Source organism: Onychomys torridus, chromosome 1 (genome assembly GCF_903995425.1).
Source record: "Onychomys torridus chromosome 1, mOncTor1.1, whole genome shotgun sequence".
Lineage (NCBI taxonomy): Eukaryota > Metazoa > Chordata > Mammalia > Rodentia > Cricetidae > Onychomys > Onychomys torridus.
Genome location: NC_050443.1, coordinates 9,497,275 through 9,638,727, shown reverse-complemented (window position 1 = coordinate 9,638,727; position 141,453 = coordinate 9,497,275). Strand labels below are relative to the sequence as shown.

Below are 141,453 nucleotides of genomic sequence, written 5' to 3'. Positions count from 1 at the left end.
TTTTTTTATTTGCTCCCACCCTCTCTAATTCCAGTTCCTACACCCCACTCCCACCCCTCTAATTTGCACAGGAAGTTCTCAGAATCTCAGACAAAACAGGAAGTAACTTATTCCCTTATAAGGAGTAGTGAATAAAATAGATGAAAATGGGCAGAAGAAAAGGGAAAGGTTGACCTGTGACCTGGCAGTTGGATGTCTCCTTCCATGGGTTTTATGGAAAGATCCCTAAATAGTTTATAGTCCATGCACATTGTGAAGGGAAGCCATCTGCCCTGCTGCATTGGGCTGAGCTACTTAGAAATGAAACCTGATTACTAGAGACACACCACTCTAATCTACCTGGACCCTATTCTGTTGCCCTCTTCTTTTATTAGATACTTTAAGAAAGGTCAACATTCTAAGCCCATTTTCTTGGCTTTGGGAAGTTTCCATTGGTGAGCATGTTTTCCCCCCCAATATGAGCTTCAACATAAAAATACTAAGTGTAATGGGTCTCGGGACACAGACACACACACGCACACACACGCACACACGCACACATGCACGCACACGTGATTTTTAAGGCAGACTATGTCAGTTATAGTGTTAAACAGTATGGCTTTGGTCACTACTTGAGTCACTTAGGCCTGTGAGACTTCTTTTTCTTAGGAAAGTAAAAGGTTGTGAGGTTTTAAAGGAAGTGCATATGGGACTTGTTTGGTGACATAGTAAAGTCTCCATGGCTGTCACTGCCCCTGCTGGCCACTTCATGACGACTGAAAGAATAGACAGAATTACATTGTAGCCCAGGCTAGCCTGGAACTCCTGTTAGTCCTGCCTCAGCCTCTCAAGGGCTGAAATTATAGGCATGGGCCTGGGTCATGTTATTTGTTTTGTTTGGTTAGTTGGCTTTACCATTTCCTAATGTGGAAAATACCAGGAATTAATCTTGGCTAATGTATCAAAGGGAATTCTCATTTGAGACTGTCAGCTCTAACAGTATATGTGCTATGTTTCTTTTCTGGAAAGAGGAAATGACTACTTTTTGCACTCATGTTTGGTCTTTCCAAGGCATCAGCCATCTCTGAGTATATACCATCTATCATCATGTAGGTTGTTTGGAAAACTTCCTGTTTACTCCAGTGTGTTCCCAGTGCAGGATGTGGATGCCATTATATTGTTACTTTATTGAGTAAACTTGGCCTGGTTCTTATAAACATCTTTGTTCTAATAATGCACTCTCACTAAAGGTGTGACTGTGTGACAGCCTTCCAGTATCTTGTGTGGTGTTTGGAGGCCAGAAAATGCTGCTAAAGAGATGAGCAAAGTGGGTCTGTCTGTCCTGCTTAAAATCTTTTCAGCACTTTACCAGCCGCCAGTCCCTCTCTGGAACCTTTGCAGATACATATGATACTCACTTTGTTTTTGTGCTTCCTTCTTTCTTTCCTGCACAGAAACCAAAGCCCAAGCCCCGACCATCCATCACAAAGGCAACCTGGGAGAGTAACTATTTTGGGGTGCCCTTAACAACTGTGGTGACTCCAGAGAAGCCCATCCCCATTTTTATTGAAAGGTGCATTGAGTACATTGAAGCCACAGGTAAGCATCTCCCATCACAGATAGTACCTTCCGCTCCCTGCAGGGAACTTCCAGGCGGGCTGGGATTTGTGAACTTTCTGGAAATGAGGGATGCTAACATAGAGGGGCTGGGTGATCTGACCACTGAGGCTTTAGTCAGGGGGCTAGCTTGTGGCACTAACTAGACCTAAAAGTATGTGGGAGCAGCTCTGTCCTCAAACCAGTCAGCTTTAGCGTATGGTTAGTTATTTGGTAGTTTGTGTACCCTTGTGGGTCTGTGAATTGCATGAGGGCAGGGAAAGGGCTTTATGTGGAACACATATTACAATTAATAATAGGAACAAGTGATTGAGATTGTTAAAATTTTACTTGTGTGGATGCTGCATTTTACCGACTTAGGGCTCTTACATGTCTCTTTGTCTTCCAGTTTTACATCATTGTTTCTTTCTGCCTTTTCCTAGCTGCTTTCAGAGATCTTGTCTTGCAGGTAGCTGTCATTGTGGATTCCCAAGCATTATTGATTGAGCTTAAGAATATAGGCTTGAGACCCGGGCATGGTAGTGCACACCTTTAATTCCAGCACTGGGGAGATATAAGACGGGCATATAGATCTCTGTGAGTGTGAGGTGAGTCTACTCTACATAGCAAATTCTAGGACAGCTAGGGATAACAGTTAGACCCTATCTCAACTCTCCCCCACCAAAAATAAAGAAAAGAAAAAGGAAGGAAGGAAGGAAGGGAGAAAGAAAGAGAGAATATAGGCTTGAGAGAATGCCTAGCAGTTAGGAGTACTGTATGTTCTTGCAGAAGACTGGGGTTTGATTCCCAGCACCCACATGGCAACTCACAACCATCCGAAATGCCTTCTGGAGCACCGTCTTCTAGCCCCATAGGCATTGCATGAATGTAGATAAATAAATCTTTAAGGTGGAAAATATAGAGGCTTGGGCTAGGTGTATAGCTCAGTACTGGACCTGGCATGTGCAAGGTCCTGAGTCTCATTCACAAAAACACTCAAATCTATATACTCTTAAATCCTTCCACCCTGACCCTTGTCCACCTTCAGTCACTGCCAAGCCACTCTGCTACTCTGCAGATTCCGCCAGATTGCATCACTGTCCCCCCAAACACTGACTCATCTGATCTCATCCCTGGCCGGTTAGATCTGTGTCGTCTCTTGTCTCTGTCCCCACTGCATCCTTTTCTAAGACTGTCCTGCTGGTGTGGGCCTGCCGCAGAAAGTCCTCTCCACTCCTCCTCATTACACTCTTGACCTCTTCATGTGCAATAAGACATTGTTTTATGTGAGTATTCCTCAGCACCTGAATTCTGAAAGCATGCCTTTTTAAAAGTTATTTACTGTAATTGACAAAAACTATACACTTTGTACAACTGGTTTTGAAATACAGAAATGCCTAACTGCATTGTATCTTACTGCAGTGTTATATAAGCAGCCTCAGCTGCTGATTGTGAAACATCTCCTTGTGTGTTTAAGAAGCAGGGGCCGGGTGGAGTGGTTCACACCTTAAATCTTGGGAGTTGGGAGGCAGAGGCAGGCTGATCTCATGAGTTCTAGGCCAGCCAGAGCTACACAGTGAGACCCTGTGTCAAAACAAGAAGAGGCAGCATAGCTAGTAGAGGTCTTCTATGGTCCTGATAACCTTTGAACACATAGCCCTGCTTGGATCAGAGTCTGCGCTCTGCCATCTGTTCATCACTAGATGAAATGAGCACTGATGACTGGCCTGCCTCGTGGAGGGGCCACACAGGTCAGGGAGACCCATGAGTGCCCTAGCTTGTGGTGCCTGGTCATTCATTCAACATGCTCCAAGAGTCTTGAATCCTGACAGGCCGCTGTGGCTCTGTGTTGGTGTGTCTCATCCCTTCACCCAGAGACACTGGCATTATCTCTGCTGTACCCAAGAAGTTATTGATAATGACTGCTACCCATCAGCCAGGGATTGCACTACCACCCTGGGCAGCTTGCCAAGGCCACCTTTAATGCCATCTCCAAGACCTACAGCTACCTGACCCCTGACCTCTAGAAAGAGACTGTGTTCACTAAGTCTCGTTATCAGGAATTCATTGACCACTTTTTGAAAAACCACACCAGTGTCTCTGTTCAGAGGACCCAGACTCCATATTATGGTGTGGCTACCATAAAGGGGTTTTGTGTTGTTGTTTTTGGTTTGGTTTGGTTTAGTTTTTTGAGATGTTTTCTCTGTGTAGCCTTTGCTGTCCTAGAACTCGCAATGTAGACCAGGCTGGCCTCAGGTCACAGGGATCCGCCTGCCTCTGTCCCTCAAGTGCTGGGATTAAAGATGTGTGATACCACCATCCAGCTCCTCATAATGGTTTTTATATATAAGAATAACAAAGTGAATTAAATCTGGTGTTTTTTGGATTTTTGGTTGGTTTTTGTTTTGTTTTTCTAAGGCCTGAATGTTGGTCTGACTACCAGGCTAGCTTCTTTGGTTTACCTTCTCTTTGCCAGGATTACAGGTGTGTGTCACCATATCGGTGGCTTTTTCCCCTCCTCTTTCTCTTGGTCTGCCAGTCTGAAGATTGTAAAAGCTATTGAAAAGTTGAACGAAGCTTCGTACTACACTTTCTATACTGGCATTGTCATCTTAAGAATATTCACCTGGGCCCTGGCAAGACCTTCAGTGGATAAAAGCCTTTGGTGGCAAACCTACAACCAATAGTGGAAGGTGGAAACCACCTCCTAAGAGTCCCTGACCTCCACATGTGCCCGAAAGTTTGTACATGCACACGCGCGCACGCACACAATAATAGTAATAATAAATTTTTAAAATAAAACAGTGTCTGCCAAGGCTGGGGCACATCTCAGTGCTCAGGCACCTGCTCAGCATGAGCACTGGGTTCACCTCCAACACCTGAAAGAAAAACATTGTTATCCCTGATGGTACTAATAGTGTCATTTCATGTATAGTCCATGTTTGGATTTGCTCAGCTGACTTTTAACTATATGTTATGGTTGATTTTTTTTATTCCAGGATGCAGTTGTACACTGCATTTGACTACTGAACTGTCCTCTCTACACTCAGCCCCATCCCCACACCGCCACTGCCACCATGACCTTTTCTGAAGTGTCGAGACAGTTACCTTATGGAATAGCCCTTTGATGTAGAGTACTGTCTGGACCTCTCGTCACCCTCAACCCTTTCAGCGCTATATGCACCTCCTCAGGGTGTGCTCCTGGATAAGTCCCCAGCGTACAGTGGGCACAGGACCACTGCTTCCCCCGGAGCAGTGCACATCTGTGACGTGGACTCCAAGAGCTCTGTAGTCTTGTGTTGAGTGATTGGATGAACTGTTTCTCCATCTTAGACTTTTCTTTCAGGAAAGTGGGTGCTGTCAGTGGCCTCTCAGCTCTCTTGTTCTTCACTCATGGGTGGAATAGTCCTATAACTGCAGTATAGAGCCCAGGCAAGTTCTCCCAGACAAGCAGAAACAACATCCCACCAAACCTTGTCAGAGTCAGACCACCGTCAAAAGAACTTGTATCCCCAGTTTCCGAATCTGTCCCCTTCATCTTGGCACTCTGACACATGGCCCTGGCAGATAAAACAGTGCACTGCACTTTGCATTTTAGAGGCAGGGCTTGAGAGCTCAGACCTCAGCCTCAGGGCCCACGATACTCCCACCCACCCACCTCTCAGCCTAACCAGGGCACAGCCAGCAGCAGCATAGACAGCAGAGTAGAACCTTGTGGTGAAAGAAGGACTTACCAGTATGCAAATCAGGACGACTTAAAGCCATCCCAGTCCTTTAAATGTGGAGTTCTCCGGGCAGTGGTGGTGTGCACACCTTTAATCCCAGCACTCGGGAGGCAGAAGCAGGCGGGTCTCTGTGAGTTTGAGGCCAGCCTGGTCTACAGAGTGAATTCCGGGACAGCCAGGGCTGTTACATAGAGAAACCCAGTCTCAAAAAAAATTGTGGAGTTTGTTGTTGTTTGTTTTGTTTTGTTTTTGAGGCAGGTTCTCATGGAGCCCAGGCTGGCCTTGAACCTGCTACTTCAGTGAGGATGAACTTGTGAATTCTTCATCCTTTGGCCTCCACCTCCCACATGCTGGGATTGTGGCTTTCTCACGTGAAAACTGTCATTCCAGCTGTTTTATTTATGACCCAGCTTCTGTTGAAGCTCTTCCTATGTTTTCCTCCTTACATAAACTTGGAACATCATGGGTGTGGATTGATTCTGGTTTGTTCTTGTTTTCTTCATGACCAGTTCCTTTATTTTTGTTTCATGTTGCCTGAAATTGCATTGTGCTGAGGCAGTGGCCAGTGGTTAGAAGAGCTCTCGCATTGATTTTCAGATGCTGCTAGGCAGCTGCAGGGTCAGCCTCTGTGCTTACTGTGCTAATAGGGTGTGAGATTTTCATCCTCTCCGCTCCTGTTACATGGAAAGGCTGGAAGAGGGCATGTGACTACCACAGCTGCTCAGGGACCTCCATGAGAGTCGCTATGTGGTGGGGAGGCTGGGCCTGTCTTTCTGTCATATGCTCTCCCTGGCCCTTGGCTTCATTATGTGGAAACTAGGTTGAGGCTGGAGAGTCACTGCTCCCTTGTGGAGGAGCCTATGTGACTCCTAAGTAACAGAATACTGGCCAAGTTAATTGAGCTCCCTGCTTCATGACAGGAAGTAGGAGTATTCAGTTCTGCACAGTTTATGTGTCTGGAAGTGAGGTGAGGGGTCAATTTTAGAACCTTGCTGTTCTGAGAGTACCTGCTCAGACTAAGGCTTGGATTTGGAATTGCCCTGGTTAATTAAATAAATTTCAAAACCTGGGTCTCCAGTCAGGTTTGAATCAAGGTTTCCTGTGGTTCAGAAAATGACCATGCTGTATATCACAGGAACCTATGAGGGAGCTTTCAAGGGCCCCTTGCTCACCAGTGCATCCCGGATGCTCAAGACCTGGCACTTGCCATAGCAGTTGTTGCTCGCCTCTGACACAGCTTCATCTGGAGCCACTTAACTAAACGGTTCTCTTGGCATAGAGTAATGTGTGAGACCGAACCTTCCTGTGACTTCCAACCTTGTTCTCCGAGAATGGGTGGGGGTAAAGTGATACTCAGTGTTCCCATCTGCTAGTCTTTTCTTACTGGTTTGCATTCTTAGAGGTACCCAGTCCTTAGCCCTGTAGCATGGCAGGCAGCTTTGTGGGGAATAGTGAAGTGGTTTCATGGTCAGGAGGTACCCATTGGACATATGGAATCATAATACTCAGGCCATTCTGTGCATATAACTGGTAGACCCCAAATCTGTTGTTATGTTTTTCTTTAAACTTCATTGTTTTTATTTTATACATATGGCTGTTTTGCTTGCATGTATGTCTGTGCTATGTGTGTACAGTACCTTAGGAGGCCAAAAGAGGACATCAGAACTCTAACTGGACTTACAGGCAGTTGTGAACCACCATGTGAGTGCTGGGAATTGAACCTGGGTCCTCTTGAAGCCACTGCGCCTAACCACTGAGCCATCTCTCCAGCACCCTGTTAGTACATTTTAATTTTAGTTAGCTCCTATGGACTTAAAAAAAAAAAAAATTCCTGAAGCCAAAGAAGCCTGGCATCTGTCAAATAATAATGCCAAAAATGGTTTGCTGTCATACCCATCAGCCCACTTTCTAATCTGTACCTGTTTGCAGATGTTGGTGTGAGCTGTCATTGTTTTAGGAACTTTGTGTTTCTGTTTGCCTTTTACAATAGCTTGTTTTATTGCTTGAAAAACCTGGGTGTGGTGGAAAGCTGGCCCTTGGGATGGGGCAGGGACAGCTTAACCTTGTAGTCCTTCTGGGAAGACCTTGGTGTCATCCCAGTACTTAGCATCACTGGCCCAAAAAAAAGAAGAAATGGCAGTGTGTGTGTTCCCATCCCCTGATCTCAGGAGCAGTGATGCACAAACCTTCAGACAACCTGGCATCCCTGTGGGGCTGCTCCGAGTTAGGTGCAACGCTGCAACTGAAACCCGTTCATTTGTAAACGCTCTTTGTGGGCCAGGTGTGGTTGTGACACGCACAACCTCAAGGAGGCAGGTGAGCTCTGTGAGTTTAAGGCTAGCCTGGTCTACATAATGAGTTATAGGCCAGCCAAGGCTACATAGTGAAGTCCTATCTCAAAAAATTAAATTAATAAATAAAAAAAAACTTGGATGGGAAGTGCTAGGATGAAATCGTACCACCCTACCTTGGTGATGGTGCAATGTGTGGTCCTTTAGTGGTTCCGTGAAACAAGTGGTGCTGTCCTAGCTAGTCTTCGCGGACACTGGACCTCGCTGGGCAGCAGCATAACTGGTCAGGCGTGCCTGAGTGGTGAAGTCCCAGATACAGGGCCACATACTTGTAGAGAGATAGAAACTTCTGAGAACTCATGAGTGGGTCTAAAAATAATCTGCTGGTGGAGTTGGCAGATTTCATCCAGTCTATATTCAGTGAATGTTTGGTTTGGGTTGTTTGTTTGTTTGTTTTGGTTTTTCGAGACAGGGTTTCTCTGTGTAGCTTTGGAGCCTGTCCTAGAACTCACTCTGTAGACCAGGCTGGCCTCAAATTCAGAGATCCACCTGCCTCTGCCTCCCGAGTGCTGGGATTAAAGGCGTGTGCCACCACCACCCGGCCTCAGTGAATGTTTTTATTAATTAAGTACCTGCTCTGTGTGCTAAGCACTGTGTTGAACTTGGATTACTCTCATCATGTCTGGGATGGGAGAGACAGACATAATCATACATCTATAACTAATCAACACAGAATGTGATTGGGGTTTAAAGTCATTAGGGAATAAAGCTACTGCCAGGACCAACTGTTGGCAGGGAGGTGGAGCAGTTAGCACCCTCACAGAAACCACCAAGGGGCATAGGGAAGGTGGGTGGCTTTGCAGAGCTCTTTGGCACACTATGAAAAAGTTAAATACACACTTACCATTTACTTCTAGGTATTTATTTACCCAAGAGGAATAAAAAAACATATGTTCACCCAGACTTAGACGCCACAGTTTGTAGTGGTTTTATTCCAGAGAGCCTCAAGTTGAAAAGAACCCAGGCATCCCTCAGCAGGTGAAAGAACAAACTGTGGTGCATCCACCTGCTTGCCACCACAGTGGCCCTCACTCTACAGTCATTTCTGTGGTTTTGTGCCTAGCTTCTGTCATTCTTGGCAGAGTGGCAGTCTACCATTTAGTGGGCAATGCTAGGGTACCGAGTTGTATTCCATGGGGTGGATGCAGCTGTCAGGTGGTATGGGAAGACAAGTTAGGAAGCAAGCTCTAGCAATCCAGTGGCCTGCAGCCACGCTCCTGTCACTCCCTGTACACTTATGTATGTGGTTCAGTATTATGTCCCTAGTCAGAGGCAACTCCCAGAAAGACTCAGAACTGTGACCTTCCCCTGAGCTCATTTGCCTGGGTAAATATGTCGAGTGCTTTCTGTACAGCAGATTCAGGTTTCACTTCTAATTGATGGGAACATCTTCAGGGAACAGCTCTTGCCATTAGATAGAGGCCTTTGGGAGACAGCCTTGCAACAGACACTTCAGGGCCAACTGAGCATCCCTGTGGGGGCAGGGCATGGAATACTGCTGTCATTAACAGAGGATCTGCTGCAGAGGCCCTCAGCACAGGCAGGCCCCTGCTATACATTCCACACATTTTGGTGGTGTTTTTCTTTCTAGTGAATATTCTGTACAGTATGAACTTCAAGGCAAGCCTTGGCTTTGCTGCTTACTAGCAAATGTTTAACTTTGCCTTGCCTTTACTCCCCTGGCTATAAAATGGGACTAATGTTTAAAGCACTTTGAGTCAGTAGGATGACTCATGTTACAGACCTTGTAACAGTAGCTAGTGGCCATAAGTAGTAAGCTCATTGCCATTGCTGCTTCTGTTGACTTTGTCCAGGATACTGCACCCTTATGTACCCCCCTGCACAGAGGTGCCAGCTTTCAGGGTCCAGAATAGGCTACTCCACACAGAGAGTAGCTTGCCTGGGGGACACTTGTTTATGAATTGCTAGAGACCATCTCGGGTGGGTCAGCATGGACTCTGGAACCCATGTAATTGCTTTAAAATCCCAGTTCTACTGTGTATGTAGACTCAACTGCTTCCTGTCTACAAAGCCTCCTTACCTACCTCTTAGGACTGATTCTGAGAAATTCTGTGTGAGATGCTTGCCTAGCTCAGTCAACTGCAGAACAGGAAGTGGGGAGCTTTTACAGCCATGCTGTGATTTTCACTTTGAACTTCTTGCTGTTCATTCTTGTAGTTAGGATTTGGTCTTCTGTTCACAGTCCTCCCTGGTGTCCAGGCCTGCCATGTAACTTAGGAATTGGTTTCCCCCAGAGGTCTCATGGCTCCATTTTATCTCATTCTTGTGTGTTTATTTCTCTGCCTGCTCCAGAGAGTCAAAGTAGAGGGCCCAGAGCAGAGAAGGCTCTGCAAGTAGAGCGTCTCGTACCAGGTGCTGTGTTCAGGAGACTAGACATTCACTGCTGGACAACAGACACAACTCCTTGCCCCTCTGTAGCATATGGTACAGTGGAGCAAGAGGAGGGCAATGCTTGATAATAAGTAAAATAGGAAGGGTCTCATTAGTACTCCAGAGAAAATAAATGAAGCCTCTCCCAGGAATATGAACTCTGTGGATCGAGCCTCTGTGTTTCATGTAATAAGGGTTAGGGAAATAGGCTTTTGAATAGATTAGTTTGCTAATTGATTGGTTTGTTGATACAGGATCTTGCTATGTAGCTCTGTAATGGGATAATTCCAGGGACCAGAGAGAGACGCCTAGCCGCCGCTCAGGGATCAGCAAGATGCCAGCAGACCAGTAACACCATGGTCATGTGACAAAACATAGATTAATAGAAATGGGTTAATTTAAGATGAAAGAGCTAGCTAGCAAGAAGCCTGCCATAGGCCATACAGTTTGTAAATAATATTAAGCCTCTGGGTGATTATTTTATAAGCAGCTGCGGGACCACAGTCCTGGGTGGACCACAGGGCCAGGCGGGACCAGAGAAATTTATACTACAGCTCTGGATGATCTGATACTCACTATGTAGCCTAGGCTGACTCCAGACTCGAGATATCCTTGTTTCTGACTCCTCCTCAAGTGCTGGGATTTCAGGTATGTGCTACCACATTAGGCTGAGTTGCCTTTGAGGAGGGTAAAAGTGGTGAAAATTGGAGTCATTCTATGTCCTTCAGACAGAGAGATTGTAAGTGGGAATGTCCTGAGACTGGGGTATTGTTGGCAGAGCCCAGGGCATTCTGAGGAAGGTCACTGTTGGTTGAGGGCTTTGAGTGGAGAGGTGGGATTGGCTTCCTTCTAGTAAAGCAGCTCCGCCATTGTGTAGAATGCCTGACTCCAGAGGGCTCAAGGGCTCTTGCTGCAGCTGCCTTTCTCCATGTCTCGCTCTGTTCCTTCTCTGGAAGGAGAGAAGGCATAGAGGTCCTGGTCCCTCCCGTTGCTAGCCTACATCCCCCAGACCTGCAGTCCCAGATGGAAGGACGCAGCTTAACCTGGGAGAGTGGAGCTCGTCTGCCCGAGCTTGATGTCTTTACACAGTCCCTCTCCGTGCCATGCCTGCACATCATTGCTCATCACCTCCCCCTGTCTGATGGCCATGTCCCTTCCCTCCACTCTGGAAGGCTGCGAGGATAGCACACCTCTTTTGTAGGTGGGTTATGTGTCTTGTCTGTTGCCATTCATGAGAAGAGACACGGAAGAATTTACCTGTCCTTGCTCTCTTCAGACCACGGATGGGTACAGCAAGAAGGAGGTCTTCTGCGGGCCAGGAGGAGGACCTCACCACAAACTACGTTGTCAGAACACGTGAGGCCTCTCCAGCCCCAGCTCCCCGAGCCTCAGTAAGAGATGCTGTGCCTATGTGACCACAGCAGAGAACTGGGTCAACAGGAATGGGAGTTGAGGACAAGACGGGGATGGAGATGGGAGGTGTATACTTGAGAACCCCAGGCAGAGAAGATAAAGGTACTCTTTTGTATAGTGCCTGGCTCTCAGCTGCTGAGCTGGTTTGAAATGGAAGATGACTTGGGAATTGGATAATGGAACCCCACTTTTGCAAACAGAGATGGCACAAGACCTTGTGATTTCACCCTGGTTTGGGTACTTTAGCTCTTGGCTGGAATCCTTCAGCTGTTTAAGTTCAGTGACCTCCTGACATCTTAAAACACAACAAAACACAGTTTATCTTTTCACGTCAGCAGCAGTTTGGTTGAAATGAGACCTTTCTAGTGCGTGGTTCAGAGCTCCTGATAAGTGAAACTACAATTGGTGTTTGTGTTTGGTGATCTATTTTGCAGGTTTAAAACAACAGAGAACTCTTTCTTCTGTTGTGGTTGTCAGGAGCCAGCATTTGGGCTGTGACAGCAAGACAGTGTTTGCAGAGCAGTTTGGTCTGTAAGAGGTGTCCACTTGTGGCTGGCTGCTCTGAGAAGAGAGAAGCCTGTGTTTTCTTCTAACTAGAAGGTGCTACAGGACCCTAAGTCCACAAGTCTTCTGAGATGATTTTCAGCACGGCCCTAGCATATCATGCTAGAACAACAAGGTGTATGGTGATAGAGTAGGAAAAACAAAGTAGAAATCCCAAAGTAGGAATGGATTTCACTTACTGATTCTGACAGACATGAACTTGTCAATGCTCCTGCCACAGGCTCTCTTCTAAGTGCTGAGATTACAGGCTTGTACCACTCTGTTCAGCCTAAGCATAGTTTCTCTCTATGTGCTGTATGCATGTGCATCTGCACTGTTACATGAATATGAAGGTCAGAGAACAAGTTTCAGGAATCCATATTGAGGTACAGGCTCTGATTCTACTGATGCATTATGTACTCCAGGCTGGGTGGCCTGGGAGGTACCAAGGCATTCTCCACATCCCATCTCAAAGTAGTGGTGGACTTAGAGATGCACATTGCTGTATCTGGCTGTTTTATGTGACTTCTAGGGGATTGATTTTTATCTGCTAAGCCATTTCCTTAGCCCCTGAACACTTTTCTAATCTATCCCAAGCTGCCTTCTCCATAGTTGCTCTTAAAGTTGGCTGAGATGGGTGGTAGTGGGGGGCTTAGGCATTAACACTAAATCTGCCCAGTTTGGAAAACATTAAAATGGGTGTAGGCTAGATGAAAAGAATGTGGTAGGTAGATCTTTTAATAATAAGGACGATTGCAATATTTACTGTTGTAGAGGCATCTGCTCTTTTCCATCCTGTGATTACCTTTCAGCAGACTTCTTGACAGTAGTCATGTATCTCCTAATCTGACCATCACTGGTTCATACTTCCTGTGTTTGGGGCAGGGAGGCTGTATCTTTAGAGTGATCTCTGAAGGAAAGGACTATAAGTTCTCTTTTTCTTTTACTTTTTTCCTCCAGAAAATAGAAATTGCTGTATTATTGACATGCAGTCTCTCCCCATGCTCCTTTGTGGCACAGGATATGAAAGTACCACAACATACATGGAGAGATCAGAGCACAGCTTGAGGACAGAAGTGCTTGCCTAGACCCCGGCAGGAACAGATTAGAGGCATGGCTCAATGGTAGAGCCTCCTGCGTAGAATCTACCATTGAGAGGCTGGGAGTGTAGCTTAGTTGTAGAATGATTGCCTGGTCGTCACTGAAAAACAAAAATCATTTAAAATGGTTTCCTCTTTGATCTTTGTGTGGGGGTGTGGTTTGAGTTATTGTAGGCATGGTTTAGAATAGATGATACATTCATTTAGATTCAGGCTTGCTCTGTGACCTTAGAACCTTGTGACTGTTGTGGATGGTGGCAAGGTGATTATGTGTCAGTGTCAGAATACATTCAAGTCTTAGCTCTGGATCTGTCATTGCTTTTTGTGTGTGTGAGGGAGTGACTAGGGCACAGTTTGCAGTCCCTAGCAGTTAGAAAACAGAAGTGGATAATACTGGGTGGAGATTCCCTATGCTCAGATGGCTATGAAAGGGCTAGAGTGTAGCTCAGTGTGCGAGCTGGGTTGTATCCCCAGCACCATAAAAATTAGTTCCTCCTTCCTCACCCACACCTTCCCTTCCTCAGTATAGTCTTTCTTTGTCTGGATGTATCAGCTAATTTAATCAGCTGGCAGCTGAAAGGTGTGTATTTGTCTGATGTTGTTACAAGTCACACTGCGCAGCTGTCTATAGCTGAGGAGACATGGGCTCTTGTGGTTAAATCTCATACATGCCCATCTCTGTTGACCTATGGCTGTGGTCAGCCTGAGACTTCATCACCGTATACCTCTGTAAACTGCTGGACATAATGTTACCTTACATAAAAGTCTTGGTTAAGCGTCTGACCCAACTCTTCATTATATAGCTAAGGCCTGGGAGTTGTAGGGAGTCTAGGTTTCCTTTCTAGCCACAGCAGCTAAGAGCCTGTCTCTTGCCAAGATTGGCCTTAGGGTAATATTGGCACAGGGGAGGCTGTGCCCATATGATAGTATCTTTCACACCTTGAGCTCTGGAAGAATAATGGTGTGTCTTAGAGCCAGCTGATGTATCAAAGGAGTTTCTGTGTGGCTTCAGGCCTTTGGTGCTTGAAACTTGAGGAAGGAAGGAAGCAGGCATGTTTGGGTAGAGGCTTACCTCTGACAGAGGGTAGGAGAATCTTCTAAGAGGGAAAGGTGGACTAGTGCAAGTCAGTGGTGGCAGATAGAGACGGATACTACTCTCATCCTTTGAAGGCCAGCCTGCAGCACCTGGGGTTGCTCAGATCTTTGCGGGCTCTTCTTTAGAGTCTAAGGATGGCCATACCACCAGGGTGCTGGGGCACTTACACTCTTATAGGTGGGTCTGTTAAAGATTGTCTTGGAAAATAATTTTTTCCTCTCTCACTTTCCCATCGTGTCCAGTGAGAAGACAGGTTTTGGAGGTTGGGTTGGAGGAGGGGGCCATGTGGGAGAAGTTGCTGCTGGCCTGCCTCAGTTGACCCAGGAATCACTCCAGCAGCTGTCAACTTAGTCAGTGCTGCTGTGTCTTCCTGCAGCAGGGGTCCTGAATGTGGCCCCTGCCTCCGGCGTCAGTCTCCCTCTGTCCTGACTTACTAGCAAAGCTTCTTACTGAGCGGTCTCTCTGCTTCTGGTCTCGTCTTCCCAGCTCCCAATTGCTGCAGTGTCTTTCTAACATCAGCAGAGCCTATATCAACTCCCCCGTCAGCGTTCTCCATCATCCTGGACAAACGGAGTCTGCTGCCTTCTCACCCCTAACTTAAAGTCACTATCAGAACTGCTGCCATCCCTCAAAAGTCCTACCTGGAACGCGTCTCTGGCCTGCCCTCCAAGCCAGAGCCCTACTGACCGTCTGTTGTGCCCTGCACCTTTCTCTACACACACTCTATGTACGAGAGCCTTACTGTTTGTCTCCTCAATAGGCCCTAAGTTCCTCGAGAGAAGAGACTGGCTTCTCATTGTCTCCTTTAAGCCAAATGCACAAGACTCTAGTAAATGACTATGAATGACTGAATAGTGTAGCGCATTCAAAAGACCCCCATCCCTCAAAAGCTCTCTTTAGCTGTGGAGATGTGGACTATGTACATGGAAAAGGAGAGGGGGTGATGCATATCATACTAAGGTCCTAATCAAGGTTTCAGTATCTGGTGGGAACAAAGGCCCTATGTCTTTGGTGTGGGGGTAAGGGAAGATTGCAGACAGGGAGCCCGCCTGAGACTTGTAGCTGGCAGCCAGCAGAACGAAAGGGTATCAGCTAGGACAGGCTGATGGGAAACATAGTGTCTTCGAGGTGGGAGCTAACAAGAGAGTCCAAGATCTGCCTCAGGCTGGAAAAGAAAGCAATAAAATACTGTATGAGGGGTTGTTATTCATAATAGCCAGAGTAGTAACTGCCTAACTGGCAACCCATGCCTGGTAACAAAACACAATAGCATCCATCCATACACTAGCCTGTCACTTGGCCATAGAGGGAATGGAATGGATTACCTCAAATCTTGTTGAACAGTGCAGTCAGTGAAATAGACCAGTCACAAAAACCAAGATGTATGCTCCCATTTACATGAAATGTCCAAAGTAGGCAAACTCGTCCATTCTGAAGGCAGGGTAGCAGCTGCAGGGAAGCAGGGATTCAGAGTATGTGCTTATGGGGACAGTTTCTTCATGGGCTGATACAAGAGCTGTAGAATGAATGATGGACTTTTCTGGATATGCTGAGGGCGGGGAAGGAAAGCTGTTACGATGTATAGTTTGAATTAGTTGAAGAAATGAACTGTTGGTTGGTAGTAACAGTAAATGGAGGGTAAATAAAGAGGTATTTTCCTCTAGGGTTGGTCACTTTTCACTGAGTCTACAGTTGCTTGTTTGATTTGAGATGGATCCAGAGAAGAGGCCTGCTCACGGTGTTGTTCACTTCTTGGAGCACTGGGGACTGGGGAGGAAGACAGTGTTGGTCTGGGTCACAAGGTATTGCTGCTCTAGGGCTGTCTTTAGAGTTTGCTTAAGCATTTGCTCTATGGAGTCCCCAGCATAGTGCAGAGCAAGGGGATGGCAGATTGTCAGACCCCAGCCACCTTTCATTTGGAAGACTGATCACATGTATTTACCTTGGTGTTTTTGGTTAGGTGTTTGGGGTGAGCTTCTGGAGATCTGAACCTGCAAGTCACCATGGAGATGTCATGCCCACACTTACAAAATGTTTACATCCTTCTTTCTGGTAATGAAAACAAGGGATGTCTCCACCTGCCATGGGCACTGTCTGTATTAGTTACTTTTCTCATGGCTGTGACAAAAGCAGTTTGATGAGACGTGTAACACGGTTAACTATATTATGTCCAGTGCAGACGCTCAGCTTGCCTCTTCCATTTTCCCTTGGGATGGTGCCATCCACATTCACAGTGGATCTTCTCAACCTCCATTAAGCCTGTCTCCTAGGTGATAGTAAATCCAGTCTAGCTATCAATGAATGTGGACCATCATACTATCTGGCCAAAGTGTTTGTGGAATACTGATTTTTGTTCAGGGTAGACAGGGATCCTTGTCTTCAAAGGTAAAGAGCATAGTGTTGTAAAGAGATCAGTGAAACCCCAAGAGGAAGGAGTCAGGGTGACTGAACCTATGAATTGTAGTTTGCTCTTCACAGCTTTCCAAGAAGGGAGGCCTGATGGAGTCCCAGTGACCTGATGCCAACCTCTACTAGTGCTGAGTGCCATTCCTGCAGCTGCATCCTTTCTAAAATATAGTCAGTGACCAAGTATACTGACAATAAACATGGATAATGGGGACAGTAACTATTGAGCAGAGTGCCAGATTCACCCTTGGCTTTACCTCCCACATCTCACCTCCATGTAACAGAATGAATACAAGTATCTACACAGACTTTGATCTGGCAGTGTTGGACTTTGAAAAGAGCTTCAATTTATCTCCCCTCAGTAGCACACTCCTGTACCAGGTTCCACATGATCTTGAGAAATAGATGTCCAGTATTATGCAGCACTTGAGAGTGTGATACACAGTTCAGAAAAGACCAGCCCAGTTTTTCCTGGAACTAGTCTCCAGAAAATTCCACCAAGCTATGAAATGGAAAATAGCTGCTAAGAGTTTAGACATGCAAATATTTTCAGCTCTATAACTAACAGAGCAAACTACAGTGTCATCCTGATGGGGGACAACAGGACAAAAGGCCAACTATTGCCTGAACTGACTCCTCCCAGCTGTTGGTGAACTCCCAGATTGCCCAATCCAGTTAGGAAATGCACTTTATTTGGACCTAGCACATTGCACAGCACCTTTGGTGAACAAGGTGCCAGCGCAGCATCTGCGGGCAACATGGCCAGAGTGGCTCTGAGCAAGTTCCTCCATTTCCCTGGGTTCCCATTTCCTTGGCTGTTGCATGAGACAAGAATAGCACCTGTGGACATTTAAGGGCAGCACATGCCCAGTGCTGATTTGGAGTTCACCTGCCAGGCTCTGGGTTTCCTGATTCTCATTCTGTCCTCCTCACATCCCTGAGAGCTGTCACCTCTACTGTCCTTCTGGGAAAACCAGATCCAGAAAGAGGTGTGTTCATTGTCCTCCTAACCTGCCATGATTTGGATTATCGGAGGCCAGATAAGGATTAGGTAGAACCTTAGAGCCTTGCAGGAAAATAGAATCAGGCCAGATAGCACTGGGCTGTGTTCCTGATACATAGTTCCTCTGTGCTTGAGAGCCTGCCTCCCAGCGTTAGCAGGCAGTTTCCCGAGCATTTAGAAGCCTGTACCAGACACCTATTACACACCCTGCCCAGCTTCTCCTCAGTATTCCTACATCCCATACCTTGGAGGTGGGCTTCTTCCAGCCCCTGAGGGGAACCCACAAGGAGACCAAGGCCGTGACTTGAAACTGAAAAGTGCACTGGGAGGAGCCCGGTCCTCATCAGCATAGTCGTCTTCCTCATAGACTGGCTTCACTGTGCATGAGCTAATCTCTCAGAGCTGCACTAAGCCCTTTTTACAATAGAAACAAAATACTCAGAGTCCTTTGGGCACTGGCTGCTCAGAGAATCATTGCAGGTCTTCCTCTGCTTTGAGCTATGGGACCGTGATTTACAGTCTTGGACTAGCAGAGCTCTTTCTAACTCAGGAAGCCTCCACACCTCACTAGGTGTGATGGAGCTGTTTGGGAGAGCCTCAAGATGAGCTATTTAAGCCCGTGCTCTGGAGCTGCTTTTCATGGGGCTCTTTGCCCTTCGAGTCCCCTCCAAATGCACTGTGGCCTATAGTAAGAGAGTACAAGGCTGGACACACTAACAAGCTCTCTGCAAGTGATCACTTTCATTGTGCCCTTTCCATTGCTAATAAGGTGCTAGAATATAAGGTACGTAATTTCATACACTGGTTGGAGGACTCTGTGTGCCTTAATATCACCTCTTGTTCTAGGTTGCTTTTTTCCCCCTACCTTTGCGTACCTGTCCCTCATCACCCTCCTGTTTCTCTGCTTCCTTGTAAGTGAAGCAAACACAAGTTGCTTACATTCCAAAAATTCTTCACTGCCACACATCCAGGCGGTCAGCTCGCCAGCTCTTGCATGATCCAGATAAGTGGAGTTCATTTAGCTTGTGACTCTGCCTTGCTAGAGGATTTCCTCAGCACCCAATGCCCTTCATGATCAGAACAGCGTGCCCTGGCATGCTGCCTGGAGAGCCCAGCAGCCAAAGAGAAGTCGAGCGTGTCTCACCAAGTAACCCTGCCTTCCATCCAAGACAGAAATAGTCTGGGTGTCAGCCCAAGTCCCCAACATAGTTCCAACAGGCCCATTCTGCCTGGCTGTCTTGACTGCCCTGGCCTTCAGTGTGTTGGGGAAGATCAGAAAGACAGGCTGCTCAGCCCTGAGTGAACAAAGAGGAGATCTTGTACCATACAAGACAAGCAGGGTCATGGGGACAGCAGGCTATCCTGTATGAGTGTCCCTTCATAGAGCTGGCCTGATGCCCCGTCTAGCTGGGATCTGGGGAATTCCTTTGGCCTTGGCTTTTGATGTGTCTGTCTGTCCCTCCATCTCATCCTTCCGTCTTACTTTGGTGGAGTGTTACCCTCCCGACCTCTCACTTGCACTTTCCCAGAACTGAAGGTTCGGTGTCCTGCCAGTCCTGGTGGTGGCAGTCGGAGGGTACCGGCAGGTGCTGCCACCCCACAGTGTGCCATTCCTGGGTCCTGAGTGCACCACTCTCGTGAGCACAGCTCAGTGCTCATGCTCTGTAGGCAACACGGGCACAATAGTCTTGGCGCAGAGCTCTTTTAGTTTCTCCTGAGGGAGACTAGGACAGCAGGAGGGCAGGTAGGTCATTTGGCATCACTGAGCCAAGAAACAAGAAACCTCATCTGCATAGGCCCTGTTCCTCTCTTTAAGGCCAGTTGTAAAAATGTTGAAGACCCGCATAGGTTGACGGGGAAGACTAAGTGTATCAAAGGGGCCAAGAGGCCAAGAACTTAGGTAAGCTCCGGGAGCAGTGCCACCTGTTGTGGGTCAGCCCAGATACAGACAAGTCATAGCCCTGTGCTAAAAACCAGGATGGAGAGCAGAAAATGGCAGCTAGTGAACTAATGAAGACATTCGATCCAGGGAGGCAGGAAGGCCTTTGGGGAAGGTGGAGGCTGCACATGTATGTGCAGAAGAGATGATGGCTGATAGAAAGATGGCCTTCTGCCGCCTACCACCTCCCTCCTGTTGCCCCAGAAATTTTGCACATCAACCCTTCTCTCATAGCCACTGAACCTTTTCTAGGTGCTGAAGCATGCCAAACACAGCCATCAGAAAGCACTAGTGGCCCTCACAGACTGTTGGGGACCCTGCCCGCTTCTCCCCAGCTCTGCCTTCTTTGTGCCTGCTCTGCTCTTTTTTCTTACTGCAGAACTCTGGACAACTGGAAGGGTCTGTGCAGAGGATATAGGAAGTGTTGGGTCTGGTTTGGCCCCAGAGTTGATAAGTGCTGCACCTTGGAGGTGATGTTATTATAGCAGAGAACTTTTTTCTTATGTCTAGCCACAAAGTTAACTGAAGTGTTGACAGGAACAAAGGATGTTCCATAGAAAACCTGTGAACACTGGAGTAAAGTCAGGTGACAGCACCCCTCCCCTGGCCACAGATAGACAAGTTTGGTTCTTTTTTTCTGGATTGCAGGGCCTGGGACCTGCTTTTGTCACAGAGGCTTCTGACTATGAAAAGCACTCCTTAGAAACCAGAGCTGTGGTTGGTGACTTTTGATTCCTTTCATGGGCCACTGTGCATCAGGAACCTCTACCCTCCTTGGAGACGTGTGTCCGTGACCCTGAGATGCTTTTCCACCTGGCTGCTCTGGGGAGTTTGGCATCCTATGCAGAGACAATGACAGTGGTGTAGTTAGTCAGTGCAGCCAGGCACGAGGAGACTGTAGCTTTGACAGGTCTGTTCATCCATGAGTTAGTTCCCTTGGAGTAGTACACCGGCTCCACTCAGGATCACACTGGCACTACCCCTATGCCACTAGGCTCATATGGGTAGGAGTCACTTGAGTGAGAGGGCACCTCATATTCTCTCTGAGCTGCCCTGTGGCTAGGAACTTTCATTCCTGTTCCTCAGAGAGAAATGTGTTTGTCTCCACTGTGGGTTATACCCATTTTTCACACTTCAGGACCTGGGGTGTGTTCCCTTGGACATCAGGGGAGCACAGGGCTTGTGTTCTGCTCAGAACTACATCCAAAAGCCCTGCTTCACAATTCACAGCAAGCCCACCCAGATGTCCAAGCCATCTGATGCCCAAACTGGGAGCAAGGACTTTGTGTCTTCCTCATATCACCCTGCCCTTCCTCCTCAGGCAGTCCTGGGATTGATGGCATGCTGTGCAGATGTACCATGGCACTGGAAATGTCTAGTCACACTGCCTGCAGTGCAGCTGATACAAGGCTTGTCATATGCAGTGTGTGCAGCGGGGTGTGGTGTTGGCAGAGGAACATAGCTAGGGAGGACAATGGACAGAGACTCTGGAGGGACAGGCAGCTCAAGTTGCACAGCAGGCAAAAGGCTGTGGAGAACCCAGTGCACCGGGTGAGTGGGATTCCTGCCACCCTTTCCAGACTCTAGCAGGAAGCCTGCAAAGCAGGACTGGCTGGGGAGAAGGGGTGTCTAGGAGCACCTATTTCCCTTAGGTACAGATGAATCTCTGAAGTAGAGCTGGGGAGGGGATTCCTGGTAGCCATTTGAGTCAGGCCCTCTTTGGGTATAGCATGATGCTTCTGTGCTCCATCAGCTGAAATACTCCATCAGCTGAAATACACCCAGATTAGCTTGGCCACATCCCAGCTCCATCAGCTAGCCAGCTTTGTGGCCTTGGGCAAACAGCCTAGCCTCTCTGAGCATTCTATTGCTCTGAAAAATGAGAATAAAAATAATGTATAAGCGCTTGTCTGTGATCCCAGCATTTGGAAGGTAGAGGCAGGAGGATCAGAAATTTAAGGTCATCCTCTGCTGCGTAAATAGTTTAGAGTTAGCTTGGGCTACATGAGACCCTTTTAAAAAGAAATTAAAATGGAAATCAACCGCCACTTGGTGCTTCCTGACTCTCCAGATGTAGCTCAAGCTGCTTCGCATTCATGGAACCACAGACAAATCCCGCCACACTCCTCCACCATGAGACTGTGAACCAAAGGAAAACCTCCCTGCTTACAGACCCATGACAACAGCAGTAATCTATGTCAGAGTTAGTGCGAGGGAAGACTTGACATTCTGCTTCTAGTTAGGAGCTTAGTACGGTGTCTGGCCCATCTGGTCACCTGAAAGTTAGATTATTGTTGCCATTTTAACTGTGACTGTTACTGGCATTTCTGTATCACTTCAGTATGCCTTTGATTTATATTATCTTAATATTTATATTTTTTCCCCGACACAGGGTTTCTCTGTGTATCCCTGACTCTTCTGGATCTCACTCTGTAGAACAGGCAAGCCTGGAACTCACAGAAATCTGTCTGCCTCTGCCTCCCATGTGCTGGGATTAAAGGCGTGTAACACCATCTCCCTGCTTTCACACCTTCTTAACAGACTTACTAATGATACAATTATCTTGATTTCCGTGAAGATCTCCAGGCTCAGAGGATGCACAGGCAGTTTGTTCTTAGCTGCCCAGCTCAGCTGTAAGGCAGAGCCAGATGTGAGCCAAGGGGGTGTGTGTGTGTGTGTGTGTGTGTGTGTGTGTGTGTGTGTGTGTGTGTGTGTTAATGTGGGACATGTCATGAATCAGTGTGTCATTCTTGTGCAGAGGCCATGCTAATCTTCTCTGAATTATTCCAGTTTTAGTATATGTATTGCTGAATGAGAACACTTGTGTGGGTTTGGTTTTTTTGGTTGGATGTTTGTTTTTGAGACAGATCTCAATAATTAGCCATTGCTGGCCTGGAATTCAGTATGTAGACCAGGCTGGCCTCAAGCTAGAGAGATCAACCTGCCTCTGCCTCCTGAGTGCTTTCTGCTGTTTCAAAATGCAGGCTGTGCCTTCAGGCATATTCTTTGTTTAAAGTGCAGGCTACAAGCCAGGTGGTGGTGGCATACACCTGTTGAGTTCCAGGACAGCTCAGGCTACAGGGCTCGAGAGGTGACTTAGTGATTCAGAGTATTTGCTGCTTTGGCAGAAGACCTAGGTCCAGTTCCCAGCACTCACATGATGTCTCACAATCATCTGTAATTTCAGTTCCAGGGATCTGACACCATCTTCTGGACCAAGGGTGCTGCACATACATGGTACACAAACATATGTGAAGGCAAAACACTCATACACATACATATTTTTTAAACTTTTAAAAAAGTACAGGCTACAGTTTCATGCATGATGTCATAGTCTGTAATCCCAGCACTTGGGAAGTAGTGGCAGGGGTATCAGGAGTTCAGGATCAGCCATCAGCTAAACAGCAAGTCTCTGGCCAGACTGGGATACATGAGACGCTATCTCCAAAAACAAAAAAGAATGCACACTGTGGAAGCAGCTAGATGGAGGAGCTCAGGCAGTGAGACTCAGTGGTGTGCCCTTGCACACCTGCTAGTGGTAATTAGAATAATAGTCACTCTAAACACAAACCACTCTGCTAAGATGAGGCTGTACCTTCAGTGCCCAGAGAAGGGGATGTAGCGCTTTTGCTTGCTCTTGGTTTGGGCCCAGCTCTCACCACCCCATCCCCTGTTTGGTGAGTTGATGGCAGTGCATAGCAGGTCCTCTGCAGGAGTTGCAGCTGTGGCGGACTGGACATGTATCCCAAAGGAAGAGCCACTGCTGCCCCCAGAGGACCAATCCTCAGGCAAGTTCACTGTAACTCTTGCTGTCCATCCTGTCTGTTTCTGACATACTAGCAGCATTAGTTACTTTTAAAAAAAAGAGAGAGAGAAAAAGCTAAAGTGCTGGGGTTTTTTTATATCCAAATATAGAAAGTAAAAACATAAGCAACTCCAAGTTTGTCTCGGAGGAAGTATTGATTCATTGCTAAGAAGGAAATGAGAAGAACTGAGTGGTGGTTATGCAGGAACAGTCTCTAGCCTTTCCTAAGGGCCTTACAGAAGGACATCTGACCAAGAGGGCTGCCAGTGGGAAGAGAAAAGCTCATTTGGATATTAAAATTTTGCCCAGAAGTCGGGGCATGGTACTGTATGCCTCTTTTAATCCCAGCATTCTGGAGGCAGGGGCAGACAGATGAATCTCTGTGAGTTCATGCTAGCCAAGGCTATGCAGAAAAACCCTGTGTTGGAAGAGGGAATTAGGCCGAGAGCCAATTCTCCCCCACAGTTTTCAGGCTCCTGTAAGACATCATGCCGCTGGCTTCTCTCCGGAACTGGAAGGTTGAGGAGTGAAAATGGGCCATTCATAGCCAAGCTAGTTTTTGAGCAAGCCTAAAAACTCTGCAAAGTAATTTGCCCGCCATGTGCACACTTAGTAAGTTCACGATGTCACACTTGGTCATAGACAAAAGGACAAAAGCAATAGTAATTTTTTACTGAAAGACAGAATAGATTTTGCTTTTGTCTGTTTCCTAGTGAGGGCAGTAGTCAAGATAGGGTCCCACTATGTAGATCAGACTGTCCTTGAACTCATGGAGATCGAGCTACCTCTGGAATCTACTGAGATTAAAGGTGTACACCACCACACCTGGCTGGCTTTTTTTTTTTTTTTTTTTTAAATCAATATCATATGTGACCATGGTTAAAAATTTAGTGGTGCCTAAGGACTTGGTTACATAGAAAAAGCAATTGTGGGTGGGTGGGAAGATTGCTTAAATGGTGGTTAAGACTGTGTGCTACTTTTCCAGAGGCCTGGGTTTCTGGGACCCAAGACGTGGCTTGGACTGCATTCATATGCACACACATAAACAATTTAAAGTAATTTTTTTTAAAGCAGTCACAGCATTTCCTGAATAAGCTTTATTCCTGAAGTATCTTTTTTTTTATTTTGCCTGTACTGCCCCCTGGTTTCATTGATACTCATGGAATTTAGGTAGTGGAGAGAACTAAATTCTAGAATGGCCACCTTCTAGAGCCACATTTAGGAATGTTGTTCCCTCCAAAGCAAACCAGGGTGTTGGTGCCTGTTCTGTACAAGCCCCTCCCCGACTCTTGATGCTGGCTACATTTCAAAAACTGGGAGCCAGAGTGCATTAAAATGGTAGGATACAACAGGATTAATGAAGATCATGTCTGTGGAAGCTTCCCACTTCGTATATGCTACTTCATCTGTTAACCTCGGTGTCCCCATCTGTGCAGTGGAACTGGTGGCAACCTGCCTTAAGGATATTGTGAGAACTCCTGTACAGATGCAGAGCCAGCACTGAGCACCTGGGCCTCATTCTGAGGGAGCAATTAGAACATGGCTCATTATTACGATTATTGTTGGGTACCATCTCCCTGGGCCAGATACTAATCTTAAATAGCATCCCAGTCAGATGTTTATCCACTAAGAAGGGAAGTAAAAAGTTCTGGACCATTCTTTAAATGACTTCCATGGCTATTAATGGTTATTTTATGTATTGAGAGAGTATTTGCCAACCTGTAATTTCCATTCTTAGTCATATCTCTGCTCCCTAGATCCGTTGGAACAAGACTGTTGTACATGGCAGTTGTTCTGAAAATAGTGATGTTGTCAACTGTGTGTGTGTGTGTGTGTGTGTGTGTGTGTGTGTGTGTGTACACACATGTACACACACAGCTGACTTGCCAAGGCCAGAGGTTAGCACAGCGAGTGTCTTTCTCACTGAATCTGGAACTCACTGTTTTAGCTAGGCTGGTTGCACAACCAGCCCCAGGGTCCACCTCTCTCCAGCACCCAGAGAAAATGTTTGAAGCCAATGGAGGCATTTAGAAGACGGAAGGCTGCTGGGTGAGATGAGCTTTGATGCAGAGGGCTCTTTGGAGACTTACGATAGGCAGGGTGCCTCAGTCTCCATTTGGTGTTCTCTGATAGAGTGACACAATGCATACCAGCCACTACTAGTGGCAGGTGTTAACTAGTCACCCTAGAATGTTCTATCCATGTTTGTGATGATCCTAGCTTAACCTGCTGGATTCTGGTGTATGTGCAGGGGCCTCTGCTCAGTCCCCTCTGTTCTCTATGTAGTCCTAGGCCCTAGTCAAGTGACCCTGCATCCTGGTCTCCACCCATTTGCCAGCCACTGGTCACTGTTAGCCATCAGGATAGGCACAGTCAGCTTTCAGCGCTGTTTGTTTTCATTGATTCTAAGTGGTAGTTGTAATAAAGTGCTCACTAGGCTAATGATACCTTTCCTAAATTACGCCATGGCATTGGGTACAACAGCAGCAGGATTGCTATTTTAAAATGAGGTTTGGTAAAACAAACAGGCAGGCCGCTTACAGGAAATGCTGAGCTGATGATTAATTGATGTTGTAGAGCTAGCCTCTTATTCTCAGATATGCCGTCCCTGAAATGATCCTGTAGTGAAGCTGCAGCCCACGCCCTGGTTCATCTCCAGACAGCCGATGTGTGCTTTCTTTTCTGCCCTCTTGTGCAGAGGATGGAGATGCCTAACCCAATGGAGGCTGCTGGGCTCCTGTACAGTGCCAAGAGTGCCTTTCTATCCTGGACATAGGACTCCATCATATCACCATGTTAAAGGGTGCTGACAAGACAAGGAAGAGAGCTTAGAAAATGATTTCAGACTAGTTCATGGAAACTGGAAACTGCTGGCACATATCCGGGGCTTGTCAACTTATGTCCAATTCCATCTGTACACTTGTGATGTGTCACCTAAGATGTGAAATGGGTAGAGAGTTTAAATGTGTCTGAGAACATTTGTAAGTCATTGAAGAACGAGTCCATCATAAACTGACTAATGCCAGCATAATTAATGGCATGTGCCGTAAACCCAGTGAGGTGGAAGCAAAAGAATAGCCATGAGCCCAAGGCCAGCCTGGGCTACTTACTTAGTGAGACACCATGGTCGTCAAGGCAGCCTTTGTTGGTGGCGGCATTGTTTTTTGAAAAAGGTGGAGATGTAGGGATTTTACCTACCGTGTATAAGGCCTCTGGTGACACAGCATGCAAGAGATACCTAAAGGCCAGCCTGAGTACATGAGGCCCTGTCTCAAATAGAGCTTCAGTTTTTGCAGAGGGCTCAAATTTGGTTCCCAGCACCCACATGGTGGCTCACAACCTTTTAAAATGATGATGTGGTGGGCTCCAAGGCTCTCTTCTGGCCTCAGAGGGCACCAGGCTCTTATGTGATGCACATACATACATGCAAGCAAAGCACACACATAATGTAACTAAGTTTTTAAAACACTTAGAAAAGAAGAGAGGACCCAAGTTTGAGTGTCAGCACTCACACCATGATGTGTCTGACCTCCAAGGACGCCTGCATTCACACGGACATACCCATACACAGACACACAAAGTTTTGTTTAGGGTTTTTGTTCATGGTGCTGGTGCTGGTAGTTTTTCAAGACAGGGTTGCTCTGTGCAGCCTTGGCTGTCCTAGAACTCACAGAGAACCATCTGCCTGCCTCAGCCTCCTGAGTGTGGGGATTATTAAAGGTGTACACCACCATGCCCAGCTCAATGTTGTTCTCGACTCCTGTCTTAATTTAAAAATTCACACCATATCCAGTCTGCTGTCCTGCCAGTGGTGGAGGAGCCTTTTCTTACATTCCTCACAGCAGGAACCTAAATAGGTGACAGCAGCCGTGGCTCCCAAGAGGAGCAGATGGGAAGATGATAGCATCTGCATGTGATCCAGAAGACCTGGGGGAAGCTCTGATGGCAGCAGCAACATCTCCAGGAACGCTGGCCACTTGACTTCATGTCCTTGATTTACCAGATCCAAGCAACCTTCAGGAATTTCAGGAAGCCACAACTTCTGGTGGTGGCAGACCTCAGGGCCGATTGCCAGCCCCTCCCTGAGGCGTCTTACATCAGTCGGCCCACTACCGCTCTGTGTGACACAGGTTCTCCTGCTATGTGGACATTGCCATCCCATGCAACAAGGTCACTCGGTGGGTCTGATGTGGTGGTTGATGGCCCCAGAAGTTCAGCACATGGTAGCACTATCTCCTGAGCACCCGGGGGAGATTATGCCTGATCTTTACCTCTGCGGAGATCCTGAAGAAATCGAGAAGAAAGAACAAGCAGAGCTGAAGAGGCTGTAGCCAAAGGAAGAGTGTCTGGGTGAATGGACCATACCAGCTCCTCAGCTCATAAACCGATCTGACAAGTACGGGTGCCTCCCGCTACTGAGGACTGATCTAGAGTCCCACTGCTCAGGCCACTGAATGAATAGAACAACATTGCACTGAGCTGTTCTGCAGACACTTGATCAGAAGAAAAGATGAATGAGCCGGGCGGTGGTGGTGGTGGTGCACACCTTTAATCCCAGCACTCGGAAGGGAGGCAGAGGCAGGTGGATCTCTGTGAGTTCGAGGCCAGCCTGGGCTACCGAGCGAGATCCAGGAAAGGTGCAAAGCTACAGAGAGAAAAAAGAAGATGAATGAGAAATAAATACTTTCTTTAAAAAGAAAAGTAATAGGAAAGGGGATAGGAAAACAAACATTTAATACTCAAAGACCTCTTTCAAGTGCAAAGTGAGAAGCGCTGCAGAGGAAAATCAGCAGCATGAATAGTAAGAAATAGACCTAGGCTTGGCGGGGGGAGCGATGTGGTAGAGCACTTGACCTGGGCCGTTCCTTCCCAGCACTTCAGAAACACCAGAAAAAGCTCCTTAGGCTTTCTACCTATGGAAGCCTGAGAGAACCTAATCAAAGATGGAACTGTTTCTGGAGTCATTGTTACACTGGGATCTTTAAGTTCATGGTTCGTGACATTATTATTTTGTGCTTTGGTTTCTGTGGTGCTGGGGATCAAACCAGGGCAGGGCAGGTGCTCTACCACTGAGCTGCACTCCTGCTTCTAAGAACTATATTATAAAAATAATGAACACACTGAATTATATAGGAAAAGTTCACAGGATGCTCTGTATGTGAAAGAAGGGAGGGTGTTTCTTCATTTCTTGGGGGATCAAGAAAAGCTTATTGAGTGCACAGCAAGGCAGCAGCTGAGGTGAGGCACACTGCGCCTTCCTTTATGCTTTCTGTGGCTCTGGCACTGGGACAGAAGCCCACCCATAGCAAGCAAGTGCTCTAGCACTGAACTTCTAGCCCTTTTTATTTATTTTGTTGGGGATGGAGGTAAGTGGGTTGTGGGGATTAAACTCCTGTTGCCAGGTGGTGCTGGAGCACGCCTTTAATCCCAGCTCTCCAGAGGCAGAGGCAGGCGGATCTCTTGAGTTTGAGTCAACAGAGTGAGTTCCAGGACAGTCGGGGCTACACAGAGAAACCCTGTCTCAAAAAAAACCAAAACCTCAATCTGTCAACCTTGTCAGTACATTTGCCTGCTGATCTGTCTCACCAAGGCCCTTTGTGGCTTTCTGAGACAGGGTTTCACTCTGTCAGCCATGGAGACCTAGAGCTCATTATGTATCTCTGACTAGCCTTGAACGTGCTATGATCCTTCTACCTCTGTTCCTCCTTCTAGGATTGCAGGTATGTACACCATGCCTTGCCTTTTATCTTTATTTTTAACAGAAAAACACTCAGGCTAGAGAAACAGTTCAGTGGTAAAGAGTACAGGCTGCTCTTCCATGCAGCTCATAACTATAACTCCAGCTCCAATGCCCCTTCAGTATACTATGGGCACTGCACTCATGTGACATGTACACACATACACGAAACTAAGTATTTTTTTTTATTTTTTAGAAAAAAAGGGGCTGGAGAGATGACTCAGCAGTTAAGAGTACTGATGCTCTTAAAAAAAAAAAAAAAAACTGGTTCAGTTTTCCAGAACCCTCGTCTGGCCTTCATTGGTACCAAAATTCTTATTCATACATAGATGTTTGTTTGTTTGTTTTGGGTGTTTTTTGTTGTTATTGTTTTGTTTTTTTAGTAAAATACTCAAGACTGTACATTAAAATGTAGCGTGTGGTATTACACGCTCAGGAAACAGGCAGGTGGATCTCTGGAGTTTGAGGCTTGCCTGGTCTACATATCAAGTTCAAGCAAGTATTAAGCCAAATGTAGTAGCAAACACCTGCAGTCCTAGCACTTGGAAACTGGAGGCAAGAAGATGAGGTGTTCAGGGCCAGCCTGAACTACATGAGCCCTTACCTTTAAAGTAACAGGAGGGCGGGGCCTGGTACTGTGGAGTTCATGGGAAGCATCAAACAAGAGAGCACTGCTAGCCCTGCCCTTCACTGTAGTGGACCTGGTAGCCTCCCCATCAGCTCCTGTCAGTCAGCTCCTGTCCTGCCCTCTGGCTCTGGTTCATGGACCTGCATATTCTTCTCCACAGGACTGAGCACTGAGGGCATCTACCGGGTCAGCGGGAACAAGTCAGAGATGGAAAGTCTGCAAAGACAGTTCGATCAAGGTGAGTTGCAGCCAGGCCGTACATCACTAGTCCAAAACAGATGCCATGGCTAGATTGCCAACATGGCCTGGGTATTCCTGCCACCCATAAACCTGAACCTGAACCAAGAGGTCCTGGCTCAGAGACAGAGACATATGCCCCCTGTGGGGGACCAGGTCCATCAACATACTGTCCCTGCCAAGGCTGTTCCCATTGCCATTCACAGCGGCCATTAGAGGTTTCCCTGGCCGTGGCTCACTTTTGGAAGGGCCTGGCCTCCCTGGCCTGGGGCCAGGGGTTGTAGCATTTGAATTAATGATCCAGATTTTTTTTTTTTTTTTTTTTTAAAGCCGGAGGTTTCTATATCAACCACATTTCTCCTCAAAATGGCCTGTGGGCGAGAAAGTAAGGCAACATTTCAAAATAACTGAGGCTCCTAAGTTAGGTCAAGTGTGAGAGGCTCCCATCTAGGGACTAAGCTCTTAATGTGACACTGACTGCCACGCCATGCCTCCAGGCCAGAGCAGAAGAGTAAATACTCTCAGCTGTCAGTATCCAGAGAGTGGGCAAAGTGGAGGGGACAGGAGGACCAGCTGACGGTGACGCCTTGTGATAAGGTGCCACTGTTTGAACATCAGGAATATGTCCTGAGAAAACACATCTTCATCGGGCAAGTGACAAATAGCGTGCTTCAATAAGCCACATGGAATTATCTCATAGGACCTTTGCTGACCAAAGTGGTTTTGTCGTGTGTACTTGTAAGAGTCTGAACAAAAGTCTGGACTACCAGCCGGTAGTCCAGAAAGGGACACTTGATGTCCATCTGTAGACAAGTCCTATGGAGTCAAGATGCAGTGAGGCCAGAGAAGGAAGAAAAATGGGAGGAGTGGTCAGTAGAAGCCATGAGCTGGGGAGAACCAGGGGGAGAAAACCGGGGTTCTTCCTCCCTGCATTAGGATCTGGATGAGGCAGCGACCGCATGACTGGCAAGAAGGGAAGTAAGGGAACAGCTGAAGCTCATCAGAACCCAGTGGGACAAGCAGGTCCCCTGGGGAACTGGAGGAAGCCTCCAGTCATGTCTGGGAACCCAGGCTGCCAGCTCCTCCATCTAGAAACCCTTTCTGTGAGCTTTCTTGTGGCTTCTGCTAACTTAGGTGGGTGGATCTTGCCTCACTTCTTGACTTGCTTTCAGACCACAATCTGGACCTGGCAGAGAAAGACTTCACCGTGAACACAGTGGCAGGGGCCATGAAAAGCTTCTTCTCAGAGTTGCCAGACCCCCTGGTACCATACAGCATGCAGATTGACCTGGTGGAAGCGCACAGTGAGTACAGGCACCTGGAGAGAGGCTACAGGCAGCCCTGCCTTTTTGACAGGAGCACTTCTCTGAGTGTTCCCCAGGGCAGCTGCAGGCCCCCCGACCCTGGCATCTGACTTGGGTGCCATCCCTGTCCCTCTGCTATGGCTGATCTTCCCGTGTCTGCCCTAATTGGCTTGTTGGGGTAAAGCTGCAGCTGCTGTTCTGAACCCTTTTCTTTCTCCTGCCTCATGTAAGGCAGCAAACCCGTCATCTGAGGCCAAACAAACTCTCAGAAAGTTACCTCTGGAGCTGGAATTCCAGAGGACCCAAGTTCTGTTTTTAGTACTGACATGGTGGCTCACAACCATCCATACCTCCTGTTTCTGGGAATCTTAACACCCTTTTCTGACTTCTGAGGTGCCAGGCATAGATGTGGTGCACAAACGTATGCAGGCAAAATACAAAATAAAATTAACAAATCTAAAAAATGAATTTTTTTTTTTTTTTAAAGAAAGAAAATTATGCTTGGGGGTGGGTTGCTCTCCAGTGGCCTTAGCCGGAAGATCACAGGGCTCTGTAGCACATACGCACTCCAGGATCTTTTGTTTGTTTGACGAAGTGTCTTGTATATCCAGTGTGCCCTCAAACTCCTTATCTTGCTGCCTCTCCCTCCCATGGGCCAGCATCACAGCATGTGCCAACACAGCTGACTTAGAACCTCTAGTGTTAATAGCACTTTCTAGAGCAGAGGTTCTCCACCTGTGCTTTATGACCCCTTTAGATTTCCAACAGCCCTTTCATGGGGTCACAGCTCAGATATCATGCATTTCAGATATTTACATTACAATTAATAACTAGCAAAATTACAGTTATGAAGTAGCAATGAAAATAATTCTGTGTTTGGGAGTCACCACAATATGAGGAACTGTATTAAAGGGTTGCAGCATTAGGAAGTTTGAGAATTCTACTGCTCTAGGATTGTGTAAGATGCTTTCTCATTGTCTGGGTATCTCATGTGCCATGAAGGGCCTGACCTTTTGGAGCTGCCCACCACAGGGCACTTACTATTTAGCCAAAGGAAGCCTTTGCCCTTGCAGGAGAAAGAGTGAGAAGACCCAGAAACAGCAATTCCTCCACAGCTGCTGAGAGGAGTATCCCTCTGTGGGACCAAGGACAGCCAGAATACATAATAAGATATCCTGGAGATGGCTCCGCAGTTAAGAGCACTGACTGTTCTTCCAGAGGACCCGAGCTCAATTCCCAGCATCCACATGGCAGCTCACAACTGTCTGTAACTCCAGTTCCAGGGGACCCCACACCCTCACACATACATGCAGGCAAAACACCAATGCCTGTAAAATAAAAGTTGGGGGGACAGGGGGATGCTGGGAGAGAGAGTGGCAAGAAAGAAGTCAGGCAAGAAAAGGGGAAGTGTGGTCCTGGGCTAGCTTATCGCTCCAGCAGTGTATTCTCAAGGCTGAGGTGAGGTTGTAGGTCAAGTCCCCGCTCTTCTAAGGATGCTATTCCAGCTGTGGAGGGTGCAGGGCACAGGTTACCTGCACCTAGTCTGTTTCTACATCTGCCAGCCTCTCCTTTTCACCCACCTACCAAGGCTGGGAGGCAGCACTTAGGATGGGGACCATCTCAGACTCCTGCTGTCTCTAAAGGGAGTTAGAGGGGGTTCAGAAGGTGTGCACTGGTTGGTACCCAGCTGCCCAAAACCCAGTTCTCACATTTGTCTTGACCTAGTGCCATCTAGAGGCATGTTGAGAACTGTCACCCAACAGAATGCCATTGTTTCTTGGAACAGCTGACATGGCACCTTTTTGTTTGGGGAGGGCCAGGAGAGGGTGCTGCTGATAGGGGGCCCACTTCCCTTCCTCCCATCGCTTCTGCCACCCACTCTGTAGGTTCCCACAGCTCAGAAGGTGGCTGCAGCAGCCTGGGAAGGGTGGAGTCTCATAGCTTCCTCTCCATTGTATGCTTTCTGGGCCCTGCTAGTCAGCTGGGCCGCCTCTTGTCTGTCCTTTCTTGACAGCCTGACAGAAGAGGGTAGGGAGGAGGGGATCCCACTGACGTGGCATTTCGCAGCCGAAGCAGCAAGTGGAGGGAGCACAGGGCTCAGTGGATCAAGGTGGACCTAGCTGAGTCAGATACCAGGCAACACAAAAGTTGCATTAAGGGACATGGTAAGAGGAAGATTGTCATGCCCTAGTGTAGCACAAGTTTCCATGGCAACAGCAACTTGACCAGCTCTTTTCACTTACTGCCTCAAAATATCCATGTCTGTGTATTCAGGCTTGCATGCAGTTCCACATCCCAACACAACTGATATCAAGTCATTGTCTGATGGTTGTATAAGCGTCAGAATTTCACAATACCGAGCACTGCTGAAGAGTGCCCACCAAGTGAAATCTGTGTTTGTTTGTTTGCTAGTTGTCTTCCCAGCTTAGTCAAGATAACATGGAGACTCAAGCACCAGCAGAGCTCACAGATTGTTGCTTGCTGTGTGCAGCAGGCTCTGCTAGGTATTGGTGTGTGTTCTTAATCACCAGTGAGGTAGAGGATTGTCTCTTCATGGTACAGAGGAGCCTGAGGCTCTCGGAGTGACACAGTTTGGCTGGAGGCCCAGGTCACACGGCTGGGGACTGGCAAGCTGGAACTTGAGTCCCTGCTTTCCCTGGGTGGAAGCTGGTGTTTTTCTGTAGATAGATAGATTCAAGCAAGCTGAGCTGCAAGTGCAGAAAGCCCCATGATGGGGGAGAGGCAGGGAGTAGTGAGGAGGAAGGATCATGAGCTGTGGCTTCAAGTGGGGCTAGAGTTGTAAGGCAGCAAGTGGCCCCTTTGTGTTACTCTCTTCCCCAACACCTCATTCCACTGGAACTGTTCCCAGCCTGCATGTTTTCCTCTCCGCTTCTCCAGCACCAACACCACCAATCCTGTCCCTGTCCAGAGTCCCTCTAGTTCATCTGGTCCCCACAAGCTGCCTGTGGCTTCTGTACTGACAAGAGTCCTAGAGCTAGGTCCCCCTTGGGTACAGGATTCCAGGCCAAGGACCTGTAGCTGCCAATGTGTAGTCATCCAAGGGACATTGTTCTCAGTGCAGGCTTATCATCTACCTTTCCCACTGGGCAGATGAGGCAGCCGAGGTTGTTGGAGTGGATGACCCTCACTACCCTGTAGGCTCTTGTTCCCATACTACCTCAGGATATTGCTTTCTCTTGTCTGTCCACATAACTGCTCAGAGGTGCTGTGTCCCCCACTACAAGCATACATGTGTGAGGCCCTGTGTGGACAGAGACACTTGACAGTGACAGACAGAATATGGTTCAACTGCAATCTGGTGGAGAAGATACACTGCCCAGCTTGCTGCATGATCATGCCTCCAGAATAGTCTGAAATTTCCATTCTAAGCCAAGCAGAGGGTGGACCCAGCCTTAGCCATAACCTTGTGTGCCTGCCACATGGAAGAAGACGGAGACACACCTGGGGCCTGCCTACCTCTGCCCAGCCTTTTCCTTTTCCAGTAGCGTAAACATGCAGAGGGTCAGCAACTGCCACTCGGCACTGAGGGGAAACTCAGTTGGCAGTAAGCAGCCAGGGTAGGGACAGTGGACAGTAGGATCAGAGTCCTTGCCAGGTTTTATGGCCAGAGCAAGTTCTTGTACCTTTTTTCATTAGTTTGGGGTTGTGGTTGTGGTGGTGGTGGTGGTTGTGGTTTGGTTTGGTTTGGTTTGGTTTGGTTTGGTTTGGTTTGGTTTGGTTTGGTTTCTCTATGCAGCCCTGGCTGTCCTGGCATTCACTGTAGCCCAGGCTGGCCTCAAACTCAGAGATCCGCCTGCCTCTGCCTCCCGAGTGCTGGGATTAAAGGTGTGCGCCAGCACTGCCCAGCTGCTAGTTTGGGGTTTTGTTTGTTTGTTTGATTTCCCCCCCCCCCCCCAGGCAAGGTCTCATTCTGTAGTCAAAGCTGCCCTCAAATTCTAGATTCTCCTGTCCCAGCTTCTCCAGTGCAGGAATTTCAGGTGTGCGCCACTACAGCTGGTTCTTTGTACCTTTTAGAGGCCTGGTTTGTGTACACTGTGAGGGTGTTTGTAAGGTCCCTGATAGTCCTGACTTCCCCCTCCTCTTCTTTATGGGCTCCTGAGGCCTCAACTGTTAGCAGCTGCATTGTGTGTATGTAGACTTTACCTTGGTTCATCTGGCCCCTGAGTGCCTGCTCACAGCTCCAATCCATTCCTTTCATGGCTCTAAGACATGTCAGGGGGTCTGGAGCAGAGAGCAGGGCCAAGATCCAGCCTCACTTTCTGCCTGGATGCCTGCTGAGGAACGCACAGAGAGCCTCTGGTCCTGAGGGCACTGTAACCCCTGCAGATAGAAGCATCCTCTGTCTCCCAGAAGACAGGGCACTAAAGGAAATCTCATTGCCAGCATGGGATGCCTCCCTAAGAGTTAGTGGTCAGGGAGGCACCGAGAACCCCAGGATTTTACCATGATGCTTCCTTGCCCACATGACTCAATAAGATCCTGCTGCTGAACCTCAGCTGAGCAGAAAACTCTCCCTGCTGGCTAGCCTGTGTAGTACTAGAAGGTGCTTTACAGGCTGCCGTGGGAGAAAGATGTCAATAGTTTTACCCAGGATTCAACCCTGCATATTACAATACCATCCTGCCTGGCAAGATGCGTCCATTGCTACAATAGTGGCATGACAGTTACAGCTCAAACCAGCTTCTTTCTGATTGAATATGGTTAGGTATGAGCCTCCTCCACAGGAGGAGTTTCATGCTAGGTACTGACTGAGGAGAGCAGGAGCAAGATCAAAAAGGGCAGTGGTGGAGTGGGATCCAGCTTGCCTAGCATGTGCAAGGTCCTCGGTCCATCCCCAGCATCTTAGAAGGGGCAAATCAGCCTTGCTTTAGTGTCATAGGCCCAGGACCAAACTTGGCAAGGAAAATCCTTTAGTTTCCCTTGTGGTCCTCCCACCAGACACTTGGTGTTAATGAATGCAGGGACCCGGCAGAGAATCAGGTGGGAAGGGAGAGGGAGTACAGGTCAGGAACCTTCTAGGCCTTCCTTAGGCAAGTCACTGAAGAACCTGCAGGAGGAGGATGAGCTTTCCCAGGGAGGGCATAAATGAGTGTCAGAACGGCTCCATCACTACCCCAGGGAAGAAGGAAAGGAAACACCCATCACTGCTGCTACCCAGGTGCCTGATGAAAAGAGACACGGCTGTGTCTGTGTCACAGGGTGCCTACAGGGACCTAGGCATGCTTGCATCTGAAAGGAAGGGGCGCACTGATTCTAGTACGTGAGAGGGAGCCATGCCCGTGGTTCTCATGCATTCTTCTGATCAGTCACCCACCCTCCTCCCGTAGCTTCCTTCTGCTAAACAGACTTCTTATTGAAACAACTCTTGGGTTAGAAACGGACACTGACCAGTTCACTTCAGTCCCTGTGGCTTCAGCCATCTTCCGACAGGCAGACAGCTCCATCGCTCAGGTTCCCTGCAGGTCAGAGTAGCTCTAGGCCCTTCGCATGTGCCCACCTCTGAGTTTACCTTGAACCTCTTGCTGCCTCCGAGCTCTTTTACAGTCCCTTGAGGGTCACTTGCCCAGGTTCACAGCTTCTGGATGCTTGAGACAGGATCGGCATCCAGGTCAGGGTTTGAGTCAGATTTGGGCTCTGAGCTGTAGCCAGTTTGCACCACACTCCTGTGTGACTCACCTCTTGGCATGTCCTCCACTGTAAGGTTCCCAACCAGGAAACCATGGCCTTACCGTCTTACCTTTTTTTTTTTTTTTTTTTTTTTTTTTTTTTACTGAAAACAGATTTCTTTTGTTTCATTTTGTTTTGAGACAGGGCCTCATTATGTAGCTCAGGCTGCCCTGGAACTCACTAACTCACTGTGTAGACCAGGCTGGCCTCAGACTCAAAGAGATCCCCCTGCCTCTGTCTCCCAAGTGCTGAGATTAGTGGTATGTGCCACCGCCGCCGCCCAGATTTTGGTTTTAATACGTTATTTTAATTATAGTTTCTCCTCCCCATTCCCCACCCTTTCTTTCTTTAGAAAACAAACAAGCATCTAAAAAATAATAATAAGCTACAATAAAAACAAACCAGAACAGGACAAAACAAACAAACCAGCAGAATAAAGGAGCCAAAGAAAAACCCCAGGGAGCAGAAACAGGATGAGGAGCCATAGTATATGTGGGAAGCTCTTGTTGAGGACAGGTGGGGCCGACAGAGCGAGAGAGACAACCTCCAAAAATGCCATTGAGTCAGTTCATTTTGTGTTGACCATCTGCTGCTGGGCGTGAGGTCTGCTCTGAAGAGTGGATTGTACACCCACTGAGACTCCAGTAGAGAAAACCTTTTTTTCATTTGTGAGCAGTTAATCAGTTGGAAATAGCTTCTGGGTTAGGGATGGGTTTCTTACCCTATTTTTAATCATTTTTATTATATTAGTTTGTTGTTGTTGTTAAGACAGGGTCTCTCATTCTATAGCCTAGGCTGACCTCAAACTGGCAGTCCTCCCACTTCAGCTTTCCAAGGGCTGGGGTCACAGATGCATACCACATGCCCTACATGACCTTCACTTAGGAGCCATAGTGTGAGAGTCTCTGAACCACCAGGAGTTTGAAGCAAGAGGACATGTAAGTTTTATCAGTGTCCAAGGAGACAGTGCCCAAAACAAACTAAGGCCATCGTAGTCTGTTTTTGTTTTGTTTTAAGGGCTCATGGATGTGTTTGTACAAGTGGAGGTCACCAGATGTATTATAAGAGTCAGTTTTTTCTATCCTGTGAGCCCCAGCTCAGGTCATCAGACTTAGCAGATAGTGCCTTTTACCCATAAGCCACTCTACTAGCCACTGTCAGCCCACACTTCAGTGGCCACAAAGATGTCTTTCCATGTGCAGAGGAATCTGGGTTGACCAGGTGTCATTCTAGATGGAGTCTGGACCATTTTTGCCTCCCTGTCAGAATGAGCCAAACTCAGCTCAGTTCTGCAGCTGGTCAGTTCAGATCCTTGTTCCACAGATTTTCTGTCTGTTTCCTTGTTTCCTATCCTCAGAACAGTGCAGATTGTAGAGATGACTGAGCTGGTGTGGCATGGATGACATGCTTCCTGTCACAGCACATTAGAACCCTCAGTGGACACAGTAGGCAGCAGTAAAAACAGGGCATGTGGTCGTGGTCCCTTTGATGAGCTGCATAAGAATCACCCACTGTCTGCATCAGCCCCTCCAACAGCACCATGTGCAAAGCTCCTCATGTCTGCAGGGAAGGACAGAGCCCTGGTCTTGTGGCAGACCCCTCCTTCCATGGTCTGTCAGTGTGGGTGGGTGATAGCACCCTCCCGTCTGGCCAGGAAGCAAACAGTCTTTCTGCGTCGGGGTGCCTGTCTCCAGGGGCAACCGATGAGCAAAGAATGGTGTTCTTTATGGTAGAATCTGTGGATGGTTCATCTTGGGGGGCAGAAGGGGGGCAGGAAGCCCAGGCATACAGTACTGCCCTTCAGTAGGGGCCTGGGACATAGAAGTGGCCTGGACCCCAGTCCAGGTGTGCGGCCCTGGATGCAGGCTCTGGGCATAAGGGTGGGACAGAGCTGTCAGAAAGTCCTGGGCTGCCCTCCCAGAGGTTCGCCAGAGTGCACCTGGGGTGGCCACCAGCCACACATCTACCTGCCGTTTCATAGCTATTTAATACCCCCAAACTCAGCCCTGAAAGCTTGTGGTTTCCTCTCTCAGAAATCAATGACCGGGAACAGAAGTTACATGCTCTTAAGGAGGTGCTGAAGAAATTCCCAAAGGAAAACCATGAAGTCTTCAAATATGTCATCTCCCACCTGAACAAGTAGGTTCCATGCTGCTGGGTGGTCTTCCTCCTGTAGTACACAGGCAGCTTGAGTTAGTTACCTGAGGGAGAAGGCCAGCAGGGCCTACCCTCTGCTGCAGTGGCCAGTGGCATAGCCAGGGCCCTTGGTATCCTTAGTTTCCATTCTGGCTTAGGCGCCAAGCCCAGGGAAGTGGGGGGGAGCTTCTGGCAAGTGCTGGTGCCTTTAGAAACTTCACAGAAGCAAAAATTTCAAGAGCTTCTCAAAGCTGCTCCTGTCCATGTCTCTGGACTGGTGTGAGGCAGAACACATACCAGGAGGGGCCTTGGGACAGAACAGCCTGTCATATGAACGAAGCATTCAACCCATGCCCAGGTGTGTCCACTCATGGTGGGCCTGTTGGCAGACCGGTAGTTTTTGAAACCATGCGCTAGCTCCTGCCCATCCCAAACATCATTACCACTTTGGTTGATGGTCAGTGCACTGCACCTTCCAGGGGCATGTAGGGCCTCCATGTGTCCTCAACCTCTGAACCCTGCAGCTCCTTAGAGCTAGTGGCAGGATCAGGCCAAGAGCTAGGAGGCAGGGAAGCCCTGTGCAGATCTGACCTGGCTTTACTGTCACCTACAGAGTCAGCCACAACAACAAGGTGAATCTTATGACCAGTGAAAACCTGTCCATCTGCTTCTGGCCCACCCTGATGCGGCCCGACTTCAGCAGCATGGACGCACTCACAGCCACACGCTCCTACCAAACCATCATCGAGCTCTTCATCCAGCAGTGCCCCTTCTTCTTCTACAACCGGCCCATCAGCGAGCCTCCAGGGGCTGCACCTGGCTCCCCCTCAGCTGTGGCTCCCACTGTCCCCTTCCTCACCTCTACACCTTCTACCAGTCAGCCATCGCCTCCCCAGTCACCTCCTCCAACCCCTCAGTCCCCAATGCAGCCACTGCTCTCCTCTCAGCTCCAGGCCGAACACACGCTGTGAGCCACCACAGTCCAGGAGGCAGGAGAACCAGTCATCTTGACAGGGTGGCATTTGGCCTTGAACAAAATCAGGTCCCCTGGGGTGGAGGTCGCAGCCAAGCGCCTTTTTAAGACTTCAGTGGTGTCACTAGCCAGTGTCCACCATGGCTAGGCAGTCGAGCACCCTGCAGCCTGCTCTTCACCTGGCATTGGCTGTGGCAAGCTGTGGGGCCCTTGCCCTTGGCCTGGCCGCTCTGAGGACTGAACTGACCAGACAGCGGCCCAGCACCCTCACTGCTCCCTGGACCCCTTGCCCAACCTGTCTGCCTGCACCAGCGTCAGGGCCCCAGCGTCGGGACATCGCCCCAGCCTCTGCCAGGGGCAGAGGTTATACCCCAGCAGGGCTGGCCCCTCTAAAGAGGACACTTCCCAGTTGGTCCTCTCTCATTTTCCATACCTACACACGCCTGCAAGGGGGTCCTTGGGAACATGTGGACTCTGGCTCTGCTACCCCACAGTCCACGCTGGGGCACTGGCATGGCCATCAGCACAGCAAGCTTTGTGCCTAGACCTAGTGTGTGGCTTCCCTCCAACCCCTTCCCAGGCTTCTGATCCATTCCGTGCAGCAAAGGAACACTGGAAGAAAGATGGAGCGCTCCACAGAGACAGAAAGGCAGAAAGCATGGGAAGAAAACAGACCTCAAGTTTCCACTTCCACCTGCCAGGTGGCCACTGGGTAAAAAGTCCCCTTGTCTGTGTGTAACAAGAAAGGAAGGACACTGGGCAGTGACTGCAAACCCCCTGGGCTCCCATAGACCCACCCCCTGAGAAGACAGAGCCTTTGGAGGGATTGTTGGTGAGGTCCCTACCCCTACTGCTAACCAGCACACTATAGAAACACTACATATATAGAAACACTGCAGGTGTGTACACACAGCAGCACCCAGGTTGGCATGTTTGATGTTGAAGTGGGGTCATTTCATCCTATGCTGTAGATGTAACCAGCAAGGAAGGGTATCTGGGACATGGGCAGGTATGGCATCTTGCAGAAATGAGCATCTGGTTATATACAGAGGATCCTGTTCTCAGGCAGAGGCACCATGCCTGGCTTGTCACCACCGTATACTGGACCAGCTTTGCCACCTCACCCTACCCCAGCAGCCTCCCCACTCTGCTCCTGATGTGGCAGCCCTAGTCAGCTCCTGCTCTGCCTCCTCCTTTAATCTTAGCACTGGGCCATGAAACCTGAGACTAAGGTACCCCGGGCATAGGAGGGCATGGGTCGCACAGCACTGCCCTGGGTCTCACCGTTGCACTTTAGAAATAGCATGTGGGTGTGTTCCCGGGGTCCCCGGGGGGACTTCCACCCTGCCTTTTCCTCTGTAAGGCAGGAGGCTGATTGGCTCTTGGCCAAGGGTCCTGCCCTAGAGAAGCTGGCTGTCTCCCTGTCTCTAGTACTTGGCAACCTAAGGTGCTTGCAAACACTACGCTGCCCCTGCAAAGTGTAATCTCCAAGACCAAACCAAACCCAAGGTACAAGCGTGTTCTACGTAAATGTTTTCCCTCCTGAAGGTCTGTATTGGGTGCTGTAGGCCTGGGGTCAGCAGGAACATAATGTGTGTTGTGTTGTGTTCACCAAGGTCAAAGACAGTCCCTAGCCCTGACTTCATGCCCTGAGCCCCATGCTATTGAAATAGCTTCCATTCAGTAGCTTCTGTGTTGGGTCTTCAAGGAGATGGAGGCAGAGCCATCCTGCCATGAACAGAATTCTGACCAAGGCCACGTGTCTGTGAGGCTGCTGCATGTGCCTATATGTAATGTCAGCAATGAGGGGCAGACTGAGAGGCAGGCACGTGGCCAGTAGAGCCCTGCCTGGATCCTCACCTTGCAAACACCAGGCTGGAGCACCTCACTCCTTCTTGAGGCACTGAGTGACCTTGGCAAGGCATCCTGGGGACCTATAGAAGAGAGAGCACTCAGGGCTTGGGTGGGTGTGTTGTCATAAGCCTCAAGTGGGTGGCCAGGTCAGCTGCTGCCCTACCTGGAAAGCAGCTCTGGAGGTGACATCAGCCTAGTGCCATCCAACACCACCAGAGCTCCCGGGGCTGGGTTTTGTGCTGCACGGTGGGTGGCAGGCAGTCCTGCTGTGTCTGCCGCTGTGCTCCATTTTCCCCAGGAGAAGCAGGCGGCAGCAGCAACAGACTTCTAGAACCTTCACACTATCTACCACTACGTGGGGTGAGCCCTCCTGTGATCTGTGCCTGCACCCCAAGTGAGGACCCCAAAGGGTACCTTGTACTCTGCCCCCAGACTCTAAGACTTAACAGTGGGCCAGCTGCAATCCTCATTCTCCAAAGTCATCTATAGATGGCAGGTCCAGGAGGGGTGCTTCTCCATTCCACACCCACCACATGTGCATGGGAGGGGCGGGGACTGCGCCAGCTAAGGATGCCACAGAGAGGTCAAGGCTAGAGGCCTAGATTACCTTCCACCCCAGCCATGGAGCCGCCCGAGGAGTGGAGTTAAGTGGAGGAGGCAGGACATAAGTTATTGTTCACATTAAAGAATCAGGTTCCCTGTGTACATTTTAAGCAAAGGAAACGTCTCGGGATTGTATGGGAATAAAACTTGTTTGAAAATTTGGAATAGTGCTGCTGTCGGCTTCTTTTTCTGGTACTTGTATTTTCACATGTTTTATGATCTTTATATGTGTTGGATTAACAAATATTTTGAGTTTCCTGAGAACGAACAGGAACGTTAATGATATTGAAGTGTGTTAGTAGTCTGGCTGTGTGCCCAAACTTCTGTCTTGCAGCAAAAGTGGAAACCTGTCTGTAAAGCGAGTGTAACAATGATTTGCTGTGTCGTGGCAGCTCGAACCAGGACCTCTCTAGTTGGCGTTAGGAATGTCTGCTTCATTTCCAGACCTTTTTTAAAAAAAAAAAAAAAGTCATGAGTTTCTGAGGCTTCTGCCTGTTCAGTGCATGGGCGGCCATCTTGGCAGCCAAGGCATCTCTGACGGAGGTGTTTTTGTTTGGTTTTGTTTTTTAAAATCATGTATTTGCTACAAAGTATTGTACTTGTCTCAATGGGAATGGTGTAAAAAAAAATGAAAGGGCCTTATGTGATATGTACCATAGTTAATAAATCAATCTTGTTAAAATAAAAAAACACAGGCCTGAGAGATATAAAAGGGCTGCAGTCTCCAGCGCAGCCTGGGGTCAGCTAGGGGCAACCTGCCCTCCAGTCACCCTCTGCAGTGGTGTCCCCCAGGACGGAAGTCTGAAGGCCAGCCCCCCACCGGCCTAGGTGAGATGCCAGTCCATGGAGTTAGCCGGTTAAACCATCTACAAGGGCAGGTGTGACCGCCTTCCAAAGGAACCACCACCAAAAACATTTCCACCCACCCCTGTAATCCTAGGACTGGGTGTACTGAGGCAGGAGGATTTCAGGTAAGGTCACCTTGGGCTGTAGAGGGGGCCCTGTTGTTTGTGCCCATGTGTGCACACCATCATGCTGGATCTACCTTACTTGTTACTTGAGACCTCCTCTACCTCCCAGGTGCTACTCAGACCTTTGGTTTGGGGTGGGGGGTGGTTTTTGTTTAAGGCTTGGGGGTTTGGGGTTTTTGTTGTTGTTTGGTTTTTTGAAGTTTTAGGGTTTTGTGTTTTTTGTTTGGTTTTTTGAGACAGGGTTTCTCTATGTTGTTCCTGGCTGTCCTGGAAGTCTATATAGTCCAGGCTAGCCTTGAACTCAGATCCCTCTGCCTCTGCCTCTGAGTGCTGGGATTAAAGATGTGCGCTACCATTGCTCGACTTGGTTTTTCCTATGGCAGGGGCTCAGAAACTTTTCATACAACATGTCTCTTCTCACCTTGTGACCGTAACCGACATGGCACCGCCAGTGGATGGGAGACACCTTCAGGCAGCCTCAGACGGAAGAACCCTATCCATCACCTCTGCCAAGTGTGAGTTACCACAGGTGTGAGCCACCCAATAACCTGAACTTGGCTCCTCTGCAAAAGTAGGAAGCTGTCTTAACCCCAGAAGCATCTCTCCAGCCCTAAGTTTTAGGTTTTTGAGACATATGAAAGATGTTTATATGAATGTTTGTGGGTGAATGTTTGTGGGTAAATGCAGTACCTGTGGAAGCCAGGCGAGAGCATAGGATCTTCCTGGAACTGGAAGAGTTGTTAAGCTGTCTCGGATAGGTGCTGGGAAGAGGATTCTGGTCCTCTGTGTAAGCACTCTGGACCACTAAACCATCTCCATCCCCAAGATATAATATGTAGCCTAGATTTTTGTATTCCATGCAACCCTCCTGCCTCAGCCTCCTGAGTACTGAGTTCTGGAGGCGTGTCTGTGGCTTGTCTGCTCACAGAATGCCCTCACCTTATTCCAGACTGATGAGGTGACTCATAGGGTAAAGGCACTTACCACCAAGCCCTGAGGACCTGCGTTTGAACCTTGGGACCTTCACAGTGGAAGGAGAGAAGTGATTCCCACAAGTGGTTCTTTTTTGCTTTTTAATTTGGTAGAGCCCATGTTGGCCAGGCTCTCAATATATATCTGAAAGTAACCTTGAATTGAACCTCCTGCCTCCACCTTCCCAGGTTCTGGGATTGCAGGTAGGCGACTCACCCACCCCTGGCTGGAAAGCTTCTCTAATGTACCTGATTTAGGATTATTTAGGTAGTCTCCACCCATTTAATCCAGAATCCCAGCGCCCACTTCCCAATGGAAGAAACAAGCTACCAATGACAGTTGCAACTCCAGCTGCGTGTATGCCTGCTGTGACCAAGCAGACCCAGTGGGCCTTCAAGAAGGCCTCCGTGGGGACGTGAAGAGGAAGGGGCCAGGAGAACACAAACACAGTCGGGGTCAGAGAGATGGCTCAGTGGTTACGAGCATATACTATTGCAGAGGACCTGAGTTCAGTTTCCAGCACCTACAGCAGGCTGCTAACTGCTGGTTCTTGCTCTTCTGTCCTCCATCAGCCCCTGTACTCACATGTAACATACACATGAGTTTAAAACAAAACCATAAAAAAAAGTAGCCAAGCCTGATGTTACAGGGCAATCAGCCTAGCTACTCAGGCTGAGGCAAGAGAAATGCCTTTTCCAGGCCTGCTTGGGCACAGAGGAACTCAAGACTTAACAAGACTGTGTCTCCCAATAAAGAGACAACGGTAAAAATGTAGAGCCTCTACCTAGAATCCTCAAGTGAGGGGCTAGGGGTGTAGCTCGGTGGTAGTTTGCCTAGCATGCACAAGACAGAAGGCTTATGAGTTCAATCCTCAGCACAGCAAATAAGTGGCAAAATATTCCATAATGAACAGCAAAATCTTAAGCCAAATATGGAAGCTTATGCCCATAAGCCCCACAATCAAAAGGCTGAGGCAGGAGGACTTTGGGTTTAAGGACAGTTTGAAACCTGATCTCAAAAATAAAAATAAAATCACTAAGAACGTCAGTAACCAGGGATAGAGATTATCAGAGCCCAAGCCAGAAAAAGATTTGAGTGAATCCCAGGCTGGGGTGCTGAGCTGAGAGTTGATTGAATTAAGCACACCGTGGGAGTGTGAGCATTGAAAGGAGAAGTGGGTTTCTGCGCATCTTGGAGGTCCAAGCAACAGATTGTTGAATATCGATCATATGCACCTGTAAGAACCGGTGCAGGAAATGCCAGGATTGGCATCAGTCCGAGCCTGCAGAGAATGCGTTGCCTTGTTCCCTGTGGCCACCAGGGGTCAGCAGAGCATTGTCCTGCCCTGTTGCATGCGGCATACTGAAGTCAAGGTTGGAGACTTTCTGTGAAGAAAGCAGGATCTGAAGAAGCGACCTGGGTCTGGGAGCCTGGGAGGAAGCATGTTCTAAAAACTGGGCCTAGAATCAATGTGTCTCAAGTGGCATTGGAGGAGGAGGGGAATGACTGCCTTCCATCACTCCCCCTTTCTCAGTTGGACAATTCATCCATCCACCACCATCACCCTCTATCCCCCACCTAGTACCTTCATTTATTCTGCCACTTGGTTAACGGGAGGTCAGGGGCCAGGCCACACGGAGCTTTATAGACAAAGGAAATAAATAAGGCTGAGCGCCCGGTGCCAGGCATCTGTAATCTTGGCACTGGAGAAGCTGGGGCAGGAGGGGCCTAAGTTTGAGGCCAGCGTTGGTTACACAAAACTTTGTCTCAAGAAATAGCAACCAAAGGGCTAGTTATTGATCAGCAGGTAAAAGTGCTTGCCAATAAGCCTGACATCCTGAGTTGTCCCTAGGATCCACATGGTAGAAGATGGAATGGACTCCCTCTGACTTCTACACACATACACAATCAATCGAAGCTAGAGAGATGGCTCAGAGGTAAACAGCACTTGCTGTTCTTCCAGAGGACCTGAGGTTCCTGGCACCCATGCTGGGCACTCACTTCCCTACAGGGGATCTGATGCCTTCTTCTGGCCAATGCCACCTTCTGGGCTCCAAGGACATGCAAATGGTTCACAGACATACATTCAGGCAAAACACCCATATGCATAAAATTAAAATTAATAAGTAAAAATTTAAAAATCAATAAATTTGACTGTGGTGTGTTGCATGAATCCTACATGGTCTTATAATAAAAACCTGGAGCCAGATATTGGGGTAAATGCTGAAAGATCAGAGAGACAAAGGATTAGAGACAAAGGATTAAGCCACTAGAGAAACTTCTCACCACTACTGAATCCTCAGGCCAAATGGAAGGCAAGATCCCAGCTCCACAAATCCTCTGACTACAAGCCTCTGAATCCTCAGCCAAAAGGGGCTTATATACCTCACGCCATATATATATATATACCCATCCGTTTCACTTCCTAGTGCTGGGATTAATGGCATGTGTGCTTTCCAAATACTGGTAGCAAAGGTATTTGACTCCCAAGTACTGGGATTAAAGGTGTGTGCCACCACTGCCTGGCTCTGTTTCTCTCCTAGACTGAATCAATCTCATGTAGTCCAGGGTGGCTTTGAACTCACAGAGATCCAGACAGATCTCTGCATCCCAAGTGCTAGGATTAAAGGTGTGTGCCACCACTGTCTGGCCTCTATGTTTAATCTAGTGACTGGTTGTGTCCTCTGGTCCTCAAGCTTTATTTGATACACAATATATCACCACAGTGGTGACACACAACTGTAATCCCATCGCTCAGGAAGCGGAGGCAGGTGGATCTCTGAGTTCAAGGCCAGCCAAGGTGACATAGTGAGCTCCTGTCTCAAAACAGCAACAAATAATAAGTCTAGGGACTGGCATGTGGCTCAGATGCTAGAGCACTGGCCTTGTGTACATGAAGCTCTGGGTTCAAGCTCCAGGACCCAATACAGTGTAGTGGAGCACACCTCTAATCCCAGCAGTGTTTGCCAAGCATGCAAGCCTGAAAACCTGATCCCCAGAACCCATGAACAAAGCCAAATGAAACCTGTAATCCTGGCCACCCTACTGCAGGAAACCAGGCAGAGACCGGGAATCGCCCAGAAGCTCATGGGCTAGCTTGCCTGACATACCACGCATGGCAAAAACAAGCTGCTGCTTGAAGGTGGAAGCTGTCCTCTGACCTTCTGGTGCCCTCTGGCGATCCCAGACGGAACTTCGGCTACACTACCAAACTTCCTCCCAAGCAAAGGCCTTGCAAGTTGACACGGGCTTCCCATGCTTCTCTCTGCCACACCCAGATCCAGTCGCCAGCGAATCCTGCCAGCAATACCTTTGAAATATCACATGAATCTGACAGTGGTGGCGCACGCCCTTAATCCCATCACAGGAGGAATTCTGTGAGTGTGAGACCAGCCTGGTCTACGCATACCGAGTTCCAGGTTTGCCAAGGCTATACATCGGGAGACTCAGACAAAGAAAGAAGGAAGCGGGGAGAGGTCTCATGGCCTTTTAGGCCATCTCCCATCCTGCTCTTTCCCTGGTGGGCCTCAGCCACGCTGAGACCTTGTTGCAGAATTCTGCCAGCGGGAGGCCGGAAACGCAGACGTGGGGAAACTGGACTTACACGCCCCAGCTCCTTCCAGCCCCGGCCTTGCTTGCTCACGTGTCAGTCTAAGCTGGGAAGAGAGAGGGTGCATAGGAAGGATTTCCCCCTACACATTCCCTTCCCACCTTCGCTTTGCCAGCCCTGCCCTCAGCACCTTCCTTTGGAGCCAATGCTAGAACACACAGCTGCTAGCAGCTGCGGCAGACCTCCAGGGTCATAGATCTCGATCTCTCTCTCTCTCTCTCTCTCTCTCTCTCTCTCTCTCTCTCTCTCTCTCTCACACACACACACACACACACACACACACAAACACACACACACACACCACACACACACACACAAACACACACACACACCGAAATGGAGCATGTATCTACAGGTTGGTGACTCTGAGAGTAGAGTTGTGTGTTTGAGGATGCCCGTAGCTTTGGGAGCAAATAAATTCCCAACATGCTTCGTATTCCAGGGCAGCTAAATTCTGCACAACTTTTTGCCCAGTTTCTTTGTATTTTTATGAGACTCCAAAAGTTTTTGATTTGCAAGGTGATGAATATTGCCATATTTGAAATTGAAAGCTGAAAAATATATTTTAAAATAGACAAATCAGGCTGGAAGCCTAGCAAGGTCCAGGCCAGACAGGGCTACAAAGATCCTCTATCAAAAAAAAAAAAAAAAAAGAAGAAGCCAGGTGGTGGTGGTGGCGGTGGTCTTGGCGGCGGCCTTTAATCCCAGCACTCGGGAGGCAGAGCCAAGCGGATCACTGTGAGTTCTAGGCCAGCCTGGGCTACAGAGTAAATTCCAGGACAGGCTCCAAAACTATACAGAGAAACCCTGTCTGAAAAAATAAGTAAAAAATAAATAAATAACAGAAAGAAAGAAAGAGAGAGAGAGGGAGGTAGGGAGGGAGAGAGAGGGAGAGATTTGGCTGTGGCATGCCTACCTCAATGGTAGAGGTTTGCCTGGGATCCTCCAGTGAAAGGCTGGGGTACAGTTCAATGGTAGACTGAGGGTAAGGGTGCTATGGTAGAGGAGGCCCTAACTTCCATCCCCAGCACTACAAAAATAGTTGTGGTGTGTGTGGGGGGGTACCCCATTTACAAGTTAAGATAGACATAAACCTGGGGAGAATGATTTACTTTTTCCCAAGACAAGGAAGAGAACCTAGGACCTCATGCGTGTTGGTCAAGTTCTCTACCACTGAGCTATGCCCACCCCACCCCCAGCAGTGGGAAAAATGTATTTTCAAATACCAAAAATTTCAGTGAGAGCAGTGGCATTGTTTTCCATTTTTCAAATCTTGCTAATGGTCTATTCACAGGAAGAGGAGAAGAAAGCTATAGAGTATGATCTCAGGACCCCCACCCCAAGACCAAGTCCTCAGCACCAAGGAGATTTGCCCCAGAGGGACAGAGGAAAGGCATGAGGAACAAAGACAGGAGATAGAGGATGAGGGAGACAGGGAAGGGAACAGAAGAGAGGGGGCAGGAGTACTTGTCCCAGAAGGGGACAACGGACTGCCTCTGGATGGAGAGGAGGCAGGCGTGGCCCATAGGAACATGGCGGTTTATTAAAGGTACAAGAGGAAACCCTGTGTTAGGATGAGGTGTTTCCTTTTTTGTTTGTTTGTTTGTTTGTTTGTTTGCTTTTGTTTTGTTTTGTTTTTCGAGACAGGGTTTCTCTGTGTAGCTTTGCACCTTTCCTGGAACTCGCTTTGGAGACCTGGCTGGCCTCGAACTCACAGAGATCCACCTGCCTCTGCCTCCTGAGTGCTGGGATTAAAGGAGTGCACCACCACCGCCCGGCAAAGTGGCCAGATAAGGAAACGGATCTTGGTGGCTAGCTTTGGGGATATAATCTGTTTTTAGCAAGGCAGAGGGAGTGGGGAGAAGGGCAAGGCCTGCCGGAGCTTCGTACTCAAGCGGGCTGGTGTCCCTTCACTGTTTCCTGTGATCTATGGAAGCAGCCTGGACAAAACTCCACAGGTGGCCCAGCGAGATGGCTCAGTCAGTGAAAGGGGCATGTACAACGGGCAAGCCTTATGAAGGCTTGAGTGCAAGTCCTTTCGTCCGCGCCTCTGACGTAGGGTCTTAGGTGACAGCAAGGTTATGAATGCCCACAGTCGAGCTGCTAATGGTGGCGTAGCTCAGTTGGTAGAGCGCTTGCCTAGCATGGACCAAGCCCTGGGTTCGATCCCCGGCACTGAAATCCCAGGCATGGTGGTGGCACTCACTTGTCATCTACACCAGAGGAAAGTGGAAACGAGAATCAGAAGTTCAAGGTGATGACCTCAGCTACATAATAAGTTCGAGGCCAGCCTGGATATCTTGGTTAGTGGTGGTGGTGTTGTTTTTTAACTTGACACAAGCCAGGGTCATCTGGGAAGAGGGGACTTCAATTAAGAAAATGCAGCCGGGCGGTGGTGGCAAATGCCTTTAATCCTAGCACTCGGGAGGCAGAGCCAGGCGGATCTCTGTGAGTTCAAGGCCAGCCTCGGCTACCAAGTGAGATCCAGGAAAGGCACAAAGCTACTCAGAGAAACCCTGTCTCGAAAAACAAAAACAAAACAAAACAAAAAGCCTCCATTGGATTGGCCTGTCAGCAAGCCTCTGTGATCATTTTCTTCATTAATGATTGATATGGGAATACACAGTCCACTGTGGGCGGTGTCACCACTAGGCAGATGGTCCTGGGCTTTGTAAGAAAGCATGCTGCACAAGCCAGAGAGAGCAAGCCAGTAAGCAGTGTTTCTCCACGGTCTCTGCTTCAGTTCCTGCCACCAGGTTCCTGCCCCGTGTGAATAACTCCATATCCAACGCCTGGGATCCACTCACAATCTTCTGGGCTCCTCCGTGGGACCTGGGTCACTTCTGTGGCTCTGCCCTCTGCAGCACACACAGCTTGTCTAGGCTCCATCTGGCTTCACTCCACTGCTGCTGTTCTTGGTGGTCATGCCATGGCATCTCCAAAATATTGGGGTCACCTATGGCAACCTGGCTGCACTTTCACCAATAGCCTCTCATAGGCTCTATTCACGGTGCCAGGCTTCAACTTCTCTGTACTGACCCCTTCTTTCCTGGGTCTTCAACTGCCACTGAAGCTGCACCTTCACCGATGGTCTCTCCTGGACTTTCCCAGTGCTGAGCCTCAGCTGCCCTCCATGACCCCTTCAGGCCTTCAAGACCAGAACCACCTGGGTGACGCTGACACTGCCAAGTTCCGCTGCCAACACGAGGTACAACCTTGGCAGCCTCTGGAACTCATGTTCTCCCAGGAAGCACTGCTGCTCTCTCTGTCTCTCTGTCTCTCTCTGTGTCTCTGTCTCTGTCTCTCTCTCTCTCTCTTGTTTGGTTTTTTGAGACAGGGTTTCTCTGTGTAGCCCTGGCTGTCCTGGAACTCACACTGTAGACTAGACTGGCCTTGAACTCACAGAGATCCGCCTGCCTCTGCCTCCTGAGTGCTGGGATTAAATAGAACAGGTCACTGAGGTCTCAACACTCAGTGGCTTTTCTTGCACAAAGTTCCAAAGTCCTTCCACAATCCCCTCCCAAACAACATGTGTGAGGGCAGTCACAACAATACCCTGCTCCCTAGTACCAGCTAGGCTTAGTTAGGGTTTCTGTTGCTGTGAGTAAAGTAACTCAGGGAGGAAAGGGTTTATTCTGCTCACACTTCCACAGCACTGAAGGAGTCAGGACAGGAACTCCAGCAGGGCAGGAACCTGGAGGCAGGAGCTGATGCAGAGACCATGGAGGGGTGCTGCTTACTGGCTTGCTCCTCGTGGCTTGCTCAGCTGCTTTCTTATAGAATCCAGCCCAGGGATGGCACCACCCATAATGGGCTGGGCCCTCCCCCATCAATCATTAATTAAGAAATGTCCTATGGCGAAGTATTTTTTTTAATGTATGAGAGTGTCAGACCCCCAAGAACTGGAGTTACAGATGGTTGTGAGCTGCCATGTGGGTGCTGGGAATTGAACCCAGGACCTCCAGAAAAGCAGCCAGTGCTCTTAAACACTGAACCACCTCCAGCTATTCCTTTTTTCATTTTCTTCCTTCCTTCCTTCCTTTCTTTCTTTTTTCTTTCAATGTGCATTGGTGTTTTGCCATCTCTCCAGCCCCTCATTTTCTTTCTTTCTTTTTTTCTGTTGTTTTTCATTTGTTTTTGAGACAGGGTTTCTCTGTGTAGCCCTGGCTGTCCTGGAACTCACTCTGTAGACCAGGCTGGCCTCGAACTTGGGAAATCTGCCTGCCTCTGCCTCTGCCTCCAGCGTGCTAGGATTAAAGGCATGCGCCACCACCACCAGGTTTGGCAAAACACTCTTACTCACAAAATAAAATTAAGACAGGTGTGGTGGCGCACACCTTTGGTCCCAGCACTCAGGAGGCAGGGGCAGGCAGATCTCTGTGAGTTCGAGGCCAGCCTGCTTTTCAGAGAGAGCTCTAGAACAGCCAGGGCTACATAAAGTAAGGGAATAGGGCTTGATTAAAATGTGACCGTTAAAGCTGAGCATGGGGCCAGCAAGATAGCTCAGTGAATACAAGCACTTGCTCCCACGCCTGAGTTCAAACCCCAGGGCCTAGATGGTTGCAAGAGAGACCAGCTCTCACAGCTTGCCCTCTGAGCTCCTCATGCCGCCATAGCATGCATGAATAAGTAAATAAAGGTAATAAGAAAATATTTGTAAAGTGGTGGGGGCTAGAGAGGTGGCTTAGTGTTTCAGAGCAAGTTCCCAGGCCCCATGCTGGGAGATTCATAACCCTCTGTAACTTTAGGTTCCAAGGATCTAACACCCTCTTCTGGACTCTCCCAGCTACACACACACACACTTGAACTCACTATGTCGACTCAGACCTTCAGGACTCTGTCTCCTGTGTTGGGGTTAAAGGTGTGCAGCACCATGCTTTTGCATGCCTGTAATGTCAGCACTTGGGAGAAGGAGCCATGAGGATCAAGAGCTCCAGGCCAGCCTGGGTTACATGAGACTCTGTCTCAGATAGATAGATAGATAGATAGATAGATAGATAGATAGATAGATGATAGATAGATACATAGAGAGATATATAGATGATAGATAGATTATAGATAGATAAACAAATAAATAAAACTAAATTAAGATGTGACTATAAGACTTGTCTGTAGTGGGGTGCTTCTGAGCTCAGGCAGGGAACCCCGGTCTGTTCTTGTCATCCTCTGTTTAGGGCCTAGTTACCTGGGAAGCCTGTCTATTTCCAGGGTTCTCTACCACTGAGCTGAACCCCCAGCATTGAGTTCATTCTTTCTCTTCTGTTTATGTTTTGTGACTGTGCGTATTTGGGGGCAGGGTGCACAGGCGCCATGACCTGCTTGTAGAGGTCAGAGGTAAATCTCATATGATGCTCCTTCCCCTCCTACCTTGTTTGAGACAGTCCCTGGCTGTATAACCAGGCTAGCCCTCCAGCTTCCAGGAATCTCTCACTGTGCCCTTTGGAGTGCTGGGATTATAGAAACAGACCACTGCCTTTGACTTTATGTGAATTCTTCTAACTCAGGTCCTCAGGGTTCTGTGGCAAGCTTTACCCACTGGGCCATTCTCCCAGCCCAGTTGCTCTTTATTTTATTTTATTATGTTTGAGACAGGGTCTCACTCTGAATCCCAAACTGGGTCGGACTGGAACTCACTTCATAGCCCAGGTTTGCCTCCAGTTCGTGCAATCCTCCTGCCTCATTGTCCCAAATGCTGGGATTAACGAATGAGTGCCACCACACCCCACTGACCCTGTTCTCATTTATGAAGTTAGGCGCCCACAGGCTGGGGTTCTAGTCCCAATGGGGAGCCACAGAGACAAGACCTGGGGGAACGGGGGGAGGCAGGGCTGGACTGTTGAGTTCCCTTAACAACTAAGTCCTGGGTGGAGGAAGGGGTTAAGTGCCCGCCAATTCCTGCCCTGAATGGAGGAGACTGGCATCCTGCAATTTTCTCCTGGGAAGGGAGATTGTCAAAGGCCTAGATGTAGGTCTCTCAAGAGGACACGGACGTCTGAGTGTCCCCTCCTACTGAACCAGTTGCCCCCAAGGTCCCCAGGGGCTGCTGAGGGGCTCCATCCTTTGAGGATGGCGATCGTGGTGGAACTCCAGAGTGGAGAGGCTTGACACTCGACCTGCCTGATGTGGTCGTAGGGTGAGACAACTCAGAAACAGCGAGCTGCCGACACCAGTATGGGAACTATCCAGCAGGCAGAGGCGCACCGGCCGGCGCTGGGCGGGGCCTGCGTGGGCGGGGCGAATGCAAGCACCGCCCCTCGCCGCCGCTGTCCGTGGTCTCCAAGTCTGCGAGGCCGCCGTGGGCGCCGAGAGCCCGGAGCACTAGCCCGCGCGCCCCAGGGTCTATGGAGCTGCCCCTCCACGCCACCCGGCCGGCCCCACGCCGCGCCCCGAGCCCACCCCACGTCCAGGTAACCCAGTCGGGAGCCCTGTGGGTGCGCGACGCCTGAAGGCTTGGCGGGAGGGATTGGGGACCCCTGGGTCCTGCCGGAATGTGGGGCCCAGACTCTGGTGACCTGGAGGCCACGGCATCAGGACGTCCGTACCGGCGGGATCCAGAGAGTGGTGCGTGGTTGTTGGGGTCCTGGTCACACAGGTTCAGGGCACTAGACGTCAACGCGTTTTGGGGAGGCTTGGGGGCCACCTAGATGCTGGGGACATGAGCGGCCTGGACACCTAATCGTGAAGAGGAAAGAGCCAGTTGGACACGTCTCTGGTTCTAGGGGGTCTGAATTCCAGAACACCTGGGTCCCGAGTGTCGCGTCCATCCTGGAGTCACAGTGGCCAGCGGTGTCATGGGCCAGGGTCTCACGCCCTGGTCTTTAGGGAGGAAGTTGTGGGTTGGAAATATTTAGCAACCGGGTCAGGTGGCGCCACCCCAGGGGCTCGAATGCTTCCTGGGCAGGATTTGGGGTGGGGTCCCTCTGTCCTCCCCGCCTCCTTAGCCCAGGCTAGGAAATGGGTGCAGCTGCAGACCTGGGGAGTGGGATCCTGGGGGTTGGCTTTGGGGGACGCACCTGGGGTGTTGGGAAGCTTTGCGGGGAGGGATGGAGCCCGGAGCGTCGGGGCCCTGGCGAGGCTCCCGCCCCGAGCGCAGCTTGGGCATGCTTGGCACGCAGCGCGCGGGCCGGTCCGATCCGTATGCGCGCCGCGTGCGCCCATTGGTATGCGGGAGCCGGCCCGGCGCGGGCGTGAGGCGGGCGCGCTGGCGGGCCGCGCGGGGGAGGCGGCGGCGGGGCACGTCCTCACCCGGAGCGCCAGGGTGGGAACCGCGGCTTCCCGGGAAGGGGAAACTGAGGCACGCATCCAAGCCAGTTCTTGGCTGGACCCTAGGGGAACCGGCACGCACCTCACTTTCCCGAGACATTCTTCCCCCCAGGGAACTGAGCCCCGCCTGCGACTCCTTCGCGCCTGAATTCTCGAGTCCCCGCCGAGATGGCGACCCCCTACCCCAGAAGCAGCGGCCGAGGTGAAGTCAAGTGCGGGGGAGGCCGTGGAGCCAGCAGCGTCCCCTGGGATTTCCTGCCCGGGCTAATGGTCAAGGCCCCGCCAGGACCCTGGTGAGCAAATGTAATGCCCCTGACCATGGCCTTGCCCCCGAAGGCGTGCTGGGGGTTGGGGGGACTTCGCAGCCTTCCGGATGAGACTCAGGGCAGTGCCCCGACCCTGCGCCTAGACTTCGTCACCCTCGCCTATTCCGGACTTGGGTTTTCTAGACCCCCAGCTCCGAATTCACCCCCGACATTGTCAGGAGAGGGAGAAGGCTCTGTCCTCAGCCCAGCCCGGTGGCTTGACATCCCAACACTCTGAAACAGGAGCAGGAAGCTCGCCAGTTCAAGGCCAGCCTGGGCAAAATAGAGAGACGTCTCAAAAAAGCAAAAACAAGAGCCGGGCGTGGTTGCGCATGCCTTTAATCTCCGTACTCCCGAGGCAGAGGCAAGCAAATCTCTATAAAATTTGAGGCCAGCCTGGTCTACCCAGTGAGACCACAGTCTCAACAAAAAGAAAAGAAAAGAAAAAAGTGCCGGAGGGATGTAGCCTAATGGTAAAGTGCTGGAGACCCTGGGTTCAATCCCTACCACCATAAATATAATAATAATAGTAATAATAATAATTGTTGTTATTATTATTAAATAAATAAAGGCTCTGTCCCCAAGCCAGCAGGGGTGTAGAATTGACACTCAGGTCTGCCCCACCTCCTGAAGCGCGGGGACCGTGCGCCCGGGGCCCTCTCTGACGCCTCCTCCACGCCGCCTGCCCAGCCTGCAGGCGCAGCGCAAAGAGAAGTCCCGCAACGCGGCGCGCTGGCGGCGCGGGAAGGAAAACCTAGAGTTCTTCGAACTGGCCAAGCTGCTCCCTCTGCCCGGTGCCATCTCCAGCCAGCTGGACAAAGCGTCCATCGTGCGCCTCAGTGTCACTTACCTCCGCTTGCGTCGCTTCGCCGCGCTGGGGGCGCCGCCCTGGGGGCTGCGAGCCGTCGGGCCTCCGGCCGGCCTCGGTGAGTGCGCATGCGCATGCTGCCAAGTCCTCCCTGCCACCCCACCCCCAGCCTTGGGGACAGGATTGAGAAAGCCAGGCCGCCCTGGCCCAGTTCCTGGAGAGTCCACCAGACCCTTTGTGGGTTCCTAACTGATGACTTAGGCTCTCTAGGGGACAAAAAGTTGAGATTTTTTATAAACTTTTGACCTAAGTCAGAACCCGGCCACAATCCAAATCACTAGGGTATTATTATTGTTGTTGTCTTTTTTTTTTTTTTACGAGACAGGGTCTTACTATGTAGCCCTGGCTAGCCTGGAACTCACTCTGTAGACCAGGCTGGCCTATAGAGATCTGCCTGCTTCTGCTAAGACTAAAGGTGTGCGCCATGACCCAGGCCTGAGTCTTTCAGACAATGCCTCCGGTAGGCTGGCCTGGCCTCAAATTGGGTGTGTAGTAGAGTCTAGCCCTGAATTTAGCATCCTCCTGCCTCCATTTCCTCAAAACAGGTGTCTGCCGCCATGCCCAGCAAAGGCTATTAATGTTATTAGGGGAGATGAACCATTGTCACTGAAGAAGTCTCCAGCTTAGAGCCTCCTGGGCCCAGGGCCTCCACTCAACCGGGAAGGAAGCTCTCCCGACCTGGGCCTGTGGGGCTCGGGGCACACTGGAACTCTGGGGGCTGAATCCCCCATTTGGGGCGAGGAGGCAACCATGTGTGTAGGGAGGGTGAGGAAGGTTCCCCGGTGGCATTAGCTGTCCCTCTGCCCCTCGCTCTGCAGTCCCAGGTAGGTGGCTCCCCCTTTCTGTGTTGCATTTTTTTAAAAACAAATGGGGGTGACCACCCGAATGGCCCCGCTCAGAGCGACCAGAAACTGATGAACATCTGCAAGGCCCCTGGAACTCCCTGCAAAGGGCAAACCGGCCTTCGGAATGTGGCCTGTACCACCCTGTTGCTTACCGAGTGAGGCCACGACGGGTGCCCAGGACCTCCCACACTCTACCCTGCCCTGGTGTGGTGTTGGTGGCTTATTCTCCCAGTGCTCCTGAGATCACCAGGAGTATGAGGCCAGCCTAGGCTACAAACCAACAACAAATAAGGCATTTTCATCCCGGCACTCGGGAGGCAAAGGCGGGCAGATCTCTGTGGGTTTGGGTCCCGCCTGAGTACTAAGGTCAACCTGGGCTACATGAGCTCCTGTCTCAAACAAGATTACTTAGCGAACAGAAAAAGGGGGGAAATGATGTGGAAAGTCCCTGCCTTGGAGATGCAGATGTGACACCATAGGGGGAAAAATTATAATCTATAATGTGTAGAAATGTAGACTACATACGACATCAACATATAGAGGAAGATCTCATTTTTCTTACTTCCCACCTCTGGCTATTGAAAGTCTTCGATTTCCATCCTTCTCTTTTATATATCTGTCCCTGCTCAGTTGTTAAGACAGGGCAGTGAAGGTCTTCCCTGAGGTCACAGGTGGAGAAGCCCCTCCACTTACAGAATAGGTGTCCTTAGGGTGGGGTTGGAGAAGGCGCCTATTCCCTTCCTACCCTAGTGCCCAGGGAGGAGGTGGGGGAGAGAAAATAGCATTGATTAAGCCCCGCAATAAATCACCATTTAAATTTAAATAATCCGGCTTCCCAGGCGGTAATTAGGCGAATTGACTGGTGCCGAGAGAATGCCGCATTAGAGAGGCTGATTACTGTCATTACCGGCGAACAACACGTGCGCCGCCGGCGGGGGATAAACATCTTGTCTATTGTCCTGGAGCCCCAGGGAGGGGAAGGGGGCTGAGAGAGCCCTGCCGCTGTCCAGCCCCCCAATACTTGGAGGGGCACTGGGAGGCTCCAAAGGAGAGGGCTCACTCTGGCCACAGCTCCCCGGCCATTCCCTGGCTATTGGCACAATGCCCACCTGTGCATGAGAACTAACTAGTCCAGGCAGCGTGCGTGGGTGGCTCCACGTCCTAACTCAAGGCGACAAAATCCAAAACCATAGACCTCTGCCAACCTGCACACGAATTAGCTCTCTGAAGACACCTTAGGCTTAGGCGGGAAGCCCGTTGTGACTCCTTTGTATAGCCCTGGGAAACGGAGACCCAGGGAGATATTTGCCCAAAGTCACACAGATGGAACATGGTGGCTACTTGGTTCATTTTCTATAAGAAATGTTTGTGGTTGGGTTTTTTTTTGTTTTTTGTTTTTTTGTTTTGTTTTGTTTTGTTTTGTTTTTGGTTTGGTTTGGTTTGGTTTCTGAGACTGAGACTGAGATTTCTCTGTGTAGCCGTGACTGTCCTGGAACTCATTCTGTAGAACAGGCTGGCATTGAACTCAGAGATCCGCCTGCCTCTGCCCCGCCTCCGCCCCCGCGTGCTAGGATTTCACCGCCTGGTGAAAGTTTTTAGCTTCAGTGTGTGGGTGTTTTGCCTATGTGCATCTCTGTACACCACCAGTACCAGGTGTCCATGGAGGCCAGGAGGGGGCACTAGATCCCCTGAAATTGGTGTTACACAGTTTCAGACTGCCATGCAGATGCCAGGAATTGAACCTGGGTCGTCTGGAAAAAAGCAGCCAGTGCTCTTAACCACTGAGCCATTCCCTTTCCCTTTTCTTTCTCTTCCCAAGTCTCTGTTTAAATTTTTTATTTATTTGGTCACATGTATGTAAGGGATGCACATACCTCTGCATGTATATGGAGGCCCAATGACAGCTTGCAGATGTGAGTTCTCTCTTTCCACCATGTGGGCCCCTGCGAACAAACTCAGGTTGTCAGGCTTAATGACAACTGCTTTTACCTGCTGAGCCAGCTCACCAGATGTTGTTGACAGGGTCTCACTAAGTAGCCCTGGCTGGCCTGGAACTCTATATATGGACCAGGTAGCCTTGAACTCAGAGTTCTGCCTACCTCTCTCTCCAGATTGCAGGGATTAAAGATGTGGGCTACCAGTCCTGGGCTTATTTTTACTGTTTTTTGTTTTGTTTTGTTTTGTTTTTTATTAAAAATGTATGTGATGCCCAGGGAGTGGTGCACACCTTTAATCCCAGCACTTGCAAAGCAGAGTCAGGCGGATCTGAGTTCGAGGCCAACATTGTCTACAGAGCAAGTTCCAGGACAGCCAGGGCTACACAGAGAGAGATCCTGCCTCAAAAAACTAAAACGAAAAATTATATGTATATGTTTATGCCTACAAATGTTTATGTGCACTGTGTGTGTAACTGCTGGAAGAGTCCAGAGGGGGTTGGATCCCTGCAGCCCAAGTGACAGGTGGCTGTGAGCCACCCAAGCTGGGTGCTGGGGACCAGACTTGAGTCTTTTGCAAGAGCAGTATGTGTTTGGGAGGGGGGTTGTTTGTTTGGTTTGGTTTTTGAGATGGAGTTTCTCTATGTATCCCTGGCTGTCCTGGAACTCTCTCTATAGACCAGGTTGGCCTCAAACTCACAGACATCCTCCTACCTCTGCCACCCGAGTGCTGGAATTAAAAGCATGCACTACCTCTGCTCAGCTTTTATTTATGTATTTATTCATTCATTTATTTATTTTGGTTTTTGTGTTTTTAATTGCTGAGCCATCTCTCCAATTCGTGTGTGTGGGGGTCAGAGGACAACCCTGGTGTCATTCTTTGCCTCCCTCCCCTTCTGAGATAGGGTCTGCTGTTCAGTGCTGCGTAGGCCAGGCTAGCTGGCCCAGGGGTTCCCAGGGAGTCTCCATCTCTCATCTCCAAGTAGGAGTGCGGAATTACAGGTGCTCACTACCATGTCCAGCTTCCCACGGGTTCTGGGGGTTCAAACTCAGGTCTCCACACTTGTGGAGCAAGTGCTTTACCCACTGAAACATCTCCCCAGGCCTCTTCCCTCGTTGTTCACAAGCTAAAACAGTGGGGGGGGGGCAGGAAATGCTCAATAAACAGTAGTTGAGTGCCCCAACAACTGGTCCACAGGTAGGACGCTACTTCCGGAGGAAGTGACCACTATGCTTGAAGGAATGAAGGAGCCAGCCATGAGAAGGGCCAGGCAGAGAGCAGGGCTGGGAGGAGGGCCTGCGGCAGGGGGTGGGGCGGACTGAGAAAGGAGGCGGGGGAAGCAGACAGCGACAGCAGGAGGCAGAGAGAAACTCCCAGGAGTGATCTAGACTGGCACAGTACCCTGGCACACTTTACGGTGATGTATTACTCATCCACTGTACACCCGGCTGTGGCCCTGGAAACCTTTGGTGTAGAGAATCCATCTCACCCTCTCTCTACAGCCACTTTCCAGGGAGAGCGGATGGAACTCTCAGAACTGCACACAGAACTGCGCAGGGCAGGGCTGGCGGCGGGGGCTTAGTTGGTAAAGCATTTGCCTAGCATGTTGGAGGCCCTGGGTTCCAACCCAGCGTTGCGCGAACCAGGCACAGTGCAGGCCTGTGATCCCAGTACCCAGGAAGTGGGGGCAGGAGGATCTGGAGTTCAAGGTCATCTTTGGATACACACTGAGCTCCAGGGTAGCCTGGGCTATATGACACAGAAAGAAGAGAGAAACAGAGAGAAGGGAGGGAGGGAGAGCCGGTTGTATGTCACATGTTTAATCCCAGCACTCAGGAGGCAGAGGCAGGCAGATCTCTGGGAATTCGAAGCCAGCCTGGGCTACACAGAGAAACCTGTCTCGAAAGATAGAGAGACAGACAGAGACAGAGACAGAGAGACAGAGAAAGCGGAAATTCCCAGAACAAGTTGCAGTCTCCCTGGGAGTCCGTGTAACCTATGAGGACAGACACTTGAAAGAGGGGACACCCCTTTCCCACCCCCAGAGTCATGCAGACCTAGCCCTTCACCCCTAATGACCCAGGACAGGAGACCCATAGAAGAGGAAAGGAGAGGCCCCCCTGGAGCTTGGTAGGCGTCCTAGCTGACCTCCCTTTCCGGAGCCTACCCTCTGTCTGCCTGTGGGTCTCCCCACTTCCTTTCTCCTCATCCATCTCAGTCTTCCGCTGCCCCCCAGGTGTTGGCTCACACATGTTTATTAAATGAAGAAGAATTATTAAGTGAATAAGTGATTTCAGGGATCTGGACTTCAGGAGGGGCAGATGTGAAGGTGGGAGACACTTGTTGAATTGGGGATGGACAGGGGGCTGTGGGTGCCAGGAGTGGAGAGCTGTCAGGTTTGGGGAGGCAGAAACTGGGGGTACTAAGGCATCAGTTGGCAACCCTAGGCATACCCTGGGGATCCTTGTGACAGGAGATGGGCCCTGTACACAGAGTGGGGGGGACAGCAAGTCCCCAAGCTCTCCCCCCTGCGCACCCCCATCCCAGCGTGCCCATTAATGCCGTTAATTGCAGCAGCTCGCTCTGACCCGGGCTGATCCTCGGAGAGGGAAAATGAAGGAATTAGCAAAAATGACAGGGGAAATTGCCACAATTAGCAGGCAGCATTGTTCCCGCCTGTCACGGGGCTGCCTGGAGCTTGGGTCTCAGGGGAGGGGTCCCCATCACCCCCTACACTTATTGTTCCTAGAGGTTCAGATGAGGAGGAAGCAGGAGGAACAGCGGTCAGATTTGGGGGCCCCTGGGCTAGACTGAGGAGCAGGGGTAACATAATAATCCCGCCTTTATTTACTCTGTTTCTCCGTCACGCTGGCTGGATGCTTGGCAGCCTAGGAGCTCAGACCCCTGCAGCAAACCCTCTGGACGAAGAAACTGAGGCACAAAGAGGCGGTGACTTCAGGCCCTCCGCCTAACAGAGGGAAGGTCCCTGACAGTGTCCCCAGAGTGCTCGGATCTACCTTGGGTGGGGTGGGAGTGTCATCTTCTGCAGCAATGACAGTCATTTGGGTGGCGTCCAGGACAGCTGTGTCTCTGCCAACCACCAACATGAGGTCTGGGACCCCAGTTCTCCTGACTAAGGGGAAGGGCCTGGGTCATCCAGCCTATGTCTTAGCAGCCATCTGTCTCGGAATTTATGTCTCTATGAAATTCTAAGTTCTTCCTTCTCTTAGTATATATCTTTATCTCAACATGTTTCCAAAAGTTACCCCCTTTTATGCCATGATCTACTATATAAAAATATCAGAAGGGGATGTAACTCAGCAGCAGCAGCACTGCCTAGAATCCCCCAGTGAGGGGCTGGGGTTTAACTCAGTGGTAGAACCCCTGCCTAGAATCCCCCAGTGAGGGGCTGGGGTGTGGCTCAGTGGTAGAGCCTCTGTCTAGAATCCCCCAGTGAGGGGCTGGGGTGTGGCTCAGTGGTAGAGCCCCTGCCTAGAATCCCCCAGTGAGGGGCTGGGGTGTGGCTCAGTGGTGGAGCCCCTGCCTAGAGTCCCCCAGTGAGGGGCTGGGGTGTGGCTCAGTGGTAGAGCCCCTGCCTAGAATCCCCCAGTGAGGGGCTGGGGTGTGGCTCAGTGGTGGAGCCCCTGCCTAGAATCCCCCAGTGAGGGGCTGGGGTGTGGCTCAGTGGTGGAGCCCCTGCCTAGAGTCCCCCAGTGAGGGGCTGGGGTGTGGCTCAGTGGTAGAGCCCCTGCCTAGAATCCCCCAGTGAGGGGCTGGGGGTGTGGCTCAGTGGTAGAGCCCCTGCCTAACATGTGCAAGGCTCTGGGTTCAGTCCACAGCACTGAAAAGAAGAAAGTAAGTAAAACCAGTTTTTACTCCAGCCTGGAGGAACATCCTTGTACATCAAGTTCTCAGGAAGCTAAGCAGGAGAATGGCAAATTTGAGTCAAACCTGGGCTATTGAGACTTTATCTCAAACAAACTAAAAAATGTTATGCAAAATTTATCCAGGGTAAAATTAGCAGTCTGTTGTTGTGCACTTGCACTGTTTATCTCTATGTGCACATGTATGTGAGCAGGACACAGCACACATGTAGAGATCAATTTGTGAGGATCAGGGCTCATCACTCTCACAGGTCCTGGGGATCAAGCTCAGATCTTCAAGCTTCATAGCCCATGCCTTAACCCACTAAACCATTTCAACAATCTTGAAAACTTGTTATTGATTCATTTATTTTTAAGGGTGTAGGTGTTTTACCTGCATGTATGTCTGTGTACCATCTGTGTGCAATGCCCACAGAGGTCAGAAGAGGGCATCAGATCCCCTGAGACTGCAGTTACAGAGGGTTGTGAGCCACCATGAAATGGAACCTGGGTCCTCGGCAAGAGCAGTTAGTGAGTGCTCTTAACCACTGAACATCTCTACACACACACACACACACACACACACACACACACACACACACACTCAATTTGTTAGACCTGCTCTCACTCTGTACTCTGGCCGGTCTGGAACTGGCTGTGTAGACACTGCTGTTTTAGAGTGTCAAACTTACTGCAAGGGACAGTATTGTAAGACCAGCATCACCTACATCAGATCATTTCTTCACTCCCAGAGGATTCCCACAGCCACAGAGCAGCCACCTCCCCTGCACTGCCAACCACAGACCTGCTTTCTATTGCCATGGGTTTGCCAATTCTGGACATTTCACAGACATGGGATCAAACACACTGTGGCCTTTTGTGCCTGTTTGCTTTCAGACATAGTTTTGGATTTCATAATGTTGCATCACATACCAAAGCTCCGTTCCTTTTCATGGCTAGATAATATTCCTCTGAATGGTTGTACCACGTTTGATTATCCATTCTGTGGAGGATGGACATGGGTTTTTTGTTTGTTTGTTTGTTTGTTTTTTGGCTGTGTGTAATGCTGTTCTCTCCATGTGCATACAGCACACTCACAATACCTATTTTCAGTTCATTTGGGCTGTGAAGGGATGGCCAGAGGCTAACATAATAACTCTTCTTAGTTGTTGAAGAATCACCAAACTATTTTCTTCAGCTGATACCCTAGTTTACATTCCACCCTGCAGTGTAAGAGAGTCCAATTTCTCTACCCACACTTATTCTTTTGTGTTTATCTTTTGTTGTTTTTTAGTGCAGAGGATTGAACCCAGGGGCATGTGAATGCTGGACAAGCACTCTACCACTAATCTACACCCCAGCCCCTCACTGGGGGACTCTAGGCAGGGGCTCTACCACTGAGCCACACCCCAGCCCCTCACTGGGGGATTCTAGGCAGGGGCTCTACCACTGAGCCACACCCCAGCCCCTCACTGGGGGATTCTAGGCAGGGGCTCTACCACTGAGCCACACCCCAGCCCCTCACTGGGGGATTCTAGGCAGGGGCTCTACCACTGAGCCACACCCCAGCCCCTCACTGGGGGATTCTAGGCAGGGGCTCTACCACTGAGCCACACCCCCAGCCCCTCACTGGGGGATTCTAGGCAGAGGCTCTATCACTAAGCAATGCTGCTTGCCCTCTTTTTAGTTTTTGAGATGGTATTTCATTATATATCCCAGGCAGGCCTTGAGTTCTTGGTTCTCCTGCCTCAGACTTCCCAGGTAGTTAGAATTACAGGCCTTCAGCAGCAGGCCAGTTGGCCTTGGCTTAGTCTTCATTGACCTGGCTTCAGGGCCCAGTGAGGATTGGCTGCGGTTTTCTGTGTCACCAGCACCTGCCTGTACAGTGTAGGGCCTGGGAATAGCAGTACTCAAGGACCTTTTTGGTGTGCAAAAGAAGAGGGAGTGAAGCTGGTGGCAGTGGCTCACGCCTTTAATCCCAGCACTCGGGAGGCAGAGGCAGGTGGACCTCTGTGAGTTCGAGGCCAGCCTGGTCTACAGAGCGAATTGCAGGACAGCCAGGGCTACACAGACAAACCCTGTCTCGGGAGGAGGAGGAGGAGGAGGAGGAGGAGGAGGAGGAGGAGGAGAGGGAGGAGGGGGAGGAGGGGGAGGAGGGGGAGGAGGAGGAGAAGAAGAAAGAGTGAACAAATTTCTCCTTTTGCTTTCTGTCACTCAGTCTTGACCTCTCTGTCCCAGCCGCCTCTGTCCTATAAGGAACAGCCATCTGTGAATTCGTTTTCTATAGAGGCTGGGGGGTTAAGACTGACTGGGTCCGTATCGGCTGCACAGAACGCAGTGAGCCAGACCAACAGGCCCTGACTTTCCTGTGCCCTCTGTCCCCAGCCCCAGGCCGCCGAGGCCCTGTGGCTCTGGTCTCTGAAGTCTTCGAGCAGCACCTTGGCGGACACATCCTGCAGGTGAGGTCCCTTCCCAGCCCGCTGCTCCGTGCTGCCACCTGGTGGTCGCTTCTGGGAATAGCACCCATCTTCCCGCGTCTGTCCCCTGGGGAGCGCTGGGTCTAAGGTCCCTTGTTCCTGTCCCTTCCCCGGGACCACGGAAGTCCCCCATCTCCAGAGGGAGACTCATGTTTCAGGAGCCTCGGACTTTTCTTACACCCGCTCCGTTTCTCCCAACTCTAGTCCCTGGATGGCTTCGTGTTCGCCTTGAACCAGGAAGGAAAATTTCTCTACATCTCAGAGACAGTGTCCATCTACCTGGGTCTCTCACAGGTAAGAACCCCCGCAGTGGGCCGACATCTTTACTGCCTGGCCTATGCATGCCCTTGTTCACTAACCCCAACATGAAAAACAGGACCACAAATTCAAAGCCAGCCAGGGCAACTTCATAAGACCTTGTCTCAAAATTAAAAACTGGGCTGGAGATGTAGTTCTGTGGTGGAATTCTAGGGAGCTGAGCTCAGTGGCTCAGAGGTACATCGCTTGTGTAGCATTCTGAAGGTTCTGGGATTCAAACCACTGTAGCTGGGGCAGGGTTGTAGCCTGGTTGATAGAATGCCTGCCTGGCATTCACAAAGCCCTGGGTCAGACTCCTTACATGGAATAAACTGGGCGTGGTGGTGAGGCATAAACCTATGCATTAAATTCCAGCATGGGGCTAGAGAGATGGCTCAGAGGTTAAGAGCACTGACTGCTCTTCTAGAGGTCCTGAGTTCAATTCCCAGCACCCACATTATGGCTCACAACCATCTGCAATGAGATCTTGCGCCCTCTTCTGTATACATAATAATTAAAATAAATCTTTCAAAAAAAATTCCAGCATCCGGGAGGTGGAGCAGGAGAATTAGAAATTCCAGGCCAATTTAGGCTACATAAGAGGCTGTCTGAAAAAGGAATAACATTCCCAGCCGGGCGGTGGCTGCGCACGCCTTTAGTCTCAGCACGCCTTTAGTCTCAGCACGCCTTTAGTCTCAGCACGCCTTTAGTCTCAGCACTTGAGAGGCAGAGGCAGGCAGATCTCTGTGAGTTCGAGGCCAGCCTGGTCTACAGAGTGAGTTCCAGGACAGCCAGGGCTACACAGAGAAACCCTGTCTTGAATAAATGAACAAACAAACAAATAAATAAGTAAATAAATAAATAAATGGCACTTCCCCAAAGGAGGGGACTTTGGACAAGGATATGTGTGTAAAAAAATAGAAGGGGGGGCTGGAGAGATGGCTCAGAGGTTAAGAGCACTGGCTGCTCTTCCAGAGGTCCTGAGTTCAATTCCCAGCACCTACATGGTGGCTCACACAGCCATCTACAATGGGATTTCATGCCCTTTTCTGGTGTGCAGACAGAACACTGTATCCATAATAATAAATGAATAAATTTTTAAAAAATAGAAGAGACAAGGTGGGGTGTGGGGAATGGGTACAGATACATGAAGGCTAAAGAGAGCTAGGTCCCTCAGCCCAAGCACAGGACAGCGGGAGGCATGGTGGGCTTCTGAATAAGAACTGTTATGTTCTGTAGTACAGTTTTCAGAAGAGTTTTAAATGGGGCTTGAAGGTCAGAAGATCAGTGTGGAATCCGTGGGGAAAGCCAGAGGCTGCACTGAGGAAGGTGGGGGAGCATGAGAGCCCTCTGAGAGCCCTCTGAGAGCCCTCTGAGAGGTGGCTGATCCTAAAGGTTCAAATTCATTAAAGGGTTGAAAACCGCCGGGCTTGATGGTATGAATTTGTAATTTCCAGATCTCAGGAGGCTGAGGCAGTAGGGTCACCACAAGTCTGAGGCCAGCCTGGGTCACCTAGCAAATATCTGTCTGAAAAAAGCAAAAAGGGCCAAGTATAGCAGAACAAGCCTTTAATCCCAGAACTCCAGAGGTAGAGGCAGGCGGATCTCTAAATTGGAGGCCAAACCCGGTCTACATAATGAATTCCAGGACAGCCAGAGCTACAAAGTGAGACGTTGTCTCAAAACAAACAAACAAACAAATAAAACCTCTCCCTTCCCTCCCTAATTTAAAAAGGAGGGAAGCTTCTAAAGAAAAACACAAGGCTGGTGTGAGGTGCACCCGGGTGCCCAGGCTAAACCCAGCCCCTGCTTTGCGTTCACGCACTCCTGCATTCCCCTCCATCACCGGCAGGTGGAGCTGACGGGCAGCAGTGTCTTCGACTACATCCATCCTGGGGACCACTCCGAGGTGTTGGAGCAACTGGGGCTGCGGTCCGCGACCCACGGACCCCCCACGCCACCCTCCTCTTCCTCCTCCTCGTCTTCCTCCTCGCTGGTGGACACTCCCGAGATTGGTAATTTCTAGGAACCCCCTTCTTGCCAATGAATGAAGCCTGAGGGTAGATCCTGGTGTTCGTGCTTAACATGCCAGAAAGCAAGATTTTGTAAAACGGATTAAGCCCACTTAAGGCAGTGACAATAGGCTGTCTAAACCTGCCTGGTTCCCCAAAATTTCCAAGGTACACCAAGATTTGAGCTTGCTGGATGGAGGTGGGAATAAGGCCGCGAGACTTTTTTTTCTTTTTTAGACCCTGTGTTTAAAAATTGCATTGGGAGTTGGGGATTTAGCTCAGTGGTAGAGCACTTGCCTAGCAAGAGCAAGGCCCTGGGTTCGGTCCTCAGCTCAAAAAAAAAAAAAAAAAAAAAGATTAAAAATTGCATTGGGGCCGGGTGGTGGTGTCGCAGTCTTTAATCCCCCAACTTGGGAGGCAGAGCCAGGCAGATCTCTGTGAGTTCGAGGCCAGCCTGGTCTACAGAGTGAGATCCAGGACAGCCACCAAAACTACACAGAGAAACGCTGTCTCAGAAAGCAAACAAACAAAAAATTGCATTGGATCCTAACCCCATCTCCACAAGCCAGGAGGGATGGCCTTCAAAACCCTGGCACAGCACAGAGAGGTCAAATTAATTGCCCCAAATCACACAGCTACTCCAGCCCAGGATCTTGCTCCTGAGCCCTTTGCTTGTTAATTCTGTGTGTGTGTGTGTGTGTGTGTGTGTGTGTGTGTGTTCTTTCCACCCACTACGTGGGTCTCAGATACCACACATTTATCCATTGAGGCATCTTGTCAGTGCCTAGCTTCTTCCTTGGGTGGAAATTTCCACTCTCATGGCGGACTGAAAGTTGAGTGGACATTGCCCACAAGCTCCCTTTAGCATGGAAATGTTGGGGACCTGTGAAAATTACTGAACTGGGTTTGGTTAACACCCAAAATGAGCCGTCCACAGATCCACAGTGTGAGGAGCTTGGAGAGACATCTGGTATATGCTGGGGACTAAGAGAGGTTACTGACCAATTTGGGAGAGACAGGAAGATTGACCATTTTTCCTCATATGATCTTAACATTGGCCAAATATGGGGGGGGGGGATGACTCTGAAGCCATCTCAGGACGAGGTGGGAGAGCAAAGCTGTACTTTTAAAGTTTCTTCAGGACAGAAGAGATCACACACTACAAGGAAGCAGGCTTAGTTAATACATGACCAAGGTGCAATACTGGACTCAGGCTATGTGGCAGGGGTCACTCACGCTCTAGGTGGGGCTGGGCTCACGTGTGGCCCGGAAGGAGTGACTCCTGTTAGGCTGTCTGGACCCTTGGACATCAGGGGGGCTGGGTATGTTCATGCCTTGCTCAGGATCCTCTCCATGGGCCAGCAGTTCTCAACCTGTGGGTCACAATGCCTTTTGCAGGGGGCATTGAATGACCCTTTCACGGCGGGGGGGGGGGGGGGGGTCACGGGGAAACACAGATATTTACAATTCATAACAGTAGCAATGAAAATAATGTTCCGGTTTGGGTCCCCACACCATGAGGAACTGTATTAAAGGGTCACAGCATTAGGATTAGCTAGAGGACCGGGCAGACACTCTGAACACGTGAGTATGTGCCTGAGTTTGAGGGAAAGGGTCCTGTGGGTGTGAGCATTTTTTGTGATCCCACCCTCCTTAGGTGCCCAGTCCAGTGTGGGAGGGACATGGCCAGACAGAGCCCAGACAGGTGGCTGCTCCAGCCGGGGCTCAGACCTGATACCTGGGGGACAGAACTGAGAGATGGCTCTCTTCTCAGGGCTCTAGTGAACTGTGGTGGGTTCTGAGCAGCCAAGGGGGGCTCGTCTGATCTTAGACCTGGCTGTCCCATGGAGGGGAGATTCTTTTATCAGTGTGCCTGTGTAACCATTAGATGTGTCTGAGTGTCTGGTTCTGAGGTGACAGGAGCCTTAGAAACCCTAAAACAGAACCCTCCTGCTCTGCCCTAGAAGCCAGCCCCACAGAGGCATCCCCCGCCTTCCGGGCCCAGGAGCGTTCCTTCTTCGTCCGCATGAAGTCCACCCTCACCAAGAGGGGCCTAAATGTCAAAGCCTCAGGTTACAAGGTGGGTGGAAGCTGCCCTTTCTCCCTCCTGTCTGCCAGCTATGCCCGGGGTTACAGGGCGACGAAGCCAGAAACGGGGAAACACTCAAAGCCTCCCCTGTGCCAAGGGGCCTGTGGTTATCAGGTGGAACTGGGCAGGGCCTTGGCTTGGCTGTGATCCCCCTGCCTCAGCAGCCCCACCTGGCACTTCCCCAGTCACCCGCATCACTGCTGATTCTGCCTGGCCATCTCCAGCCAGGCCCTGCTCGATCCCTCCCAACGACCACCGCCTTCCCCAGGTCATTCACGTGACGGGGCGCCTGCGGTCCCGAGCCCTGGGTCTCGTGGCGCTTGGACACACGCTGCCCCCGGCCCCGCTAGCTGAGCTGCCCCTGCACGGACACATGATTGTCTTCCGCCTCAGCCTGGGCCTCACCATCCTAGCTTGTGAGAGCAGGTACCGGGGTAGGGGTGGGAGGGAGGGTGGGTCCACTGGAAAGATGGGGATGTGTGGGGTTCAGTCAACCCTGGGCCTTCGGGCTGGGGAGGAAGAGCAAGCGAGGCGCGGGGGTGCCTGGGAGAAGGGAGGGTGGGCCTGGCTCCACTGCTGTCCCATCACTTGTCCCTTCCTTCACCTCTATTGTTACTATGCCCATTTCACGGAGGGAAACTGAGAGGCAGAGGACTGCACTGCAAGGGAGTAGACCCTGGCAGACGCTGAAGCCCACTCTGCCGTCCCCCCACACCACCCAGTGTCTCCAGCTCCGCTTTCTCTTTTCTGTCTCCCCCAGAGTTAGCGACCACATGGACATGGGACCCTCGGAGCTGGTGGGACGCAGCTGCTACCAGTTTGTCCACGGACAGGATGCAGCCAGGATCCGTCAAAGCCATCTGGATCGTGAGACACACTTCTGTACCCTCTCCCCGCCCACCGCCCACCGCCCACCACAAAGACCTGAATGCCCCTGCTGTTCTGTTCCCTGGAAGTCCTTCTTCAGGGCTAACCACAGTCTCTGCTTGTACTGCAGCTCCTGGGGCTCTGTTTGGAATAGAAAAGCATCAAAGGGCTTGAGCAATGGCCTGTGGGAGGGGCAGTAAGTGGGGTGTGAGGGGGTCTCTGACCAATGCTGGGGTACCACCGGGTCTCTGACTTTCTCTGTACCTCTCTGTCTCTCTCGATTCTCCCCACTCTTGCTGCCTCTGCCTACCTCCTGCCCACCTGTCTTGGCCCTCCTCACCCTCCCCTCTCTCCCCACCCCTCTGGGCTCTCTGCTCCCTTGGGATGGACCCAGTGCTGGACAAAGGTCAGGTGGTGACTGGTTACTACCGTTGGCTGCAGCGTGCGGGGGGCTTCGTGTGGCTGCAGTCCGTGGCCACTGTGGCCGGGAACGGGAAGAGTGCCGGGGAGCATCACGTGCTGTGGGTCAGTCACGTGCTCAGGTGAGAGGTGGCCGGCAGCGGCAGGCTCTCCCCATCCCAGCCAGGGCCCCTAAAGGGAGGACTCTGTAGGCCTGACGGGAAAAGCCCAGGCATGGACTGGCCTCACGGAGGGCAGAGAGGAGTCACAGTTGGGAGGAGGCAGGCAGGGTCTCAGAGAAGGCTCACGAAGGTCTACCTCAGGCTGAAGGTGTGGGTTTGACTCTAGGGCACTGGGGAGCCACGGCGGACTCGACAGAGGGAGAGCCAGAGCCGTGCAATACACACATGCATTTGGAGCAGAGGGCCCAGAGCAGATGAAGCCTCAGGTCTACAGCCCTACCTGCCCAGGGGGGGAAAGAGAGTGTCTGGGGCTGGAGCAGGGTCAGGAGAAAAAAAAAGGTTGTAAACAACAGCAGGGCATTTTGTCTTGGGGCATTAGGGAGGTTTTGTGTCTGGAGGGGGAAATCACAGGCAGAGCTGCACTTTTGGAAGAGCTGACTGGGGAGATATGAACTGGAGAACAAGAGAAGAGGAGGCTGGGGTATGGTTTAAGAAGTGCCAGGAAGTCGGGCGGTGGTGGCAGAACACACTCGGGAGCAGAGGCAGGTGGATCTCTGTGAGTTCGAGGCCAGCCTGGTCTACAGAGTGAGTTCCAGGACAGCCAGGGCTACACAGAGAAACCATGTCCAGAAAAACAACAAAACAATAAGCCAGGAGAGAAGGGAGTGCCATCTGCCCCTTTGGGTCCTAGAAAGGAACAGAAGATTTGGAAGGAAGAGACTAAGATGACCATGACATGCTTAAAGGACCCCTAGGTAATATCAGGTGGCTGACAGGGACATAGGTTTGCCCATAGGAAGGAGAGCGCAGCCCAGTTAGAATATATTTTAGAGCTGGGCCTGATCCTCTGATCCCAGCCAGTGGAAAGACTGACACAGGAAACTGAAAGTTCAAGGCCAGCTTGGGAAACTTGGGAAGATCCTCTCTCAATAAATAGAGTGCTCAACAGTACAGTCCCTGCCTAGAATCCCCAGGTGAGGGGCTGGGGTGTGGCTCAGTGGTGGAGCCCTGCCTAGAATCCCACAGTGAGGAGCTGGGGTGTGGCTCAGTGGTAGAACCCCTGCTGGAGACTCAGTGTGTGTGTGTGTGTGTGTGTGTGTGTGTGTGTGTGTGTGTGTGTAAAACTACATGGAGTTAATAGGTCTGAAAGAAAATCTGAAGTGCTCAGGGTAGTATCAGCAAATTCCATGCTGGGAATGTTGATACTCACTGCTGTCCCAAGACTTCTGGTTTTCAGTCCCACCGTCTTGTCCCCAGCCATGCCGAAGAGGGCCAAACACCCCTGGATGCCTTCCAGCTTCCAGCCAGTGTGTCTCATGAGGATCCATCCAGCCCAGGGCCAGAGCCCACAGGTAAATTAACCCCCCCCACCTCTGCGCCCAGGAAACACTAAGGGACCCACTGTGGAAGGCACTCAGCATATGTGGCTATTTACATTAACACTGAGTTAAATGTCCTTGGGCTGGGGACAGATGACACAGATAATGTGCTTGCTGGAAAGCTTACTGGTATGGCTTTAGTTCCTCTAAAGAAGAGCCAGGTGCAGAAACACTTCTGCAGTCCCAGTGCTGGGGAAGTGGAGCTCTTGTGAGGCAGAAGCAGGCGGATCTCTGTGAGTTCGAGGCCAGCCTGGTCTACAGAGTGAGATCCAGGACAGGCTCCAAAACTACACAGAGAAACCCTGTCTCAAAAAAAAAAAAAAAAACAAACAAAAAACACAACCAAGCAGGGCATGATGGTGCATGCTTTTAATCCCAGCATTCAGGAGGCAGAAGCAGGCAGATCTCTGAGTTCAAGGCCACCCTGGTCTACATACAGCCAGGGCTACACAGAGAAACCCTGTCTTGAAGAAACCAACTCCTCATCCCACCTCAAAATTAAATGTCTTCATCCTCAAATTTATCCATCATATTTCAAATAGTCAGTAGCAACATGTGGCCATTGGCTGTCTCTCAGGACAATACAGGTGAAACATGTCTGGTATTATTTAAAATTCTATGGCTGTGGAGAAGGGGTTCTGGAGAGTTCTATAATCTGCAGAGGTCTAGCTGGAACTTCTCAGTCCAGTCTTTATTGGCATGTCAGGGATAGATAGGTCTTAGCTACGCTGTAGAAGGTGTCTGGGGTTCCTCCCTTCACTTATGATAAACATATCTCTTGGTCCAGCTGTTTGCCTGAGGGGGGCAGGAACCACTGGGGATGTGAACTGCAGCCCCGCCACACTGTGCCCCACACTGCAAGATCAAGGGCTGGGGACACACATTCCTTCAGAAGCCTCCTTCAAGGTTGGAGTGTTGGAGTGAAGGACTATAATGCCAGCTACTGGGGAGGCTGAGGCAGGGAGATGCCAAGTTCAAGGTTAGCCTGGACAACTTAGCAAGTCAATATCTGAAAGAGTAAAGAGGCCTGAGGGCACAATGCTTGCTGTGTATGCATAAAGATGTGAGCTTGGACCAGGCAGTGGTGGCACACACATTTAATCTCAGCTCTCAGGAGGCAGAGGCAGGCAGATCTCTGTGAGTTCCAGGCCAGCCTGGTCTACAAAAAGAAACCAAAAAGAAAAAGAGAAAAGAAAACCAACTCTACAAAGCTGTTCTCTGACCTGGATAGCACCTGCATGATGGCATGTATGCCACCCCATCATGCACATGCGCATAATAGAGATACAGGAAGACCACCAATGTTGACATCTCACTTCCATACCCTCACCCATCCCTGAAAAGTAAAAAGAAGGCTTAGAATCTGCTTCAACAGTAGAAGGCCTGTGAACTGAGGGGCTGGGAGTGGGAGTGGGGTGGGTGTCGCTCAGTGGTAGAGCCCCTGCCTAGAATCCCCCAGTGAGGGGCTGGGGTGTGGCTCAGTGGTGGAGCCCCTGCCTAGAATCCCTCAGTGAGGGGCTGGGGGTGTGGCTCAGTGGTAGAGCACTGCACAGAATAAAATCAAGTATCTTCTTCAGAGGAGGAGCCTCCAGTTGACCCGAAGCAGGCTGCCTCTGTGGACCAGGACAAGGACAAGGACCCTCAGGCCAGAGGCAAAGGCATCAAAGTGGAGCCTGGCCCGAAGGAAGCGAGAGGCTCAGAGGACAGCGGAGAGGAGGAACTCTCAGATCCGCCGGCCGCACCTCGGCCGGAATTCACTTCTGTCATCCGGGCGGGGGCCCTGAAGCATGATCCAGTACTGCCGTGGGGCCTGACAACTCCCGGGGACCCCTCACCTGCTCTTCTCCATGCAGGCTTCCTGCCACCGGTGGTGCGGGGCCTGTGTACACCGGGAACCATCCGCTATGGCCCCGCAGAGCTGAGCCTGATGTATCCACATCTGCACAGGCTGGGCCCAGGTCCCACACTCCCAGAGGCCTTTTACCCTACGCTGGGCCTGCCCTATCCAGGGCCCACGGGTACTAGGGTTCAGCGGAAGGGAGACTAAGGAGAAGCCGAACCTGGGGCATAAATCAAGGCCTGGAGTTGTCCTTGAGAATTAAACACCACTCCCTGAGAGGTTCCATCCCCAGGGACCCTGCATGACTGCTGTTTCTTGTCCCTTTAAATTATTTATTTCTGTTTGTTTGGGTGGGTGGGTGGGGGCGGGGGGAGTGCGTGTGTGGTACGGTGTGGGAATTAGCTCTCTCCTTCTACCATGTGGGTCCTGAGGATCAAACTCAGGATGTCAAGCTTGGGAGCAAATGCCGCTGCCTCGCCCCTATCGGATGCCTCCCTCTCCCCTCCCTACCTCCCCAGATAACAGGAACCATCACTCGGAGTCTTGAAGTGCTGAAGGGTCAGGTTTAATGTCTCAGTCCTCGGTGCCCGGCCAGTCCCCACGGCCCTGCTGTTTACTCAGGTGGTGGCCGGCCAGCCTCATCGGGGCCTTCTGTAGAGGCAGCCCCATCATCATCCGGCACCAATTCCACGTCCAGTTCCAACTGGCCCATGTAGAGGCCCACAGCACAAGCCCAGAGCAGGCTGGCAGCCAACACTGCCCCCACACCAGCTGCAGCACCCGCAAAAGACAGTTGCATGGGTCCGCGCAGTGCGGCTAGGCCCACTGCATAGGAGGCTCCGCCCCACACCACGCACAGGCCGCCCAGAAGGAAGAAGCCTGTGGAAGAAGGAGAGGCAGTCAATACTTGCAGGGTCCAGGGTACCCAAGGGGCTGTCAGAGTGATGGATTGGGAGGCTGGGTCAGTACGAGCACAGGGCTGGGCAAGGCCTCTAATGCCAGCTAATAAGAGGCTGGAAGAGCCAGAGGTGGTGGCCCACACCTTTAATACCAGCATTGGGGCGGCAGAGGCAGGCGGATCTCTGAGTTCAAGGCCAGCCTGATTACAGAGCAAGTCCCAGGACAGGCTCCAAAGCTACAGAGAAACCTTTTTTTTGGGGGGGAAAAAAAAAGAGGTTTAGGAGCTCAAGCTAAAGGTTTATTCAGGCAACTTAAACTGTCACAAAGTAACAAGTTTAGAAAGAAAAATGTTGGGCCAGGCATTGGTGGCATATGCCTTTAATCCCAGCACTCTGGAGGCAGAGGCAGGTGGGTCTCTGTGAGTTGGAGGCCAGCCTGGTCTACAGAGCGAGTCCCAGGACAGACTCCAAAGCTACACAGAAAAACCCTGCCTTGAAAAAAAAAAAAACAAAAATGAAATTATTGGGAGTGGGGGCTGGAGAGATGGTTCCGAGTTTAAGAACACTTGTTCTTGCAGACGACCTGGGTTCAGTTCCCAGCACCCACATGGTGGCTCAAACCATCTTTACCTCCAATCGTAGGGGATCTGATGCTTTCTCTGGCTCCAGTGGTACCAGGCATGCACATGGTCCCCAAACACACTTACGAACATAAAGTAAAAATCAATAAATCACGCAGGGTAATGGTGGCACACATTTTTAATCCCAGCACTTGGGAGGCAGAAGCAGGTGGAGATCGTGAGTTTGAGGCCAGTCTGGTCTACAGAGGGAGTTCCAGGACAGCCAGGGTTATACACAGGGAAACTTAGTCTCAAAAAGTAACAACAACAACAACAACAACAAAAGATGGCTATGTAGTTCAGTGTTCAGTGGTAGAGCCCCTGCCTAGAATTATCCCCCAGTAAGGGACTGGGGGTGTGGCTCAGTGGTAGAGCCCCTGCCTAGAATTGCCCAGTGAGGGGCTGAGGTGTGGCTCAGTGGTAGAGCACCTGCTTAGAATCCCCCAGTGAGGGGCTGGGGGTGTGGTCTAGTAGTAGAGCCCCTGCCTAGAACCCCCCAGTAAGGGGCTGGGGTGTGGCTCAGTGGTAGAGCCTCTGCCTAGAATCCCCCAGTGAGGGGCTGGGGTGTGGCTCAGTGGTAGAGCCCCTGCCTAGAATCCCCCAGTGAGGGGCAGGGGTGTGGCTCAGTGGTAGAGCCCCTGCTTAGAATCCCCCAGTGAGGGGCTGGGGTGTGGCTCAGTGGTAGAGCCCCTGCCTAGAATCCCCCAGTGAGGGGCTGGGGTGTGGCTCAGTGGTAGAGCCCCTGCCTAGAATCCCCTAGTGAGGGGCTGGGGGGTAGGTGGCTCAGTGGTAGAACATCTTCCTAGAATCCCCCAGTGAGGGGCTGAGAGCATGGTTCAGTGATAAGAGCACATAGATAGAAAACCCACCAGTAACGGGCTGGGGGATTGTGGCTTAGTGATACAGCACTTCACTAGCACGCTGGGTTCCTTCCCAGTATAACAATAAATAAGTAAATCAATAGATAAATAAGAGCGGGAGGAGGCAGCCAAGGGCTCAGGTAGTAAGAGCCAAGTACATGAAACTGCACACAGAAGTATCTGGGACTCGGGGGTGGAGCTCAAGATCAAATGAGGGGGCTGGTCTAGGGGTATAGACAAAGGTGTACACACAAGTCAAGGCCCCTTGGAAACTGTCCGAGGTCTCTGTTTTGAGAAACCGAGTAGAGGTAGAACACCCAGCAGTTAGGCAGAACTGCTACAGTCGTACTTTAGATCTTCACTCAGGCGGGGCCAGCGTTGATGAAGGCGTGTGGAGTGGTGGGGGAGGCGATGCACACCAGCACACCGGCGGCGGGGCATTAGAAGAGGGAGTAGAGGACTTGGCAACGCAGGGAAAGGGGAGGGTCTGTACTCACCGTAGGCAGCTTCCCGGCCCATGTCACTCTGCATGAAGGAGATGACCCCAATGCCTGATGCCAGAAGTCCATTTCTGAACCAGGAGAGGAAAGCTGTTGGGGGGCGGGGGAAGCTCTGTATCAGCCAAGGCCTGCCTCCTGCATCCCCTCCCATTCAGACCGTCAAGCCAATCTCCACTCTATGCAGCCACAGACAAAAATATTCCACATGCCCATCCCTTCTGGGAAGCCCCCTGCAAGCCCCATTCCCCTACCCCTTCTCCTCCGGACATTCTAAGCCCCTTTGACCAGTGATTGAAGACGGTCTCTGTCTAACCCAGAGGAAAATCTAAAGCAAGAATTGAAGACAGTCTGAGGACGGAAAGTCTGTCCAAGGACACTTGTGCATCCTGTGGCCCTCTCTCTCTTCCTCAGACCAACGTCTCCACCCGGGGCCTGCCTACATTTGTCCACATCTCCCCGCCACTCAACTCCCTGAGAGCTGCCAAAAGGCTGTGTGCACTACCAGCCCCATCCAATATCCGACTGGCTCCAATCTGTCAACCCACTGCCCTATGTGAGGTCCCTCCCCCTGCATCCTAGATCACCTCTCTCTCCAATCAGCAGACATCTTCTCTACCATTGGCTACGCGCTGGCCCAATCCGGAACTTCCCCATCTTCTGCAGGTAGCCACACTTGTTTTATACCGAGTGCTCCCCTCTGCAGTCCGAACCGACCCCCCTGTTGCAGGCATATCGCTTCTTCCTTGCAGGTGCCTCTGGAACGGTCTCTCACCCATGCAGGTGTGTGGTGCCATGGGGCTAACCTCTCCTAGCCGAAATCCACCCCCCCAAAATCTGTGCTGCACCCCATTAGCTAGGACCGCAAGCTGGTGCCCTATGTGGCCAGGGTGCAAAATCTCCCACCCTGCGGCTCCCTGCGCTCACAAGAAGAACCTGCCCCCGCTGAGCCCGGGCCCTGTTCCCAGCAGATGCACGCCGCACCCTCGCCGCCCACTCCCACGTGCCCACCCACCCCTCCTGTCCAGCGGCCGACCCTGGTCCCTGCCAGACCTGTCTCGTGTGCCTTGCGGAGGAGCCAGGCGTCCGCGCGATCGAGCTCAGACACCGGGGGCGGCGAGGCCCCCGCGCGGGGGCCGTGGCCGGGGGCGAAGGACCCGCGCGCGCCCCCGCTGCGGGGCCGCTGAGGTGGCAGCAGCGACCCCCGGAAGCGCAGGCGGGCCAGGCGCGCGACCCGAGCCCACCACCAGCCGCCTCCCATGGCTTGCAATGGGGTCGGGGCTCACGCTCCGCCCCACGGGCCGTTTGTAGGCTGCATGCCAGGTCACTCACGAGGAGCGGCTCGCCGATTGGTGAGCTGCCCGCCACTCTATCCCGGTACGCAATGCCTATTGGTCGACCTGGCGTGTCTCCACCTAGGTTTTCTGTGCCGGTAGTGTGTGGCCCACCTTATTTTATAGTTAAGACTACAAATCCCAGAGATCAATGCGCTCCGAGCAGGTCGGCCTAAAGAAGGTTGTGGGGCGATGTCTGCTGGGACTTGTAGTTTAAAAAAAATAACTGCGCTCAACAGCCAGGAAACAAAACTTGTACTAGGAGCTTAATGTAGAAACTTTGCAAGACTCGGGCGAAACCAGGGAGTAAAACTAACCAGTAACCTCACTAAAGAGGACACACGACTATTCATGCCTGCTTGACATTATTTTCAAAACTCTTTATCCTCCACCTAACCTCGGTACTGGGAATCAAACTGGGCATGCTATTCCATGACACTTTGTCGTCCGTCCGTTCCCCCCCCCCCTCCCCGGTTCTCACCTTTTTATGCTGCCTAAACTCAATTTACAATCCTTCTGCCTCAGCCTTCTGTAATCCCAAGAACTGGTGTTACAGATATGAGTAATATGGCTCAACTGTCCATTAAAGGTGAAATATTAACTGCTTTTCACCCAAGATTAAGATGCATTTTGAAATTATATGTCTGTGTATGAGTATGCGCACATAAGTGCAGGTGCCCACAGAGGCCTGAAGAGGTCCAGATCGCGGGGACACCCTTACCCCCAAAAGACCACCACGGAGACCAAATTCCGTATGTAAAGTCAAAGAGCTTTCATTTCAAGCTTGGAACTTGGACTCTCTGTCCAAGTCAGCAGTGAGAGCTCTGAGCCTGGGCAGGGTGGGGTGTTTGTTTGTTTGTTTGTTTGTTTGTTTGATCATGTCAGAGGTTGGGGTAAGGGAATTTCCAGGGTTCAAGACCCTGATTGGCTGATCTTTGTCTAGGGGTATAGGGAATGTTTTTCCCCTTAGATGCAGGCCCTGTCTGGGTGGGGTCAGCTTATGGCTTCTCCTGGACCTGGGTGTTGCCTCCCAGTAAGCCTGTCACAGAAGCTGGGTCTGGGCCTCTAAGACTGTCATGGCAGCTGTGTGGTAAAGCTGTTTTGGGGCCCCCCACAGTTGGATCTGTTACAAATTTGCACTTGTGGGGGGTCTCCAGCTGGCCGGGCCAGGGTATCCCTCCAATGCAGGGAACTATGCTGGCATGCTGGGCAGATGTAGCAGTGGGCTGGCAGGCAGCATAACCATGTAGGCATGGCGGTGGGGTGGCAGTGGACAGTCATTCACGACCCAGACACTGCATCCGTGTGGAAATGGTTTATTTTAATGGAGACGAAGAGAAAGATAGGAAAGAGGGAGAGAAGAGAGAGGAAGAGAGTTTGGGGTCACCAGTGCACACCTTGTAGGTGGAAAAGCAGAAGAAAGAGAGAGGGAGAGAGAGAGAGAGAGAGAGAGAGAGAGAGAGAGAGAGAGAGAGAGAGAGAGAGAGGGAGAGAGAGGGAGAAAGGGGAGCGTTTTTTCCTTATAATGAGGCTTTTCTGTCAGGAAGCAGGGCGGCACCAAGGGGCAGGTCAGAATATTAACACCCAGGGGTCTTAGCGATCAGGGTGGAGCATTGTATTTTCCCCCCCAGTATTGAGGCTGAGACACAAGGCTTTGCACATGGTATAAAAGTGTTCTATACCTCCAGCCCTTGGTTTAATGAGACACTATGTAGCCTAGGCTAGCCTGGTACTAAGTAGTACAGGCTGGCCTTGGACTTGGCCCACCTGCCTCAGCTCAGGAGTGCTGGGATCGTCGGCAGGTATTTCATCATGCCCACTTCAGAACACTCATGATATCTGTCCCTTCATGTACCACTTGAGGTTTTTTTTTTTTTTTTTTTTTTTTTTTTGTTTTGTTTTGTTTTTTGTTTTTGTTTTGCTTTGCTTTTTCAGACAGGGCCTCATACAGTCCAGCTTTGCCTTGAACTTGCTGCATAGCTGAGAAGAGCTCTGAATCCCTGATCCTCCTGCTTTCACCTTCTGAGTGCCAGGATTATGGGCCTGCAGCTCCATACCTGTCCTCTGTGGTGCTGGGAGTGGAATGCAGGGCCTGCCGAGCAAGTGTTCTACCAACTGAGCTACAGCCCCAGCTCAAGGGCTTGGAATTCAAGGGAGGAGAGGGTGGGAGCTAGAAAGGCAAAGGAGAGAGAGGAGGGTTCGAATGGACAGCCAGAAGCCCTGCTGGCTTGCAGGGGACATTCCACAAGAGCCTTAAATGAGAACTGAAAAGGCCAGAGACAACATTTTTCACAGTCTTTGGCTAGGGAAATGCTCTGGGTTTGTGTGTAGAAGAAAGAGGAAAGAATAATAATAATCACCTGGATGCCAGGAGAGTCAGGACTGAGAAATCGACACTTCCTTAAAGAGATTTTACTTTGTGGCAGCTAGTGATTAGACCTGAGCGGGTTTTTCCTTGTGGTTGTTTTGAATGTGCACTGGTATTTTGCCGTGGGTGTTGGGTGCCCTGGAACTGGAATTACAGACAGTTGTGAGCTGTCATGTGGGTGCTGGGAATTGAACCCTGGAAGAGCAGCCAGTGCTCTGAACCACTGAACCATCTCTCCAGCCCCATAGACCTGAGGTTTGAAGGAGAATTAACTGGAGAACTCTAAAAAGAATGTCAGCACACTAGTCCACTGCAGAGCAATGCCGGCTGGGAGGTAGCAGGCTTTTTGTTTGTTTTTCTTTTCTTTTTTCTTTCTTTTCCTTTTTCTTTTGTTTTTTCAAGACAGGATTTCTCTGTATAGCCCTGACTGTCCTGTAACTCACTTTGTAGATTAGGCTGGCCTCGAACTCACAGAGATCCGCCTGGCTCTGCCTCCCGAGTGCTGGGATTAAAGGCGAGCGCCACCGCCGCTGGCGCCGTAGGTGTTCTTACAGTGCAATGGCTGCAGGCGCCCCTGGTAATTTTTGTTGTTGTCTTGTTGAGACAGAGTCTCACTGTGTAGTTATCTATGACTGTCCTGGAACTCACTATGCAGAGCAGGCTAGCCCCAAACTCACAAGGATCTGCCTGCCTCTGTCTGCCCAGTTCTGGGACCTGGAATGCCCTGCCCCCAATTTTAATTAGTGGGCGGAGTCTTCCTAAAAGATCGCCCAGGGGACACAGTTTACTGCCAACACCAAACGAGTTCAGAGCAGGGTTCCTAGTTCCTAGACAGCGTTCGAACAGAAACATGGTGCTACCAGGGGTACGCTAAGGGGAATAACTGATTTCCATTGTTCACATGGGAATTGACCATGCTGGCGAGGACCCCAGCAACTGATTAGGGTCTGTGTGCAGACTACAGGGGATGGTCTTAGATGCCCAGTGCACTGTTTGAAGAGGGTTGCATGCACAGCCCAAGCCAAAAGGAGTTCCCAAACCCACTAATAGGTTGCTGAAGTGTTCCCTATGCTTGAGTGCCTCCCTAACCAGTTCCGCCACGGACTTGGTGCTTGATTTACTCCTTCATTCACTCACGATGTAGATCAGGCTACCCTTGGATTTGCAGTCATCCCCCTGCCTCTGCCTGATAAGTTCAGGAATTGTAGGTGTGCACTACTGTACCCAGGTTTCAATTTAAAACTAAATTTACTGGGTACTGGGGTTGGGGATTTAGCTCAGTGGTAGAGCGCTTGCCTAGCAAGTGCAAGGCCCTGGGTTCGATCCTCAGCTCCAAGACAAACAAACAAGCAGAAACTAAGAATTCCATCCTCTGCCATGTAGGAACTGCACCCTCCTCTCTCCCTCTTAAGCTCCAGATGGAAACTTCTGAAACTCAGAAATAAGATAATGCCAGGGGCTGAGGAGATGACTTGGTGGGTAAGGCATTTGCCGTGCAAGCGTAAGGACATGAGTTTGGATCCCCAGCCCCCACATCAATGCTGGACAGACATGGCACTCCACCTGTAACCCCCAGTGCACGGTGGCAGAGTTGGGAGAGCCCCCCAACCCCGAAAAAGCTGGCCCCTGGGCTCCACACCCACATTACATAAGTGGGGCCTGGTGATACAACAGTAACCTTAGCACTGGAGAGGGCAGGGAGATCAAAAATTCAGTTATCCGCAGCTGTACAGCAAGTTAGAGGTCAGTTGGAGCAATCCTGTCGCCTAGTGCTGAATGCTTTTAATCCCAGCACTCGGGAGGCAGAGGCAGGAGGATCTCTGCGAGTTTGAGGCCAGCCTGGTCTACAAAGTGAGTTCCAGGACAGCCAGGGCCACACAGAGAAACCTTGTCTCAAAAACACCAAAATAAATAAAGAGCAGTCTCAAAGTAGGGTGAGAGATGGAAGGGACCAGGAAGTTAACAGAAAGCATCTACAGGGGTTGGGGATTTAGCGTAGTGGTAGAGCGTTTGCCTAGCAAGTGCAAGGCCCTGGATTCAATCCTCAGCTTCAAAAAAGAAAGCAAGCAAGCATCTACAGTCTACTTACTCTTGGAGGGACAAAGAAAACAACAAGGGAAAGACAAAGTAGGAATCGTGGTGAGCTAAGGTTAGCTGGTGACTTACTATTTCCCTGATCTCTACGGCTTTCACCCCTATATTTGGCTCTGTGTTTCTCATTTAATAAGACTGTTTAGAAATTCATCTAAGTTACATGCCTGTGGTCCTAGTACTTGGAAGGCTGAGGCTGGAGCATCACCAGTTAAAGCCAGCCTGGGCTACAAGATCCTGTCTGAAAAACAGGAAAAGAAAGGAGATGTGCTTTTGAGTGCTGGGGAAGCCCAGTGCTTGTCACTGAGCTAAATCCCAGCTCTGCCTTTCAAACAGCTGGCTAGGAACACATGAAGGAGGCGGGAGGACGTGATCACATGTGAATGGCCCGCCAAGCACAGTGGGTCGATGAAATGACTCCAGACCAGTGCTTCTCAACCTTCCTAATACTGCAACCCTTTAATACAGTCCCTTGTGCTGTGGTGACACCCAAGCATAAAACTTCATAGCTGTAATTTTGCTACTATTATGAATCATAATGTAAATATCTGAATGCAGGATATCTGATATGTAGCCCTCTGAGGGGTCATGACCCACAGGTTGAGAACCACTGTTCTAGGTCATTGAGGATAGGAACCCAGTTTAACAGGCTCGATGTCTTATGACTGTCTCCTCTCCCTTACCTGAATGCACCTAGGAATGACCTTGTAAAGACAGTGACCTGACCTAGGCAAGTCAGGAAGCCTCCATCAAGGACTCAGTCTACTGGAACCTCCATTTTTGACCTCCCACATTCTAGAACTTTTTGAGAAAATGTGTTAAGCTGAGTCCATGAGTTATTTTGCTGTTGGTTGGGTTTTTTTTTTTTTTTTTTAAATTTTAAATAATGTGTACTTTTAAGAGCTCTGGTTGCTCTTCCTGAGGATCCAGGTTCTTCACATAGCCCTCACAACTCCAGCTCCAGGAAGCAATGCCCTTTTCTGACCTCTGAATCAGGTACACAGATATATATGCAGGCAAAATTATGCACAGAAAATAGAAATCTTTAATTAAAAATAGCTACGTATAGCCAGACCTGATGAGCTACATCTATAATCACAACCTTCGGGAGGGTGAGAGAGAGGCATTGCACACAGGAAGTTCATAGGTACAAGGCCAGCCTAGGCTTCACAGTAGAACCATGTCTCAAACAAACAAACAAAAAGAAACGAAACATTATTACACCTAAGCCCCTGAAGAGCACTTAGCATGTCCTACTTCAGCATGCTCGGAGCACAAGTATCAGATACAAAGCCTGCCTTACTCAGTGATGACGGCCTTGTGCCTGGCTTCCAGCTGCACCTCTCCCCCCATCCCAACAATGCAGACGCGACTGTGAGCTGTTGGGCCGAGGATGTAGCTGTCAGTAGCACATGCCTGTGACCTTAGCACTGGGAAGACAGGAAGACCATGAGTTCAAGGTCATCCTTGGCTATACGAACTGAAGGCCAATGAAACCCTGCCTCAAAAACAAAACCCCAAAACAAACAAAAATTCAGGATTGCCAGCCCTGGAAAAGATCCAAATTCGAAGTTCACTGAACAGGGCACACTCTAGTGTCAAAAGCCAAGCCGAGGGCTGGAGAGATGGCTCAGAGGTTAAGAGCACTGACTGCTCTTCCAGAGGTCCTGAGTTCAATTCCCAGCAACCACATGGTGGCTCACAACCATCTGTAATGAGATCTGGTGCCCTCTTCTGTATACATAATAAATAAATAAATAAATCTTGGAAAAAAAAAGCCAAGTCGAACCATCTTCAGAAGGGGAACATCTGTAGGTGTGTGTACGAATCTACATGTTTCTGTATACATACATGTGCTCACAGAGACAAATTGAGGCTTGGCAGTGTGCACCTAGAATCCCAGCACACAGAAAGGAAAGGCAGGAGGATCAGGAGTTCAAGGCTTCTTTTCTTTGATCCCAGGTCTAGCCTAAGCTGGCCTCAAACTCATCATCCTCTGGCCTCAGCCTCCCAAGTGCTAGGATCACATGCCTGTGCATCTGCTCTGGCTGTTGCTGTTCTCTAAGTATCTGGGGGCTGGGGACGTGGCGGGCACGAAGCCCTGGGCTCCTTGTCTATTCCCTGGCCGGGCAGAGAGAGACTAGACTGGCAGGCTGTTTAAAATAACTGCATCCTTTAATGGCAGTCAGTAATACAATTACTGGATTAAGAGACCACAGGAGAGAAGGCAGGTGAGGTTTCTGGAAGACAGACACTGAGTACAAAAGGGGCGGGAGAGCCATGCGACCATCATTGTAAAAATACAGTACGTTATTTACATATTTGCACCATCGACTTTCAACTCAGAAATACTATTTACACTTTTGTTACAATCCTGGTTAGAGAACAATTTTTCTTTAAAAGTGTGGCCTGACGGCGAGTGGAGAATCAAGTGGAGTTCCTTGTCCCATGAGGGTCTTCGGCTATTCCAAGACGAGGGCTCCAGAGTCCATCTCACCCACAGATTTCATAGATTTCAAAATTCATGTAACTTTTCTTTAACAAAAGAAAACATTTCTTTTTCTAATGTAGACCAGGCTGGCTTTGAATTCGTGATCCTCCTGCCTCCGCCTGCTGAGTGCTGGGATGACAGGTCCCCACTTCCAAGCCTGGCTTTTACAGAAGAGCATTTTCAAAGGGATGGGGGTGGGGATCCAAACACTGCCACACTGTACTCTTCTTCCTATCCTACATTTACCAAGGTCCCAGTCTTGGAGGTCAAGGCTGGAGTCCAAAGACAAATCTCATTGATGATTGTTTAAGAAAACAAAACAAAATAAAAAACACAAAGACAAACAAAACCAACCTGATCTTGGTGCACTGACCCCATAGGGTGTTAGCCCTGTGGGGCACGAGCCCTCCCACCCTGGCTTCAGGCCCCCAAATGTTTTGAAGGGATTTCTCTTTGGGCTGTGGAGGGTATATGGGGATAGCGTGGAGGGGTGGCGGTAGATGGAGGATGTGGGAGCCTGTCTTCCCAGAGGTGGAGGAGATCCACTGGCTGTGTGTCGGGCCAAGAGACCCAATATAGAAAAGGCAGGCTGCAAGAAAGCAGACTCTGGGGCCTGGCAAGTGACCCAGAGGCACAAAGGCCTGCAGGTCTTAGCCAGTTCCCTGACCCAATCTTGGGGGATGGTCCCAGGAAGTCTCCCCTGGGGCTCTGGACAAGGCCAGTCCTGAGGTGGTTAGTGGGGGAGGCTGTGGGGGAAATGCCTCCGCTGACTGGGATCTGGCAGATGCCTTACACCTCCCCACCCCAAGTCCCTTTCCTAGAAAGGACCAACACACCACGCTGGCCCCACCAGCTCGACTCCTACTGTTTGCTCAGGCCCCCTTTGGGGAAGCACCCACGAACCCCACACCACAACAGACCGCTGATGCCGTGCTGCCGTCAGCTTGGGAGGGAAAGCAAACACTATCTGGTACTCTACAGAAGCACGGCTAAGGCGTGGGAAAGAGCTAGCAGACACTTGGCCAGGGCCACCCCGGGCCTCCCTCCTCGGGAGTCTGGCAGGGGGCCACACCACGGATCCTTGAGCTGTCTCGAGGGTCAGGCCAGTGGCACAGGACAGGTAATACTGAGGGAGAACGGCTGGCTGCCTGAAGGTCTGTCTCTCACCCAGCGTCTCCTGGAGGGCTAGAGGGTGTCACTTTCAGGACAAACCCTGGACGGAGGGTGTGGGATGCACAGGCCCAAGCAGGTGAGGGCCGGGGCTGCCAGGGCCTTTCTCTCCCTTTGACATTTTCTCACTTCACTGTTGCTGTGTCCTGAAGCAGGCTGTCACAGGCTGCATGCTGAAGAGAGGACAGTCCACACTGGAGCTCTAGAAACTCCTGCCCTGGCTTCCACGTGACGTGGTTCTGTCGTCTCCCAGCAGCCCAGGGTGAGTGGCTTTCAGTGCCTTCCCAGACACTCAGGTTTTCCTTAGTTCCAGGGCAGCCCCAGGCTGGGTACTTGCTACTGTCCAACTCGGGGCACAAGTTGCTCACTGGGCAGAGGAAGCCCAGGAGCCTGCAGCACTGACCAGAACCCAAGACGGTTAGATACAATTTATGACTCAAAGAAAGTACTACTTAAAAGGGAAAAAGGGAAGAAAAAGGTAAAGAAAGAACACCCTGCCTGCCCCCCACCCGTAACTCTGGTTGCTGCCCTTAAATGTCACCCTGGAAGGGTGGTGGAGTGGAGGGAGCCCCCACAGACACTACTGGCAAAAGGGGGAAGCTGTGGGGTCAAAGCCTTTAAAAACGTCCTTCAGGGACCCCGCATCCTGCTCACCCTCACGGGCAGGGCTGTTGCCAGCAAATGGGCTTCCTGTGCCTGTTTTGGGGGCCGGCTTCACAGTCCCAAAGAGGGTGGGCACTGGCAGGTTGTGCACCCCAGGCTGGGGTGTGGCCCCCTCAGGGGGCGGGGTGGATGAGGCAGCAGTGGGGGCTGCAGAGGCCTTGGGCCGGGGCCGGTTGTAGCTGTTGTATCTGTCCGTGGCTGTGGCCCCATCTGCGCTGACCTTGGCTGTCTCTGGCTGCTCCAGTGCAGATTTGCGGACAAACGGGGGCTCCTTTGCCTTGGAGGCTGAGCTCTTGCCATTGCCCTCGGGACCCTTGGGCTGAGAGCTCGTGTCGGAGGCTGGCTCTGCAGCTTTGCCGCCTGCATTGGGAGTCCTTGGGTCATACAAGCTGATGCCACTCAGCACACTGCTCTGCCCGCTGCTGCTGCCCTGGCCCAGGCCACCAGCTGCCAGCACTCGGGGGTCATAGGGGGCTGTGGCCGGTGGGGATGAGTCTCCACTTGGGCTGGCAGCAGGAGGTGATGCTTCAGTGGGACAGGGCTTGGCTGCACGGGATGCTGCCGCAGGATCTGCTGACTTGTGTAATCTGGGGTCAGTAGGGGTCTTCCGCACCCTGGGGTCACTGGGTTTGTCACTCTGGCCAGGGGTGTTGACGTTGACAGTCTTGAGGATTCGAGAGAGGAGTTCAAAGTCGGGTAGGTTAGAGCCAGATGTGCTGGGATCTGTGGAGCCTGGACGCTGCCGGGTGTTGGGAGGTCCAGGGGGTGTGGAGCGGTGCAGCCTGGGATCTAGGGCAGGCAAGGACTGCAGGGCAGCAGGCACCGGGGGCACGTCCTGCTTGGGGATGGGCAGGGGGATCAGGTCCTCAGGGTTCCAGAGCACAGTGCGGGCGAAGCTTGGCTTGCTCAGGGTCACATCCTTCTTGATGTGACTGAACTGCTGCAGCTGAGAGCGGGGGTCCCGCAGCGGGTGCCCAGGCAGGGGGTCCAGGGGGATGTTCACGGCCTTCTCACGTAAGGCCCGCTCCCCTTCCTCTTCCTCTGCAGGGGTCTGTCCTTTTGAACTGCTGGGGCCTGCAGGGCTGGAATGAAGGCTGCCTTCAGTCTTGGAGGTGGGCAGGGCACGAGCCAACCGAGGGTCAGAGGGCCCCGAGTCCCCTGGGCCAGTCCCCCCTGAAGTCTCTGCATGGCGGCTGAGTCTGGGGTCACGGCTGAGGCGGGGGTCAGCCAGCCGGCCTCCTGTGGGGTGTCCCTTCTGCAGGCGGGGATCCCCCAGCCCACTGCTGCTTGGTTCCCCAACTGCAGCCTGGGGTCGGCTTGACGTCTGTTGCCTCAAGGTCTTGAGGATGGATGTGACACTGCTTCCCCCCTCGTCCTCGTCACTTGAGTACCAGTTTCCGGTGTCACCTGAGAAAGAGAGCAGAGGAGTGGGAGGCATGAATGGCCATATCCCACAGGCCTCATAGAGCCCTGGGTTCCCCTGGTGTGTGGTTCTGTGCTGTTAGTTAGTATCTCCTATGGTCCCTGCTGGGAGCCAGGGGTACACAACCTGGCTCTAGGTGTTGATATCATCATGGCCTCTCTCTCAGGCCCATTCCATTCCTGGTAGGCGGTCTGATCTGAGTAACTCACACAACCCCCCAGGAGGTCCTGTCATCAACATGCCCACTGGACAGATGAGGAAATGGAGGTATGTATGGTGCCATTAAGTCAGGGTAGGGCTGAGCCTCAGAGCCCAGGTCCTACTGCCTCTTCCCGCCCTCCAGGCAGGTTTGGTCCAGACCAGCTCTAGTCACCTCTCTCTGGAGGTCTGGACAACGGCCATGCTGACAGCTCACACACATCCCCAGACCCCTCACAACAGTCCAGGGGTGGGGAAGGGCAGGTGCAACCACAAACAGAGCCCAGGAGGGAAACCTGAGCCAAAAGGGAGAGCCGCCTCCCTGTCGCTTCCTCCTGTTGTCCCCACTGGCTTGCTCCAAGTTCCTGAGACCCTGGGTCCAATCAGCCCTGAGGTGGATGCCACCGGGGTGACCACTTGAGCCTGTGACTACACCACTGGTGATCTGTATCTCTACGGAGGCCTGGTCCATCTTTGGCTTTGGAGTCCCAAGCATGTGTTCTAGGGACAGGCCATGAGAGTGTCATTCAGGCTTTTCAGGGAAGGGCACTGTCTCTGCTAGGAACCAGCCCACCACCCTCCTCCACTGAGTCAGGAGTCTCCCGAACCCAAGATGCAGAGGAACCCTGGCCTCCATTTCCTCAGCGTGAGGCACAGCAGCTCAGGACAGGCCTCCCTGCCACGCTCCTTTCAGACACAGCACCCAGCCTAGGTGGCCCCCCTCGTCCCTGCACAGAGCCGGCTGGGCCCCTGCCGGGGGACACATGCCTTCCTCATTCTCCCGGTCCTGCTTGCTGCTCTCAGCCAGCCTCCTCGCTCTCTCCTCCTCCTGCTGCTTCTGCTGGATCCTCAGGTACAGGGCCCTCTGGGCCGAGGGCAGGAAGTCGGGGACACCGGCGCCCGCTTTCAGCCGGCCTGGGGGCCCTCCCTCGGGGAAGCTGTCGGGCTCCAGAGGGTGCTCGGGGAAGAGGGGCTCCCCAGGCTGCCCCGGCAGCTCTTCGTAGTGCCCGTAGTCCTCTGTGGCAGGGAAGAGGGTTTGTGTCGGGAAGGCCTCCGTTGGAAAAGCCAAGCCTGGTGGCGAGTGTGAGGATGAGGATGGCCACCCGTCCCTTCCTCCTCCCCAGGCCTGGGTGGGCCAGCTGTCAGGGAAAGGATGAGGCTCAGGAAGGGCATGGTGGATGCTTATGGATGTCAGCAGAACTGTGTGCGTACGCCTCAGACAAACTTCCTGCAGACAGGCATATCCCTCTCAGGCTAGGTTGCTGCTGCTGTCCTCATAGGAAGCAGGCTTGGTTCATCGTCCGCCATGAGCAGTCTTTTCTTGCAGGCATGTCCAACCATTTGACATCATGATGTGATGTCATCTACCAAGTTCATGCTTGAGAAAGCGCGTAATCAAAGTAAAAATAATCTCACACAAAACAGTCCTGAAACTTTAACAGACCAGGCTGGCTTTGAACTCACTGGGATACATCTGCCTCTGCCTCCCAAGTGCTGGGACTGAAGGTGTGAGCCATCATGGCCAGCCTACTCATAATGCATAATTAGGTTTAAGATTTTGTGTGATGCTGCATTCACAGCTACTCTCAGCTGCATGCAGTGCCTAAGCTGCAGGTTGGACATGCCTATAAGAAAGAAAATCACTATATCTCCCAGAAGCTGAACCAAAAGAGAACAAGACTCACTAAAAACCTTAGTCCAGCTCAGGGCACCCCTCTGTCCTCTAGGAGCTCGTGGCCACCAGAATTACTGAGCACATAGGCGGAGGGATGGCAGGGCGAGGGAGCTTCCCTTGCATGGCCGCAGCAACTCCTCCCTTCCTGACCGACCAGCTCTACCATGTGCGTTAGACACGGCAGCACTGTGATCTCACTGCGACTCCCTGAAATGCAGAGTGGTGAGCCAGAGGGCCCAGGACGGGGTTTGCCCTTTCCACATGTGGCGATGACTCCTATCCAGCTGGGGCAAAATACTGAGCATCAGAGATGTAGTCCATGCTACCAAGAAAGTCAGTCTGGTATTTTAAATAGTTTAAATTGAAAAATTGGGGACTGGCACGATGGTTCAGTGGGCTACCACCACACAACTGGATCCCCAACACAGACATAAAGCAAGGGAAGGCTTGCATGGCAACGGCCTATAATGCCAGTGCTTGGGAAGCAGACAGGGTATTCCTAGATCTAGCTAGCTAGACTAGCTGAAATGGCGATCTCAAGTTCAAATGATTCTCTGCCTCAATATATACAGTGATCAACAGATGTCAACCTAGCCTACACACACGTGCACACTGCTCATGTGTGTCCCCCCGCCACACACACAAACAAACACTCCACAAACTGCAAAACTGTAAAACTGTTCATACATAGTGGTAGGAGGCCTCCTTCCAGGTCAGTACATGAGCCTAATTGAGGCTTAATTTATGCTACAGCCACTGGAGCTGGGGACACAGGCTGAGGCTCCATCTCCATAGAATACCAATTACAAGAAGGCCACATTGGTGTGTAGAAACCACGGCAGCTCTGTGCTCTAAAGGGTGGCTCCTGGAACTCACATGACAAGCTCACTTTCACTGTAGAGATAGATACCCACCGTCAACAAGCCAACTGATGGAGGCCAGGCACTAGTACCTTACTTAATCTTGGCAGCCTGCCTTCGCCAGCATCTCCTAAAGGCCTACTCCTTAGCATGTGCTCAGGCCCACGCCCCGAGGCAGTAGTGGTCCTCACATCCAACAGAGCAGCCTGAGCTTCAGTTAAGGTCTGCCAAAACTTGGACCCATCCTTCAGGCTGCCCCTTTCAGCCCTACACAGCAAACACAGGTCACACTGGCTCCAAAGTGCCACGTCCAAAACACGTGACCTGTCTCCGTACCCTTGGCTATCCCCCTGCCACCATTTGGCACATCTGTTGTAAGCAACTCCATGGAAGCCTAGAAATGTTCCTCTTCTGTTCTGGTTGTTTGGCAGTCTCACTGTATTCAGAACTCTAAGTGATCCTCTAGCCTCAGCCTCGGCCTCCTGGATGCTGGGCAGCACAGGAATGCATGTCCCATGCCCCCTGACCCCACACTGTTCTGTAGAGCAGACAAGGCCACTACTGCCAGGTGACACACCCTTTCCTTTATAGCAGTCATTTCTGCTCTCCTCAGACAAGGTGGCCAGCTGTTGTACCTGGCCACCTTCTCAGAAGGTCCAGATGATTGTCCCTGTTGGGCCTTGGCTGTATCCCACCACTCTCTACACAGTCCCATGCTATTTTCTAACAATGGCTAATGTTCAAAAGCCGCCTGACTTCTGTTTCCTTCTACGAAGATGCAAGCATGGCAAGGACAGAGCACACTCCCTGTGAGCTGGGTCCCTCCTCTTCTAAGGGAGGCTGCAATGAATATCCTTCTGCCACCTACAACATCCAGCCCTGACTGTGGGACACTGAGGTTGTCAACCTCACAGCAGCGAGGGGAAGGATCCTGTCCAGACATCAGGTCAGGCAGGCAGTCACCAGGCCCAGCACCACCTGAAGAGGGCCTTGTCTGGGCACTTGCATGAGCACAGCCTCCTAAGGCACTGGTGCCTTGCTGCTGAGAGGTACAGGCACTACGAGCAGAGCTTCCTCCACTGATAACACACACTGGAGTCCTTCTGCTCCCATTAGGCAACGGGTCCCACAATACTGACAACACCCACGGGACAGGAATGGGGCTGGAATGTTGCTTTAAGACTTGGACAAGGAAGAAAAAGCCACTTCTGCCCCCCATCCCACCTTTGTGAGCCCAGCTCTGCAGCCCAGCTGGTGTTTACATACCTGTATCCCCAACGAGCCCGGGCTCCATTTCCATGCCTTCTTGCTGCGGGTAGAAGTTCTCATAGAAGTTCTGGACTGGCGGGATGGGAGGCATCATTCCCGAGTGTGGGGAGTCTCCAGGACCATAGGGCATCATCGGGGGGGCCACCAGGACCCATGGGAGGGCCAGGGTTCATGCCAGGACCCATTGGCATGTCGGGATGCATGTCGGGGTGCATGTCAGGATGCATGTCAGGGTGCATATCAGGGTGCATATCTGGGTGCATGTCAGGGTGCATGTCAGGGTGCATATCAGGATGCATGGGGCCCCCCATGGGCCCTGGGGGTCCCATGTTGGGGCCAGGACCCATTGGCCCTGAGGGTCCACCAGGTCCAGGGAACCTAGAGGAGGAAATGATACTTGTGAGGAAGCTGCTGAGGAAAGTGCTCACTTGAAGCCTAAGACCAAGGGCCCAAATAAGATCTGACAGCTTCAGAGAGGGCAGGGCCCTACCAGGTCATGCTCCTGTGCTTCTGTGGGCATATACTCACCTCACACCCAACTTCTCTGCTAGCTGCCCTGTGGGCCGCACCACAATCTCAAACAAAGAAGGGATCTTCTTGTTGTACATGTCCTGCTGTAGCTGCTGCGGGGACAGTGGCTCATGTGCTGGCAGAGCCATTTGAGGAGGGCCAGGAGGTGGAGGAGGGGGTGGTGGTGGGGGAGGAGGGCCACCCTGCATGGGCCTGCCATTAGGAGAGGTGGGAGCCGGGGGCCCAGGGGGCCTTGGAGGGGTGGGCAGGAGCCCCACGCCAGGAGGTGGCTTGGGCAAGGGGTTGATGCCCTGCTTCTTCAGCTCTTCCACCTCCTTCTCATCCTCAGCCCCTGCTTCTGCATCATCAGCCAACATCTGTGGGTAGCAAAGGAAGTCACATCAGAAGGCTCCACCAAGTCAGACTGTGTGGAGAGCTGAATTTTCTGAGAAAAAACCTAAAACGCAATCCTGCAGAGGGCCTTTAGAGCACAGGGCCTAAATTCATCCATCTTCAACTGGGCATAGTGGTACACATTTGTAATCTTAGCACTGGGGATGCTGAAGCAGGAAGATCTCAAGTTTGAAGGCAGTCGTCCCTCACTGCCATGCTTCCTTCCCATCACAGTATCCACAGGTCCCCAATGTCCTAAGACAGATTTGCCCAGCAAGGCTCCAAAACACTTTACACTTCTCTCTACTACCAATGAGCAAGTGAGAAAACCTGGCCAATATCCTTAACAGACAGCTACCAGTCAGGATAGGCCTGGGGATCAACCCTAGCAAGTGCTGTCAGGTAACGAACTAGACCAAGGCAGTCTTGCTGGCACCCAGCTCAGCACCTTAGACATGCCCTCTACCATGAACATACAACCTTTCTCAGGCAGCCCTGCAGTTTGGCTTCTGCCTTCATACGTGTCTTCCACAACACAGACCCAACAGCCTAAGAAGGATGCTTGAGTCCATTCCTAACCTGGTCTTCCAATCCAATGTGATCGCTATTAATCTATGGAATCAGCTTAATGGTCAAAGGAATTTATTTGGGGGTTAACTCACAAGACAGAAGTAAGGGATTGTAGCAGGATCTTGGAAGGGTGAGGCATGGTCTAAGCTGTGTCTCAGCATCCAAAATCCATGAGGTAGAGAGAGCACATATGTACATCCTAGGTCTATCGGGTCCCTGGCAGCCACGCCCAAGGGACAGGTACCTAGGAGCTACCTGCTGCTGCTGCCTCACTGAGGTGATGCTTCAGGACATGGCACAGATAACCATCCACCACACCAATCTGAGCCCAATGACATGAACATGCAAAACACACATGAGAAAATGACCAGAGGATACAACATAGACTACCCACCAGCCATTTCAGCACAGATGGAGGGGGCATACAAATATCTGTCCCTGCACTCCCTCGCAAGCCTTTCCATACGTGGCCTCCCACTAGCAATGACCACTGCTAGCAGGCTCTTGTCCAACATGACTTCTAGTGCCCAGCATGTCCCCAAACCTTCCAGGAGATCTGATGCTGGTATTCTGAAGGATTTCCAAAAGTCTGTCCCCTATGCAAAAATGACAGTCACCACCCAGGAGAGGTGGCACATATCTTTAATTCCAGCCTTCTGGAGGCAGAGACAGGCTGATTTCTACAGATATAAGGTCAGCCTGGTCTATGGAGTGAGTTCCAGGACAGTCAGAGATACACAGAGAAAGAGAAAAGCTGACTCAAAATCCCACACCCCCCAAAAAGTCATTATAGTGATATTTTATTTGTACTGAAATGTGATTTTATTTGTATATTAATAAAGTTATTATTGCCTTGGGGTCAGAGCAAGCCATAGCAGAAGGGTGGTGGTGGTGCACACCTTTAATCCCAGCACTTGGGAGGCAGAGCTAGGCAGGATCTCTGTGTGTTCAAGGATACAGCCAGCATGGAGACACATGCCTATTAATCTCAATACCAACCATAGAAGACCTGGAGGCAGTGACGAGGAGGTCATGTGGCTGGGTTTACAACCAATGAGAAGAGAAGGCAGAACAGAAAGTCTATATAAAAGACAGGACACAGAAAGTAGGTCTCTTGCGGAGAGGAAAGACAGAGCAGCAGTGAAGGGTAAGTTTTCAGCTCTCAGCTATTGTTGCTCTGACCTCTTGTTTGTTTTTTGGTTTTTTTTTTTTTTTTTTTTTTTTTTTATGTGGAGCTGAGGATCGAACCCAGGGCCTTGCGCTTGCTAGGCAAGTGCTCTACCACTGAGCTAAATCCCCAGCCCTGACCTCTTGGTTTTTAACTCTGCAATTGGCTTTGTGTTTCTTATTTAACAAGACGGTTACACCTACAAGTCATGCTTGCACACATAAATAAACAAGGTAGTTGTTTACAAATTCTAAGCTTTTACCTAAACTGGAAATATACAAATATACCTCAACCAATGACTGGATCAACAAACTTAGCCATCTGCTGAGGAATTCAACTCTGCAGCCAACAGCACTGAACTGCAGGGGCCCACGATGCTGTGAGGCTATGGCAAGTGCATTATGGCTCACACACGTCCCTAGCCTGCTTACTGTACAGTTCTACCTAGAATCACTTGGTTTTTCTCCTGTGACAACAGGGATCAAACCTAGGGCCTTCTGCATGGGAAGCACAGGCTTGACCACATAAGTTACTCCCTGCTCCCACCCCTATGAGTCCCCAAAACAGTAAACCATAGAGACAGAAACCATAGAGACAGTTGGGGTAGGGCATTTATAGAAAAAGACAGAGGGAGTCCAGCTCTTGAGAATTCCTGTATGTCTAAATTGTGCAGAGGAGACACACATCTACCTGTTGGTCAACACCCACACAACTGCTGGGCAGGATCATGGTGGTGCAAGCCTGTAATCCCTGCACTTGGGAGCTGAGACAGGAGAATCATGGGGTCCACCTCAGTGTGGCTGCAGCACTGCCACCAGGGGAGGACAGGATGCTTAGGTTTTGTGCTCTAGCACAACTCGACACCTAAGAAAGTAAGTCTCCAACTTCTCAAACTGCCATCCAGCAAGCAGTCATGGACCAGGTAATGCAGTTTGTTTAGGCAAGGTGGCAATTTGTAAAGAACTCAATCAGACTGGTTAAAAGATGCACCAAACCGGATAAAAAAGAATTCCAGAATACTGCCATGGCAACAGCTATCTTGAGATTAATTGGCTTCTTTGTGAAATTGATCTATATCCCTATTAATAACATTATCATGGGTGGCTGAGTATTCTCTCATTGTGGGAACTAGTACACAAATGAGGTAGTGAGAAGATCATGAACTAAAAATTTGCCTGTATATTTTGTCTTTTTTCTCTCCTTTTAAGGTTTTCAATTTCTAAATTAATTTCAAAACATTTTTTCCATTTAAAAAGGGGGGGGGGGCAGGCAGTGGTGGCGCACGCCTTTAATCCCAGCACTCGGGAGGCAGAGCCAGGCGGATCTCTGTGAGTTCGAGGCCAGCCTGGGCTACAGAGCAAGATCCAGGACAGGCTCCAAAACTACACAGAGAAACCCTATCTCGAAAAACCAAAAAAAAAAAAAGGGAAAAAGGAAAAAGGAGGGAAAGAAAGGAGAGAAAAATCTAGCAAGTGAACCTGGGAGTCTACACCTGCATACTTAGCACGGAGAAGAGTAGGAGGAAGAAATGAGGAGGTCAGCCTGGGCCACACAGCAAAACTGCCCAAACAAACAAAAAAGAAAACAAGAGAGAAAGAAAAAGACAAAAAAAGGTAATAAAACTTAAATAGCATAGCCAGATAACAGTGGTGCACACCTTTAATGCCAGCACTAGGGAGGGAGAAGAGTCTGAGTTTGAGGGAATCCTAGTGAGCGCTAGGACAGCCAGGACTACATAAAAAGACCATGTCTCAAAAACCATGAATGAATGAACGAACGAACGAACGAACGAACGAACGAACGAACAAAATATAACTCCCCCAACCAAACTTTAAAACAATCAAAACAAACCTGTAAGAAAATTAAACCAACCCAAGAGGGCAGGACTGGGCTCCTGCTTGAGTGTGAACACTGAATTTCCAGCAGGGGGCGGCCCTCAAGCAGACACTGCTGGTCCTTTCAAAGGCCACTGATTACACCCTGAAGTGACTGGATGCTAACCATCCCTAGGCTGATAGACTCGGAAAAGGAATGGGCAAAGCAAGCCTCCCCACCACCTGTGCTGATCTGGGTAAGAACAACAGACATCAGGCACCTGTGAGATCCTGGTCCCCCTCCCTTCTCTGGATGAGTCCCTGTGACTACAGAGAGGCACTGACATTCCCACCCTGCATCTGTCCCTCTACACAACACCACAAGGTGACATTCCTTCATTCAGCTGTCTCCCAGGGAGGGCAGTGACTTAAGTCTGGGCAGGATACAGTATGACCCCCACATCTCCTGTAGGAAGGAACCCAGCTGTTCCCCCACCAAAGGCTTAGTCCAGATGGGTGCACTGGGACTCTGATCCTGTAGAGCCTGTGCCCACTGAATGGAGTTGGGCTTTCTCAGCCGTGCCCCTGTGCCGCCCCAGACATTACCTTATCTAAGAGTTCTCGCGTCTCCTCGGTCAGTGGGTCATGGGAGAACATGCAGTCGTCCCCATTGATGCAGTTCCCAGTGGTGTGGTATAACTTACAGGGAAAGTCACGTTCACGACTCATTAAGGTAAATACTTCCTCTCAGAACCCACCCCAAAGCACAAGCAACCCCCTTCCAAACCCCTTTGTTCTGGAGTGAGGTGACCAACTCAGGAAAGCTGTGCAGTGGCTGGCAGCTGACCCAAGACCAGGTGCCTTTCTCGACACCGCTTTACTCCAGAGCAAGTTCTGGTCTGCAGAGCTGGCCTTGGACAAGTCCTCAGACCCTGAGGGGGCACTGAAGGAGGTGTGTGGGTAAGAGGGGCAGAAGGGAGGCAGCCTGCTGAGGCCCCAGGGGCAGCAACAGCACAGGACAGACAGGATATCATGCATGTAGGGGCAGTTCTCAGCCCGGGCACAGAAGCCCGTGATGTAAAACTTGCAGAGCTCTCGCTTCTTCGGCAGTTCGATGTCGTGGCTGAAATTGCAGTGGTCTCCCTGGAAGAGAGGCGAGAAGAGTGGGGGAGGGGGAGTTTTGACTCGCTTCTGTCCACAGAGGGACCACAGACAAGAACGTACCACCTAGGAAAAAGGAGGCTCCTAAATGCTGCTTCCCAACCCAGTGCCAGCCCCCAGCCTGCCCTGGGGCCTTCTGCAGAAGGCCCCATCTGGCCATGGCTCTCCTTCCTCTCCCATCTACTCTGTTCCATACCATTTGCTGTCTGGCAACAAACACTCACCACCTAAGCTGTCCCACGTATTGTCCTTCCTAACTGAACCCTGTTTATCTGAGGAAGACTGTCTGGCTAAACATACCCCATTTCCCGCTTCCCTTTTTTATCTAGCCAATCAAAAACAGGTAAAAGCTTCCAGGCGGGATATTTTCTGAATTAAAAAATATTTTTATTTTTTGAGACAAGATCTCACTATACCTATAACTTGACATGTAGACCTGCCTGCCTCTGTACCCCAGGTGCTGGGATTAAAGGCTTAAACCATACACCTGGCAAAAAGCAGGTACTTTCTCCAACTTTTCTTTTTTGAGACAAGCTTCGCTGTGTAGCCCTGTTTTGGAACTTGCTCTGTAGACCAAGTTGGCCTCAAACTACAGAGACCCTCCCGCCTCTGCCACCCAGGTGCTGGGATTAAAGGTGTGTGCCCCCACCACCCAGTCAAATGCCACATGTTTAAGTATGAAAGACTCTAGGTCCCCAGAGGGCCACTGACCACGTGGTAGCTTTGAAGTCTCTGACATGTTGAGTGACAAACATGTATGTGTTGAAATCAGCAGAGTTAAAATTGAGAGTAATAAGGGCTATTTTATACACAAAGTATCTGTTTGAAATACCTATTTCTTTCTAACTTCTATGAGAGCAGTACCCCTGAGGCATATGTGCCACCTACCTGATGCCTTTGATCACAGTCACAAGCCCATTGTCCTAACTAAGTGACTACACTTGTCTCTTGCACAACTCTGAAGTCCAAGGCTGATTCTGCCTGGAGTCTTTAATAATTCTTCTCCAGGACAGGCGTGGTGGTGCACGCCCTTGATCCCAGCACTCAGGAGGCAGAGGCAGGGGGATCTCTGTGAGTTCAAGGCCAGCCTGGCCTACAGAGGGAGTTCTAAGACAGCCAGGGCTATACCCTGAGATTCAACAGTATAATCAGAACAGATTAATCCTTGTAGATTCATGAGAGACTCTAGAGACTAGATAAAAAGTTCTACCAACTCACATTCTCAACACTTCATCTTGCTTGCTCTAAGTCCAGTCCTCTTACTTCTAAGAGATGAGCGGAGACTTCCAGGCTGCCCAGATGTCTCCTGGGACCCAGAGGGGCCCAGAAGGGCAGGCCATCACACAATCCTTCCCCTTCTTCCCAAGAGTGTGCACTGTGGCAGCCCATCCGTGTGGGCCACATGTCCTAGGGTGCTGCTTACCCAAGTGCATCGCCCCTCCACGAAGTACTTGCAGATGACTTTGCCTTTCTTGTCAGACTGCTGGTGGGGCTTGTCATGATCACTCCGCCGGTAGCTCCCACCACCGCCCTCCTGTGAGCAATGGAGAAGGAGAGATGGGATGGACATCAAGTGTTCAAGACAACAGGACAGGTGCCGGCCACTCCTGTCACCCACATGCAATGCAGCACTCAGACTGGAAGAACTCGGGCACCCAAGCTCCAAGTGCAGTGTAGGACACGCCACTCCTAGAGGGCCGGCAAGCCTTTTTGGAAACGCTCCTGGAACACTGGGATGCATCAGGTAGAACCTTTCCACCTTAGACTCAACCAGACGGCTGCAAGTACTGCTAAGGTGTAGTTTAAACAGAAGGTTGTATCAACAGGACATCCCTCTGGGGAACTGGAAAACACTGCTCAGCCCTTCCCTGGGTAAGGGGCTGATGGAAACAGGACAGGATCAATTTTAGGAGAATGGCTCATTAGAAAACAATAGCAGGGGTTGGGGATTTAGCTCAGTGGTAGAGCGCTTGCCTAGCAAGTGCAAGGCCCTGGGTTTGGTCCTCAGCTCTGGAAAAAAAAGAAAGAAAGAAAACAATAGCAAAAATCCCTAAGTAGCCTTGGCTAAAACATTAGATCACAGGGACTAGAGAGCTCACTGATTAAGAGCATTAAGAACTGGCTGCTTGCTGGACTGTGGTGGTGAATGCCTTTAATCCAAGCATTTGGGAGGCAGAACCAGGCAGATCTCTGTGAGTTTAGGCCAGCCTGGTCTACAGAGCAAGATCCAGGACAGGCACCAAAAACTACACAGAGAAACGCTGTCTCCAAAAACCAAAAAAAAAAAAAGAACTGGGTGCTCAGCAGATCTCTGAGTTCAAGACCAGCCTGGTCTACAAAATGAATTCCAGGACTACACATAAAAACTCTAACTCAAAAAAGACAACAACAAAACAAAACAGTAACAAAAAAAAATTGTGGCTGTTCTTCCAGAAGACCCAGGTTCAATCCCAACTACCATATGGCCATTCAAAACCGCCTATAACTCCAGTCACAGAGGATTCAACGTCCTTGTTCTGCCTCTGTAGGTACAGGCACAGGCATCCAGGCAAAACACCCATCCACAGGAAAATAAGATGAGAAACAAACAAAATCCACATCGGATCACAAGAGTGTACTCACGCCCATGTCATCATCGTAGAAGTCTTCGTCATCGTTCATCCCGCCCTTGCTCATTCCCCCTCTGCCGCCTCGACCTCGGCCCCGGCCCATCCCCTTGCCTCGACCTCCTCGAGAACCCCGGCCTCGGCCTCGACTTAATCCTGTGGAGCAGGAAAGAAGGGATTTTACCTCCCATGCTAAGGCCAGCAGCTGCTGCAGCCCAGCCGGCCTGTCCCTGCAACACCCTTGCCCACCTCGGCCTCGGCTGTCCTTGGACCTGCGGTACTGGTTCAGCTCCTTGGAGTATTCATCGTAATCATCATCTCCCATGGGCTCCTCGCTCTCTCCATACTGGGTTCAAGAGAGAGCAGGGCAGGAGAGTTATGCAAGAGACAACGCTGACCCTAACCTGAGTGGCTTCCTGGTGCTGGGGAGTCCCAGCCCTACCCTTGCGGCCTTCTCACTTCAAACTCTTACAACACTGAGCGAGCCAAGCACGGGCCTCTGGGCACAAGGGACAGCAGTGGGACTTCAAGAAATGGGTCACACAACATGGACTTAGAAGGCAGGGACAGAATGGCGTGTGTTTTGCACACCCCTCCCGTGCCTGCCTCAAGAGGCAGAAGACATTCTAGAAGATACTCAGAGAAGCCCTGCCCCAGGTCAGGGTTTTTGTAGTTTACCATCTGGTGCCTTTCCTACTTCAGCCACTCAAGTTTTTTCTCTTTTTTCCCCCAAAAGGAACCTTTCAAACATGTGTGTGCCTGTCTCAAAGCCTTTCCTTTAGGATACCATGAGTCCTCCTACCTTAGTACCACAGTGCCCGCCCCCACACCACACCCTGCAGTACTTGCAGCCCAGGAAGCCTGCTAGTCACATTATATCCCAAGAGCTACAGAAAACCTTACTTCCATCTCCTCCTCATACAAGTCTTCTTCGTCCTCTGGGTGCTCTCCCACGGAGCCTCTGCCCCGGCCTCGGCTGCCCCTGCCCATTCCTCGGCCTCGAGATCCTCCTCGGCTTCCACGGCCCCTGTAGCCCCTGCCCCGGCCTCGGCTACCTGTGGAGTGATTGAGATAGTGAGCCTCACTTGGAGCTCACTCGGCACCCTTGACACACAGCAGCAACTCCTGCACTCACTAGCTGGCCTCCTGGCACCTTTCTACTCATGGCCGCACTGTCCAAGACAGCAGCCACCAGCCCTATGTGGCTACAAAGCCAGGACATGTTGCTGGTTCCAACTGGGAGATGCATACCAGATTTTAAAGACTTAGAGAGGGAGAGCAGAGAGGGAGTGTCTTGGTGTCTATTGTAGATTCTGATAAGACTGATAAGACAGTAAATAAACAAGTGTGACCTGGTTCCTCTCACAGTACTGATGTGGGTGGCCCACTGCATCCCCTGGGCAACACCAGTCTGTGGTCTCCATAAAGCAGAGCCTGCTCCCAGAGCAAACATGGACAGCCACTCTTAACAATAACCTGGATTATAAGTCTAAGAACCTGAGCTGGAAGACTTTAGAAGCCGCCTCTAGCTGTTGTCTGTTCTGGCTTCAGAAGATCGCCTGAGTTGTTATCCCCTCCCCCCATCTTCCCTTAGGCCTCCAGCGACAAGTTCACCAGCTTCCTGAAGTACAAAGTTCAGAGATGAACAAAATGGTCAGCCAGGTGATAGAAAGTCCAGGACTGGAAGTGGGCAGAGCTGGGGCCACCAGCTCTCCTCTCTGGCCCAGAAGAGAGACACCAGCTGCCCCTGCTCTGGGCCTGTCCTTCCAAGGCTGTCCCTAGCCCTTATCCCCCAGTATACAGCTTCTGTGCCTTCTCTGCCAGGCTCTCTTAGATATGAGGCGCAGTACAGGGGTGGCTGCCGGGCTCTCCCTGACTGCAAATTTCCATCTCACCAGGAGCACTGGCCATGGAGAAGGAGCGGGAAGGGCAGGGCAGGGCTCACCTCGGCCCCGGCTGCCCTCCTTGGCACGCCGGTACTGGTTCAGCTCTTTGGTGAAGTCGTCATAGTCCTCCTTGCCCATGTCCTCCTCTTCCTCCCCCTCGTACTCCCCATACTGCTCACTCTCGTAGTCCTCGTACATGCTGTAGCCCTTGCTATCCATCTTCGAGTAGGACTTCTTGGGCAGGGGCGTGTTGTGTGATGAGGAGTACTGCTGGTGGGACTGGTTCAGGAGACAGGAGGGAGAAGAGAAGGTGAGCCAGTACCCTTGGCCTGGGTCAGGACCACTGAGGTCACCTCCGTTCTCAGAACCTGTGAATCTGGGCATCTCTATCACCCCTGGTTTACCACTGGTTCTTGGTCTCTCTGCAGACCTGCATAACCTGACAGGCAGGGGGACAGCAATGGACCCACGTCTGTCTTTAAGAAAAGAACCCAGGGTTGGGGATTTAGCTCAGTGGTAGAGTGCTTGCCTAGCAAATGCAAGGCCCTGGGTTCGATCCTCTGCTCCAAAACAAACAAACAAACAAAAAAGAAAAGGGCCAAGATGTGGAAGGAAAGGAGAAACACGAGCCCACCCTAGCAAACCAAGGACAAAGATGCAGAGCAAGCACGCCTGGGCAGGAGCCTGGAGGAAGGAGGAAGGGTCCAAGCTTGTCCAAGCTTTCCCTAGGGCCTTGGATTCCAATGAATGGCCTACCATGGCCATAGCAGACTGCTATTCCAAAGACACTTCCCAAGATGCCTTTCAACAGGTAAACAGACAAAGTGTAGCATTTAGACAATGAGGCCCACCGTAGCAATGGAAGCTACAAACAACGAAAACACTTTACTATTTTGAGACAGGGGCTTAAGTAGCCCAGCCTGGCCAGGAACACTATCTTTTTGGAGAGGGAAAGAGGGAAGAGGATTTCAAGATAGAGTTTCTCTACAGAGCAAGTTCTAGGATAGATAGCCAAAGATACACAGAGAAACCCTGTCTCAAACAAAGAAAGAAACAGACAAAAAGACAAGGTTTCTCTGTGTAGCCCTGACTGTCTTAGAACTTACTATGTAGACCAGGCTGCCCTGACCTCCCCTCAAAAATCTGCATGCCTCTGCCTCCCCAGTGCGGGGAGTTCCATCCTGGCCTGGAACTCTTGATCTGTCTCTATATCCCAAGTGTTGGGATTATAGGCCTATATAATCAATCATACCTGGCTTTAATTAAATCCACATTGCTAAGACAGGGTGTGATGGCCCATCTCTGTAGTTCCATCCACATAGGAGGGTGAGTCAGACAAACTGCTTGAGCCTAGGAGTTTAAGACTGCCCTAGGTTGCAGGACTGTGGTGCCACCACTCAGGAAGGATTTCTGTGAGTTCAAGGCAAGCCTGGTCTACAAAGTGAGTTCCAGGACAGTCAGGGCTGTTACACAGAAAAACCCTGTCTCACAAAACAAACAAACAAAACAGATTGCCCTAGGCAACAAAGTAAAGATTTGGTCTCAAAATTGAAAGCAAAATAAACAACCTCTCAGTATACTGTTAAGGAAAAGCTAGGCAGATCCAAATGCTATAAAATGTAGGATTTGGTGGCTCTGGTGACAGGGAGGAGGAGCGTGGGGCATTAGAACAGCAAACCTACAGCAACCAGCTCAGGAAACTAAGCCAAGCAAGGAATACAAGTGGATACTAATGTGGCAACATCCACTCATGGGCTGTAACACCGTGGCATACGTGTGCAACACTTCAGTGATGGCCAGGCTCAACTAAAAAAAGAAAATGTAAGACCCAGACACAGGGACACACAGGCACTCAAGCTCAGGGTTATAACCAAACTATCCCCTAGCATGGAGAAGACACCCTTCTGCACTAATCTGTCTGGATCACTGTACTACACCCTCCATTATCTGCGGTGGTGCATGATGCTGCCACAGGAAAGGCTTTAAAAAGTGCCATCATGGGGCTGGAGAGACAGCCCAGCAGTTAAGAACACTGGTTGCTATTCCAGGAACTTGAGTATGGCTCTTTGCACCTATAGAGACTCACAACTGTAAGTAGCTCCAGTTCCAGAGGCTGTGACTCACTCTTCTGGCTTCTGCTGGCACCAGACATACATATGGTGCACAGACAGACATACAGGAAAACAGACACATAAAATATTTTTTGTTTTTTGCTTTTTTTGCCCCCTGGAGCTAAGGACCGAACCAAGGTCCTTGTGCTTGCTAGACAAGCACTCTAACACTGAGCTAAATCGCCAACCCCAAAATATTATTTTTTAATTAAAAAAGGTGCCATCACACTCTTCCTAGCCTGTGGTTTTATTTATTTACTTTTATTTCTTTGTTTTTTAAGACAGGGTTTCTCTGTGTAGTCCTGGCTGTCCTGGAACTCCCTTTGTAGACCAGGCTGGCCTCGAACTCAGAGATCCACCTGCCTCTGCCTCCCAAGTGCTGGAATTAAAAATATGCACTACCATTGCCCCACCTTGCCCATGGTTTTTGTTTTTGTTTTTTGTTTGTTTGGTTTGGTTTTCTGAGACAGGGTTTCTCTGCAGCTTTGGAGGCTGTCCTGGAACTCACTTTGTAGACCAGGCTGGCCTCGAACTCACAGAGATCCACCTGCCTCTGCCTCCCAAGTGCTGGGATTACAGGCGTGTGCCACCACCACCCGGCCTAGCCCATGGTTTTAAAAGACAGGTTTTTGCTGTATAGCTCAGGCAGGGCTCCAACTTTACGGTCGTCTGAACGTAAACGGCCCCCATGAGCTCATAGGGAGTGACTATTAGGAGGTGCGGCTTTGTTGGAGTAGGTGTGGCCTTGTTGGTGGAAGTGTGTCACTGTGGAGGCCATCTTTGAGGTCTCCTATATGCTCAAGCTACACTCAGTGTCTCAATTCACTTCCTGTTGCCTGCTGATGAAGGTGTAGGACTCTCATCTCCAGCATGGCCCACTATGATGATAATGGTCTATGCCTCTGAATTGTAAGCCACCCCATTAAATATTTTCTTTTATAAGAGTTGCTATGGTCATGGTGTCTCTTCATAGCAATAGAAACCCTAAGACAAACTTTACTTATTTATTTTATATGTATGAGTATTTTGATGCGTGTATGCACCACGTGCATGCAGTACCCACAGAGGCCACATCTCCCAGAACTGGAGGCACACATAGTTGAAGCTACCACATAGCTGCCGCATCTTCTGCAAAAACAGTGCATGCACTTAACCACTGAGCCATTTCTCCAGCTTCTGGGCTCCAACTCTTGATCTTTCTGCCTCAGCCTTCCTAGTCCTGGGATTACTAGTTCGTGCCCCCATTTCCTGTTTGTTTTTATTTTCTATTATTTAGTATTAGTAGTGTGGCAGTGGTCCATGGCTACGAGCACAGCAATCACTACACCACAGAGCTACATCCCCAGCCCCTGTTCTTCCTTACAAGTTTTTTTGAAAGAGAAAGTATACACACACTGGACAAATGATGTAAATTTATGGTTAAATTCAGAGTTGTAATGGGGTATTTAACTTCTAACTGCGCAGCCCTGGAGATAATTTACTCTACACGCCACTTCATTCTCTTGCCAATTTCCCATAAAAGGTCACTTATGAACAGTGGAAAGCAGTCATCCATGACCCGGATGAGTTAGACATACTGAGTCCTGCCGAGCCATGGGGGAGACTCGACACTGGGAAAACTCAGGAGCAGGCCTTGTGAAGAAAGCCACTGCCCTGACTCAAACCCATACATTCCAACCCTCTGTTTCCTCAACCATAAAACAGGGATGGAAACAATACCACTGTCTCTGGGCTACCATCCACCTGTCCCATTCCAGAAGGCATGCGACAGTGTCACTCACCGGTGCGTATGGCGGGCTATAGTCCCGGTACTTGCGGTGACTCTTCTCACTGGGGCTGAAATCGGAGTCATCGGAGAAGTCCGAGAAGTCGTCACTGGACGAGGCATGGCGCTGCGATGAGAGGGGCCGCTGTGAGTGAGTGGGGCTGGCTGTCACCCCGGCACAGCCAGCCCCAGGACAAGCAATGCTGGAGTGTGCCTGCAAGGACTCTGTGCTCTGCCTGAAAACTCCTCACCTGAGGCACTCAGCAGCAACAGAGCGTAAGCTCCAGACGTGATAACTGTCCTCAGGCCCTGCTCCTAAGAGTGCCTCTGGCAGGCAGGTGGGCTCTGGGCCAGCAGTGGACAGGTGTGTGGGGAACCCTCAGGGACCTACTTTGTGCTTGGATTTCCGCCTCTTCTTTGACCTCCGCTTCTCCTTCTCCCGCTCCTTCTTCCGCTTCCGCTTCAGTCTCCGGTGAGCCTTCTCCTCATCCGAGTCGCTGTGGTGCTTCTCCCCCTTCTCTCTCCGACTCCTCTCCTGTCCACCAGGGGCATCCTGGGTTTCCTCAGCCCCATCATCTTCCAGTTCGCCTTCTTCCAGCTCACCATCCTCCCTGCGAACCAACCCCAAACCACTGTGAACTCGGGGCCCGCAGGGGCCTTGAAGGCTCTGAGCTGGTGGGTACAGCTCTAGAGGCTGGGACAAACCCGAGGAGGTACAGGGCCAACTCTCATCCTGGGTCACGAGAGGTGAAGGGTTGTCACCAGCAGGCAAGGGGTACAGCTCAGTGGTGGGGTGCTTGCCTAACACACAAGACGCCGAGTCCCAGTCCTAGCACTCAAAAAATAAATAAAAAGCCAGGCTAATGAAAAAGCCAGGTGTGACACAACACACCTTTAATCCAAGCACTGGGGAGGCAGAGGCAGGAGGACCTCTGAGTTTGAGGCCAGCCTGGTCTTCAAAGAGTTCCAGGCTAGCCAAGGCTACATAGTGAGACCCTGTCTCAAAAACAAACCCCGCACTAGTAAACAAAAAGAAAGGTGCTGTGCTCACACAGGAACAAGCCTACTTCAGGAGCCCCCACCATTCCAGAGCCTAAGTGCTCTCAGCAGAAAAGCAGTAGGTCCTGTGGCCACTGAGCTAAGGAATGTGTTCCTGGGTACTGACTGCTAGAAGCCGAGTGGCCTTGCTGCCCAGCTCCCACAGAGCTCTTCTACACAGCATTACTGAGACCTACTAGACCACAGAAGTTCATTTGCAAGGAACCCCAACTGACACACTCTGGTATATGGAGATACACAGCAAACTGAACTTGTTCCAGGAGGAACCCACATGGTAGTCAGGTCCCACGCCTGCTGAGCCCTCCCTTAGCTAATTCTGTTCTCTCTCCCAGCTGACTCCCTCACCTTGACTCTAGGAACCCATTCCCACCCCTCTTAGGCAGTTTTCCTCAAGTTTTCAACACCCCCATGTCACTCAATGCTCAGCACTCTCCTAACCTAACAAGCTATGAGTCATCCAACACGTCTAACTAGCTATGGACAGGTTGGGGGGAAGGGGCAGATATCTATGGGTGGAGTCAGGGAGGGTCAAGAAAAGCAGCAGATGGGAAAGGAGTCCAATGTTCAAGTCAGACCCACAGACACAGATGTTGCTAAGTATAGGAGTTGGGAGAATGGAAAAATCTTTTAAATTTAGCTGGGTGTCATGGCAGACAGAGGCAGGCTGATCTCTTTAAGTTTGAGGCTAGGTTACAGTACCAGGCCAGCAAAAGTACACAGGGAGACCCTGCCTGGGGGAGGAAAAAAAAAAGAGAGATTTTAAAAGCTCTCAGCCCTGCCTGGTAGCACATGCCTTTAATCTCAGCACTCAGGAGGCAGAGATAGGAGGATCTCTATAAGATTCAGGGCAGCCTGGTCTGCATGGTGAGTTCTAGGACAGCCAGAGCTACAACTCTCAAAAGGCAAACAACTGAGCAGTGGTGGCTCACGCCTTTAATCTCAGCACTGGGGAAACGGAGGCAGGCGGATCTCTATGAGCTCAAGGCCAGTCTTGTGTACAGAGTGAGTTCTAGAACAGCCAATGCTACACAGAGAAATACTATCACAAAAAAAAAGAAAAAGAAAAAAAAAAGGTAAACAAAACAAGCACAAATTATAGTTTATAATTTCTCCCTCATCAGCAGGAAGGTCTTTGAATGAGCACACAAGTCCCTTCCACTTCAACTAATAAGGGTCAAGGAGAGATTACATGATAACAGTAGTAAGGGTGAGAGAATTGAAGCTGAACCTGGAAGAGTGCAGGCTGAAGGTCAGCCTGGGCTACTTGCCTAGAGTCTACCCCACACCACACCAAAAAGTAACTTTTAAAAATGCAATAGGCCAGGGGAAAGCTAACCAAAGAAAAGGGAATAGGGAACCGCCCTCCCAAGCGGCTCTGTAGAAGAAGGAAATAACCACTTGGAAGCCCTGAGGGTCACAAGGGCTCCAAGGAAACAAGAGCCTCTTTCCCCAGCCCTCCACAGCCCACTCCCAGCTTCAAGAGGCGCTTCTCTAATTAATTTAGAGCCCAATTCAAAAGAGCCAGGCCTGGCTCAACATCCAAGAGGCCTGGCCCCAAAGACATACAAAGTGGAGGTCAAGGACAACACTCAGACAGCAAGGCATAAGGCTCCTAATGCTTTGTCAAAGGCAACCACAGTGGGGAGGGAGGCCTTGTGTACCTCAGAGGCTCTCCACCTAAGTAGCTCAGCTGTGGGATCCCACCTGCACAGAAGACACAGCCAACTCAAGATGGGGTAGGGCACAGAGAAGCATTCCTGTCAAGTGAGGCACTCTGCAGGTTCAGCTCAGAACCAGCAGCAATGGGAAAACCTGACTAGGAAAACTGGTTTTGTCTCGAGGAAAAAGCTGTTACTCAGTGACATGGCCACTGGCCAGCGGTGATGGGAGCAAAGCCACCTAGTATCTCTGATGGGAACACTGTGGGTGGGCCAGGGCCACACCTCAAAGAGGAGGAACAGGCAGAGGTAAAGAGCAGGCTGGAGCCAGGCAGGCTGGGATTCCCTGTGAAGGTAAAGCTAATGGTCTTGGGCATGGGTACCCGACTACCTCCTTTTCCATAATTTCCTTGTAAGAAAATGGCAGGAACCACATGAAATTCAGCCCATCTGGCAGTCTTGGATAGGTCACTGGGCACAGGGCTATGAAGATAGAGATCTTGCCCAGGATCAGGTGAGGCTTTCCACTCTGTCCCCATGCTACAGCTGGCTCTGATGAAGGTGCCCCATTTCTAACACCCTGGGAACATGTGACAAGATCATCATGAACCTCAACTGTCATCAAGAATCATACAGCTTTCCTTCCAGAGCTTCTTCACTCTACAAAGACTTCAGCCCAACATTCTCACCGATAGCGTTGCTAAAGGTCCAGGCAAATCTGGGCTCAGCAAGAGCTACATGCACAAGCTTTTACAAAATGGACCAACACATGCTTAAAACTTTGTTTCCCTTGAATGGAGAGACCCTTAAAAATAGAATTTTTTTTTTTTTTTTTTTTTTTTTTTTAAATCTAGCTAGGCATGGCAATCTGTGCCTGTAATCTCACCCAGGAGGCTGAGGCAGGAGGATCTCTAGTTCAGGGCCAACCTGGGCTACAGAGCAACATCTTGTCTCAAAATGACAAAATAATAAAAAATAAATAAATGATAAACTGCTTGTGACTTGGAAGCGGCATTGGGAGGGTGACACCAGACTGGTCACTACATCTGCAGAGGCACTCAGCTGTGCTCTGTCCTCAGCCCCCAGAGATCTATATGATCTCTGCCATGGCCACCATGCTGCAGATGCCTTCCCAGCTAAGAGGCTTATGTATCAGGTCTGACTACTTCCTGCAGACTATTCACTAGAAAGGAAGGAGGCCACCGGGAGAGGGCGGATATCCCTAGGGCCAGGGACAGAAAACAGCTGGCAGGTTCACGAAATGGCACTGTAACAGGCTGCCAGAAAAATCCTGTCAGAGTGGGATTAAATACCGAGGGAATACGCTTAATAGATGGTGACATACTCCCCCAAGAAAAGTGGGAGAAGCCCCACTGCACTAATAGTTTCAATCTAGCCCTACCAAACCCTCTTGAGACAGGTGCTCGGGGAGAAAACTCTACAGCTGGGCTGCAGAGACTGCGTTATTTCCCCAGCATTGACTAGCAGTTCACCCGCTGCCTGCCTGCCTGCCTGCCTGCGGCTGGAGCCACTTCCAGGACCCCTAAAGACAAGAACCAGCCATCCCAGGCCACTGCCTGGCCAGCAGAGAGAAGTGGGAACAGGACAGACAACACCTCCTTTTCTGCCTCCAACTTCCTGAACAAAGCTTCCAAGTTTCCATTTTTGGAGCTCACTGCAGCTCCTCCTTGGTCAAAGAATACACCTAGATGTCCAGTCTAAGTAACACCTCCTGGGTCAAACCCCCCAGGGTCCTTAGCTTGCCAACTCATACAGCATGGGCTTCCCAAAAACACTCAGTAAGGAAATGTGGTGTTTCCAAGCAGCTCAGGGACAGACCAAGACTTCCTACGGACCAAGTGACAACCAGCTCTGCCTCCTCCCTAGGATGGGCTCTCACCTGGACAATGAGACAGCCTTACACACATTTCCAGAGTGGGAGATTAAATAACAGACAAAGCCCTGCACAAAGAGTAGCCATACAGTAAGCAATAGAGTAGAAGCTATACTTGTCCAAAAAGGAGCTAGTACGCCAGATGAGACAGCAGCATCAAGAACTCAGCTATCCTCAGCTGGCCGGGTGGCGGAGGTGGTGCACGCCTGTAATCCCAGCACTCGGGGGGCTGAGCCAGGCGGATCTCTGTGAGTTCGAGGCCAGCCTGGGCTACAGAGCGAGTTCCAGGACAGGCACCAAACTACACAGAGAAACCCTGTCTTGAAAAACAACGTTATCCTTAGCTACAGAGCAACTTTGAGACCACCCTGGGCTACACGAGACTGTCTCAAAAACCAGAACCCAAAGAACAAGATAAAATAGTACCAGAGCACACAACAAAGAGAAGCCTGAAGGAGTTGGCATGTGACCTGGGGAACAGGCATGGGCGGAAGCGACAGCCAGTTCTTCTTGGGGGACATTGCTGACTGCCCGCCAACAAGTGCCCATTTCATTGAGGCCATCCTCTCTCAACCAAACCTGCTGCAAAATTGTCTCCATTTGCTCAACTAATCTACACGGGACCACAAAGCCTCAGAATGTCTGACCAAGAGAAAAAAACAGGCAGAGCTAACAAAGAGGACAGTGGGACCAATCAAGCTTGGTAGAAAAAACAAAGACCCCACAAGCACAAGGAATCTTGTAGCTCTCAGCAACTCTATCCATAAAGACTGTTGAAGCAAGCTGAAAGCCAGGAGCCTGTGGCTCTGGTTTACATGGGGGAGGAGGGAGAGAGACACCACACCACAAAACAGAAGTGGAAGGAAACTCATGGAACAGTGGCTGTTACCTGAAGCTCATGAGGCTGCTAGGTTAATGTGAAGGTCGGGGTTATGATCATTAACTGACCCGATTCTCAACAAACTGCCTAGGTAGGCTCTTAATGACCCATTAACTGGGGACAAAAATCACAAAAATTTAAGGAGGCCCTGCCTCTTCAAATGCTTAACAAATAGGCCTAAGTGCAGAAGTCAAGGATCTTGGCCCGGCCCTGTAGGACAGGTCAGTCACTAGGAACAAGGCACAGAGCCTCTCCTTTAGAAAGCTGGCCTGGACTCATAACTAAAGAAGCCTCCCTCCCCGACCCATGACCTTCCCTTGATCTAGGAAGTGGTACAGCAGCCAAGGGGGACAGCACTGAGGGCTTTGCAGAGCTAGGAGAGCCCTGAAGCAAGCCTCTGCACCTCACACATGTTTGTCAGTGTCCTTACTACCCAGTTCATCAACCAGAAACCAAGAACAAGTGGGCTCTGTTGCCCTCCCCTTGACATGTGTAGGCACAATCATAACCTGCTCTGTGATGTCATGCCATCTCCATGGTAACATGCCTGCCTTGTGACAACCAGATGAACCAACCCCAGGAAGAAAGAGACCTCCTGATGCCAGTGCATGGATCTGAACCACCTACAGCATGCCACACAAGGAACGTCCATGCAGACTGAACCGAGACTGGGTATTTCAGGCACTTAATGGCTAACTACTAATTTTGCTAAGAATAACGGAGGTTTTCAATATACATGCATATCCTTAGCCAGGCATTGTGGCATACTCCTTTAATCCTAGCACTCTTGGGAGGCAGAGGCAGGCGGGTGTCTGTGAGTTAAAGGCCAGCCTGGTCTACAGACAGAGTGAGTTCCAGGACAGGCTCCAAAAGCTACACAAGAGAAATCCTACCTCATAAAAAACAAAACCACTCACACGCACGCACATTGAAAAAAAAAAAAAAAAAACGGGAAGGAACAAATATGGCAGGCTAGGGCTGGGCGACATCTCTCTGACCTACTTCTTGTATCCTGGGGTCCTGGGCAGTCTGAAGGCAGTCCGCACTGCTCACTGCTAACATCTACACCTCCATGCTGAACTCATCCTTTTCTCCTCTCCTTACCACCTCAATTTTACAGACAAGCAGACTGAGGCTAAGAAATGGAAAGAAATCTGCCTATAGGGTCACAGCAAGAAACAGAATTAGAAATAGAAATCAGAACTCTGACCCCAAAGGCTAGCTCTTAATCTCTAGCCTTAAGATAATAGAAATCATAATCATCTTGTACAGGAATGAGTTATTAAACAGACAAAATATGCAACATGTATATGAAATGACAGTATTCCAGAAATGTCAAAATGAGACAGGAGGGCTGGAGAGGCGGTTCAGCAGGGAAAGACTCTTGCCTCTGGTGATGCAAGCTGTCAGGATCCAGGATCTGGTCCTCCATCAGATCAGGACGGCTTTACTACAGAGTAAGACATAGTCTTGGGGTGGGAAAGGGGGGTTAGCAAGCAATGCAAACCCCAAAGAGGAAACTGCAAAGTGCCCTAAGGAAACGCACACTTGTATTCACAAGCTGCAGCCCCCACATTGTGGTCCATTCAAGCACGAACCTCTTAACTCAGAAGCTTCAAATCAACTGCTTAAGGAAGCCAGTCCAGAGGAACCTCCCAGATACAAAGTTGCCATTTCCTTTGTGGGAGTAGCTATTGTCTGACTCCCACCAATTGGCAAACAGCCAAGACACATGGCTCTTTCAGACCATCAGCAACTATCACACCCTTTGCAAGCCACAGGATACCAGCTTAGGAGCTTCCGACAGTTCGAAGGCAAAGCTACCTCATTCCCAATACTCAGGAAAGAAATGTCTAATATGTCTAATTAATCTGAAGAAAGGCTCACCTTGTAATTTTTTAGGGGAATCAATTGCCACCCAATATACTGAGCCTTGTGCACACCGGACAAGCACTCTAGCACTGAGCTATATTCCCTGCCTGTGACTTTGTGTTGTTTTTTGAGACATGGTTTCTCTGTGTAGCCTTGGCTGTCGTGGAACTCACTCTACAAACCAGCCTGGTCTCGAGATCCACTTGCCTTCACCTCCCAACTGCTGGGATTAAAGGCCGTGCCACCGCCCAGCTTGACCTTAAAAAATTTTTTTTATTTATGTGTATATATATGGACCTGTACACATCTGTGTGGGTGCCAGAAGGTGGCAGATAACCCAGTTATAGGTAGTTGTAAACCACCAGATGTGGATGCTGGGAACAGAACTCAGGTTCTTTGGACAAGGATCAAGTTTTCTCAACCACTAAATTAGGGCTTTTTGTTGTTGTTTGTTTGCTTTTGGGGTTGAGACAAGGTTTCTCTGTGCAGCCCTGGCTGTCCTGGAACTCACTTTGCAAACCAGGCTGACCTCGAACTCACAGTTCCAAGAATTTTGATGCCCTCTTTGAGCAGCAGGCAGACACATGCTGTACCCAAAACATTCATACAACATGACATAAATCTTAAAAAACAAAACACACACACAATAAAAACTTCTGAGGAGCTGCAATTAACTGCATATAGCTGTCTGCTGGTGCCCTGTATAGTGGCGTCCTAAGGAAAACTAAGCCCCAATGTGTCTCTGTCTCTGTCTCTCTCTGTCTCTCTCTCCTTTTTGGGTTTTTTGAGACAAGGTTTCTCTGTGCAGCTGTGTGCCTTTCCTGGATCTCACTGTAGACCAGGCTGGCCTTGAACTCACAAAGATCCACCTGCCTCTGCCTCCCTTCCCAGTGCTGGGATTACAGGCGTGCGCCACCACCGCCCGGCGTCCCTGTGTCTCTTAAGAAAATCAGGAGGGCCAGGCAGTGGTGGCGCACGCCTGTAATCCCAGCACTCGGAAGGGAGGCAGAGGCAGGTGGATCTCTGTGAGTTCGAGGCCAGCCTGGTCTACAAAGCGAGTTCCAGGACAGCCTCCAAAGCTACAGAGAAACCCTGTCTCAGGGGGAAAAAAAAGAAAAGAAAATGAGGAGGGCAATTATCCACCTACAGTGGACATTTAGTCAAGCAACTCTAGAGTCTGGTCCCAGCTGCCTAGGGTTAGGTCACAGAAGGATATATTAGCTGTGGTCACTTCTAGAGCTGGGCCTCAGGAAGACTTTGGTTACTTCTCATGAATCAAAACCCCATCCATGAGGGCTGGGGATATAGCTCAGTGGTAGAGCACTTGTCCAGAACATTCTTGGTTCAATCTCTAGTAAAAAGGAAAAATCCATCCATCCACTTTGCAGCTGAAAAGCTTGAGCCTGGATCTCTACATGCCCAGGCACAGAACACAAGGATGACAGACCCTCTTGCAGTCTGGGAGGCTGACAGCGATGTCCACCTCTGCAGGACCAACTTTACTTGCCATACCTGCACTTCCCATCTGCTCCCATATAAACATACTGTGGCCACTGTGTGCAAAGGCCAGCAAGCATGGTCAAGGGCCCAGAGTATATATATACTGTCAGCTTTTTGCAGGCCACATGGTCCATCTCAATTTCTCAGCTCTGCCATTTGCTACTGAGGATAATACAGATGGGCATGCTTATGCTGATAAACTTGGCCTATAAAAATTGACTTGGGACAAGGGCAAAGGTCTGCAAAGTCCTATACTAGATGGACGGCTTTCAATTTTTATTTACTTTTTCTTCTTTCAATTTCTTTTTTTGCATTACTGGGGCTAGGAATGGAACCCAGAACTTTGTACATGCCAGGCAATTTGCAAAACACCCCTGGCCACGTCCCTTGCCAGTTCCCTTTTCTATTTCTATCTTGACAGGGTCTTGCTAAAGTTACTCAGGCACCCATGAGCTTAGCTCAGGCAGGCCTTGTAATCCTCTTGCCTTAGCCTCCCAGGAAGCTGAGACTATAGGCCTGATCATCATGCCAGGCTCAAACTTTCTGCCCTTGACCTATAACTCCTTTTACATTTTGTGTAAAATGTAAAGGAAGTTTCATTTAATTACATTCCTTTCTACCCTCTTCTGATCTTTGTCTAATATGAAGACACATCAATAACTGACCTTCACAGACCACTAATGATCACATCCTACAGTGTGAAGAGTACTATACCAGTGTGAGGTATGGTGAGTATGGTGGTACAAGCCTTGAATCCCAACCCGGGAGGTGGAGACAGGCAGATCTCTGTGTTTGAGGCCAACCCGATCTATATATTGAGTTTAGAACCTGTCTCAAAACAACAAAAAAGTACTATACCACTGCACTGGGAGGTTGAAGCAGAAGGACTACTTCAAGTTTAAGGCCAGCCCGAACTGTAGAATCAGACCCCATCTCAAAACAGAAAGAGGACTAAAGACATGGTTCAGTGGTTAAGAACACCAAATGCTCATCTAGACGACCTGGGCAGTTCCCAGCCCCCAAGTAAGTATAACAACTCCTGCACTAATGTGAACATGCCAACAGACAACAAACACACACACACACACACACACACACACACACACACACTTTAAAATAAAACTAATGGAAAAGAGAGGAGTACTGTAGCAGACTTAGGACAGCTCAGTGGGGAGAGACAGCATCTGTCACATATAGCCTCCAGCGCTTTCTGTGACTAGATCTTATTGCTGATTTCCCACCAAAGGTTAAGAAGCTTATGTGGAAGTCTGCAGCAGGGACTGATGGCTATCACCCTTTGACCTTTCCACTCACAAAGGTACAGCTGTGCTACAAACTGAGACCCAGCGTCAAAAAGCCAAAGGGCACAGTGGAACACACCTGCAATCCCAGCACTTAGGAGACAGAGGCAGAAGGACTGCCTTACATAGGACTCAGCATGGTAAGATGGCCAGTGTTCTATGCCAACAAGGGATACTGTGTGAGAACCTCTCTTGTTAAAACAGCCAAACCAACAACTACTAGGAGCTAGCCAGGCAAACTGGCTACATTTGTGATCCCAGCATCCTGAAGTCTAAGGAAGAACATCACTTAGAGTTGGAGGCCAGTATGACCTAAACCGTGAGACCTTGTCTCACAACAAAGCACAAGGGCAACCAAGGGCTGGGGATGCAGCTCTAGCAGAGCAAACACCTAGCAGGTGCTGGGCCTTCCTCCCCTCGTTCTGAAAACAAAACAGAACAATGAAACATTTGATTTCCAATCAAAATGCAGGACAAGGGGGTTGGGCATTTAGCTCAGTGGTAGAGCACTTGCCCAGCAAGCTCAAGGTTTGATCCTCAGCTCCCAGGAAAAAAAAAAAGTGCTTGCTTTCACATATGCAATGGCTTTTCCTCTGAAGCAAGTAGTTAGGCACAAATGCAGGACAAGCCTTGCTGCTGAATAAGCATAACCCTCAGGGACTCGGCCAAATTACAAGGGGTGACAGACCCTGGAATCCAGGAGGCCTGGCACTCAGAGATTCAGACCAGGAAGGGATGGCTGAAGCAGAGCAAGGAGGTGGGGATAAGAGTGAGGGTTGGCTTTGGATCCCCAGCTTCCTGGTTCTCAGGGGGCCAACCTCAGCTGGAACGCTGACTCACTCCACTCTTAATTGCAAAGGCAAGCACATGCCAGTACAGCAGGCACTGGCTCAAGACAGCAGGACATTTTAGCATCCAGAACAAGCACTGAGAAACAGGAAGTGCCACAAGATGGCTTCCATCGACTTCAGTCCCCCACAGGCTCCTTTCAACTAAGAAAGCTGCCCAACCCTGAGAGGTGCAGGATGAGTAAACCTCCCTCAGTCACACACATCCTGCTCTATTTACAGACAGGGCTGCCGGCGTTCTATTTGGAATTTCCTCCTGGTAAGGAAGAGGCACTGAGCCGCAGCCACTGCGTAGGTGCTCTGCAGGGCCCACTGGCCTGTGGTGACCCTGACAAGTGGGCACCGGTGCTGGAGGGCACTAGCCCTGAACAGCAGCAGCAACTTCTAAATACCCACTCTTCGTTCACATCCTGTTGCCACCTCCAGTGTTCAGAGATGTCACCACCTGCCTAACAAACAGGGAGCTGAGCCACCAATCAACACAGCTGAGGCAGGGAAAACAGTATGGGTCCCTATCAGGAGCAATTTGGCCAAGAGAAACAAGCTAATTCTAGCAGACAACCTCCATCCTGCTAATGAAAAATTATCTCTATGATGATATAGCTGTAACTAGCACCAACCAATAGTAGGTCATGTCTTCATTTGTTACACCAGCCCCCCCAAAAATCACCTCTGTGGGCAATGTGCCTGAAATTGATTTTGAAACCACCTCACCTCACCACATAGCACTATCACTACACTAATGCTGCACTGGGTCTAACAGTGTGCCCAGAACATTCACAGATGCAACAGAGCTTTGTAGCAGATGTGGCCTTGAAACTAGGAAAGCCAGAGCTGGAAAGTTTGGCTCCCTTTGAGCAAGTTCATTTTTTGGCCTTAACTTATCCAAACAGGCAGCTTGCCACAGCCTATGAGGCCTTAATTATGTAACTGACTCCAGACCATTTCCTCCATTACCTCTGCCAATGAGCAGGCTGCTCCTTCAGGTCCTCAAAGCACTCAGTATCAACTGCCAGAATGCAGCAACCTTCCTGTTTCCCTCTCATCCTGGCTGTGCACCCCAGCAGTGGGGAGGTACAGCCAAGGGCCTGGCTCAACTCAAGCCTATCACTTAAGATCCCATAGCAGGGCAGAACCAGTCACTCTGATACTACTAGAAGATTCCATCCGCATAGACTACATGTAGGTTCCCTGAATTTGGTTGGACTTAAAGCTATCCACAGACACCTGGAGACAGTTTAATCAGTGACTTTCAACAGAGGTGGTCACTGGAAAAGAATCCCTAAACATCACCTCCATGAAAAAGGTTTCTAGGGACGCCACAGAACAGTGAAGAACCTGAGGTGGTTCTGAGACAGCCCACAGGGAAGGTAAAGGACTCAAGAGCACTGGGTGGGCAAGGGTGGAGGCAGTGCCAGGGCCTAGGAACCTGTCCTAGAGTTCAACTATATGGAAACACTCACTCAGGAGCCATACAGTTCACCTCTAACTTGCCAGGCAGAGCAGTCAGGGTTGTCTTATTCCCCACAAAATTTCCCCTTGGGATAAATCTTCCTGAATAAGGCAAAACCACATGGATGATTTTCTAAAACTTCCAGAAAACTGTCTAATCAAGAATCAAAAATCTAAACCTTAGAGTAAATGAAGGAAAGCCCTAGAAGATAGACTAGGAGTTAGAAAGCTCTTACACGGAATCACTCTCTCTCTGGAGGAGTAAACTGGAGAAGGGGTGAGGGCCTCTGACTGGAGCGTCCGCACTGTCATGGTCAAAGCCCATTGTGCTCCTACAGGGAGATTTTTTACTTGCTTTCAAATTAAACTTTTCATCCAGAGGAAACAAAAACTTCCAAGGTTACAAAGTATATATATATATATGCTTTGCTGTTAAAATCAGGGATTCCAAGTGACACCCTTTTCTTTTGCTTTTGCAACATCCATTAATTTCATTATTAACTAATACTGGTACATCAGTTTAGGGAGGAAAAAAAAGGTACTACTGTGACATTTCAAAAATAAGGAAGACCTAAACAGAGCTGACTTAATATTGGGGACTCCTTTGCCAACAAAACAACAAACCCTTGTGTGGACATACTAAGAGCTGTTTAAAATGTTGGGAGGAAACATTTACAAAAGGAATTCCATTTCCTTCTAACTTTTTATTTTTAAAGTTTAAACCTCCTTTTTCAACTCAGTAATCCTAAACTCGTGGACTGGAAGGAAGGGTTATCGGTTGGCACCCAGTTTCTGCTCCGAGCTCCTAGAGGAGGAATTTTACACAAGATGGGAGCAATCTTCAAATGTTTTTTCCAGCTGACCCAGCGCACTGGACAGTGTGTTGAGTTCGTGCTTTAGACATTTTGCGCAGGAATACTGCATGTTATGGAAACTTCTTCCTTGGACAACTGATTAGACATCAGACCACCATTGCATGGCAGGTAAAACTGTGAATACATTAAAAGGAAGAAAACAAGTGGCCTGACAAACGGCAGCTTACATGCTCAAGTGCGGTGGCCATCGCTTGTGAGAACGAAGAGGGAAGCGGCTCCTTTGGCAGGGACTAGGCTCATGTGTGAGGAAGACTTCTCTAACAAGGTACCTCAGGGACCGACAGTGGGCCAGGGACATGGAACTTCACCGTGTTTTGTCTTTTAACAGAAGAACGAATGCTTGTAAACACGTTAGAAGGACAGTGTTAGGTCCTGCAAGTCACTGCTCTTGTTTGTGTTGTTGATGTTTCTTTTTAACTTGAATGTGTAGGATGAGGGGCACTGAGGACCGGGGTGTGCTCTCCAACATGACTGGGCGTGTAACACGTTTTACATCAACTTTTCACGGTCAGGCATGTGCTTTCGAACAAAGAGCAGTGGAGACAGGAGAGATCAGGGTTTGACACAGTTTACAGATACATTTTGTGCTTAGACAGTACTTTACAAATGACTTGCTCAATTTAAATGTCTATCACTGTAAGAAACATTCGAGTAAAATAAGGAAATTGGACCTGCTTGAAACAGTCTTTTTGGGGAGGACAAGGGATATGACCTTAACTTGAATAGAAGTAGAAACCAAATCAGTAAGCTTGTCCCCTTAAGTAGCCACTTTGACATGAAGGCTGGAGACAAAGCAATGGGTGGATCTGGAAAGAGGGACACCAAGGGTCTGAAAACATACTGGGCCTTTTCCATGGATTTTTGTCATGTTACAGTAACACTTTTTTTTTTTTTTAAAGAAAACTGTGTACATCAATTTTTAAAAATTAAACACTGAAAGGATGTGCAAGTCTAAAAGGGCTCAATCGGGTTAGAATCCTGATTTGAACATAATAAATGCACTCTCAAGCATCACTTTGGTCTAAAGGCGAGGAGGAAGCAGGCAGGAAAGGACTAAAAGAGGGAGATAATTGAATTACTCAATAAAAGAGGCTACTTACCATCCCAACCCATTGTAAGACATACACTTCTGACATAAGAGAACTCCTTAGAGGTCGGATAAAGCTTGTAAGCACCTCTGAGTAAGGCACCTGCCCCGAGAGGGCCTGGAAGCCCACCGTGGGCTTAGCGAACAGACCTCCGCTAATCTGTTTATTTCCTTGAACTGTAGTCTGGCTGCGAAGGGCTGCGATTCCCAGGACGATACATTTAATTAGAACAAAACAGAAAAAAAAAAAAAAAAAAAGTAAAAAGCTCACCAAACTGCTGCACCTGTGTCTTTGAATGTGGGTGCCATTTCTTTTAAAAGGCAAAGGAGGGTCTGTGAAGGAGAAAGGGAAAACAGGACGTGGGAGTGGGGATAAAGGGCTGAGACCCTTGTCTGGAGGGGTACTCTGCGATTCCCCAGGCGGCTGCGAGCCATCTGTCCAGCGAATTCTCTCTCCACCCTACCCCACCCCCCACTGCCTGCAAGACTGGCTTTCCTGCCCACTGAAACCCACCTTTCTTTTTCAAATCTCCTCACTCCAGCCCCCAGGAGTCAGCAAACCCTTACCCCATACCCTTATGCTCCAGCAGGGCCAGCAGGGCCCCAAACCTCATCCTGAAAACGCTCGGGACTGTCCCCATTATCACCCGCCAGAGAAGGGCGTGGGGGAACCCACTTCGCATTTAATCAAGGACAAGGGGCGCCACATTTCACGTCCTGCCAAAGTACAAGGAGACCTCCTTTGCTCCCGTAGGAGCAATCGTACCCCATTTTACCCTAAGAAGAGGGGAGATGCCCCGGGGAAAGCGGTGGCCAACTTCCTCTCCCATCCACAGCAGAGAAAGCAACCTTCAACACCCCCCCCAACAAAAAATAAAATAAAATAAGGCTTAGGACTAAGGACCCTCTACCACTGTCACCTACCTACAAAAGAGAGGGGACCCTGAGAAAAAACAGGGCTTCCAAAAAAGGTCAAGAGCTTTCATCAGAAGAGCTGGAGATGCACCCCTTCCCTGCCTGCCTTCTAGAGGAGTAACTAGAAAATACCTCCCGCCAAAAAATGTGCACAAGAGCCCCCATCCTAAGGAGCCCTCCACAGAAGGTTGGAGCGAAGGCTGATCCGAACCCCCACTTTCTGCCTGCGTTAGATTCGGGGACCTATCCAAAATGGGCAGGGTATAACCTCCCCCAGGAGAAAGGATACTGTCAGGGACTGGGAAGACCCCCAACTCCGAACCCCTAAGAGAGGAGCTGCAAGCTGGAGATCTCCCTAAAACAAGGGACTCCGGGGGCCCCTCCCCCAAAGCCTTCCCCGAAGCCAGGCGACAGGCCGCTGACGGCCAGCTCCGAGCGCAGGGGCGGCCGAGGAGCCTGACGGGCCTCGGCAAGCCCACCCCCTTGGCGGCCCGTGCCCCGGGCGGGCGGACGGACGGACGGACCGGCGGGCGCGGGGGGTCCGGGGGGCGCCTCCTCACCTTCCCCTCAGCATGGCGCCCAAAAAAAGACAGAGCGAGAGCGAGGGAGAGCGGGCGAACGCCGCGAGGGGGGGCAACGCATGAGGCCGGGAGAGAAAGCGAAGCGAGAAAGAGCGAGCGAGTTAGAGACACCCACCGACCCCGCCCTTCCTCCTCCTCCTCCTCCTCCTCCTCCTCCTCCTCCTCCTCCTCCGCGGCCCGGCCCAACATGGCGGCCGTCCCCTTCCTCCTCCTCCTCCCCCCTCCCCGGGGGACGCTGCCCGGCCCAGGCCGGGGGGCCTGACCTGTCGTCAGGGAGCGGGAGGCGGTGGTGGAGGAGGTGCGGGGTGGCCGCGCGGCCGTCGGGGGAACACGGAGGAGGCGAAGGCGTTGATGGCGGCGGCGGCGATGGCGGCGGCGGCGACTCTGATGGCGGCGGCGGGGGGGTCCCGGGCGCGGCCTCCATCGTTCCTTTGAGGGGGAGGGGATGTTAATGCACGAAAAAGGACTGCTTGGGCGTGGCGGGAGGGGCACACTTGGGCTCTCCAAGGCTCCTGATGGGAACTGGGCGTCTGGCTGCCTGTCTATGTCTCTCTCTAGATACGGGGTATTTCTTTTTCGGTTTCGGAATCACCTCTGAGCCGACTTCCACGTAGGCCGCGCGGCCTAGGCCCCGGCGAGGCCGCCCGCCGCCTGCTGTCTCCGCGGCCCGCCCCTGCGATCACTCGCTCACGGGCACGGGACCCTCATCGGGGCGAGAGGTTCCCTCCCGAGACACACTCACACACACACACACACATACGGGCCCCCAAGGCCGGAGACCCGGGGGACACGGACACTGGTGGGTGGTTGGGTGTAATTAGCGCGGACCGCGCGCAACGGAGCAAGCGGAGGGGAAGGGGGAGAGAGGAGAGCGAGCAAGGGGATGGCTAAAAAAAAAAGTAGGGAGAAGAGGGAACGGGCTGCGGAGACGGGCCGACTGTCTGCCCGCCCTAGAGGCCCCAGCTGCCCGGCCCCCGCCGCGGTCGGGAATTCACACAAAATGGCGGCACAGCCGGGACGAGCACACAGGCTGAAGCCGGAGGAAGGGCGTGGAGGGAGGGGGTAACAGAGGCCCGAGAAGCGTCACGTGGAGAAGGGCAGGGACAGCCCGCCCGAAAGCAGGCGGAAAGAACCGAAGCGGAAGGGCGAGGTGGCGGAGAGACGGAAAGAGCCGAATGCCGCTGAGAAAAACCCGAGGGGCTGGAGTAAGCCGGAAAGAGCCGAAGGAAGATCTAGGTCACTGAAGGAACGTGAAGCGGCTCGAAGACCCACCTAAAGAACCGAGGGTGGTCGTGGGGGTGGGACTAGAGAAGGCACGGAGAGCCGGAAATAGCCGAAGCGCTTCGGGATTGGAGAAACCCGAGGACTTGAGATAATCCGGAAAGAGCCGAAGTCAGTGAAGGGATCGCAGCAAGAGGCGGAAGTAGCTGAAATAAGTCGAGCCGAGCGAATAGGAATTAGCGAATGAGCTGAACGGGTGGGGCTGGAAAGGCGATTAATTAATTCAAAGAGTAAATGACTTTCAGAAACTCGCCCCAGAGCAAGCGAGAAGAACCCAAATTGCTAGTCTGAAGGAAGGCGGGAAGAGCCGAAAGTTTTAGGTGGGAGAATGGGAGGGAAAAAAATTAACCGAAAGCCGGAGACTGGTCCCAGGAGTCGGACGTTTCCGAAGAGGGGCTGGAGCAGAGGCGGCCCGGAGATGACGTCACTACATAACTCGGGTGGTGGCGTCATCCCTGGGGGCGAGAAGGGCGGGGCCTGGCTATTCCAGGCGTAGTGGAAATCTTCTAGGTTCTTTAAACCACTAACGAAATCTTTTTGGCCCTCACCACCTGCCTAGACGGATGTTCCTAGTTTATAGATGGAGGCTGAAGCCGAAGGCTGAGGCTCAGTTGGCGTAAGATCATAGATTTTGGGCCAGGATCTGGGGAAAAGGCTCCGTTAGCAGTGCTTGGTTCTAGGCATACGTGAAACCCAAAGCTTCATCCCCAGCACCGGGTAGAACCGATTGCGGTGGCTCTGGCCTGTAGCCGCAGCACTGGGGGGCAATGGGGGGGGTAGGGGAGGCAGAAAAATGAGAAATTCAAGGTTATCCTGACCCACACGGTGAAAGGAGAGAAACGATTCTCGAAAGATACCACGTCCTCTTACCTCGCGCGGGATCACACATTAAATAATTTAAAAGTTAAGTCGTCCAATTCGATTCGCACCCAGAGATCTATGTTTTCATCGGTTCTTTCTACAGTGCCAGTTTCTGTGACAAAAGATGGGCACAGCCTCATCGTGGAGCTTAGTAATGGAAATTGCCCCTAAAGGGGAGAAAGTGGAAGCAAGAATAAAGGAAAAGACTGTACAGGCAGGGACAAGGAAGAAGAGAAAGTTCCAAAGGGAGGAAATAGTTCTTTTCACCCCTCTGATGACGCAGGTATCGCTTTGGTTCCCAAAAGAGAGAGAAAAGTGTACGAAGACAGGGCCTTGGGATGAAAGAAAATTCATTAACTCATCTGAGATGCATGTTGTGGGTGGTGGTGACATAAAATTAGTTCTGAAAAGCTAATGAGCCACCCATTTGAGACTGCTTGCTAAGAACCTCCTGATCTTTAGCCAAAGTATCTGTCGGGATTCAATCTCTAATTTCTTTGGGTGCAATCCAAACCCTTGTACTTGGTACACAAATTCTCTGAGACACCAGGCTCAGTTCCTATCCTAATCTAATAGAGCTCGCTCTCTCTCTCTCTCTCTCTCTCTCTTTCTCTCTCTCTCTCTCTCTCTCCCTCTCTCCCTCTCTCCCTCTCTCCCTCTCTCCCTCTCTCCCTCTCTCTCAACAGGGTCTCACTATGTAGACCAGGGTGGCCTCAAACTCTCAGAGATCTGTCTGCCTCTACCTCCAGAGCAGCATTGAGATTAGCCACACCTCAGGCTATTCTCTTACATACAATGTCTCTAAGAGCAGATCTTTTGACCTGCTCATAACTAAATTATCTAAAAGTATCTATATAGCCTGGCAGTGGTGGCACACGCCTTTAATCCCAGGGTGAAAAAAAATCTAAAAAATAATAAACTGGGCAGCAGTGGCACACACCTTTAATTCCAGCACTTGGGAGGCAGAGACAGTCGGATCTCCCTGAGTTGGAGGCTAGCCTAGTCTACAGAGCAAGACCCTGTCTAAAAAAAAAAAAAAAAAAAGAAAAAGAAAAAAGAAAGGAAGAAAGAAAAGAACAAATAATAATAAACAAACAAACAAAAAAGGAAGAAGAAGAGAAAAGAAAAAAAACCCAGCAGGCAACATGGCCAAACAGGTGCATGACAACCTGATTTTGAGCCCCTGAACTCACACAAAAATGATTCAGTTTTGTGGTATACATCTGTAATCCTAGTACTCTGGCAGACATAAGACAAGGCAATAAAGTTGGCCTGGAGCTCCTGGGTCAAAAGACTGCCTTAATAAGGTAAAAGGAGAGAAACCACTAGTGGCTAGTAGAAGAAACCCCGAGCGAATGAGGTTCTGAGGGAATGTATTATTGACATGGGCACGGCCATGTCAAGGACCCCAAAGCCTCACACCCTTCCGTCCTGGTTCTTGTGACTAGTGTTAGTGTGTACAGAAAATGTCCACCATAGCTTCCCCCCATAGTTACAGTCTGAAGACTGCTGCCTTAGGAAGACTTCTCCTATAGACATTAGCTAAACCTGTCTCTTTGATCGAGTTGTACACCATAAACCTGGCCTCCTTGTTTATCTGTATGTAATAACCCTGTGTGGTAGTTTGAATATATTTGGTCCCCATGAGCTCATAAGGAGTGGCATTATTAGGAGGTGTAGCCTTGTTGGAGGAAGTGTGGTCTTGTTGGAGGAGGCTGGAAGACACACACACCTTTAATCCAGACCTTGAGGCTGGAGGGCACACATTTAATCTGGGCCACATGTTCTGTTGGAAGTGTGTTGCTGTGGGGCTGGCTTTGAAGTCTTTTTCTCAAACTTCACTCAGTGTGACAGTCAACTTACTGTTGCCTGCACTATGCCTGCCTGCATGCCATCACTCTCCACGCCATGACAAACCTCCAAACCACAATTAAATGTTTCTTTTATAAGAGTTGCCATGCCGGGTGGTGGTGGTGGCAGCGGCGGCGGTGGCACACGCCTTTAATCCCAGCACTCGGGAGGCTGAGTCAGGAGGATCTCTGTAAGTTTGAGGCCAGCCTGGTCTACAGAGTGAGTTCCAGGGCAACCAAGACTGTTTCACAGAGAAACCCTGTCTTGAACTCCCCCCCCAACACCACCCCCCAAAAAAGATTTGTCGTGGTCATGGTGTCTCCTCACAGCAATAGTAAACCCTAAGACACTCTGCCTCTTTATTCAACTGTAAGCATTTAATGCTGCCTCCCAGTTCTACTGTATATAATGAACACACTGAACTTCCAGGCCTGCCCAGTCCAACTTTTCTGTGTATCTCTGTGTTTGTGTTCATTCCTTTGCCACTCCAGATGCCCCCCCAACCCCCACCCCATTAATGTAGGACACAGAACAACTTGGTTTTAGTGGTCAGGCCTGCAATCCCAGTACTCAGAAGTTTAGGGCAGGAGGATCATCAGTTAAAGGATAGACTGGGCTACATAGCTCTGTCAAGAGAGAAAGGGGCCAGTGAAGTGGTCCAGTGGATACATCACTTGCTGTTAAGTCTGAGGACCTAAGTTCAAGGTCAACCAGGATCAGCTGGGCCCCACATGGTGACTCTGGAAAGTTATCCCCCCCCCAACCTCCTCTTCCTCTCCTCTCTCTCCTCTTCCTCTCCTCTCTTTCTTACACACACACACACACACACACACACACACTTTAAAAAAAAAAAGAAGGGAAGAAGGGAGGGATGGTAAGAGGGTTGGTCTAGCTGGGCTAGATCTGTCATCCCAGCAAAGTCATTCTTACTACAGATGTGTTTAAGCCTGGACTAAAGAGCAAGACCCTACCTGAAGCAAACAAGCAAGAATTTCTATTGGAAACACTGTTTGAAACACCCCAGCCAAGCACGGTGGCACAAACCTCAATCCCAGCATTCGGGAGCAGAGGCAGGCAGATGTCTATGAGTTCAAGACCAGCCTGATCTGCAGTTCCAGGACAGCCAGAGCTAGGTAGAGAGACCACAGGTCCATGCCACCCTCCCCAGCAAAGCTTTTTCCTAGGACCTTACATGGGCCAGACACATACTCTACTTCTGAGTCACAGCCACAGTCCTTGGACTTGTTGAATTTTTAAAGACAAGGGATCATTTAGCCCAGGCTGCCCTTAAACTTGCTATGAAGTTAAGGATGACCCTAAACTCCTGACCCTCTCACCTCCTCTTCCTCTGTGCTGACAGTACAAGTGTATGCATGCCCCACCTGACTTTTGCCATTTACTGTTGGAGAGAGAAACAAAATGCCAGTCGACCTCTTCTCTGTTTCTGCCTGCTTTGTCCTTCCCTCCCCCTTCTCTTCCCCAGTTGGTTTTGCTATGTTACTGGGATAGCCTGGAACTCTGGGGCTCCAGTGATCCTCTGGCCAAAGGCTTCAGAGAAGTTAAGACTATAGGTGCAGCTGAGCGGTGGTGGTGCACGCCTTTAATCCCAGCACTCGGGAGGCAGAGCCAGGCGGATCTCTGTGAGTTCGAGGCCAGCCTGGTCTACAAAGCCAGTTCCAGGAAAGGCTCCAAAAACTACAGAGAAACCCTGTCTCGAAGGAGAAAAAAAAGCTATAAGTGCATATCACCATGCTCTGTGCTCTCTCTCTCTCTCTCTCTCTCTAACTCTTTCTTGCTCTCTCTTTTTTCCTCTCTCTCTCTCTCTCTCTCTCTCTCTCTTTTATTTTAGAGACAGGGTTTCTCTGTAGCTCTGGAGGCTGTCCTGGAACTCGCTTTGTAGACCAGGCTGGCCTCGAACTCACAGAGATCCACCTGCCTCTGCCTCCCAAGTGCTGGGATTATAGGTGTGCACCACCACTGCCCAGCTCCTCCTCTCTTTTTTGACATATAGCCTAGGCTAGCCTTCAACTTCCTATGTAGTGAAGGATGCCCTTGAACTTCTGACCCTTTTGCCTCCACTTCCAGGGTGCTGGGATTATAGACAGGCACCATCCCATCTAGGGACCAAACCCAGAACCAAACCTGTGTGCCAAGCAAGCATTCTAACCAACTGATCTCTGTCCCCTGTCCAACAGGGGTCTTTTCTTTCTAGTTCTTGGGATGGCTCTAGGGTGGGTTTTTATTATGTAAATGAAGGATTTTACAGATAAGATACTCTCATTCCTGATGAATGAGGAAAAATATCTAGTACCAGCCTCTGGAGCCATTTAGAAAACACAGGAACATATCAGAGCCTAGCAGTGGTGGTACATGCCTTTAACTCTGCACTTGGGAGGCAGAGGCAGGACAGATCTCTGAGTTTGAGGCCAGACTGGACTTCAGAGCAAGTTTCAAGAGAGCCATGGTTACAAAGAGAAATCTTGTCTTGAAAAAAAAAAGAAAAACAAAGAGAGAAAGAAAGAAAAAGGAAGCCAAGCCATGGTGGTGGGGAGGGAGGGGGCAGGTATGGTGGTCCATGCCTTTAATCTTAGCACTTAAGAAGCAGGTGGATCTCTGTGAGTTGGAGGCCAGCCTTATCTTCAGAGACAGCCAGGGCTACACCGAGAAACCCTGTCACAAAAAGAAAAGCAAAAAAAAAAAAAAAAAAAAAAAAAGCAAAAAAAAAAAAAGAAAAAAGAAAAGGTGCCAGGCAATAAAAATCAAAGCCTAGAGATAGATTCATCCTCTTCTCGTGGGGATGATGTTGCCCCCTAGAGGATCTCTGTGAAATTACTGAGGAAAATTAATGAGTGGTTTTCAGTAATCAACTTTCTCCAGGGAACAGTATACCCTCCCTTCGGATCCTTTTTTTTTTTTTTACTGTTAGTTACAATGATGAGGGAGGGGTTTGTTTCCAGGGAACTGCACTCATCATAAATGATTACCTCATTAACGGTTAATGAAATCGCAAAAGGCAAAAATTCGGGAACTATAGGAATTGAGGCAGCACACTCAGGAGCTCAAGGTCATCCTTCAGTATATGGCTACTTGAAGTTCAGCTTGGGCTACATGAGACCTCACAGAAAAAGAAAGAGAGAGGACAGCCAGGGCTACACAGAGAAACCCTCTCTCTCTCTCTCTCTCTCTCTCTCTCTCTCTCACACACACACACACACACACACACACACACACACACGCACGCGCGCGCGCAAAGGAAGAAATGTTATGTCATTCCGGACAGTAATTGGCCAACATAGTAAATGCACTAAATGTCACTGTGAATTATCCACTTGCAAATGGCTTGCAAGCCGGGCAGTAGGGGCACACACCTTTAATCTCAGCATTTTTAGGAGGCAGAGGCAGGCAGGAGCTCTGTGAGTTGGAGGCCAGACTCATCCACAGAGAAAATTCCAGGACAGCCAGGGCTACACAGAGAAACTCTGTCCCCCTAAAATAACAACAAAACAAAACAACGGAAAGAAAGGCTTGCAAGAAGATGATGCACAATTAAAAACACTTGCTGCTTACAGCTATCTATTGCTCAGGTTCCAGTAAATCCATGACCTCCTCTGGCCTCCAAGGAAACCTATATGCCTGCGGCACACATACAAACAGTCACACAAACACCCATTCCCATCAAATAAAAACAAACAGGGGCGCTTGGCTACTCAGCCATTTCTCCATCCCTGGGTACACTTGTTACCATTTCCGCCTTTGTTCCTACACTTGCTACTTACAGAGCAGGCAAGGCACCCACCCACACTGAGGTCCTCCCCGGTGAGCCCCTTGCCTGCCGGTCTTTCCTCCACTCAGCCTTTGGCTCTGCAATTAGGTCTTGTATTTGGAAGAGCTGCAGCAGCTCTCCAAGGCCCTTGAGGGTTGGTGGTTGTCCCAGCAGCAATATTTATTTTTATTTCATTTTGCTGATCCTGTGAACGCACAGGAAACCCGAAGAAGGCTAGGAATACCGTCTCCTCCCCTTCCAGCAATGACCACTGGATCGGCTGCAGCTCTTGTCTCTGATGTCTCCTATGGGGAGAGCCCATTGTCCAGACCCTGAGGGGTCATACCTTCAGAGAAGGGCAGCAGACAGGCACGAGATTCTGACAAATCCGGAGGAATCTATCCATCATGGCAGGAAAGGCAAGGTAGCAGGAACATGATGAGGCCACGTGGGCACTCAGAAAGCAAAGCCTTTAAATATTTACTTTATTTTTATTTTTTATTTTTTTAGAGACAGGGTTTCTCTGTGTGGCTTTGGAGCTTGTCCTGGAATTCACTTTGTAGACCAGGCTGGCCTTGAACTCACAGAGATCCACCTGCCTCTGCCTCCCGAGTGCTGGTAGTTAAAGGCGTGAACCACCACTGCCTGGCTTTGTTTTTATTTTTGAGACAGGGTCTCACTATGGAGCCCTGACATGACTGGCCTGGAACTCATACAGTTCCCCTTGCCTCTCCCTTCTGTGTGTTGGGATTAAAGATCTGTGCCAGGTCCTTCTGGGAGATGGATTTCAGGAGTTAAATATCCCATTTAAAAAAAAAAAAAAAAAAAAAGGAGGAAGAGGAGGAGGAGGAGGAGGAGAAGGAACTTGTGAATTCTGGGGCTGGCTCAGTGGTTAAGAGCACTGGCTGCTCTCCCAGAGGTTCTGAGTTCACTTCCCAGCACCCAGTTGTGACAGTTCACAATTGTCTGTAACTCCAGTTCCAGGGCATCCAGCATCCTCCTCACACAGACATACAAACAGACAAAACACCAATGCCCATACAATAAAAATAAATAAATCATTTCTTAAAAAAAATAAAGATCTGTGCCATTATACACAGTTTTTGGTTTGTCTTGACATCGTCTCTCAGTCTAACAGCCTAACCTGGAACTAAAAACAACCCTCCTGCCTCAACATCTGGAGGACTAGGATTACAGACAGGAGAAACCACGGCAGGCTACAGACAAGTTTGTGTTGTGACTTTTTTTCCTGCAGGGCTGGTGATGGAGCAAGTGCAGGCCTGGGTGCTAGGAATTCTATCACTGACTTCAATCCCTAATCTTTAAAAAAAAAAATTATTTATTTTAGGTGTATTGATATGGAGGTGTCAGATGCCCTGGAACTGGAGTTACAGACAGCTGTGAGCCACCACGTGGGTCCTGGGATTGAACTAGGTCCTCTGGAAGAGCAGCCAGTACTCTTAACTGCTGAGCCAGATCTCTAGCTCCAAATTTTAAAAAGAAAAAAGATTTAATTTTACTACTGTTATTATTTTGTCTGCATATTGCAGGGAGTCTTGGAGTTGGCCTAGTCTAGCTGCCTTGAGAGGCATGCGTGGTAGGCTTTTCAGGTTGGAGTCCTTGACTCCTGGGGCACTGTGCACCTTTCAGTTCAGTGAGGCACTCCCTGTACCCCTTCGAAGTCGGCGAAGCACACGGGAAGCGTGGCTGGACTCTTAGTCTTAGACATTCATCTTGTGGACCCTGGGTCGCTTGCAAACGCCATTGTAACCTGGCGACTACAATTGGATTCTTCCTGGCAACTGCCATTATATTGTTTCTGTTAAGGGGGATAAAAAAATAATCTGATTGCTTGCAACAAACTTGTCTCAGCCTCAGAGTTGCTGAGAAGCCTCTGACCCGACCCGGTTTTCATTCCCACAGACCATATCAGGAGACCCTGGTTGAATAAGTAAGCTCAGGGGTTTACAATCTCTCTCTCTCTCTCTCTTTCTCTCTCTCTCTCTGTGTGTGTGGGGGGGGCATAGGATCCCTTGGAGCTGGAGTTACAGGAAGTTATGGGTGCTGGGAATGAAAATCTGCAAGAGCAGTACCTCTCTGAACCCTGAGCCATCTCTCCAGCCCTTGAACATTATTGCATTAGTTACCTTTTGGTTGTGGCTGTGTTGCTATATATATATATATTTCGATTTACTGATTTTACTTTTATGTGTATGAGTATGAGTGTTTTTCTCACATGGATGTGTGCCACATGGGTGCCTGGTGCCCAAGGTGTTCAGACGCGGGATCTCCTAGAACTGGGATCATGGACAGCTGAGAGCTGCCATGTGGCTGTGGAGAATCAAACACAGACCCTTGGCAAGAACAAGTACCATGACCTAGGTAACTCATAGAAGAGTTTTTTGTTTATGATTCCAGAGGGTTAGAGTCCATGCTGGTGCAGGAAGGCAAGATCATGGAACAGGAAGAAGATGAGGGCTCATGTCTCTTTTGATGAACGTAATTAATATTTTTATTGATTATTTGGAGTTTCACATAATGCACCCTGATCACATTTACTTCTCAGTCCTCCTGAGTCCACCTTCCCACCCTTGTGACCTCCCCTAAAAAAAAAGAAGAAAAAGAGAAAAAGTCCAGTTTGTATCAGGTATATATTCACTGGGAGCATGATCAAACTCACAGTAGCCAGCCCCTTAAGGAAAACTGAGTCCTTCTCCACCCCTTTCCAGAAGCCATCAACTGTGAAGAGCTACACTTCAGCATCCCTAAAATAATGTTTAATAGTTCTCTTCAATGAGTTCCTGTCTAGAATGTTTCTATTGGGGGGGGTGGTGGAGTGGGGGCAGGGAGTGGGGGTTGTCACAGAATCCCTCTATGTTTCTCATTCCCCACTGTGAGTCTGCAGGCATGGATGCAAGAGAGGCCTCCTTGCACTTTACAGTCAGTGGTAGCACACAGATCATAGACTACCACTACAGCATGGGCCACAGACATCAAAATGGCCCCAGGCACAGCAGGGCCACAGACACCACCATGGCCCCTGGAGGCAGCCCAGACCATGGACATCAATATGGCCTCAGGCAGCAGCAGGGCCCATGAACATCAAGATGGCTTCAGACAGCAGGAAGTACAGACCACAAACACCCACATGGCCTTTGGTGGTTAACACAAGCCGAGGATATCCACATGGCCTCCAGATACAACAGGACCAAGGACGGGAACATGGTCCCTTGACAGCAGCATGGACCTTGAACATCATCAACATGGCCTCAGGCAGCAGCACCAATCACGTACATCAACATGGCCTTTGGAGATAACTTGGGTCATGGATACCGACATGGTTTCCGGACACAGCAGGGATCATAGACATTGACATGGATTCAGGTGGAAGCACAGACCATGGAAATTCCCATGGTCAGGCGGTAACACAGACCATGGACATCTGTTGGGGCAGATTTGTTCACTCTGTCCCCTGAAACTGTCAATAAACTGAACTTTGATTCCGAGAATGGAGTCCATGCTCAGCTGACCACGATAAACCATAGAGTTTTGTGGTGGACTCAGATAGGGAGAGAGGGACATGAGGAGGAGGAGGGGCTTAGGAGTTTCATGGGCCTTTTTGGATCTTGAAAAAGAGAGAGGAGGGTCAGCTGGGCTTTGTCTCCTTGCTTTTAGAATCTATCAGGTTCACACTCTACTATCTGACTCCTGAGTTTTTATTAATAATAGAATAATTTAGATTGTTAGGGTCGACGTACAAAACAGAGAGCTTCACTCCGATATCGGGTCATAAATGAAGCTTTTTATTTTTAGCACGAGCTTGTGGGTCACCAGCGCGAGGAGTAGCTGGTGACCCCGAGTTTGAGGCTCACAGGCCTTTTATGAGGCAGTTCTACCGGGGCAGGGGAGTGGGGTCACCCCGAGTGCAGACACCTGGACGCCAGATGTCTCTACGGTCTTTTCTCAGAATCTGGGTAGGTAAACGAATATCTAGCAAGGGGTTATTTGGCAAGCATTCTTCTTAAGCAATTTATCTTGCAAACACAACCCCAGGGGTTATTTGGCAAGCATCCTGTTAGCACAGTATGGTGGGCTAACTTTTCTGATATGGGGTGTGGGGGCAGAGTGCAGTATTTCCCACTGAATCTGCAATTAGCAGAGCTAGTGGGGGGGGGGGCTTGTTTCCCTTACAATGGCCTTTCAAGATGATGGTAACATCTGGCGTTCAACGTGGGGCGTTATTAAACCACGCCAAGGTGGTGAACCTGCCACTTTACCACCATTGTGGCCGGCTTTGTCTTCCTCTCCACAGTCCCTATGCACCTGTTTTTCTGCATCTGGGGTTTATCCATTATAGTGTTTCCACAGCAGGCGCCACCTGCTGCCCAACTCTGCCCCTAAACATTTCTGGGATTAGCCACCCCACTGACAATCCCTCCAGGGGCCACCAACCCAGGCCAGCTCCACCACCTTGAGACCCACTTGGGGCTCAGGCTTTTACTGCTGCTGCCACCACTGTAAGGTGCCAAGGGGCCTAGATGTGCACCATCTGTATCCTCTGACTGCTGGGCTGAGCAGAGGCAGCTAACTGCGCCCCCAGCCAAGTACTCTAGCACAGCTGAGTACCCTCGTGCACAGCTCTGTGTCTGCAGATCTGGTAAGATAGCTGGGACATTTAAAAAAAAAATTTTTTTTAAAGATTTATTTATTTATTATATATGCAGCATGTACAACTACAGGTCAGAAGAGGGCACCCCAGATCTCATTGCAGATGGTAGTGAGCCACCATGTGGTTGCTAGGAATTGAACTCAGGACCTCTAGAAGAAATTGAACTCAGGACCTCTGGAAGAGCAGTCAGTGCTCCTAACCTCTAAGCCATCTCTCCAGCTCCTAGCTGGGAAATCTTAAAGGGATAGTTAGCTTTAAAAAAAAGGTGTGTGTGGGGGGATCTTTCCCATGTTAAGAATCAGAAATATCGGGCTGAAGAGATCTGGTGCCCTTTTCTGGCCTGCAGGCATGCATGTAGGCAGAACACTGTATACATAATAAATAAATAAATGTTAAAAAAAAAAGAATCAGAAATATCACAATGCAGGGAGTTAGTACTCTGTTTAGTGCTACTATGGATGGCTTGCAAATGGAAAAAAAATAATGAGGAGATAAACAGCTTAGCTGGGATTGATATAATGTCAATCATAAAATGTTAGCAGTTTGTTAATTCATGTTTTATCCTTTGAAAAGTAGCTTGATAACTGTGCCAAATATGATAATTTGACTGGTAAAATACAAGCCTTAAAAGGACTTAGTATTGCCAGGCACAGGCCTTTAATCCCAGCACTCAGGAGACAGAACCAGGCAGATCTCTATGAGTTTGAGGCCAGCCTGGTCTACAGAGTAAGATCCAGGACAGGCACCAAAACTACACAGAGAAACCCTGTCTCAACCCTCCCCCTCAAAAAAAAAAACAAAAACTTATTGATATGATAAGATTCAAGCTTTAGAAAGACTTGCTACTGATACAAGCCTTAGAAAGACCTACTAATGAAAATAAGAAAAATACTCAGACACAGACAGGCATTTAGAGCAGAACATACCACACCATTGCATTATGAAACTGAAGAGGGGTGGCCCAAGGTTATTAGAAAACGAACCTTAATTTATCCAGTTACCATACAAGAATGACCACCAAATGATAGATACCCCCAAGGCTATTCAGAAGTTATTTGGAATCCTGTAGAAATGTTAGATTTGAAGAGATTTAAGGAAGTAGTCATTTCATATAGTATGCATTCACTCTTTGTGAGGCAGATGTTAAATTCATGGGCCACTAGGGACAGAATTATTCTACAAGACTGGAAAGATTTAGTTACAGCAATATTGGAGGCTGGTCCTCAGGTACAATGGAAAACATAGTAGAGAGAGGAAGCTATAAGGTCACAGAACAGCAAAATAGGGCTAGATGTATGGAAACACCCCAAGATCAACTTCTCTGTGAGGGCAAATATGCTGATTTGCAAAGACAGTTTAGATTTGATATCATACCTTGGTGCTCTGTCATACAGCAGTTTTGAATGCTTGGAACAGGGTTGAAGAAACATGAAAAAGACTAAGTCATTTACTGAAATTATACAAGGCCCAAAAGAAGCCTTCACTGATTTTTTCTTTCTTTTTTTTTTTTTTTTTTTTTTTACAAAGATTGACATGAGTTATAAATAGAATAACTTCAGGTCCAGGAGAGAGACAAATATTAATTGAATCTTTGGCTTTTGAAAATGCTAATGCTGAAAGTACAAAAAATGACTAGACCTTTATTTTATTTTTTTCTGTGCAGCTTTGGAGCCTAGCCTGGAATTTGCTCTGTAGCCCAGGCTGGCCTCAAACTCACAGAGATCCACCTGGCTCTGCTTCCCGAGTGCTGGAATTAAAGGCATGTGCCACTCCTGCACAGCAATTTCCAGAAATTTTAAGAAAAAAATCACCCAGCATTCGGGAGGCAGAGGCAGGCAGATCTTTGTGAGTTGGAGGCCAGCCTGGTCTACAAAGTGAGTTCTAGGAAAGGCACAAAGCTACACAGAGAAACCCTGTCTCAAAAAACCAAAAAAAAAAAAAAGAAAGAAAGAAAGAAAGAAAAAGAGAAAAAAAATCAAATATCAGATTTTTTTTTTTTTTTGAGCTGAGGACCGAACCCGGGGCCTTGCTCTTGCTAGGCAAGCACTCTACCACTGAGCTAAATCCCCAACCCTGTCAGATATTTTAATTGTGGTAAACAAGGTAATTTGAAAAGGGATTGTAAGCCAGGCAGTGGTGGTGAAAGCCTTTAATTCCAGCACTCAGGAGGTAGAGGCAGGCGGATCTCTGTGAGTTCAAGGCCAGCCTGGTCTACACAGAGAAACCCTGTCTTGAAAAAAGAAAGAAAAGAAAAGGGATTGTAGGCAAGATAGTCCTAGAAACAATGTTTTTCTAGAGGTAATCCAAACAATAGGCTCCAGCCTTCTGAAATATGCAGATAAGGTAGCTAAGGCCATCATTGCACTAATGAAAGCAGATCAACAACAGACAGGCAAGGCAATCCTTTGCCATCAGGAAATGCCTGGGGGGGGGGCCTCTCACAGGGCCAAATGTCAAATTTAACTCAATCATTTTCCGTCAGCATTGAGGAAACTCCTCCACAGACCAATCAAAAGACTTAATACCTGTTGTTAAAAACTACACTGCTCTGGATATGACCAAAGACAGAACAACCTTCTATAGATACAAGAAAACAACTTCAGGAAAAGACAAGAAAACAAATATTTTAGCAAACTGATATAAATGATCAGAGACAAAAGCTAAAAATACCTATAAATGGTATTGAAAATTGAGGGTTTGGTAGACACAGGTACAGATGTAATAATAATTTCACCAAAATCTTGGCATCCAGATAGGCCTCTTTAGGAGGTAAATGGGATGGGAACTTTGTCTCAGGTAAAACAACGTGCAATATGGGTCAACTGTATACAGCCAGAAGGACAAACAGGAAAATTTAAAACATATGTGACTAACATAGCAATGAAATTATGAGGATGTGATTTGTTGTAGAAATTGAAAAAGAAAGATTAGGGTTGGAGATTTGGCTCAGTGGTAGAGTGCTCGCCTAGCAAGAGCAAGGCCTTGGGTTTGATCCTCAGCTCAAAAAAAAAAAAAAAAAAAGAAAAGAAAAAGAAAAAGAAACACAGATTAACATTCCTCTAGCCTCAGAAACAAACCATGAAATAAAGAAGGCTTCTGACAGAAATATTAAAATATATTATTAATGACCATTCAGGAGATAGGTAGTGGTGGTGCACCCCTTTAATCCCAGCACTCTGGAGGCAGATGCAGGTGGATATCTGAGTTCAAGGCCATCCTGGTCTACAGAGTGAGTTCCAGGACAGCCAGGGCTACAGAGAAACCCTATCTTGCAAAACAAAAGAAAAAGAAATGTTCAGGTTGTACATAAGCAAGCACATTTGGTGGTATTTCAGGGAAACCAATAGGCTTACCTTTAAAATGGTTAACTAGCTGGGTGGTGGTGGCGCATGCCTTTAATCCCAGCACTTGGGAGGCAGAGCCAGGTGGATCTCTGTGAGTTCGAGGCCAGCCTGGTCTCCAAAGTGAGTTCCAGGAAAGGCGCAAAGCTACCCAGAGAAACTGTGTCTCGAAAAAACAAAACAAAACAAAAATAATAAAATAAAATAAAAACAAAAAATAAAATGGTTAACTGACAAACCTGTGTTGGTGGAACAGTGGCCTTTGACATCAGAAAAATTACAGGTACTACAGCAGCTGGTACAGGAGCAGCTAGATGCTCAGCAAACTGAAGAATCAACCAGTTCTTGAAATTCTCCTAATTTCTCATTAAAAAGAAATCTGGAAAATGGAGAATGGTAACAGATCTAAGAGCTATTAATAAGGTGATTCAGCCAGTGGGCTCTTTAGAGCCTGGAATTCCCTTGCCTTCTCTACTGCCTAAAAGATGGTCTAGTACAATGATTGATTTAAAAGATTCCTTTTTTACCTTTACAAGAATAGGATAGGGTTGGGGATTTAGCTCAGTGGTAGAGCAATTGCCTACCAAGCACAAGACCCTGGGTTCAATCCTCAGCTCCACATTAAAAAAAAAAAAAAGAAAAAGAAAGAAAGATACACAGCTTTAATTTGGCAACTGTTCTAATTAACAGTTTAAAAACAACAGTCTAAAAACTGTTGTTTTATTTTTTCTGTTTTTTGAGAAAGGGTTTCTGTGTGTAATGGTCCTGGTTGTCCTGGAACTCACTCTGTAGACCAGGCTGGCCTCAAACTCACAGAGATCCTACCTGCCTCAGCCTCCCGAGTGCTGGGATTACAGGCGTGTGCCACCACCACAGGCAAAACTGTTGTTTTAAACTGTTAAAATTAATAGTCTAAAAATAACAGCCACCAACAACCCTTGTCTCTAGGGTGGGGGCGGGTAATATGCAAAGGAAATCAACACAGCATCTCAACAACCCATTGGTACTCTCATTTCCACGGTAGCTATTTTCCTTCTTTCCTCCTCACTGTAACAGGCTACCTAACAAGAGCAGTTTACGGATGGAAGGGTTTATTCTGACCCACACTTGAGGCGACAGTCCCCTGTGGTGGAGCAGGTTTGGAAGCCGAAGTGTATGGTTGCTGGTCACATGGCATCTGCCATCAGAAAGCAGAGGGATGAGTGCTGGTGCTCAGCATGTTTTCTCCAGGCTGGGATGGTGGGGTGATGCTGCTCACAATGAACCTAAGTCGGAAAACTCGCCAGTATGTCAGGTTTGTCTTCTAGGTGATATTCTCATCTTGTCAAGCAGAAAACAGAAATTAACCATCACAGTAGCTCTATTCCTTTTTAAAAATATTTTATTCGCTGGGCGGTAGTGGCACACACCTTTAATCCCAACACTAGGGAGGCAACCCTCCTACCAAATAGACTATTTATTTATTTATTTATCTATTTATTTATTTATTTATGTTTTGAGAGACAGGGTATCCCTGGTTGTCCTGGAACTCAGAGATCTGCCTGCCTCTGTCTCCTGAGTACTGGGATTAAAGGTGTGTACTGCTGCCACCACCATCACCAGGCCTTTAAAAACTTTTTTTTAATAATTTATTTTTATTTTGTGTGCATTGGTGTTTTGCCTGTGTGTGTCTGTGCAAGGGTTCCCTGGAACTGGAGTTACAGACAGTTGTGAGCTGCCATGTGGGAACTGAACCTGGGTGCTCTAGAAGAGCAGTCAGTGCTCCTAACCGCTGAGCCATCTCTCCAGCCCCTAAAATTATTTTATTACATTTGTTTTATTTATTTATTTGTGTGCACGCGTGCGCGTTACCACAGGTTAGAGAACAACTTTGAGGAACCGGTTCTCTCCTTTCACTATTTAGGTCCTGCTGACTAAACTCAAGCTTGGTGGCAGGTGCCTTTATTCACGGACCCTTCCCACTAGCTGGACTGAAACTCTGTGTATGTAGTTGACAATGGCCTTGAACTTCTAATTCTCTTGTCTCCACTTTGTTGGATTTACAGAGCGTTAGGACTGCAGGTGTGTTCCAGCATGTCCATTTTCATATTGTGCTAAGAATCCAATCTAGGGGGCCGGGCGGTGGTGGCCTACGCCTTTAACCCCAGCACTCGGGAAGCAGAGGCAGGAGGATCTCTGTGAGTTCGAGGCCATCCTGGTCTACAAACCGAGTTCCAGGAAAGGAGCAAAGCTACACAGAGAAACCCTGTCTTGAAAAACAACAACAACAACAACAAAAACAAACAACCAAAGAAACGGGTTGGAGAGATGGCTCAGAGGTTAAGAGCACTGGCTGTTCTTCCAGAGGTCCTGAGTTCAATTCCCAGCAACCACATGGTGGCTCACAACCATCTGTAATGAGATCTGGCGCCCTCTTCTGGCCTGCAGGGACACATGCTGTATACATAATAAATAAATACATCTTAAAAAAAAAAAAGGAGTAAAGAAATTGCATTTAATAAAGTGGTGGGACTTTCTTTCTTTCTTTCTTTTTTCCTTCCAAGTGCTTACGCCCTAGAATGGGGCCTGCCCTGTTTAGGACCACAGAACTCTCTTCTGTGAGGGTTCCTGAAGCCCACCACTGCCTCCCGAGTGCTGGGCTGGAAGGCGTGCGCCACCCCCGCCGCGCGGCCCACTTGATTT

At 49.9% G+C, this 141,453-nt stretch overlaps 4 protein-coding genes, 1 non-coding gene and 1 pseudogene across 6 annotated transcripts in view; 3 read left to right on the top strand and 3 right to left on the bottom strand.

Annotated features, from left to right (window-relative positions):
* The window catches only part of Arhgap35 (Rho GTPase activating protein 35), a 109,255-nt gene extending 66,580 nt beyond the window's left edge, over positions 1–42,675 (top strand). Inside the window, exons 3-7 of the mRNA XM_036180194.1 lie at positions 1,434–1,578; positions 29,873–29,950; positions 31,122–31,253; positions 38,975–39,080; positions 39,691–42,675. Coding sequence (XP_036036087.1) covers positions 1,434–1,578; positions 29,873–29,950; positions 31,122–31,253; positions 38,975–39,080; positions 39,691–40,048 — 819 coding nt within the window. The 3' untranslated portion in view covers positions 40,049–42,675. The remainder of the gene's footprint in view (positions 1–1,433; positions 1,579–29,872; positions 29,951–31,121; positions 31,254–38,974; positions 39,081–39,690) is intronic.
* LOC118576823 lies at positions 22,256–22,363 on the bottom strand. The gene has a single exon (XR_004944032.1). It is a non-coding gene; the product is annotated as a U6 spliceosomal RNA (small nuclear RNA).
* An 11,642-nt stretch (positions 42,676–54,317) lies between the features above and the next one.
* On the top strand, positions 54,318–74,983 carry Npas1 (neuronal PAS domain protein 1). Of its 2 annotated transcripts, none has more exons than XM_036166734.1 (12): positions 54,318–54,467; positions 55,436–55,616; positions 56,319–56,554; positions 65,525–65,598; positions 65,821–65,910; positions 67,766–67,928; positions 69,893–70,005; positions 70,283–70,440; positions 70,775–70,881; positions 71,276–71,423; positions 72,720–72,814; positions 74,419–74,983. In XM_036166734.1, exons 2-12 carry the CDS (start codon positions 55,492–55,494, stop codon positions 74,886–74,888), a joined length of 1,779 nt encoding a protein of 592 aa, XP_036022627.1. In that variant the 5' UTR covers positions 54,318–54,467; positions 55,436–55,491; the 3' UTR covers positions 74,889–74,983. The 2 variants fall into 2 exon arrangements, with proteins under 2 accessions (XP_036022627.1, XP_036022617.1); XM_036166724.1 differs by having other exon boundaries at positions 69,890–70,005.
* A 241-nt stretch (positions 74,984–75,224) lies between these two features.
* Positions 75,225–78,999, bottom strand: Tmem160 (transmembrane protein 160). The gene is made up of 3 exons (XM_036166748.1): positions 78,611–78,999; positions 77,558–77,650; positions 75,225–75,560 (listed from the first exon to the last, which is right to left on the bottom strand). Exons 1-3 carry the CDS (start codon positions 78,816–78,818, stop codon positions 75,295–75,297), a joined length of 567 nt encoding a protein of 188 aa, XP_036022641.1. The 5' UTR covers positions 78,819–78,999; the 3' UTR covers positions 75,225–75,294.
* Positions 79,000–85,933: 6,934 nt separating this feature from the next.
* Zc3h4 (zinc finger CCCH-type containing 4) lies at positions 85,934–123,557 on the bottom strand. Its single transcript, XM_036186747.1, is given in 15 exon segments — positions 85,934–89,081; positions 90,064–90,312; positions 93,097–93,238; positions 93,240–93,477; positions 93,628–93,986; positions 98,161–98,270; positions 98,586–98,697; positions 100,139–100,249; positions 101,338–101,477; positions 101,571–101,667; positions 102,225–102,376; positions 103,267–103,486; positions 107,100–107,210; positions 107,475–107,694; positions 123,269–123,557. Coding segments are annotated over 15 exon segments (3,912 nt in total). The 5' UTR covers positions 123,430–123,557; the 3' UTR covers positions 85,934–87,591.
* On the top strand, positions 96,654–96,848 carry LOC118583426 (annotated as a pseudogene).
* Positions 123,558–141,453: the final 17,896 nt, after the last annotated feature.

Coding starts and splice junctions, on each gene's coding strand:
- Tmem160 (XM_036166748.1), bottom strand. CDS start 78,818: ATGGGAGGCGGCTGGTGGTGGGCTCGGGTCGCGCGCCTGGCCCGCCTG. Junction 77,651..78,610: donor CCGCAAGGCACACGAGACAG/GTCTGGCAGGGA, acceptor GCCCCCCAACAG/CTTTCCTCTCCTGGTTCAGA. Junction 75,561..77,557: donor GGGCCGGGAAGCTGCCTACG/GTGAGTACAGAC, acceptor CTTCTTCCACAG/GCTTCTTCCTTCTGGGCGGC.
- Npas1 (XM_036166724.1), top strand. CDS start 55,492: ATGGCGACCCCCTACCCCAGAAGCAGCGGCCGAGGTGAAGTCAAGTGC. Junction 55,617..56,318: donor AAGGCCCCGCCAGGACCCTG/GTGAGCAAATGT, acceptor CCGCCTGCCCAG/CCTGCAGGCGCAGCGCAAAG. Junction 70,882..71,275: donor CCGTCAAAGCCATCTGGATC/GTGAGACACACT, acceptor GGATGGACCCAG/TGCTGGACAAAGGTCAGGTG.